Genomic DNA, 117,995 nt, shown 5'->3' with positions numbered 1-117,995 from the left:
GGACCATCGGAGTTTTACTTTATTTGTTTTAAACCTGCTGCCCATTGGTTTCATTTGGTGGCCCCTAGTTCTTATATTATGGGAACAAGTAAATAACTTTTCCTTATTCACTTTCTCCACACCACTCATGATTTTATATATCTCTATCATATCTCCCCTTAGTCTCCTCTTTTCCAAGCTGAAAAGTCCCAGTCTCTTTAGTCTCTCCTCATATGGGACCCGTTACAAACCCCTAATCATTTTAGTTGCCCTTCTCTGAACCTTTTCTAATGCCCGCATATCTTTTTTGAGATGAGACGACCACATCTGTAAGCAGTATTCAAGATGTGGGCTTACCATGGATTTATATAAGGGCAGTAAGATATTCTCCGTCTTATTCTCTATCCCTTTTTTAATGGTTCCTAACATCCTGTTTGCTTTTTTGACTGCCGCTGCACACTGTGTGGACGTCTTCAGAGAACTATCCACGATGACTCCAAGATCTCTTTCCTGATCAGTTGTAGCTAAATCAGCTCCTCATCATATTATATGTATAGTTGGGGTTATTTTTTCCAGTGTGCATTACTTTACATTTATCCACATTAAATTTCATATGCCATTTTGTTGCCCAGTCACTTAGTTTGGTGAGTCTCCATTTAAAGGAAGCTTGCAAGGCATGATGGATTTGGTTCAGAAAAGAATCTTAAGAAAAAAAGATTCAGAAGGCTTGGTATGGTAGGCACACTGATGAGAAAGCATTGGAAATGGTAGATACGGTGCATGTGCCAGATCCTATCAGAGAGAATAAAATGTGAGAGATTTGGAAATGACCCTATGAGGTAGTGGAAAGAGTTAGTGAGGTTATCTATAGTGTGAGAAAATCCCATAGCAAAGTAGCTGTGCAAACAGCACATGTCAAGAGATTGAAGGCTTATTATGAAAAGGAATTAGTTGTGAATATGATTTGCTGTTCTGATGAAGAAACTTTGTCTCTTTGAAATGGTTTGAAACCATAACTTTGAAATGGTTACAGAAAACAGAGGAGATATAGTTTGAAAAAATTGAGTTGGGGGAAGGTTTAACTGTAGTCTAAAGGAACTGTATCTTTGCCTGTATGATGCTTTAACATTCTCAAATTGGCCAGGGTTAACTCATAAGATAACATGCTATGTTCAAACTGCAGACCTCTGCCCCGTTCCTAGTAGGGCATGTTGGGCCAAGGGAGAAATGCTATAGCAGATTTAGTAAGAGGCAGAAAGCATTACTAATTGGCATAGTTGTTTGGTCCCAAAGCCCCTGAGCATCTTTTATTTTAATGGTACCCTAAAAGGACAAAATAATGAGGTTTAGCATGGATTACAGGAAGCTGAATAATATTGCTCAATCTGACTTTTCTGCCACACCCAAAATAGAGGCTCTGCGGGAGTACAAGCAAATTCCTTTAGATGCTGATGCCCAAGAAAAATCCACTTTCATAGTGGAGGCTGGTATATGTAAGTTCACAGTCTCACTGTTCAGACTGCGGAGCCCTATTCATGATGCTTATAAATGATGTCTTACAGGGACTGGAATCTTTCACAAGGGCTTACGTGGATGACTTAGCTGGCCATTTTCAGCTGCTCTTGGCAAGATCTAAACCACATGTGAATTGTTACATAGGCTTAGAGAGGCTAACCTGACACAGTTTTTAAATATAAGATCTGAGCCTCAAAGGTATTTGGTCGGGTGCACCCACTTCTTTAATGCTATGGAAGTGCTCTTCATAGGCTTCCATTCAAACTACTTTGTTAAGCTATCCTTGTGTTATGGGAGCAACAATATGACTGAACACCTTTACAAAGTAAGGATTTGACCTGCTTCTTTGTTGTAGATGCAGGCCAGCTTTTAATGGGTTCAAAGTTAACCAGCTCTTTGTGAACCCATTGTGTAAGTATAGCCTGCATTCTTTGTTCCTAGAGGTATATATTTAGCCAGATTAAAGTATGTATGGTTTGCTTGAGCTTAGTTTACCAAGCAATCCAGATCACTCAGTACTAATGACCTGTCCTGTTCAAAATGTACCACTTCCCCATTTTTTTCTGTCACCTGCAAACTCTATTAGTGATCTTTTTATGTTTTCTGTTAGGCCATTAATACAAATATTGCATAATGTATGAAAAAATCCAATCTCTGAAGATAGTAGAAACGTACCTGTTCAATATTAATTTCCTCTTTACAATTATTTTAGTTTAAAATCTAGCTGACAGGACTCTATTTCATGTGTGCCATGCTAATTTTTTATCATTCTAGTTTTTAAATCAAAATATCATGTGGTACCAAGTCAAACAACTTACAGAAGTGTAGGTGTATTACGTTAACATATTACCTTATCAATCACATTTGTAATCTCATAAAATATAGACAGAATTTACTTTCCATAAATAAATATTTACTGGCATACTTATTACCCTCCTTTATTAATTGAGTCCTGAATCAACTGTTCCATCATTTTGCCCAAGACTTTCTTGCTCCACTGCTAGATCTTTTAAAACATTTATTTGCTAGTTATCTGGAACTCCTAATTTTAAAATATTTAACCTTAATAGTTGCTGCCATGAGGGCAGGGGACTGGACTCAATGATCTCTCGAGGTCCCTTCCAGTTCTAGTGTTCTATGATTCTATAATGAAATGGAAAGTGTGCTAACATAACACAGGACTACATCATTTTTTTATCCCAAATACAGGACACAAATATTTATTGAACACTTTTACCTTTTCTGCATTATTATTGACAGTTCCACATTTTCATATAGAAATGGTCCAGTGTAATTAATTTTGTTTCTAATATACTTAAAACATAAATTTAAAACCCTCTCATTTTTAACTCTACTAGCTATACATTTCTCCTTGTCCCTTTGCTTCCCTTATCAATTTTCTATAATTCCTGGTTTCTGATTTAAATTTATTACTGTCAATTTCTTCTTTCTTTGGTTACATACATATTCTGTTTATGGTTGCCTTCAATTGCCCACTAATCCAGGTTGATACTGTTTTTAAATCTATAGGGCTGCTTCCTCAGTTGTTAGAATGTAACTTTGTGGTAATCTAATCATTTATTAAATAATTAAATACGTAAGTAAATTAATAAATGATGAAAGAAATAAATTATCATGCTAATTATCAAATTAATTCAACAACTTATTTAATGAGTCCTAATTACTTATATATTTTGATTACATTCTTTCTCCAAGCTGATTTGACTCATAATTGTTTCCTTCAGGATGATATGTAGGGGGACCACATGCCCCCCCTTTCCATGGGTAGGAGAGGCTGGACAGCAGCCAGCTGGGGGACTAGCAGGGCTGGAGGGCCAGCACTGACAGCAGAAGTCATTCCTGCCCCCACACTCACTAGCAGTAGTGGGGGAAATGGAGCATGGCTGTCCCAGCTGCTTTGCTTTCCCAGCCGCACCATTCCATTCCAGGGGAGGGAGTGAGACCTCCCTGCGCTCCCCAGTGGGACACAGCAGCAGGGGTCCACCCTGCTCTGTTGCTGGACCCACAGCCTTGCTAGTCTCACAGATCTCAGCAGAGAGAAGAGGCTGATGGAGTCAGAGTAGGGATGGGGACGAGGTGGGGCAGGAGGGGTTGTCCTGGTACTTCTCTGGGTGGGAGTTATCATATGTCCAGGGGCCCTCTGGATCTGCCTTCAACAGTCACCTCCAATTTCCCTCTTTGTGAAACTGCCCCCTCTCATCTGGACTTCATTCTATTGGCACATTATAAATGTTATCAAATGCCTTATCACTTGTGCCTAAATCACAATTAATTTTTAGATCTGTGATCATTTCCTCTCCATTTGTCAAGGGAAGCTGCCATTTCAAATTCCCCCCATTTTTACTGTTTAGTAAATAAACAAACTTCAGAATGACACCTGAAAACATCCTCTTTCTTATGATAAAAAGCAGCTGCTGTAATGTCATTTCATGCTAATCTTGAAGCTTTTTAACAGATTAAGGTCTCAGTCCTACAGCCCATAACTCTTATCAATAGTGACTACTCACAAAGGCAAGTTTCTTGCATGCATACTTATTTTTGGGATTGGACGCATAGAAGGTTTAATAACTGAGGGTCCTAAAATCAGATCGTGATATATAATTTATTTAAATTTTTTTTCATTATTAAAGAAATCCTAATATTCAGAATAAATAACCACTTCAATGCTATTAATCTATGGGGGAAACGAGTTTTGCAGGGGAGAAGAAAGGGCTTTAAAAATGTTAATATCACACAAACAGCATGCTGGTGCTAATTATATTACACAGTTGACTGACTGGTAACTGATCAAAAAAAATCAAATTTCATAAAACTATACTAAAATAGGTACCTTGATGCATTGTGTACAGATCTTAAACACACAATACATTGGCACCACCTTGTTAAAAATGCATAGTATAGTGATTACAAAATCTGGGATCTCTAATGAAAAGAGATGGCGTGCTTTTATACAGTCTGACAGAAGGACAGTACAGTTCTGAGATTAGTGGCTTGAGCAAAAAGCTGGCATGCGGAATTGCAGTCTTTTTATATAATGACTTTTGGCAAATATCTCCTTTAGGACCGTGTGGAAATGCTGTTTATGAGGAGAAACTTCTTGGGTAATGGCCAATCACTATGCAGTGATGAAGGATGAGCTTTGAGTGAGAAGCCCTTCAAAGCTAGGCTAAAATATTGAATCAGAAAAGCAGTATTTTTAACCGTGATCACTCTGACAAACACAGGACCCTGGAATTCTAGCTGATTCAATGTTTAAACGAGGGTGGATTTGTGCTGTAGGAGGTTATTGGAGTGTAGCGTGTCTCAGCCCGATTTCCCACAAAATGCCTTATTTTGCTAAACTCATTTTATTACTCTTTTGCTTTGTCCTTCTTGTGGAAAGCAGAAAGCACAGGAGGAGGAGATGGACAGGTCAGCTGGAGGTGCAGAAGGCAAGGTAAGGACCCTTAAAATACACAAATTTCTTGCTATACACTGGTGAAATTAAAACTATATATGTAATGATAATGTATACAATCAGTTCAGTTAGACGTGTACATCAAATTTGCCTATTTTAACAATATATGTGAATAGTGTCTATGGTTTCTGAATAACCATATACAACCTTTATTGCTGTTTTCAGCTCTAACTGTAATAGGTCATGTTTCTAGCAGCTGTCATTAGTAACCTGACCGCTGATTGTATTCTAGTGAACACAGTCTCAGATATGTGTATACAATATTGTCGGCATAGTAAGATGCAGAAGAAAGGTGCAGCAAATACCTTCCCAGCAACAATATAAGGCTTTCAAAGTGCCTTCTATTTTCCTGTGGTTGTTTATTTAAATGTCTCCATTATGCAAATCTACCTAAAAATGCATTTCATTTTCTCGTGGCAATTTGTTGGGTTTTAGTATGCACAGTATTCTTACTGCATAGGAGTATATACTTACTGTATAGGGATTGTAAAGTTATTCTACAGCTACATTTTGGAAAATTATGTGGGAACTTTAATGTAGCTTTTTACAGTATTAACAAGGCAAGCACGCATCAAAGAGTTAAAGGTCTTAGTGAAGTTTGCTAGATTTAATTGTACTGAGACATGGGGTTGGGAAGAAGAAGTTTACGTTAGAAAAGATAAGCTTTCAAACCAGCCAAGCAATCCAGAGTATATTATCCTTTTTTTGTATAGAGTTATGTCATCCAGTGATAATTATATCTTGTAAGATTGTTTGCTAGACTAAGAGCTTGAAAATCAAGTTGGGTTAATCCATTTTATTAAGTGGAATCACTCTGAGTGTAAACAGTCATCTGTTTATTCATTTTATATTCTTTAGCATGGCACTATGTCCATACATTTTCAGCTGCTGACAATGCTGAGATTGAGTAGATGTTGGGTAGAAAACATTTTGGCACAACATGTGTTATGAAAGAAGCAGAGGAAATCTAGTAATGTCTCTTATTTCTATTGGTATTTAATGCAAAATATGCAAGCACGTTTTTGGTGACAAATTTTATTCTCTAGTTGAGATATCGGGGGCCTGATGTTAAACCATTTACATCAAACCATTAGATGCTTTCCCACTGTTTTGAAAGAATCTAGTCCTTTGAATGTAAATCTGAAGCATGCTGGGCTCTCTCTCAGAATATTTGGTTTGCGAAACCTAATGATTCAATGCTAGTACTTGCATGGGATTCTTTCATATATGATTAAACTCCCTTACCTTGGAAAGTTATAAAACAGCATAAACTGCTAATACACATTTGTACAAACTGAATATTTGCCTTCTTTGAAAAGTACTGCCAGTCTCTTAGTTAATAAGTTATTAGAAGGTTTATCTCTTAGCAAATTATTCTTGATCTTTATAAAATAAATTATTACAATCTCATTGATTTTTGCAAAGTTGCAATAGTAGAGAATTCAAGAAATAGTCAGACATTTTTCTTGCACTGTGGAGGATAATATTCAACAGATATTATTCTGTTGAATGTAAACTAATGAGGTGTAACAAACAGTGCATTAGCTAATGAAAGGATAAATCATATTTCAAAAATGTATCTTTCTCCACAGATATTAAATAATCAACAACACTATGTTCATATACTACTTAGCATAGATCACTCTGTCCTTGTCCCTGGAATTTATCCATACAAACTTTTTTAATGCATTTATTTAAATGTGTGTAAAATGCAGTTTATTTTGAAAACTCAAAATGAGACTCTCATTTCTTTTATTTTATCGATATTTCTGTAGTGCTCACAGTTAAAAGCATTAAATAGTAATGGTATTCCTGATTATTTTGCTAGAAAGCTTTGTTTGTTTTGTTAAAAGCAAACCTGTGCTGAAAACTTCATGGACTGGACTTTTTGCCTGCAGTCAAAGGAAACCCAATTTCAGTGTCAGATTGCCTTTCCTCAAAGATAAACACAAAAATAAACAGTGTCTTTTATCTTTTTTTATTTTTGTAACTGATTCATGTGTTCTGCTTTGTATTTCTCTTGCTTTTTTCCCCTCTATACGTCTACTAGGCAAGCAAAAATATTTTCTGTTATTTGTGCTGGCCAGTGTATATGTGCCTAATAAAAAGCCATTTCCCTTGACTTCAAAGCCTTTTGATTTGGGAACTATTAGGCGCCAAATCTTTCTGCTCCACTATTCATTGCTTGGTCACTTTTTAGAGCTTTTAAAAAAATATTAAAGCTCAAGGAGCTTTTAAAAAATAGTAATTGATCTCTCAGTCCAATATGAAATATGAATAATGAATATGAAAGATGGGTAAAATCATGAGACACAAAGAGATTACATGGCTTGCCTAAAAGCAAAATAGGAAGGCAGTGGCAAAGCTAAGAATAAAAACTGGGCACCTTGGTGCCTGTCCTGTTTTCTAGGTACATAGCTTCTTCGGTCATTTTCATTACACAACCCAAAACACAGCTATTTTAAAAGAACATTAAACCAATATTAGTAGAGTTTCAAGGTCAAGCACTCCAGAGCTGGAAAATGCTTGACTTAAGATTTCTTGTTCAACTTCATTACAGCCCCCTTGTGAGCATCATTACGAGACAGTCTGTAATTACATGATCACAAACTATTTTTTTCACAAGACCTCTGCCTCATTCAGTTCAAAGGATGGCCTGGGATCAATATTAATTATTTTTTCCTCCTCAATGTTCAGTGTGTGGCTTTAGACCTTATTTAATGTATGCTATTCATAGCTTACTCTGAAGACAATAATAATAATTTCCTCATGGGCTTTTCTATGGTGCTCCTCACTATAGTATCGGAATGTTTCACTAACATTAATGAATTTATCTTCATAAGATCCTTGTGAGATGTGGGGGTGATATTGCCCCCATTTTACAGATAGAAAACTAAGGTACAGAGAGTAGAATCAAAAGAATTCACTAATTGTAGGTTCCCATTCTAAGATGACAAGAACTCATTTTTTTAAGAGTACTTAGCCTTATACAGCATGTTATATATTAAAAACCCAGCTCCCATTGACGTCAGTTGCATTCTTAATGCTTGGCACTTCTTCAGATCAGATTCCAGGGTCTCAAGTTGTGCACCCAGAAAATGAGGAGCGCACGAGTTTTAAAAGTTTGGTTAAGCGCATGTCGAAGTTGCTGCCGGGAGCTATGATTCTCATGCTTGCACTAGCTCAGCTTGAGTTAGCACCTGAAAAGTTGCAGGATGGCTCTTTGTGGCATTGGCAGCAGCTCGAGCTGTTTGCCCAGTCTTGGATTGAGAGCATTGGGTGAGTTGAGCTCCAGAACTGGCCCAACCTGCCACCTATGCTGCAAAGTCCACAGTTTTAGCGTGGTAATTCAAGCTGAGCTAGTGTAAGTCTGTCAGCCCACACTGGAAATCACTCCTCGCTGCGGCAGTGTTGACATACCATCAGTGACTTGCTCAGCAGCATACAGGAACCCTGTATGGGGTATGATCCAGTTCCTTCAGACAGCATTCAGCTGCCTTAATGATGAGACCAGGTTTTCTGTTCTGGTAGTCCACTGCCTCATTCTCTCCACGCTTCCCAAGGTTGGCAACAAATAAAACCAGTCTTAGTGTTCATCTATGCTACGTCCCTCTTTCAAAAGAAGGATGTAAATTAGGCAGATCGAAAGTGCAAATGAAGCACAGTTTTAAATATCCTGTGCTTCATTTGCATATTCTCGTCCCATTGTGCTTTTGAAAAAGGGTATTTCGAAAGTGAAACCACAGTCTAGATGCAGTTCTTTTTGGGGAAAAAAAGCCCTTTTTCAAAAGATCCCATACTCCTGGAAAAAACTCTTATTCAAAAGAGCGATTGGTTGCAAATATGCAAATGAAGCACGGGATATTTAAATCCGTGCTTCAATTGCACTTTCGATCTGCCTAATTTACATCCCTCTTTCAAAAGAGGGATGTAGCCTAGACATAACCTTATAGACAACAGCCTCCTTCACTACGCAACCCTGATTCATGCCCATTGAGGTCTGTGCACTGATTGAGGGAGTGGGCTTATGGAAAAGTAGCTTGTGATCGTATGATGAGCCATGTTCCTTCACCATAGTTTTTGTGTATAATTTCTTGGGGCCTGGCGTTCCCAGCCACTGCCATTGCTGCTGAAGCAGTGGCTGGAATCCCAGGCCCTTTAAATGGCCGTCAGAGCACCACTCCGCACTCTCCTCACGGCTCTGAGGCCTGGAGGGGGCCCGATACCGTGGTCTGGGCAGTGGAAAGGGCTGGTTGCCCTGGCCCTGCCCTTTCCACCTAAGACCTTGCCCCTTCTTGGGACACTGCAGAGCCAAAACATTTATTGAAGTCACTGGAGTTACACCAGGTATGAATTGGGCCTATTCTGTATAGATTACACAAATACAATAAGATACAGGTTTGAGAATTCCTTTTGGCATATATTGATCCTGAGAGTTTGGTACCACTGATGAACATATTTTTTTCTGCCAAATTTATTTGTTCCTTGAACGTTCTCAGGTAACGCTTATTGATCATGTTAATGTGACTTAAGTCATACAAGTACACCTTCTGCTTCATTTTGCAGTTTGCTTCCACTGTACACAGAGGTATGATCTTGGTATTCACTTTGTATTGGCTTTACAAAGTGTGTTGTTCTCTCCAAGTTTCTCTACCTATTCTAGAAAGGTAATGAGGCCTTTATTTAGCATGTGTGTGTCAGTAAATTTTGGAATCAAAACAGAAGCCTCATTTACATACAGATCATCAGAGTCGCGGGAGTCACCAGGAAGGGAGACCAAGCCAGAAGACATCCTGACATGGGGGACAAAAAGATGTGTTTTTTTTTAAAAAAAAGCCTTTTTGGCAACTGTCACCTTAAAGAAAATAGAGAACACCACTCCACTCAGTGAGCCTATGAAAGTTGGGTCCGCTTGCCTGCAGACTGTGGAATACTGATAACTTGATATAAATAAGAACACTCCTTAAGCAAAATTGTAACTTGCTAAGATTAAGTTTGGTCCTAGGCAAGTTTTGTTGATCATCCTTCTTGTCTCTACTCTTGTGGTATGCCTCTTAAATCTCTATTCTTAATAGTTTTATTCTTGCGTCATTGCAAAATCATCTAGATTCTGTGAATTAAAATGGAGAGTGTGTCTTCTGCTAACCTAACAGGCTGACGTGTTGGAGGCAGCTAATTTAGTGACTTCTGTGTGTGCCCAGAGAAAGGGACTGGACATTGCAGGGAAATATCATCGGGGAGCTCAGAGACTGGGATTTACAGGTTATCTTCAAGGCAAGGTTTAGACTAGTGGAGTGGAGGCCAAGTTAATATGTCAGGGACTGACACACACTGTAGCAGCAGCAAAATTCACCCATGCTGAGGCAGAGCAGAAACACAAGGGCTCAACATTCTGGATGGCTTAAGTAAGAAATCACAACGGGTATTTCAGTATCAGGAACAAACCATATTCTACTTTGTCTGCAAAGCAGACTAAAAACTTGAGCAACAGCACTGACATCAAAGAGTTAACACATCTCCTCTCCTACCTATCGACTCAGGATTAAAAAAAAATCTTGCAAAAATTTCAAAATGCTGGCTCAGCTGGTGTCGAAGATGTGATGGTGAGCAGAGTGGAATTCCTTTTTTATTTACACTTGTGAACAGTGTCAGTGCCCATGGGCTTTGGACTTGTTCCTGTCTGTTACTGGTGAATTGATACAGCTTTTCTCATGCTCTGAAAATGAAATTGCTCCCATCGCTTAAGGGGCTGAATTCTCAGGTGGGCTGCAGCAGTACTTGTCTCACCTAATGGTAGCACATAAATGGCTGGCTGTCCTCTGTCATCTTAGACTAGGCAGCAGGTGATTGAGTTGGTTGCTCACACTAATTCAGAATCCTCTGTGGCACTTCAGCAACCCCTCCAATGTGTCCCTTAGAATGGGGAACCCTGAAGGGGGATTGTATTAAAGTCAACTGAAAGCAGTCCCAGGATTTTTGTCGACAGGGAATGCTCACTGACCATTAGGGAAGTTTAAATTAACTTGGCATTGCCAGAGCAGTGCAAAGGTGACCATAGCAAGGCCAAGGCACTCGTCAAGTGTCTGGTGTGCATGTATACAAAAGAAAATCACATGTGGTATGTATGCTTCTGTATATAGACATAGTGCTGCAAAATACATGCATACATAATAATGGAGAAATTAAATTTTGACTGCCAATCCAAGATACTAAGTAGTTATGAAAGATAGCCATGTACTTATTTTTAGTGCATTCTACTTTGTTTTGCATTTAGCTTCCACTGTACACCCGTAGCTGTGTTACATTTTGTTATAGAGATAAACAGGAGGTACTGATCTTATGATTTCTTTTGTATTGGCTTTACAAAGTATGTTGTCCTCTTCAACTTTCTGTATCTATTCTAGAAAGGTAATGAGGCCTTTATTTAGCAATTTTCAGAAGCTGTACTAGAGCCTAGGAAGCTGTTTAATATGCTCAGTTAACTAAAATCATATTCACAATTGTATTAAGAACTAGGTAATAGGCATTGCTATTGATCTTTAGTTTGCTATCCTGTCATGATAGTGGTCTGTTTGAGATCCTGTAGAAGGTGCAAGAAAACCAATAATGCACAATTATGAACTGTTCTGCCTATAGAGAGAGAGAAAATTTCTTGTTTGTGATAGGCTTATGCCCCAGAGCTTGAGGGCTTATGTTTCTAATTTTTTTTAAATCACATCTAATGTAGCTCTGGAAAATTCTTATTATTCATATAAATGTCAAATCCCTTTTTATTGTTTGTTTCTGTTTTTTATGTTTTTAATCCTGCTAAGCGTTTTGGCCTCACTGCTATCTTCTGTCAATGAGACTATAATTCTGATCAGTGTTCTATATACTATACTACATACACTATATAATCTCTTCAGGAGAAAACCAGCTTTTGCTCATAACTGTTCTTGGCTTCAGGAAGTAGCCCTTTGAAAGTTCCATATAAAATGGAACATATGGAACTTTCAAAGGGCTACTTCCTAAAGCCAAAGCCAAAGTTCCATATGTTCCATTTTATATGGAACTTTTCAAGGGCTATTTCCTGAAGCCAAGAACAGTTATGAGCAAAATCTGGATTTCTTCAGAAGAGATTGCTCCAACCCAAGCAGAAGTTACAGGTCAAGAACATAAGAACATCCATCCTGGGTCAGATCAAAGGCCCATGTTGCCCAGGATTCTATCTTCTGACATTGATCAATGCCAGGTACCCAAGAGTAATGAACAGAACAGGTGAACCCAACCATCCTCTCTTGCCCATTCCCAGCTTCTGACAAACAGCAACTAGACACACCATCACTGCCAATCCTGGCTAATAGTTACTGATGGATCTATCATACTTAGCTAGTTATTTTTTGAACCGTTACAGTCTTAGCCTTCACAAGATCTTCTGGCAATGAGTTGTACAGATTGACTGTGCGCTGTGTGAAGAAATACTTCCTTTTGTTTGGTTTTAAACCTGCTGCCTGTTTGTTTAATTTGGTGACCTCTAGTTCTTGTGTTATGGGAAGGAGGGTTTTAGGCAGGAAGAACTTGGTGAAATCTCATCATCTGCATAATGCAGGTAATCGGACACTATGATCACAACAATTCCATCTGGCCCTAAAATCAGGGTTACGCTTTGATTACTCGTACCTTTTGAGTAGAAGCTTTTCACTGAGCAGCTCTGCAATGATGCTAAGATCTTTCTTCTGAGATGTTAAAAGTTAATCGAATTAGTACTATTGCAACCCTTCTGCCAAGTGGAGCCAGCAGCAGCAAGGGCCAGGTTCAATATCTAGGGTTCTTCATCCATCCATCCAACACAGAACTGGCTCGAGCCCCCACCCAGTAACCTGGGAAATTCACCCACACCTCTAAGCACCTCTGAGAGGCAATGCTTCCCCACTCGCAAGCACGGAGTCTGAGTGTGGAAAAGAAACTTTTAATAAAAGGGAGGGAATTAACTTCCTAATTATTTGGGAAAACATCACAAACAAAGTTCATAACCAAGAAGCACAAGTCCAACACCATTAACTTAAGAAAAGAGGTACCTAATGATGCCTATTTAGCTCTGTTCTTTGAACAGTGGAGGGAACAGACCATACTGGTCCAGGTAGGGGAAGCCATATAGCCTCCTGACCAGAATAACCTTTCCTCACTCTTTTCCTCTCATAAAGCTCTGAAAGTCCAAGCCTCTGCATTTGCAAGGTTCTTTCTGCTAACTGAGAGTCCTTTCCTTTGGAACAATTTAGAACAGTCCTACTTTTCTGATTCCCACAAAATTGCAAACATCGGTAACCATACTTTAGCTATTCCTGCATTTCAATACAAACATAGCTGGTGTTGGGTCACAAATGAAGTTGATTACAATGAGCAAAATACCACCCCGTCTGCTGAATATTTAACACAGATAGCAACGCAGGAGCAAACTGTATTTACATACACACCCAGGGTTTCTTTACCATTTCAGCTAGCTGTTATGGAAGCATTCTTTCAGATCCTGCTTACCCTTTGTATTAATAGTTAGGATTTCTTCCTCGTGGTGTGCAGTACTTAGGATCATAGGAATTGCCTTACCATCTACATGTTTTGTTAGTATCATGAGCTTTCGTGGCAATAGCCCACTTCTTCAGCTGACCGGAGTTTTGAGTTTAGGATGTGCAGACGGGTCTGCACATCCTAAATTCAAAACTCTGGTCATCTGAAGTGGGCTGTGCCCACGAAAGCTCATGATACCATCTACATGTTTTGTTACCCTATACAGTGCTACCAGACCATTTGTTATTTTTTAAGTTTATCCTCTACACAGACTAACTCAGCTACCCCCTGAAGCTTCTGTATCAGAACTGTGGGCCATCTAGTTAAGTGTCTTGTTTCCAGTAGTGCCTCATGCAGAGGACAGTTCAATAAAACCAAAAGTAGGCAGTTAAGAGGTAACCTTCCTCCAGGGAAAGTTTTCTTCTAACTCCTACTAGCTACTGTTTCTCTTTATATTCCTGTCAGAACTCTTGTCATTTGACACAAAAGCTCATGATACTATTTATATATTTGTTAGTCTCTAAGGTGCTACAAAACCATTGTTGGTTTTTTAAGGTGTGTGTGTGTGTGTGTGTCTTTTTTGTTAGACTAAAATGGCTACTGTTTTAAGACTGTCAGAACTCTTGTTTGTTAAACTCTGGATGTTCATGTTCATATAAGTGTTGAATCCTCTTCGGAATGTCTCTAAACTCTCTTTGCCTCAATAGTAGCTTATGTTTGTTAGAAGGCTAAGTATTCCCAAACTACTTTCTCTAAAACATTCATTTTTTTGTATACTTTTATCAGGCAACCTCTTATCTACCTCCTTTCACAATCTCACTCAAAAGGAGAGTCTTTATGTGCCCTTGATCATTCTTACTGCCTAGCTCTGATTTTGCTACCTCCTTTTTGTGATCAAATTACCAGTAATGAAGACAATATCGCTAGTGAGTCTGTATCACTGGTTTTTATACAGTCCTAATATGTTCATATTCTGCTTCTATTAGATGCGTGGCAATTCTCCAAAAAGGGCTGCATTTTTTTGGCATTTAAAGTAAGCACACTCATGCATGCATCATTTGAAAACACATTTTATGAATGTGTAGGTGAGGAATGATATGGAGCTACCAAATGATGATCTAATCCTGTGGGTGAGGTGAAATAATAGTGCCCCAAATAAAGAAGAGTCATTTGTAACATGGTGCCAGAAAAACTGCCACATGACTAACTGCAGTTTTTACAGTTTAATGTTCTTTTCATCGCTACAATATGTTGTTTATTTGTATTAAAGATTTTTCTTGGTTTTGCATGGGCAAGTATTTTTTCTGAGAAACATTGAAGCTGTTTGGTATCTGGCAAAAATGGTGAATATCAATCTTTGACAGCCTCTAACAATAAATATTTTCACAATACATATTTGACTGTTAGAGAATCTCACAAATGAATATAATAGTTTTTTTATATTTTTCAGTTGAAATTGGCTGACTAGATCAGTCTCCTGTTGAAGATTGTGTATCAATAGCAGTTGGTATCTTCCCATAGTTTGTATGGCATAATATAGGAGTTTTCAAAGTTGTGTTGCAAACCCACCCAGGTAAGCTGCTGGCAGCCTGACACACACTTTATGTAAGCACTCATAAGCATGGAGCCTTGCAGCTCTTATTGGCTGCAGGAGCTGTCTGGCCCATGCTTCTTCTCACAGCTCTCTTCAGCTGGAAACATGGAACTGGAGCCATGAAGCTCTCAAATCTCTCCATTTGTTCTGCACCAACATCTGCTATTTTCAGTACAGACTCTTGTACATCTGACGTTACACGTAGTCCAGTAGATATGTTGATAAGCCCCTCTGGATGATTTAGGGTCAAATTGGATTGTCATATTGTTGATGATATGGTTAGTAACAGATGTAACATGCTCTTCTGCTTCAGTGCAAAAGCAAGGACTTGCAAAATCTGGCTGGGCTAATACCGGGGCACTGGTCAATTTGCGTTTAAGCGTTTGGAAGGCTTGTTCACACGCGTAGGTCCATACCAGCTTGTGAGGCCTCATCTTTTGTGTCAAATCCATCAGGGGGGCCACCAGGGATGCAAAGTGGGGGACGAACCGGTGCTAATAGCTGGCCAACCCCAAGAACTGCCGGACTTGAAAGAGGACAAGATCTGCTAAGTCCCGTCAGTCACAAAGAAATCCAATTTTATGTCTTGTAGTAATACAAAGGAATTTGTATTCATTTCTGTTAGCTTAAAACGGTCATTTTTAGTGTATTGATGGTGACCCTGTTTCTCTGATTCTGGCACCACTTGACAGCTCCACATCATACCTCATCTTAAAGTAGACACAATGGCTATGTCTACATTGGCAAGTTTTTGCGCAAATACTCTTTAACGCAAGAGTTTTTGCATTAGAGTATTTGCGCAAGAGAGCTTCTACACTGGCATGTGCGTTTGCACAAAAGCATCCATGCCAGTGTAGACACCCTCTTGTGCAAGAAAGCTCCAATGGCCATTTTAACCATCAGGCTTTCTTGCGCAAGAAATTCATGTTGCCTGTCTACACTGGCCTCTTGCGCAAGAAGGCTTATTCCTGAGCGGAAGCAACACTTGCGCAAGAAGCACTGATTTCTTACATTAGAACGTCAGTGTTCTTGCGCAAGAACTCGTGGCCAATGTAGACAGGCAGCAAGTTTTTGCGCAAAAGCAATTGCTTTTGCTCAAAATCTTGCCAATGTAGACACAGCCAATAAGTTTTCAAACAAAGTATGATGTGCAGAGGAGCAGAGAGGGGTATGTTAAGTTAACCAAATCAACACTGGCTGTTGCTTGCTGAATACCATTCCTTATATTTGTTTTCATATGCCACTGTGCTGGCCTGGATCTATCTTTGTTTGATTGCCCTGAAACTCTCCACCAAATTGTTTAGTCATGAGTAATTCAAATAATTAAAGTTGATTACAAATTTTGCAACCTCTCTGTTCACCTCTTAATTTAGTCCTAATTTGTTTCTGCCCTTTAACTAGTTTCCAATCCATTACAGTATTTTACACCTCACTCCAGGACAACAGTTTCCTTAATACACCCACTTTGAGACAGACTTTGGTGACATAGGCTTCTTGAAAATCCAAATCAGTTTCATTAGCTGGTTCTCTTGAATTCACTATTTTGTTGACACATTTAAAGAACTTTAACATGTTGAAGAGATGCTCTTTTATTTTATAGAAGCTTCGCTGGTTGGGCTCTATCATATCATGTTCATCTAACTATTTAATAGTTCTGTGTATAATTATTTTTTCAAACCATACATCTCCAATGAAGTAAGGCTTATACTGGTTTATAATTCCCCAGATCCACCTTAGAACCTTTGGCAAAGTAGGTGCAACATATAGTATCCTCTAGTACAGGGATGGGCAATAATTTCGATGGGTGGGCACTCCAAGATTTTGTCAAGGGCTGCACTTTTCTATGGATGGGGTGTGGGGTCTGGGATGGAAGTTGGATACAGAAGGGTAGGGGATTAACATGTAGGAGAGGGTGTAGGGACTGAGGAGGAGTTTGGGCAAAGGAAGGGGTTATGACCTAGGGCAAGGGTTTGGGGTGCAGGGACTGGGAGGGGATAGGGGTGCAGGAGTGGATTTTGATGGGGGGAGGGGAGTGCAGAGTCTGGGAGGGAGTTGTAACCTGAGGAAGAAGGGGTGCAGAGGGTTTGGGTGGTGACCTGGGGCAGGGAGTTGGGATATAGGAGGTGTTGGGTTGCCAGGTGTAGGCTCTGACTAGGAGGTGTTTACCTTAGGCTGCTCCCAGCCAGCAGCCCCACAGGGATTCCAAGGCAGGCTCTGTGCCTGCCACAGCATGCCCCCCAACCCCGCACAGCTGCTCAAAATGGCTGGAGCAGCTGCACATGTGCTGCTCTGTGCTGTGCACCACTGGTGGGAGCGGGGAGAGACTTCAGGCACTGCCCCTGCCCACAGGCCAATCATCGCAGCTCCCATTGGCCAGTTTCTGCGATGATTGGCCTGGGAGTGGAAGGCAGTATGCAAAGTCTCCCTCCTCACCCCCACCAGAGGCATGTTGTGCCTAGAAGGAGCTGCCAATCATTTTGAGGAGCCTCAGGCTGCAGCAGGCAAAGAGCCTCTTCTAGCTGGTGACTCCCCAAAATGGATTTAACTGTCCTGCCTCCCCCCTTAGATTTTCTTAATAACTTCTCTGCTCATTAATTGCAGCAGTATTTAGATTTAACAAGGTCTCACTTTCAGGGCAAAGGGGTTCAGAGAATCTTAATTATTCTAATCCTCCTATATTGATGTGGAACGGCTGTGACTGCAGAATCGGATTTTCTCTTAGAGGTGCATAGGGCAGTTAGCTGACAGATTATAACTGAATTTCCAGAGTATGCAGGTTGATTAATTGTTTTTATCCCTTTATTCAAGGGCTTGGTACTATTCCTTACTGTTGGTCTAACTCAGAGGTGGGCAATAATTTTTAAAAGGGGGCCACTTCAGAAATTTCTGAAGTGGCTTTGGGCCACCCTGGAAGGGGCAGGGCCTTGGGCAGAAGGGGCGTCGCCAGGAGATTTCTTGTGCTCCCACCCACTCTGATTAGCCTGGTCTTCCTCCCTCCCCTGCCCTGCCACCTTGAGAGAAATGCCAGCTATTTTAAAACAGTTGGCAGCTCCCTCTAGGCACCTAGTGGAAGGAGACCTTGCGCGCTCTCCCTGTCTCCAGGCCAATCAGAGCCTGGGGGCAGGGGAGCATGTGAAGTCGTCGTGCCCCTGCAAGAGTGTGTGGCAGCTAGAGAGACACATGGCAGTTTTAAAATGGGACAGGATGTGGGAGACTTCACGCACTCCTCACTCCTTATTCCCAGGTGTGCAAAGCTCTTTCTCTCGCCAAAGGCGCACAGCAGCTAGAGATAAACACGACTGTTTTAAAACAGCTAACGTGTGTGTCTAGCTGCCACTTGCTCTTGCCGGGGTGAGGAGACTTCACGTGCTCCTCCCCCTCCGGGCCCTAATTGGCCTGCGTGAGGGGGGGAGTGGCAGGGCGGCTGTGGGCCAGATCCACTGGCTTGGTCAGCCGGATCCAGCCCACGGAGGGCCCTTTTCCCACTCCTGGTCTAACTAGTTTATGGTATATTCCAATGTATACCAACGAAAAACTAATTCATTTTCTCACTTGCTATTCAAAGCAAAGGAGGACTAAGAATCAAGGTAGATTTCAGGTAGAGAGAAAAATGCAATACTAAGATCCTGGAAGGAATGGAGTGATGTTGTTATTACTTGGTTATAAGGCATCAAGCCCTTATTTTATTACTGTCAGCACAGAAGAAACAATGCAGCAGAAAAACAAGTGCTTCCTAGTCTGCCTTGAGCATCCGTCACAAAATGACCTGCTACACTGATATTCTGGAGTCCTTTTGACAGCAATGATATCTGAATTAGAAAGAGAACAGCCTGATTCTCTGAGGTCAGGCTGAAGTTTCAGGTCTGGCAGCTGAGAAAACCTGGTTAGACTTACAAATGGACATATGGTGATGGCTATGGACTGTATTCAAGGTTGTTGCACGCTAGTAGCTGCAGCAGAGCTTCACTATCTCCTCCATGTTGCTTTTCACCTCATTGTGCTCTCAAGTCCTGCTGTGCTCATGGTAATTCCAGCGGTGGGGAGCGGCTCTCTCTCTCAATGCCATCCATGTTGTTTCTCCTTAACATAGCATGTGTAACTGAGTCCGGTGACAAGGGAGACTGAAGTCTGCTCTACAGCCTTAACTGAGAGCCAGCTGCCTTTTAGCTCATGTGGTAGAGGCATATGGCTTTATCCCCGAATGTCACAGGTTCAATCCCTGCTGCCGAGGACCTGGTCCGTTATCTTTGAATAAAAAAATTAGCAAGTCACAGTAACTTTAATCCACTAAGGTGTTGTCTTTTAGAGTCTTCTCAGGTACAGTGACCACAGATCTGGAGTGATAGACTTCCCTGTTCCTCTTTTACAGCCACATATACAGGAAGAATCATGACATGACCAAAACTAGGAAAGGAAAAACCGAACAGCTTTTGAGAGTCGATGACCATGATTTCACCATGAGGCCAGCTTTTGGAGGTAGGAATGTTTTTTTCTGCTCTTTTTCAGTCCATCTATTTTGGAAAATATTTCTGAGCCAGATTGTCCTCTTCTACACCAGTATAGTGAGCCAGGAGAACTCAAGTACCTTCTGTGAGTACTCTGAGGTAACTGAAAGCAGACTTTTTGGCCTCCAGCGCCCCATGAAAACAGAGTCCTGTCTACTGCTAAGCTCTCCTTCAGTTGAGTAGTCTTCCAAGAACTTGGATCTGGATCTGGATCTTACGTGATATTTCATCTGCTTGAGAATTGTGTCTAGAAGGGAAAAAACAACTATAGTTTGGTGCTTAATTCTAGTTGTGAAGAAAGCAACATAAAAGGAGAAGGAACCAGGCCCACCAGCACCTTTCAATTCTTTGCCTACCCCATCAACCACATGAATTGGCTTAGGAGCCACCCTCTTAATTCTAAAGGGTAATCCCTGTTCACTATTTCAGAGGTAGGTCATAGCAGCTGTGGCAACGACTGCCTTGAGATAATCTTCCTGATAGCTGGATCTAGCCCGGACAAACTACCTGGGAAAAAGAAGAGCAGAAGAGGGGAGAAGTTGCTGTAGAGAGCTAGTTCCTGCCACCACATCTCAGGAGCCAGCAGATCAAAGATGTTCCCTCAGACTTCCTAACAGACAACTGATTTCTGAAAAGCAGATCTTGTCCTCTTTCAAGTAGCTCCCAGGCTAAGGTGAACATATGTTCCTATAAAGCTAGAAATATTCTGGTATTTTGCCCTGCTCCACTGCTCAGGCTGTGATTCCCCTTGTAAGTCAGCACCAGTCCTCTGCCTCCCAATGCAGGGTTCTTAAAGCAGTGAGGAGAAGAGATAAAGGTTTTTAGCTATAGAAGTTTTTCTGTATTTGCATCTGGAGCAGCAACTTTCTGGTTATCTGTTCTTCTCCCACCTTCAAGCAGGAAGCACTGAGTAAAACTGTGTCTGCATGCATGTGATGATATTCCTACTGCAGATGATGGGCTTCAGTGAATATAACAAGGATACTTATGTTATAGCTATTGGAGTTCTCTTTTAGCTCAAGCTGTAGAAGGTTGTGTTTTGGTGCTGAAAGGTTTGATTACATCAGAATAAAAGGGCAGAGGTAAAATGCTAAAACTGGGGGGAAAAAATCAACTACATGGAGTTGGGTTTGTGCTGGTAAATTTCTTCCCATGAGTGATAAGGGAAAGTTCAGACACTCAAAGATTATGTGAATTGTCTTTAAAGTGGAGGCATGCTGTATTGATATTTTAGGAGAAAGGTGCCAGGCATGGCTTAGACAACATGACACAGTGTTACCAGAGGAAACAAGGATAAAGAACGCCAGCAGAGACATGTGTTAACTACGTCATCACATTACACCACAGAGTCTGATAGGCTGTGCTGACTGTAATCTATATTTCTAACTTGCTTTGTCTTCAGTTTTTGGCAATTTTGGCCACACTTGAGCATTATTTCAAAATGCCAATTAAAAGTCAGAAGGAAAGTGTACAGAAATGCTTCCAGTATGATTGTATTCCAAAAACAGAATGCAAAATACCACTGTAGGATCCATGGTTGTCTCAGCAATTTCAGATTAAATGTACTCAGTTTACAAGTAATAGTTCAGAATACACCCTGCCAGCAAATCTATTGTGTACGGAGGTGCTGTATCATGACTGTTCAGAAGTTGAAGTGAATACACAGTGCAGCAGCATGTTGGTTAAGGGGAGCATTTCACCCTGAGCACATGACATGGGCTTCATGAACTGACTGGCTGCCCGGATTTTCTTAATGGAGTTGACAGTGTTGTTTTGACCTAGATTGAAAGTCCTACATTGCCTGAAACCTGTCTTCAGTGGGGGACCGCAATGTTGCCAACTCTCATGATTTTATTGTGAGTCTCGTGACATTTGCTGCTTTACTAAAAATCCCACTTCTGGAATCATGAGAATCTTTGCTTTCATGAAAAAAAAAAAAAACCCAGTAAGCTTCTAGCTACTGTGGCAGCAAATAAAAGCCTGCAAAGATGATCCAAGCGCAGCCCAAAGGCTCAGCCACTCGAATGCAAATATAAAGAATTAAGTACCTTTTAGTGTTAAAAGTCTTAAGATTTTCAAGCCAGCCTCAGGACTTTAACATGTGGAGCAGACAATGTTGCATTCGTGCTCTCAAGCGATACTGCTACAAGTGTGAAGAAGAGAAGGACTTGACCTGAAGTGCCCTTGATTTATACAAGAGGATGCAGCTTCTAGAGCGTTGAGCTGAGGAAGGCCTCTAGTTTAGGGCTTGGTTCTGCTCACTTGGTCTGGAATAGCCTGAATCAAGTGACCTTGCAGGAGTGGTTCTGGCTGGCTGGGCTAGGCATTTGGTGTGGAAGGTTTTTGGGGAGGTTGGGGGCTGATATAGATATTGTTGTGTTCTGTGATGAAGGGGTAGAGTTTGTGGAATCTGCTATTTTATATTGTATTTTCTTCTGCCCTTTATTGTATCTTTTCATATATTATCTGGGTGTTCAGGATCGGAGGTGTGTGTGTCTGTCACACCAAAATAAATGAAGATGTGTTTACAGGGGTGCCAACAGCCTCTGTGGTCCCCTGGACAAGGCAGGGGAGCAGTTCCGCACTCCCAGAAGGGGCAAGGTGTAGTATGGAAGGAACAGGGCTGCGGCAGCCAGCTCTTCACACTGCCTGGAGCACATCACGCCAGCCTTCCCCCTCCCCCCGCCCCACAACGTAGTGCCCCAGAAGCAATTTAAGAAGCCCAAGGCTCTGGATGTCACCTCTGCAGTAGCAGTGGCAATTGTCGTACCTCAGTGTTTTTGTACCTCGGTACCTTCAGTGGTCTGGACTGTCAGTGTCAGCGTCATCTGGTCAGGGTTGTCCTGGCGCGCTCCTGACAGGACCTCTACTCCGTTGTTAAACTTTCGGCTGCGTGCGTAACAATCAGTACTCCCTTTATCTAGAGTGTTAGACCCCGTGCACTTGGGTCAACACAAGAGATCTCTGAGAGGCGCCGGAAACGACAGATGCAGGCAAGGTTTGAAATCAATCGAGCAGGTTTATTGTCAAATGCGAAGCTCTACCAGTTGGTAACAGAGATCAATACAATGTTACACCACTGGGCACTATGGCCCGCGTTGACAAGGTACCAACACCGGGCAGGCCTATTGCCATATAACAGATATTAACAGCAGTTAGTCAAAGTTAAGCTACTGTGCACTCTGTAAGTTTAGGCAATGACACCTGCTGTTCAGGCGCCTAGTGCACCACCCCCCAAGGTCGGCCGGAGAGCACCCTCTGCGGTGTCCTTTTATAGACAGGTACAAACAACTTACATCATTTCTTTACATACCAGGTTACCACCCTCTGTTGCCTAGTTACGACCCCTCACCTTACGGAAGGGGGGCTTACTTACTATCCTTCATGCTGTCAATCTCGACCCGGTCCTGAACCTAGGTCGGTATGTGCATTAGTTTTTAGGGAGTTTTTGTACCAAGACATTTCTTATTAAGATGTTCCAATACTCCCCTTTGGCTCACAGTCTGTACCCAGTGCCTCCCTGTGTCCTTCCATGCTCGACCTAACTTACACAATCGCACAGTTATCAATAGGGCCTCTTTCTTGGCTCCTGTTACTGAACCAAAGTCTTGCTCACTAGATTGCAGGCCTGTTGCTGTTTTCATGTTACAGGCCTCTATTTAGGCCTGCTGACTCCATGTTACTGACCCTCAATTTACTACAGCAATGACCAGGAGCCCCGTTCTCCTTTGAATATCCGGCCCCTTTTGCCCCCCTGTTGCTGGGGCAGTGTGTTTACATGGTTATTTTTGTAACTTTTATAGCAGCACATTTTAAATATTTTGCTTATTTTGAGAGTATTTTTTAAAAAAAGGCACAAGCTTTAGGATCCTGCAAAATCATAAAAACCTGGAGCAGTTTTTGCAAAATCTCAGACACTTCAACCCAATGTTTGTCCACTTAATGTGCAGACTATTGGAAGCTGCATTTGAAGACGTTTCAGCTCTTTCAGCTTCAAAGATAAGTATTTGATAGAAGCATCCTATGGATGGCGGGGGAGAATGATCATGTTTCCGTAGTTTTGGCTGAAACAATGACATCTCACAAAGGCCTTCTTTGAACTATCAAAACTACCTGTGGCTGACACTGAATGTCAGCAAATGGGTGCAGTTGTACATGGTTTAACTGTGCATGGCTAAGAACAAACCTCGGCAGCCACTTAATTAGATTTGACTGTAAGCCATGTAAGCCCAAATCAAAATCAACCAGACAATTTGTCATCAGCTGGATGTTTTAGGTTCCTAATGTATCAAAAATCTTGTACTGTAGTATAATTCTAGTGATCTGAAATGAATCGTATAGAAAAAGATTAAGGAAAAATAGAGTAAATTAACTGGGTATATTTTTTCTTCTGTAATGTTTTACATAATAAAATCAATGGGCCTCATTCACAACTGCATTACTCCAATGTACCGGTTGTGAAAGCTGTTCTCCACTCTAGCACCTTGAATGCAGAAGTTGGGGGTCTGAAAGAGACCTTCCTATTAAAGGCCTGTGTTAAAAACTCCCCAGACTCACAGATTTCCTGGCCTTGGATTGGTATCACTGCTGCCACCCACATGCAAAAACCTCTCTGAAAACCCAGGAAGGTGCATGTGGGAAAATCCTTCCTGTGAGGTACCAGCAAGCTCAGATGGAGCATTGACATCCCTCTGGAGGGAGTTAGCCTGAAAACTGTAATCTCTCTTAGTCTGGCTGAAAGTCTTAGGCATGTTCACACAGAACCTCCCACTTTCTAGAATGCAGGAATCAGATCTGGGTCTTAAAAGGGTGATTTTTATTAACCAAAAACCCGCACTTGATGAACCATTATTTGGTTGCTAGGTGTTACACAGCATAAAAACACAGAGAAATTGCTTCCCTTGGATTCAGTTTGGAAAGTTACTGTGTAAGGGGAAGTTACGTGTTTCAACACAGAGAAGTCCAACAAACCCCAAAATAATGACAATAGCCTGATCACATCTGACTAAACATTCCATGTTCTACTCACATCTCTGTTGTTTCAAAGTTTAGTTCTTCACTAGCCATGGATGTGACTGGATTCTCCATGCCTGGTTCCTTGGCTTAGTTCATGTTCATCCAGAAGCTCTGCTCTGGTTACACAACAGGAACAGGAAGCTAACCCTTCCAGTTTAAAAGCACACACTCTGTTTCCATTGGCTCTTCTGGCCTCCTGCCAACTCACTTCCTTTTTCCCTAACATTCCCAGTGACTCTCTAGGACCAATATAAATATTTCACAAGGAACTTAGGAAGTAGTATTAAATTGTAGTGAAACCATGTGTCACATAGCATGTTTGTAAATCCTGAGATAAATAACCAGAGTTTTATTAAAAGAAACTGGGGAAAAACATTAGAAGGAAGGGAAAGTATCCAAGAAAAGTTATCAGTATAAAGCAGTAGAGCAGATGTTATGTAAGTGACGTTATTAACAGCCCAATCGTTATAGTTAAGTCTTGCCTCATGTCAACCCATTAGTAATAGGCTATTCGGTAAAGTGATAATGACAAAGATTGTCGCTTTGCGAATGTTCTACGTAGCTGCCTCCTATCCTAAAATAGATTGCATTTGTTCTGACCCTTCTGGAGTTATCTCCATGCCAATGACCTTGCTCCAGCTAGCAGATGTTCAGGTATTATTTACAAATATTAATATTTAAAGATTATGTAAATGTTTTAGTTGTGCTCTTGTCTTTAAACACCCATTTTGAGCACTCCAGCTAGGACATTTCATATTTTACAGGAGTCTGTGAATAAGCAGCTTTAGTTGATACTCAGAATAGCTAGACCTCCTTTGCTGAGAAACAACCTCATGCTTCACAGTATACTTGTCCATATATAATGTCAACTAGACCTTGCTGCACTTGCTGAATAGTAATTTTATCAGCACTTTGGGACAGCTGTGTAACTGAAGGTATATATGCTTCCCAGGGATCTAGTGTCAAAAGTAAGGGTAAAGCTCACTTCTCTAGTGATAATTCATCAGTAAGGTAGGAAAACGTCCAAACAACCCCTTCCTCAGTGCAGTGATACTGATCCTACTGAATGTAGCCCATGTCTGAACTGAATTGGTTGTATCTATTTTAGGGCTAAGCCTAACAGTGCTGAGTACTCAGAGGTTTGTTCTGCTTTAGTACCTTTCAAGATTGAACCCATAGACTAATAGGATATGTTGCCACAGCATTGTTAGTTTGAGATATAACTTGAATGTTCACTCTATCTCACCCCCATCCACTTGCACAAATCTCTAGCTCAGAGTGGCTGTGGCTTTATCATTGTGCTAGCTGATATGTTGGGTAAGGGCTGGGCAGGTTTGAAGTTCAAGTGCCACAGAAGCTTGAGATAATATTAAGTAGTCAGTGGGAGTTAGCTTAAATGTGTTGAGTCCCGGACTGTACGGGATACTGTTTACACAACAAAATATAAATCTAAGTTTATGGTGTGTACAGAATGATTGTAGACTGGTCTGCAGCTCAGACCCATCGGGTCTTATACTGTAGTCTACTAGATTTGGTCTATTATGATTTGAACAGCTGCCTGAGTCCCTTCCATTTGTGTCTTTTTAGTCCCTTCCATTTGTGTCTTTTTAGTCCATATGCTCTTTAGATCAGGCCCTGCCTTTATCTATGTTTGTGCTTCACCTAGTACAATAAGGTTCCTATCCTTTAGAGGCCTTTCAATACTACTAAGTAGAAGTACAGGCAGTCCCTGGGTTACGTACAAGATAGGGACTGTAGGTTTGTTCTTAAGTTGAATTTGTATGTAAGTCGGAACTGGTACATATTGTAGGGGAAACTCTAGCCAAACATTTCTCCAGAGCTCAGTTTTATTCTCCCACACCTCACTTCCCTCAGTCCTTTATTCTCAAGCTGAGGTGTCTGCTGAGAAAAGCTGCTCCACGTCTCCCTGGTCTGCTGCGGGGGGGGGGGGGGGGCGCTAGCTTCGCGTCTCCCTGGTCTGCTGGGGGGAAGCAGCTAGTGCGGGGTTGCCTCACCCCGTTTGTAAGTAGGGATCCGATGTAAATCGGATCCATGTAACCTGGGGACTACCTGTACTGATAATTAATACATAGTAACATGTTACAGCACCTTCTAACTCCTCTCTTAACATGGAACTGTTCTTATTTGCATAGTTACCATTTTGGCCTCAGAATGTAGCAAACTCATCTTAGTCATATGTGAAATTTTTGTCCTCAAGGTCCACAGCTACTATCTCCCTATAATACTTGGAAGGCAGATGAACAGAGAGAGAGAGATTGACATAAAAGGAAACTGACAGAACTCTGAGCTTTTGAACTTTGTGACAGAGTCTGAAATTACAGGGAAATGACAAACTCTTCATCTCAGAGCTGGTAGCACAACAGATTGCAAGTACTGACTTCAGGCATATTTCATGCAGCACACTTATTCCTATCTTCTAAGGCATTCAGTAGGATTATTGCGATCACAAAATCGCAGTAGCTTCTATCACATGAGTACCCAGCATAAAACTCTGCTACTCAGAGAACAGGCCTGAACCTTGTGCCTTCTAAACTGCATCCCAATGGAGCTATTTTATACAATAAGACTAAGATGTGGCGAGACTCAGAGAAAAGGAGTTTGAGACTAGTCAGAAGATGTTGTTCTGTCCCTGAATGCTGACGTCATTCAGACTTTTCCAGGATTTGTTTTTTCCCCCAAGTGGCAAATCTTTCCCTGGGTCAAAGCCCAGTGCTCTGGGAATAAGGTATCTGAATTTTCCCTTGCTTCTTTCAGATTCACATACAATAAGTGGCTCCATATTTTTTTACCTACTCGTCAGTGAGTTCCAGTCATCATTCAGGTTGTATACTACTTAGGAACTTCCTCACAAATGGCCTATTTGAATCCATATCTATTAGCTGGACTCCAGCTGGATAAGGAACTAAACCAAATCAAATGTCTGAACAACCTTGAATTTTAGACCCTAATAGGAACTGTATGGTTAAGACCCATTTCCATGCTAAAGAAGCCCATGACACAACTGTAAAATGTTGTCTTTTGAGCTATGCTACTTAAGTCTCTGCCTGCTCTAAGGATAGCTCCAGGAAGTATGAGTGGCTCCATTTCTGCAGTAACTGAAGTATGTGCCTCACTTTAATAGCTCTGTGAAAAGCCCTATGAAGTCAGTGCTTCTGTGTGTAGTCAGACATGTAACTTATTTTATTAGGACCTATATATTCAGCAATCAGAGAAGCTACATGGAAGTTAAATCTGATGCAAATACCACAGTCTTTTGCATTACACCAATCGGATGGGGGATAGGAGGTTGAAACCCTAAATTGCAGTAAAGCCATGCAGATGTAGGAAGGTGAGTCTGATATTTTTACTGATGCCCATTAATTACTCTTGAACTGGAGCTGTGTGAAAATAGTAAATCCTGTTCATGATAAAAATACAATTTTTGTGAAGACAATTTTGTGGCCCCCAAATTTATCTTTAGGCAACATTCCCCTCCCCCACAAAGTGTCAGCTTTTACAATGAAACCTGATCAATTCCACACACTTTGATGCAAAAGCTGGGTGGCTCAAAATTTGGAATTAAACAAATCCCCCCCTTCCCCAAAGTGTGGGAAGCATTTTCTAAAGCAGGATTGGCAGCAATGCAAAATGGAAATAAAACTGACTTTTGAGATACAGATTTATGAAACAGCCTCTCGGGGACGCCTTGCTTTTTCTTCTCTGTGAATTAATCCAAAGCTGGAGCCTCGGCTCTGAGTCCCTCTCCTCTCCCAGGGCTCAGAGCCCATGCTTCAGCCCAAGCCCAAACATCTATACTGCAAATTTTAGCTCTGCAGGTCAACCCCTGCCAGCCCAACTCAGATGATCTGGGCCAGCGGCAACCATGCTCCTGTTGTAGTGTAGCCTGGCCCTTAATGCCTAACTGCCATGGATTTCATTAGGAGCTGGCCACCTAAGCACTTTTGGGGAGCTCAGATACTACCGTAAAGGGGGCCATATGACCCCTCATGTAGTTTTATTGGGTCCAATGGAATTATAACAATTGACACCAGTTAAGGTTCTGCTCCCAGCCCCAGAATTCAGTCTCCAGGGTTGTTAATCTGGCCTCTTGGCCCCCATGTTCCGGTGCCCCTGGCTGGAGCCCCATGGTCAGGCATAGGTGTATGTAATGCAATGAGCCTACATGTCTCGAGACCTATAAAATTATAGTTTTGCCACACTAAGGCACTAGCCTTAGCATAAGTGGCTACCCTATATAATAAAATAGCACAAGAGGGAGTTCTCCAATGGCTTACGTAACCTGAGATCCTACTTTATGTCAGCTTGGGATATTTTTAATTAGGAGCATCAGCACAAAAATGCCATGGTAATGAATTAACATCTATGCTAATAAACTCAAGGTAGAAGGATTAATAACTTCTGGGAGAAGGGCAACCCAACTTCAAATAAGAAAAAGAAACACTTACTGAATATGCATTGGGCATAGAAGCATAAGTGTAACACTTTATAAAAGTTGTATTCTAGCTGGTGTGCTTTGGGAAGGAGATGAGAGGTAGTTCTTGGGCAATGGCAGGATGATGACCACCAGAGAGGGAGATGATGATGAGAGGAAAGATTATACTTAACACTTCCAGTTGTGCAAGGGATGGTGTAAGTAGCTGGATGTCCAGCTGCTTCTATATTATTTCCACCTCTCTTGCTGGGTTAACGTGTCTGTGAATTTGCAAACTGTATTAATAATAAAAGTATTCTATCATATGATTTCCTAAGTGTAAGTGTGGGTACCATCCATATTGGGGCTCCAAGCATAACAGTATTTCCGAGCCTGATCTTGGGACAAAACAAACAAACAAAAAATCAGTAATGTTTTCAACAGAGATCAGTCAATGCTTGTAAATAGACCTCTGTGACATTTATGAAGTTTCTCAAGTGATTTCTTATCCAATTGTCAATCCCATTAAGGTTAGCATTTGTGTTCTGCAAAAATGTTGCTGTGGTACAATATTTAAAATTGTTTATTTAGATAAGTCTCCTGTTTCTGGAAGGAGAACATAACGTGGACTTTCAGTTCAAGACAATATAATTTATTACACCTACTGATCCAAAAACACTTACACATGAACTTAATTTGAGGCACATGAGCAATTCCGTTAACTTTAGTGGCACTGTTCAGGTGTCTGATGTAAAGCACATGATGATTAAGCATTTTGCTGACTTGGGGCTTTTTAGAGAGTGTCTGTGATCTGATCTCCTGAGCCAAAATTGCAACTTTGATGGTGTCTCCTTTTGGGATTGAACATGCCTAAGTACCACCTTCTGATTTGTTAAGGTTTCCTGAATACTCTATTACAAACCCAAAGACTTTTCCTGATTTTGCCATACGTCCTTTGTGTGTGTGGAGAAAGCACATAGAACTTGAATGAATGGCCATGTTGCTTTTGTTACTTCAAAAGACAGTGAAATTTTGTTTTGTAAAATGTTGCATGAAATAAGCAGGTTCCGGCTGGAGTAAAGTTGTTTTCTTTTAACCTTAAGAATAAATTTTCTAATATACCTACCTGCTCAAGATGCCCATTTCTTTCAGATCTGTTAATTTCTCTTCCCATTTAGACCCTCTTTATCCCCAGTTCCTTTTCAATAGAGAGATTTTCTTTGCTTGTTGTTAGTGGCAGTTGGTGGGGAATTTGGCTGAGCATCTGGAGTCCTGGTGGTTGAACAGTTTAGTTTGAAGAGGCAGGATTAAAAACGTAACAGTTTCCTAATGATCACAAGGATTAGTGAGACCAAAAATCTCTTGACATCTTTCTGTGATCAACATCTGTTTAATTCAACAGAATGCTCTGTAGCCACACTGACATTTCGGAACCCCCAAAGCTTGTGGTGTTGGTTTGAGCAGAGTATTTGTTGCTAGATTTCTGTTTTGCTTTAAATATTGCAAATAATTAATATACACTTCTTTACCAAGTGTGAAAAATGTATGTTGATCTACATTTTGAAGAGTTGTAAGCAAAAATCCTACAGTCAGAAAGTCTTGAGACATTGCTATATGTTAGTTCTGTCTTACAGCTTCACATGCAAAATTCTTGAATTTTTGGCATGTGTAAACCAGCACAAAGAAAATTGGTTTAAAATCAGCCTTCAGAAAATTCACATGGCTTTAGGTATTGGCGTGTCATCTACTATGGAAGGACTGTAAGAACTGGTTATTAAGTAACACAAATCCATGTGTGTAATTCAAGGCACAGAGCTGATTTCCAAACTAGTGTTTGGGGTTTGGCAGCTTTGCTGTGCAGTCTTCGACTCTTGCACTACTTTACTGTAAATCGATGTGCATATCCATTTTGTTTGCACTTTTTCAAGTCCTGAAGTAGGAAGAAATGATGGCTCAGAAATGGACAAGAATACAACATATTATACTTTTTGCATATTATGTTGTCACAATAATCAGGAATGTGTTCATTCTGTGATCAGGAGGGGAAATTGATCTTGATTGTTGCATGCTTGTCACACACTGAAATAATTGAGAAGAGTTGAACGGTATCATGTGCTAGTTCAGAACACAGAGACCAGAGGATTGAGTGGTGTAAGCCAATGGGTGGTTAAACACTGGAAAAAGTTGCCTAGGGAGGTTGTAGAATCTCCATCTCTGGAGGTATTTAAGAGCAGGTTAGATAGGCATCTATCAGGGATGGTCTAGATGGTACTGGGTACTGCCGTGAGGGCAGGGGACTGGACTCGATGACCTTTCGAGGTCCCTTCAGTTCTAGTGTTGTATGATTCTATGAATGATAGCTAACATCATTGCCTGAGTTAAACCATCCCCTCTGCTGAAGAAATCTGTGTTTTGCAGGATGTTTATTCTTTGATTTTCCTATTATTGATATATTTTTGAATAAAGAACTTTTTATTCAAGAAATACAATTAGTTGTTTTCTTAGCTTTGAGGCAGACTTTCTATCCTCTTGAACAGATCATCTAATTCAGTAATGGGCAGCCTGCACTAGTTTTCCAATGTATAAACATGGTGAAAATGTATTCAGACTAATCAAAGAAATGTTTACCCAGCACGTGTGTATACATATGTAATAAATACACATATGTTAACATTCTATAATATTGTACAGGGAGTCTTCATGGTACAGAGCACAAATACCATGACTAAATTTTATTCATAGTCACTGGAGCGTATCAAATTGTAGAGTGATGTGGAATGACAAGGAATTTAAATGAAAATTACAAAGTATATGCAAAATTAATGTGTGTACAGCCCCATAGTCTTACTTGCCATTGAAGCTGGTAACGGGGGTGAGATCTTTGACTCAGCCTGGACATAAGGACCTAGAGAGAGGTCTGCGTGTAAAACTTGCTGATTTTCTGCATAACATCTCTAAGATATGGCGTTTCTCAGCCATCTACACAGCTAAAACTCTTGTCCAGAGTACTGTTGCCTTGCATTTCAATTACTGCAACATCCATCCGTGTGAGAATATGATAAAACCAATCTAAGTCCTCCCTTCCTCATGACTCCCAAGTGTGTCCATCTGTAAACTGAATGCTCAGCAAGGGGTATCTTTTATTTTGGGTTCTGTAAAGTATCAAATACATGTTAGATTGAACTGTTCGCAGTTGTCCTTGCACTTGGGTAAGCACCATTTATCTCAAAGCAAAACTGAGCCCTAGATGCACAAAAGTGAAAAAGATGATAAAAATTAGAGTGCAGCAGCATTATGTTGTTTTCAAGGGAGGTGTAGGAGGAGTGAAGGGTAAATGTTTCCTTTCCTCTCAGCCGTTGTTCCTTCTTTTATCCACGTTCTCTGTTCAGGCAAGCATTGAAACTGCAGCGGAACACAGACTTTGGATGTGATCTGATTTAAATCATGGTAGCTTGAATTAAGCCCTTATGTGCAGAGTGTCTCTTGGATTTTGGAATCTGCTCTGAGGATGTTGTTTGGCATTTACATGAATTTTAAGTGAAGTTCGTCAACACACTAGTGGGATCCAATGTGAAGTGATGTGACCCATCAGCTTTTTTCTTCTTCTGTAAGGAGAGTGCACTGTAAGTCCTTCATGACAGCGGTTATTCTTTGCTGTTAGTACAGAGCTCGGCACAGCATGTCACCCCCTTAGCGCTCCAAAGCCCTGATCCTACCATGATGTAAGTATTTAGTAACAGTAAATAATATGTGTCTTCTACAGCAAAATCCAGATTGCACCTCTCCTCTAAGGACAATCCACTGCTGCTGTTGGCACTAGACATTTCAAAGGGATTGAGCATGTGATTCTGCCCCCTTCCACAGTAACCAGCAACACTGAGCATATGGAGGGTCAGTGCTTTTTTTGTTTAAAAAAAAAAAAAAAGTGCCAGTACTCCAGGGGAAATGTTGTTGAGCTCTGACTGGAGGTACCGGTACTGTGTACTACGTACCAGGCAGTACCATCACACAAAAACACTGTGGAGGGTAGGAGGTAGGGGCAGTGGTTGCCATGCCTGCCCCTGTGTCCTGGGAGTCTTTCCGTCTGAATTGTCTACAGGGTCTTCAGTGAACCCTGCTGCTGCATGACCCCAATAAGGGAAGCAGCTTAGGTATAATACAACCCCACATCTACACAGCCCTTAAAGAGATGGATAGCTGGATAAACAACCAAATACATTTGCATGATCATAAAATAACTTGATCCTCAAGATATTTAATTAAAGTCATTTCACTACTGTACAGATTAGGGCTTTCTCACAGTCAGACACCAACAGTTTACTGTTTTATAATCCCTCCGTTTGCTATGTCATCTAATATAATATTATTGTGCCTGCCTCTGTGTTGGTCCAACCCTGTGGCACCTAGTTATTCTGCTCACCCAGGAATGAAAAGACTGTTATTATTCATTCATATTCTGGCCCCAGTCCCACCAGCTGAGGGGGGAATAGGGCAATTGCACTGGGGCTAGTGTTTCAAAGGGACCTAGGGCTCCTGGCTGCTACAACTGCGGCAGCAGCTGGAGGCCTGGGCACTTTAAATTGCTGCCTGGGCACTGGGCAGCTCTGACAGCTTGCGGGGGGAGGCGGGGGGCAGCACACTGCACTCCAGGCAGCACAGAGGGCTGGCTGTCCCCACCCCTTCTGCCAGAGGCCCTGCCCTTTCCAGGAACACGGAGCTGGCCCCACCCATGATCTTGAGAAGCCCGTGTGGGCTGCTGGTTCACCTGCCTGGCTCGCCGTATAGCATCACTACATGTCTGAGCAAAAAAGAGCTATTCATGAATGTTAATTTTATAAAAACCATGAGGAGTCCTGTGGCACCTTAGAGACTAACAGATTTATTAGGGAACACGCTTTCTTGGGTAAAACGCATTGCATCAGATGAATTGCAGTGGAAGTACATAGAAGGAAGAAGTTGCTTGTGTTAATGAAGCTAATCAAGTCAGGGTGCTGAAGGGGGCTGAGGTGAGGATGCATGATCTGGGCAGGAGGGTAAGGTACAGGAGCCGACTGGGAAGGGGAACAAGGGTGTGGGAGGGCGCAGGGGATTGGAACGCTTACCTGGCAAAGCTCAAGCCCTACAATGGCAGGCGCCACTCCCATTGGCCACAATTCCCAGCCAATGAGAGGAACGGGAGTGGAGCGTCCCTGCTGTAGTGGCGATGCACGCAGCTCCAGCCCAGGGAGTGGAAATGTCAGTCAGTAGAGCTGTTTCCTCCTGCTCCCCACCAGGCAAAGCTGGGTTGGAGCATGCAGGGCCTTTACTGGCTGCATCCCAGGGCTAAGGGGGCCCCCCTTAGCTCAGGGCCCTGGGATGCAGCCCCTAAAGCCCCTTCATGATCCAGCTGTGGTGAATGCCCTGTCTCAAAAGAGAGATTTTGTTGTAGACACCTCCATTCTGACTTTTAGATTTTGTCAGCTGCCTCACCTCTCACTCACCTTAATACCCTGGTAGCCACTCAAGCAATCTCTCAATTGGGGAAGTAGTATTAAGAAAGATCTTATCTTTCTTCTTATTGGTCTTCAATATAACGTAGCAGCTTGCAGCCAGGAGAGCCAGTTCTGCACTGACCACCAAGGATCTACTAAGCCATAGGGTGGGAGTCACTGACGAAGAGAACAGTCTATTCACTAATTTTCTCATGTCTGTATTCTTTTGAAGTGTAATGTAGGCAGCTTTTTCCCACTTGTGTTCAAAGGCACCTGCCTTGGTTAGCTCGGGAGGCTTAGGCTGCCCAAAAGGTCTATCTCCCCGTGTTCTGAGGCCCCTGCGGGGGCTAGGTGGGGAAGCCTTGGGGGTGAGGTGGGGAGGGGAGGTGGCTGGTGGCCTGCTCCATGCATGAGGCCATGTGCCCCATCACCAAGGTGAGGGAGGAGCACTTGACCTTGTGTTTGCTCTCCAGCTGTTCCCAAGCAGCCTCCTGTTGCTCCTAGTCAGCCTGGCACTCCTCCTGGTCACAGCCCACTCCCAGTGCTCCTCTTTGAGCCCCCAGATGAGGGACTGGAGGTAAGCTTCCTCATTAGGTCTTCTCAGGTGTGTCCTCCTGTGGATCCTGAGCAGTTGGAAAGATGGCAGGGGAGGTGTGGGACACACTATGCTCACTGCTGGCCCAGCTTGAAGAAAAGCTACAAGGGCAGTCATCCCAGGAGAAACTGTGTATGAAGCGTAGCCCTAATCTCTGAGACCACACCCAAGGTCTCGGTTCAGACAATGGTTCCGTGAAAAGATTTTGAGGAAGCTAAATTATGGGGGAGGGGGAGTGAGTTCTCTGTATGGCTAGTGGATCCATGTAGTTATGGATCCACCTGCAAACTCCCACCGCAGTAGCGAGGGCACATACTTAGAGGTAAGTACATGCTGAAGTGTTTTGCTTGTTTTGGCGAGACTACTCAGCATGTTTCAGGATCAAACTGAAATTCCATCTGACATGCTTTTGTTGCAAGATGAAATCCAAATTCAGTAACTCAGTAGTCAGGCTAATATTTCTCAGACTGCTACTATACTTCTTCAGAACATCATGGCCCCTGAAAAAAATTGGGTAAATGCCAAAGACCGCAGCAATATAAGTGGAACAGGTGAATTATATCACTTGCAGTGCTCCTTTAACCCAGGCCTTGCACGTGCCTCCGTGGGACGTGTCAAAGAACTGGCAATAGGTGGTCCAGTCATGGTGATCAGCTTGGATTCAGGCCCTACTGATACTGTGTTACCTTATCCCACTGAAACACCTGCAGCTTGCTGTGTGTTGAATTCCCCTTTTCTACACCAGAAAATTATATAATGTTCCATCCAGCCCCCCAAAATATACGCTGGAATCTTTGTGGGCCACAGCAGAAATTGTGGTAGGGTAGGTGATACTCTGCAAGCTAAAAGCCCTATTGCATTCTCAGATCAGAGATTTTCCGGCTATCTTGTTAAATATATGATATTCAAGTGCTTGCTATTGGAAATAGTTTTCAAGATGATGCCATTAGATTATTGTTTAATACTTCTATAAAAGCAGCACTTATAGATCAAATTTAGGACCTCCATTGTACTAGAGGCTACACAAACAGAGGGCCTCATGGTCCTTGCCTGGAACAGTTTACAAGCTATGGCTTTGTAACAATATACAAGTCTTTAAAGCACAATTAAAGCAACTGAATACTGCTATTGCCTTCAAATTAGGGACAAGTGAGCGTCTTTTGCCTAACTTCAAACATACCTGCATACTGAATGTTTGAAAGTTTGGTTTGGCTTGCACTTCTTTGAGTTCAAATGCAGTTTAGGAAAGCGTGTCGAAAAAGGAGGGAGAGGAGAGATTGTCCACAATGGATAAAGGAATGAGAGAGGAGAAAAAAATCTCTTAAAAATAGGGCATAAAATGGAATACGAGTAAGATGAGCTGGATTTGGCCCTGAGTCACTATCTGTTATGAAAATGGTAGAGTTTCTGTTAGCAGAGGAGTTTCCTTTTATTGTGGGATGATTTCATGCTTATTTATGCTTTGTGGATTATCTGGCTGTTTATTTTAGAATGACAATGAGAATAACTTTTTAAAAGTAATCTCCAACAAGTGACTATTGTTAAACTATCAAAGAAACATCTGGCAATTCGAAACCAGAAAATGACAGAGCTCTCAGAAATTCACACAAGATAAATGGAGTTTATCACATTGAGTATTTTTTTTCATTCCTTTTGCTGTCAGCAAAATGAAATCTCAAGGATTGTGGTTTTTTCCTCTTATTTTCCTGTATCTGCTTAGGGTTTCTTTATAAAGAACTATGATGTATAATGGGCCATCTGGCTCTACTTTTTGAACAGGCCCGGCCAAAGAGTTCTTGGGGGCCCAAGGCAGCATGGCTGAGCCGCACAGCTGTGCAGCTCCCAGTCAGGGCAGCGAGTGAGCGGCCTGGTGGGTGGGGCCAGGAGCTGGGCAGTGTGGGGCCCTGAATGTGTGGGGCCCAAGGCAACTGCCTCACTCGCTTTGCCCAAAGGCTGGGCCTGTTTATGAACCTTTCAAAAATGCATTACAAAGGCTGTGTGAGAGCCATACACAGGTAGTGTCAGTGCTGGAGGCCTGTAAAGGGAAAGAGATATTGGTATTATTGTTCTGGTTGTCTCTTCAGTTACCAGAAATTACATCAGTCCAAAAATGTTTTGAATGCCATTTTTATAAAGGTAACTAAAGACAGATAATATAAATGAATAGTATATAAATGTCTATATCTCATTCTACCACAGGTCCTGCTATTCCTGTTGGGGTGGATGTACAGGTTGAAAGCTTAGACAGTATTTCTGAGGTTGATATGGTAAGTAACATTCTTTTAAGCTGTAATTAGTCCCTAGTCAAGATAAATCCCATATTTGGGTTTCAGTTTATTGGTCAGATGAAGGAAAAAGCAGTAAAAACAACTCTTAGCATTTTTTAAAGATCCTTTATCAGAATTCAAGTCCTAATAAAGATAGACATGGTTCAAAGAGTCATTGTGTGGTCTTCAGAGAAAGTTGATTAAAATTGCCAGGGAACAAAGACCTTGATAAGAAAATGTGTGAGATCTTGGTTGATATACAGTAGTTAGGAATATGAGTACAGGCAGTCCCCGGGCTACGTGGATCCGACTTACATCAGATCCCTACTTACAAACGGGGTGAGGCAACCCTGCACTAGCTGCTTCCCCCCAGCAGACCAGGGAGACGTGAAGCTAGCGTTCTCCCCCCCCCCCCCCGCCCCCCAGCAGACCAGGGAGACGCAGAGCGGCTTTTCTCAGCAGACACCTCAGCTTGAGAATAAAGGACTGAGGGAAATGAGGTGTGGGAGAATAAAACTGAGCTCTGGAGAAATGTTTGGCTGGAGTTTCCCCTACAATATGTACCAGTTCTGACTTACATACAAATTCAACTTAAGAACAAACCTACAGTCCCTATCTTGTACGTAACCCGGGGACTGCCTGTAATTGCCTGCTAGGCTCATTTCATTGTACCCAGTAGCAGAATTCATGTTCCTTAGGTTCAGGTAACTCTAAAGCCTCTCTTGTGAGGATCATGGAAGCCTTACTTTTTAAAAAAAAAAATATTATGGAACCAGAAAATCTGTTCTTAAATATATAAATCAGAGAGAAACATTAGAAGAACTATTATTTTATCTTAAATCAAAATAAGCTGCTTCCTATTTTTCATCTCTGGAGTAGACTGCCTCTTTCTATGCTGAATTTGTTATGGTTGGATAACCAGATTTCAGCCCCCAATACTGTCATTAAAGGTCTTAGCAACAACACTAAATTCAGCAGTAGTTTTTTCTTATTGTTTTTTTTAAGGGAAGAAATGTAAATTCAGATATCAACAAACAATATTTTTCAGTGTTACTTGCAATAAGAGACCTATCCTCTCAGACTCCTGCTTAAGAATCTATGTGAGGGCCTATTTGAAATCATGGGATGGAGCAAAAAGACTGGAGAGAAGAAGAAATGTAATGGGGAAAGGAGGGGAAAAGAAGGAATCTTCTCTTTTCCCCTTTCCCTTCATTCCTTTCCTCGCTGTTCCTCCTACGTACCGTGAGGTGTGGTATCTAGACACAGTCTGCAGGGTTACGGGTAGGCTTGTCTCCTAACATCTAAACTCCACACTGTGTGTCTTTAATACAAACTGTTATTCTTACTGTTCTGTAGTCCTCGTCATTCTGCCTTTACCGGACAACGGAGCATTATCACAAGATGAGAAAAAAAGCTATTTTCCCTTTGAAAAACTGAGGATCACACCTAAAGTTAGAATTGCTCCCTTTAGGTTGCGGTTACATTGTTAATCTTACTGCTAAGGACAGCTTGCTTTGTATCCTATCTGCTACAAAACAATTTTTAATTTCTTCTAGCAGTGAGAAGTGGAAAATGTATTGATTTGAATCCAGCCACAGTTGGATCCTATTATAAGAACTTGGCTTGTGGGCATTGATATTGAAAATAGGGATGTGAATGGTTAACCAGTAAGCATCAGCCTTACCAGGTGATGCTTATCAATTACATTTAACTGGAGCCACAGACGAGAGGTTGCTCCAGTCCCGCGGGGCCTGCTGTGGGTGCAGGGTGCTGCAGCCCAGCCAGAGCAACCCCTGCCAGTAGCAGGAGGACCATTCCAGCCAGGCTGCAGTGGGCAGGGGTGCTGCTCCAGCCAAACCAGGCTGGAGCAGCCTCTTGCCTGGTCCCATTTAATGGGTTAACTAGTTAAACATGACATTTAACTGGTTAACTAACTAAACAGGATTTTACATCCCTAATTGAAACAGGGATTTTCTATGGGATGTGGGTGATAACATGGTAAAAAACCCACAGAAAGCAATTAGTGTCTAGGAACCAGATCTCTAATGTTTCAAGGTAATATATAAAAATTATGCCCTAGGTAGCTCATAAATAACACTCTAGTCTTTACTCAGAGAACCTCAGGCTTTCACTTAGATCAGGAGTCCCCAAACTTTGGGGTGGGCCCCCTTTGGGGAGTGCAGAGGAACATTTGGGGGGGTTGACTGGGGACTGACCCATCCCCATAGGAGGCAGAGAGAACATAATCCAGCTCCGCTTTTGACCCCAATCACAGCTGCTGGCCCTAGCTCCATTTTCAGTCCCGCCCTGGCCACAGCTGAAAATGGCCTCCATTTTCAGCCCTCCCCTGACTCCCTTATTCCTATCTGTACCTTCCCCTGCCTGAGCCATGTCCCTGCCCTGGCTCCAGGGGAAGGGAAGTATATTAGAAACATTTGGGGACCACTGACTTAGATCTTTGCCCCTTAGGAAGCTGTGACTTGTGCTCCCTTTTCCCTTGAGCTACATCTTTCTGAGGGCCTGAGGCCTTGTTCCTCAACCATTGGACATGTGTTATTCCCACTGAAATTGTATCCTATAGCAGGAGAATAGCCCCCAGGCCACCATGAGTTTAGCCTTTTAAGAACCTTTCTTAGCATACTGTCCTGATAGACAATCCTTTAAATCTGGGGAAAATAACCATCTACACCCCTACACTGGTCATTTTGCCTCTGACAGTTGCAGATGGTGCCTCCTTTCTTCCCAGGTAGTAAGATGCTGCAATCGATTCGATTGGCTCACTAGCAGTGCCACAGGACCAGGGGGATTGCTCAACCAGATTAGATCTCAGTGCTTTTAATCCGATACTTCTAATCCATCAACTGTTATCTATTACTGTGTTTCTGATAATCTGACTGCTTTGTAGGGAAAAGAATGCTAACATTCAAAAACCAATAGGAGAGTGCTTCAGGCTCCCTGGACACTCAGTAACAGGTTTGAAAGTTTTGCCATATTTGAGTAAAAAAACTTCAAAAATAGATTTCGAGGGAAACTGCGGAGCTGGAATTCATATGCAAATTTGATAGTATCAGACTAGGTTTGAATAGAGACTGGGAGTGGCTACCTCACTACAAAAAGCAAATTTCCATTTTTGGTATTGACAACTTCTCATCAATTTTTGGGAATGGGCGACATCCACCTTCATTGAATTGACCTTGCTAGCACTGGCCCTCTGCATAATATTGTAACATGCTAATCTTTATATATGTATAGATACCTGGCAAACTGAAGTTTCTACTTCATGCAGCTGATAAAGTGGGCTTATGGCCAAATAAATGTGTTAGTCTTTAAAATGCCACAGGACTCCTCATTTTTGCTGAAACAGACTAACATGGCTATCCGTTTGAAACTTGCCACATTGCAAAGAACTGTATTTAACTGTATGAAGTGGAAATCTACCAGCTTCATTAAAAAACTCAAAACTTTCACTTTCCAAATGAAAACTTTGTAGGAAGAGTCCAAGATGACATTAGCCAGTGGCCATACCATTCTCAACACTGTTTGTGTGGGGAAAATGAGTCCCTTCAAACATTCTCTTATTGTTTAACTACTTTAGGATCATTTGGAAGAAAAACAGTATGTGCTGCTCTTACTCCAGACCAGGAATGCAATTTTTGTACCAATTGCTTAATGGGGATGTGACAGGGCGCCTGCCCTGCACTGGCCCTTTAAGACCAGGACTCAGGCTCTGAGCTGGGGCTGGAAACAGAGGCCAGCTGAAGCTGTTTGGGCTAGGGAGAGCCCAGCTGGCAACTATCTAGGGCAGCACAAATGGCTTGTAGAAGCCAGCTGAAACCATTAGGGTGAGTGAGAGCCCAGCTGGCAGGTATATAGAGAAGCACAGTTTGCTTAGAGGGGGGAGCCAGTGAAGGGCTGACTGCGGAGGAAGCAGGAGTTCCCAGGAGGGAGACAAGCTGGGGGATAGCCAGCAAGGGCTGGGAGAGGGCCAGCCAAGAGTCCCCCTGGCTAGGGGCTGGAGACAAAACCCTGGTTTGGATGCGGATCACAGCACGGCTTAGGTAAGCAGGGCCGTGGAGATAATCCCAATGATGAGCAACCCATACAGACTGTAACTTGCCCTGAGAGGGGCTATATGAGGACAGTCAGGGGGCACTGAGGCACAGTGGGGGGCATGCACCCTGACAGGGGAATATAAAAAATAATTACATTTTATCTCTAAGTGTTAAGTGGTTATTCGGTTTAGGAGGATGCAGCTGGCAGGTGGGGATCAATGACAGAAACAGATGTTTCTTAGTTGCTCAGTGCTCAGACTCATTTAGCTAACTTGAACAAGATTTTGTTTTTTCAAGCAGACTGGGTATATGATTATCTTTTACCTAGTGTTATGCTGTCAGGATCCCAAAAGCCTGTATCAATACAGAGATGCATGCTTTCCTTAGAAGGTTGAATTTCAATGTTTCCAATGGACTTATAGCTTCTAAGGCAGTGGTCCCCAATGCGGTGCCCACGGGCGCCATGGTGCCCACCAGGCCATTTATGTGCGCCTGCAGAGCAATCTGGGCTGGCCCCACCCCCAGGCATGCGGCAGGTGCCAGCCCTGGGTGCATGGGCGGCCCCTACGCCGGGGTCGTGGCGCATGCCGGTGCTGGCCCTGTGCATGTGGCGCCTGGGCGGTCCCTGCCTGGGTGCGCGGCACATGCCGGTGCCGGCCCTGGGCACACGGCGCCTGGGCGGTCCCTGCCCAGGGTCGTGGCACATGCTGGTGCTGGCCCCGGGCATGCGGCGCATGCTTGGCTCAGGCCTGTGGCCTGTGAGCGGCCCTGCCCCCGTACACGTGGTGCGTGAGTGGCCCCGCCCCAGGTGCCCAGCAGCCCCAAAATGTTGGGGACCACTGTTCTAAGGAATGCATGCTACAACTTATATTAGCATTGTATTCACATCCTGCAGTAGTTGATGGGATTGCACTGAAACCTTCATGTTACTCTGTTACATACTTGTACTGTAGCATACTAAAATGGTCTGGGCTGTGGAACTTTCCCAGAATGCTTCATTTCTGTGGGAAACTGTTTTGTAGAATTAGTCTGAGGAAGATAACCAGGCTTAGCAGAGAAGAGATTCAAGCTGAGAGAGAGAGATTAGTATAACAAGAGATAATTCCCTTTCTAATGTTTCATGGGTATGAAAAGAACATATCACAATGAGGCCTTCATGTTCTCTTTTCTTTTGATGCAGGACTTCACCTTGACACTATACTTAAGGCACTACTGGAAGGATGAGCGCCTCTCATTTCCTAGCATCACTAACAAGAGCATGACCTTTGATGGCAGGCTGGTGAAGAAGATCTGGGTTCCAGATGTCTTCTTTGTGCACTCCAAAAGATCATTCATTCACGACACAACCACTGACAACATCATGTTGCGTGTGTTCCCAGATGGTCACGTATTATATAGTATGAGGTAACCACACAATCTAGCTCATGGTCTGTGAATAGTCAGAGTCATTTGTTGTTTGCCCAACTTTAAGAGTCAGATTTGCTGAAGTTGGGACTTTGCCACTGTGACATTAGGGCATAATCTGAACTGTTGGACAGCTGTGTCCCTTCAGAACTCCCTCCTGCGGTACCATTTATACTGTTGTGCTGTGAAAACAACCACTCCTGGTCCTGCTCCCGCTCCCACATAGCCTCTAGCATGTAAACTCATGCCCAGCTGAATTACATGAATGCCTTAGCCAACTATTCATGGATTACATACAGTGCTGGGCGCCACCAGTAACTTCCTAGTCTCAGACCTTCTCCCAGAAATGTGCATCTTCTGCATCCCAGCTGTCTACTGGATAATGCAAGCTCATATAAAGTCTTATTTTATCAGTGGAAAATGATAAACAGAAATCTTATCTCAAGTGGAGGTTACCCATCATTTCAATGCAAACATGAATGGGGGAGGGAAGTTAGATAAAACAATAAAACATGTTTATTAATGATAAAAAGACACATTTAAGGTGATTACTAGTAATGAGACACAGTCAGAATGGCTTACAAGGAAAATGAAAGATAATATGCAAACTAATACCTAAGTTAGCAAGCTAAATGGCTGCAAAGCAAAGGTTTTGTCTCACCATAGGCTTAAGCAGTGGTCACCAATCAGTAGATCGTGATCTTGATCTAGATTTTGGAGCCTCTGACAGGTGATCCTGACTAGTTTAGCCAAGAAGCTATCAAGTGCAGGCTGTGTATCTCCTGCCCTTTGCTTTGGAGCTGCCTCCCACATGAATCTTACTACAAAGAGACTTTAAAACCAGATTCCAGATGAAGACTTCAGAACATTTATTTGTTAAAATTCAACACGTTGCAAATGGGCCTTAATATGAATGATGATTACCTTACACATTACAAAGACAGCCTCCCCACCTTTTGATATTCATAGTAACTCCAGATTAGCCACTTAATTGACTCTTATAATAAGCAATTTTTCTCCTTCCTTGTCTCCTCTCCCCCCATCTTCTGTTCTATGTAGCTGATTCATTAGTGTGTAATTTGTTTACTTTTTTCATTGTATCCCTCTGTTATATAATGGTCATGCCAATTCACATTCAGAATATGATCTAAAGAAGTGGGTCTGCCCCATGAAAGCTCCTCACCTAATAAACCATCTTGTTAGTCTTTAAAGTGCTACATGACTGGTTTTTTTGTTTTACCAAGATTACACTAACATGGCTACCTCTGTTACTTCTCTTTATAAACAAACTCCATGCTGCAAAGGCTATGCTTCTGCCAGCTTCTGAATTCATCAAAGTCACATGCAGGCTGTGATGCAGTTAACGCTGCTGGAGCCCATCCATGAATATTCATGGTGCCTGAGCACCTCAGGCTCATATAGCTCACTGTCTATGCCAAATGTATAGATTGATAGATTCCAGGGCCAAAAGGTTCCATTGTCATCCCCTTGTCTGACTTCCTGTATGACACAGGTCATAGAATTTTTCCCAAATAATTCCTAGAGCAGAGATTCTAAAAAAAAATTAATCTTAATTTTAAAATTGTCATTGTTGGAGAATCTGCCACAACTGTGAAATTCTTCTAATGGCTAATTACTCACACAGATAAAAATTCTAGTCTTTGTCTAGCTTCAACTTGCAGTCACAGGATAGTATTAGACCTTTCTCTGCTAGATGGAAGAGCCCATTACTGAATGTTTCTCTCTGACTGATGTATTGTTAATAACCACATTAATTAGGAAGGAAAATGGAATATTGTAGTGACAGAGTTATATCTTATTTAATTTTGATGGACATTACTGTAGAGAACCATGAGAAATTGTTGCCATGGTAACATGCTGGACCGAAGTCTGAGCTCCAGATATCGGCTTTGGCTAAGCTCTGCTCTGGTTTTAAACCATACAACTCCTGTGACTTAGTTGAAGTGATTGAAGTGTAGGTCAAGGCAGAATTGGGCCCATAATCCTTTGATTAGCAGAAAGGTTCTTTGCCAACATCTAAAATGAACCAGGGAAACAGTCAGCCAGAGTTGAGGGTTTGTTGAATCCGGATGAGTGCTCAAGGCCCCAGGCTTTGCAGGGGGCTGCACTTCAATAAAGTCAAGAGGAGGTGGGTGGGGAGGTGAGGCAGCAGATGGGTGGGCAAACAGAGTGAGGAGGTGAACAGGGAGGCAATTTGGCAGGAAGGGGTGAGGGGGTGAACAGATTGCAAGGAGGTGAGCCAGAGAGTGGATAGGCAGGTAGGATGTATATGTGTGGAGGAAAATATCCTCTTGATTCTCTGGGAAAGTTGTTACATAATATTAGGACAGATTAGATTCAGATTTATAAACTCAAGCCGGGATTGTTTCAGATCCCTAGGTCAGATGTGAATTTAACAGAGGCAAATCTGACTACTGGAAAAATAGCTGCCCTTCCCTCCCTGCCTTCCACTCCACCAATAATAATTGGCCCTCACAATTTAAACAAGATTGATCCAGCACTAAGAAAAGCAGCTTTCTCCTAACAAGACATACATTGAGGGACTTCTCATGCTTATGTTGCTGATTTATGCATGAGAAACTCAGGCAGGTTTGTTGTAATGACAAAAAGGACGAGAGAAGGTAAAATATGGGGAGACGAAGCTTTAACCAGGCTGGACATAAAGGAAGCATAATGCTTTGGAACCCAGTGAAATAATTTATTAAATAAGTGAACAGCTTTACTCTGAGGAAGAGATTCAACAAATACACTGAAACTATTATTGTTTTTTTGCTGTTTGAATTGCAATAGTATGCCAAACTTTCCCCCACAAATCATGGAAATCATGAGTACACAGATTTGGTATAAGCCACATTTGCTCCTTCACATGGCCTGTGCACAGCCAACCAAGGCCTCAGTACTCACTGGGAAGTTTTAGTTCTTTTATGTTACCATGTTATGCATAATTTCTGATTTTAAATCTGGGAAATTATTTTTATTTATTTAAATTTATATTTTCTGTGCCCAGTGACACATTTCTCCTACCTTCTCTGGAATATCAATATCTCTTCTAGGAAGTGACCTTTCCTGTTTATATTTTTAGGATCACAGTGACAGCAATGTGTAACATGGACTTCAGTCGATTTCCCCTGGACTCCCAGACTTGTTCTCTGGAGCTGGAAAGCTGTAAGTAACATAGACACTCTTAGTTGCAAGTCCTCCGTAGCTGATTGTACACACTGGTGGGCTGTACATACTTCAGGGTAAAGAAAAATAATATTTTAGGGCTGGACTCAAAGCCTGTAGATGTCAATGAACGTTTTTCCAGTGAATCAAAGAGCTTTGGATTGGATCCTTATTTGTGGAGAGTGGGAGGGGTAGGAGTGTGTGTGTGTGTGGCTATGTTTACACTGCAAGCTTCTTGCACAAGAACAACTGTTCTTGTGCAAAAACTTGTGGCGCGTCCACACTGCACGTGTGTTGCACAAGAAAATGTACAGTAAAGTGTCAGAAGAGAGGGCTTCTTGCGCAAGACCTCTGACACTTTGTATGTGGAATAAGCCTACTTGAGCAAGCGCTCTTGTGCAAGAAGGAAGTGTGGACGGGCTGCAGGGAGTTTTAGTGCAAGAACTTGCCTCCAGGAAAAAACACGGGTGACTGCTTGGACACTCCGTACTCACACGCACAGCTCACTGCGTCCTGCTTGTTGGACCTCCCCTTAAAGGGCCAGGCACCCTGCAGATGCCACGCGGCAGCAGCTCTGTATGTCGCATCTCCACAGGCATGTCTGCCCCGAGCCACTCCAAGAGCCTGCACCCCCATCCCAGGAGCCACCCCAGGGCTCCCAGCAGGCCCGGAGGGGCACAAATCGGCGCGCCCCATGCTGGTCAGGGACAGAGGTGGAGGCTTTCCTGGACCTGTGGGGGCAGGAGGAAGTCCTCCAAGACCCGCGGTCCTGGCACTGGAATGCCAACATCTTTGGAGGCATGGCCCAGGCACTGGCCAAGCAGGGACACCCAGCCCGGACCCTGGAACAGGTCCGGGCCAAAGTCAAGGAGCTGCCCCTGGCCTACATCAAGGCCAGTGAGGGTGGGGGGAGGGGACAGGAGCTGACACTTGCCCCCAGTATGAACATTTGCACGCCATCCTGGGGGAGACGGCGGTGGAAGGGCCCTCATCCATGGTGGCCCTGTGCACCCCAGTGGTCAGGCCGCCTGACCTGAAGGAGAAGGGCAACCTGACCACCACTTCCGAGGATGAGGGAGAGGACTTCCTGGCCACTGTCACCCTCCACCTGGAGCCAGTGCCCAGCAGCTGGGCCTCATTGGAGACCGGCGATAGATCCTCTGGTGAGCGTAGCGGTTGTCAATCGCAAGGGCGGGGGAGGCGGGTTCCTTGGGGTGGGGGAGTGTCATTCGGGGAGTCCCAGCTGCATGCTGTGCAGCAGTACACAGCACGTTCAACCTCGTGCAGCCTGACTCTGTGGCACACGGACATGGCAGGCAGCTCCAGGACACGCCTGGGACCCTGCTGCTCTCACACGTCCTGCCTGGGGGAGGGAGATGGGAGGCTGGCTGGAAGCAGCCAAGCCCCAAGGGCGCAGGCCAGACCCCACACATCCCGAAGGGTGCCGCACACAGACAGTACGCAGCCATGCCTGCCCATGTGACACAGCAGCTGCTCCAGGGAAAAGCACAGTGAGCCAGCCCTTTGAGTGCGGCCCCCACGAAGCCCGCAGGCTGCTCCCAGCCCCTCTGCTGCCCCTGAGGGAATCCACACACTTCCCTGGGCTACTTGTCTGAGGAATGGGGGGGAGGGGAAGTGGGCAGCCTGGGCCTCTGGCCCACTGAGTCTTGCTGCAGGGACAGTACGCTCCCAGTAGCCCTGTCTCTGACTCCGAGGAAATCAATGACAGTAGTGGGAAAACCCAGACCTCATCTGCCACACTTGCTCAAATGCAGAGTGGATGTGCACTGAAACATGACTACAGGATCATGGCATATGCTCGCAGGGAGAAGATTAGAAGCCATGTGCTCTATCTTTGGGAGCGTACACAGTGCTAGACAGACAGACACAGTATGCCAAGTAGCTAGAACACAGACAAGGGTCTTTATTCACAGTGATGTGCCCCAGTGTTACAATCCATGGAGGATCACTTCAATCCCAGGATTTTTAATTGGTCCTTCTGTGGCTTGGGCCACATTTAGTGGTGTTACGTTAGGGTCATGGAGGAGGGCATGGGGCTCAGAGACACTGTGGGTGGGGCTGACAAACTGCCTTGCTGTCTTCTGTGTTCTCTGCAGCGGGACCAGCCGGGAGCGAGGGACCATCCAGCCCCGCACCGCTGGCACCAAAGATGCAGGGACCAGCTAGGTGGGCCAGGCAGCGCGGCCAGCTCCTCTGGTGGCATGTGCAGACTGTGGAGCAGATGGAGGAGGTGGTTAACACAAAGATCCGGGCAGACCTGGAGTGGCGGCAGCAGGCATGGGGGCAGTTCCTCCAGTGGTGTGACAGGATGTGCATGGCCTTGCCTCCCCCCCCCGCCACCCTCGCAGCTGCCCCTCTTGCCGTGCCCATGCCCCTTCCTGCTGCCCCCCATTGCCTCTCCTGTTGCTCCTCCTGCTGTGCCAATCCCCCCCTTGCTGTTCCCCATGCTGCCCACCTCCCAGGGCTGCCTGCTCCAACCTGGCCTGAAGGGTGCCAAGGCCTCCGCACCTGAGGAGGCGCTGGGAGGAGCCATCCCTCCCAGCACTAATTCCCCCTCCCAGTTCAGAGCCCCCTCCCACTGCCCACCCTTCATCCCAATGTAAATAATAGTTTATTTTTTGGTGAACAAGCAGAGTTGTGTTTATTGGAATGGGAGGGAAGGGTTGGGGATGGTAGAGGGATGTGGATGCAAGACCGAGGCAACCTACTGTGGGGCCTGGGAGAACATCTCCCTGAGGGCACCTCAGAGGCGCACCCAATAGCGGTTGTTCGGGGCTCCTCGAACGCCCAGCCCTCACCTGCCATCCACCCCGGAAGGGAAGGCCTCCCCCCTTCCGCTCCACAATGTTGTGCAGCATACAACACGCTGCGACCATCTCCAGGATGTTGTGCTCGCCCGTGTCGAGATGGGTGAGCAGACAATGGAATCTTGCCTTCAGCTGGCTGAAGGCGCACTCCACTTGGTTGCGGGCCCAGTTCAGGTGCAGGTTGAATCGTTCCTGGCTGGGGTCCATGCATCTGGTGTATGGCCGCGTCGGCCATGGCATCATGGAGTAGGCTACGTCCCCCGCAAAGTGGCATGTGGACATCCCCAACCATTAGTTCCCACTGGGGAAAGAAAGTGCCTGCTTCCAGCCTGAAAAACAGGCTGGAGTTTCAGAGGAGGAGGGTGTCATGTGCTCTGCTTGACCACCCCACATAAATGTCTGTGAAGTGGCCATGGTGGTCCATAGGGGCCTGGAGCACCATGGAATGGTAGCTCTTCTTATTTATGAAGTGGGCCGCTCGATGCTCCAGTGCCCGTATGGGGATGTGGGTCCCATCCATGGCTCCCCTGCAGTTGAGGAACCCCAGGGTAGCAAAGCCCGCCATGGTTGTGTCTGCGTCGCACAGGCAGATGACCCTCTTGAGCAGGATGTTGTTGATGTCTCGGACAACCTGCAGAAGGGCACACAGAAACACAGGGAACACGCAGAATGAGACGGTGCGTGCATGGGCCCTTGGGGGGTGTCCATCTCCTTCTGATGGCCTCTGTCCCCAAACACGCCAGGGCCCCCTCGCTCCAGAGGTCCCCCCTGCCAGCAGGCCTATGTGAGGGAGGGATGGCACAACCCCCTTGGGTGATGGGGCTTCCCCCACCCCTACTGCCCCCCCTCAGACTGGCGATGGCAGCCCTCTTTTTGACGGGAATGGCGGGCTGCAGCTGGGTTTCTTGTCTCTGGAGTTCAGGGGTGAACCAGGCACTCAGCTCCAGGAACGTCTGCTTCCGCATCCTGAAGTTTTGGAGCCACTGCTGGTCATTCCAGTGCTCCAGACCGGTCCCATCAGTTGGAACTGGTGTCGAGTCTCCAGTATTGCCTCTCCACGGTAGGGTAGGGATGCCACAGCAAAGCTGCTGCATCCAGGGAGAGGGAGTCCAGATGGAGCTCAGTGTCGAGCTCCTGCAGGAGTAGCATGGCGGCATGGAGCAGCATCTGCACACACTCCAAAATGGCCGTGTGGGCCAGAGCAGGCACAGGGCCATCTCTGGCTCCATGGCACAAGAGGACGAAGGCAAAAGTCCCCAAAGGCACAAGGGCAAAAGCTGTGGCGCCCAAAGAGGCTGAGGGCAACCACAACAGGCACTGCTACAGCTTTCAGTCCCTACCACAGGTCCCAAAGCACAGAGCAGCAGAGAAACGGCTGTCCAGGGAGATCCCTTTAAGCACGTGTCTCAGCGGGGCTCTGGCACCTACCCGCGGAAGGGACTGGTGCCCTTTTGCCCTGTCCGAAGTGGTTCCAGGGGGAAATATTTGTGCAAGAGCGTGCAGTATAGATATAGCCTGTGTGTATGAGAGAGCACAAGAGATTTTTCGTAGATAACACAAAAGAAAAGCAACAAAAGTCAAACTAGGATCCTGCTCCTTGGACTGATTATTATAAGGCTGGAGTCTGCCTTGGAGGGAATACTCAGAATTTCCATGGTATTGGTTTACTCTGTTTGGGAGATGATGTTTGAAACCATCTTGGAGGACAGTTGTTAATTGCTACTCTTTTCAATATATGCACCTTTCATCTTCAATGACTCTAACATGCTTTACAAATTAGGCCAGATCCTGCAAGTACTAAAGCATGTGAGCAGTGCCACAGAATTCAACTTGAGTAATTTAGTTCATCTTAATGGAAGTCACCAGGTGCTTTCATGCTTAAGGGTTAAAGTCACATAGAAACTTTTAGGCTCCTAGAAATTCACTGGGATTTACAATTCTGCATCAGACTTTGTTGTGGTGAATAGAGCACTCATCCGTGAGGTCGGAGACCCAAGATCTGATCCACCTGCTCCAATTAATTTTTTAAAATTATTTAACCAGAGTGCAACAGATGACACTGAGAGAACCCCACATCAAAATATCCCATAGCTCGGTGGTTAGAGTGCTCATCTGAGAGGTGACAGAGCCTGTTCAAAACCCGGTCTGTCTCACAAGTAACATTTTAGATGGCTTTCTCTCATTCGTCCCTTAAATTTGGCTAGATTAACCATAATTACTTCCTATAATCTTTCCTCATAAACCAATCTTCCTATCCCTTTAATCAATTCTTGTGTTCATCTCTGAATCTCCACCAATTTGTCTACATGTTTCTGATATTGTGGTGATCAGAAATGTACCATTCTAATTATATACCAGTGCTGTACAAAGTCGATCATGGAATGATATCTTTGGTTTGGCTTTTTGGGCTGCTACAGTACAACATATGGCAAGATCCTTAGTTATCCTACTGTCCACTGCCAAATAAACAGGATTTTTATTACTGCTAAAGATGTATCTGTGTTTGTTTATTTTTTGTATATAAATTCATCTGCATTTATTCCAAACAGAGTTCAGAGTTATTTTCCACCCATACTTCCAACTTCCCTGGTACTCTGCATTTTTAGTCTGTCCCAGTAGGGCTAACAGCCTTCCCAGGTCCCTGGGCAAGGTGGTGGAGGGTCTGGCTTTGCACTCTGTCAGAGTGGGGCCTTGGGCAGAAGGGGAGGGGCTTGGGGCAACCAGCTCTCAGCATTGTCTGAAGCATGCTTCACCATAGCCTTCCCTTCTCCAGGAAGCCCTTATAGCTACCCAGAGTGTGCCATGGTGGCGCTCAAGTGGCCATTTAAAGGGCTCAGGTGGCTGAAACCCCAGGCTCTTTTGAATCACTAAGGCCCTAGGGCAATTGACCTCTTTGCCTCCCACCTCATATTGGTGGGCTTGGTCTGTCACCAGTAGTATTTGTGATAATCTCCAATTGAGAGCCTGATCCAACATCAGAATCCACGGAACATGAACCCCTATGCCAAGCAGATCCCAATGCACGACTGGGGCCTTGCAATCATCTGTGAATCTCATTAATATGTTCGTTATCCACACACAGTTACTTTTTATACTGATTGTTTACATGAAATATCCTAAAGAAAAGTCACATTATGTCTCTTTTTTTTCCTTCCCCCCCTCCGAAGATGCTTACACTGATGAAGATCTGATGCTATACTGGAAAAATGGGAACGAATCCCTGAAAACGGATGAGAAGATTTCTTTGTCTCAGTTTTTGATACAAAAGTTTCATACTACCTCCAGACTCGCTTTCTACAGTAGCACTGGTATTATAGTCTTTTTTAAAATGGTTTTATTATTCTTTTTGATTCATTGCCATATATTTACAAGTTCAATGTCAAGCATTTGCTGGGTGAAATTTAAATGACATTTCTTTAAGGTGTACTTGAATAAGAGTCCTTCTGTCTTTCCCTTTGCCCTTGTCAACTTTGGGATTACAGATCATTACAGTCTATGCTGTGAATGATCTGTAGGATACAGAATGCTCACCCATCCATTTACACAATTATAGGTATTTGATGCTTATAAAAGAAATATATGATTTGCTGACAGATGTAGCAGCTCTGTATGTGTCATTAAGATGTTCTTCATTGCACCTTTTTTCTTCCCAACAGGATGGTACAATAGACTGTATATAAATTTCACTTTACGTCGCCACATCTTCTTCTTCTTGCTCCAAACCTATTTCCCTGCCACTCTAATGGTCATGCTGTCATGGGTGTCCTTCTGGATTGATCGCAGAGCTGTACCTGCTAGAGTCTCGTTAGGTGAGAGCAATTAATATCAACCATGAATGTGACAAAACCTTTGAATTTGGAGGGGATGGGGGAGGGGGAATTCTATTTAATGGTTTAAATATGCTAGGAAAATACATGTGTATTTTAGTTGAGAGTTAAAGTATTCTAAGGTCTGTGCTTTATCTTATGTTTTTCATTGTTGAATTAGTTCTTCCACGTTGATCAATTTTCCGTATCTTTATTTGAATCAGAGCAGAAGATAGAATTGTATTTTAAAAAGAGAAGCAAGCCTAGAAAAAAGATTCCAGTGTTTGTAAATTAATGAATCAAGGTTTCTAATTATAGGCCAAATCTAGCACTACTGAAATGTCAATGAGAGTTTTGTTTATTCAGGACGGTTGGAATTTCTTTTGTTTAAAAAAACAAAAGAGAAACCAATTTGCTCAGTTATCAATGTCTTGGTCAGAGAGAGAGAGAGATGTAATAAAAAGTATAGTGTATCTCTCAGAATATGAATGCATATGACTTCCTATAGATACGGAGTAAAAATGTCAGTCCCAGAGGTACACTGTACAGGCATCTGAAAAGAGCACTAGAGCAGGGCTACTCAACATGCAGTGGCCCGTGGCCTGTTTGTTTGCAGCCTGCAGTGTGGTTTGGGTTTACGTAGGGCTCAACACGTGGCTCAGGGTTGGGAGCCTTTGAACATGGTCTTCACTGGGAACATGCTCCACAAAGGCGAGGCATCTCCCAGGCAGGGCGAGCATAGAAAGACACAAGCGGATGGGCTGGCTGGAACAGACAGGGCGTTGGTGTTTCTAGCCTCCAGGGAGGAGGTATTGGGAGCACTGGGGTATTGTGGGAAGAGCTGGCTGCTTAGCGTTGTGGGCAGAGCCTGAGAGGTGCTGACTGGCTCACACTGGCCATGTTTGGATCCGGCACCACAGCTCATGGCTTACTCTTTGTATTCATGCCTGTCAATGTGAAAGAAGTTATCTGCTTATATATTTGGATGCATCTGCAACCACACTTAAGTTGCGGCTCTCGGCATGTGCTGTGAGTGTCATTGGGGCCCCCAGGGCTTTCAAAGTTGAGTAGCCCTGTTCTAGAGCCTGCTCAACTGGAAGAAGTTCTCTAGTTTTGAATGACTTGCTTAAAGTCACTCAAATGCTCCTTGGCTCTGCCACTCGATTGGTAAGAGGCGATTGCAAACTTGGAAATTAGGAGAAGTATTTTACTTTTATCACTCAGAACACCTTGTCGCTCTATAAACTATACCAAAGAGAGAGACACATACACACACGTTTTAGATGCGCCTGAATGCTTTTCTCTATAATGAATACAATGGATAGAGTGGATGCCATTAAAAACTTTTAAATGATCTTATCTAAAGGTGAGCACATAATGGCTTTGCTGTCACATTGTCATGAAATATATTTCCACACTCAGATTAGGGATATTTGTGACGAGTCGACTATCCGATAAGCAAATGCTTATTGGATAGAGTAGCCACTTGACTAGTCACTTCCGCCCCTCTCTCCTCCTCCTCCCCTCCCCCCCGGTCCCTCTTGCTGCCTCTATCAGGGAGAGGCAGCAAGCAGGGGAGAAGCAGGAGCCAGTGTTGGGGGGAAATTTACTACATTTAAAATACAGAGCAGCAGCATGGATGACCCTGGAGCTGCCTCTGCTGCAGCTTTGTACAGCAGCGCTTATCGAATAATCAATACGAATTATATCAACTATATGATTAGCTAGATAATTGCATTTTAACATCCTTAACTCTCACACAGGCTTTCACCTTTTGAGACAATGATTCCAATCAAAGCCACTTCATCAGTGACCACAAGTCATGGGCTGCTGTTTGATGACTGTGTAAAACCAATTGGTGCTCTCAGTAAAACAAGAGTCCTTATTATGACTGGCACCCTAACGGGAGCTAAACCAGAAAACCCTGTAGGTTGGGGTGGAAGCATCATTTCCTAATTAAATACTGGAGTGTTGAATAGAATCACAAGGGAAGTAGTGGCTACTCCATCACATTTAAAAAAATTGACTAGGCAGAGTGGTCCAGAATGCAGTAGAGGGAAAAATTCTACCCTGCGAGGCAACTAGACAGAATGACCTAATACATCATTTTTATCATCTAAGAGTGGTGCTGAGGAAAGTAATGTATTTTGAGACAAAACTAATGAGTAGTAGATATCTTCTGATCTTTATTTGGCATATGAAGTGAATTTTTGTGGGGGCTTTTCCAGGGATAACCACGGTGCTGACCATGTCAACAATCATCACTGGTGTGAACGCCTCCATGCCTCGAGTTTCCTACATCAAAGCTGTAGACATTTACCTCTGGGTCAGTTTCGTGTTCGTTTTTCTCTCAGTGTTGGAATATGCAGCAGTGAACTACTTGACCACAGTGCAAGAGCGGAAGGAGAGGAAGATGCGAGAGAAGGTGAGACCATCACTTTACAGGTGGTGTGCTTTATATTGTGTTTAAGTAAATGGAAAAATTTGCGGTGGTATGTGATTAATTTGTTTACAATGCAGAAGCTCACACTGAAGTGCTGACACCACAAAAACAGGAGTTGCTCTCTTTGATCATTGTACAAAAGGAAGAGAGAAAGAAACAAAGATCAGAAGTGGGGATGTGTGCAACCTGGACGTCAGTAGAGAACATGGGGGAGGGCAAGAGGGGGGAAATCCAGACTCATATTTCCCTTTGGCTGTGTCAAGGGGTGACCAACTCTTGGAGACCCCTCAAGCCTAATTTCCTTTGATGGGGCAACTTGACCATCACCAAGTCAATTTACAGGGCACTGCACAGCCTCAGCCTATACACTTGATCCTTTTCTCAGGGTATTGTGGCCCAACAGCCTAAGTCCATATGCAAATCCCTGCTACTCAGGGTAATATGTCTCAAGTTCATATGCAGGAAAAACTCCCCCATGTGGGCGTATATACAGAATAGGGAGGTGGACCCAGGCCCTTACACACCACCGGGTCCCAGCACAAGGCCCTGTTGGCAGTGGCATAGTCCACTGTTTGTTCAGCAGGGAATTCTGCTGCCACACAGTGAGTGCTCAGGGATCAATTCCCCGCCCTGGGCTACTTCCTACTGTCACCTGGCAGATGTCTTCTCCGTAGTCTCATTCTGTCTCTGCGGCTTCTTGTGTAGCACCTCTTGGCCTGGCTGCACTTCCTCCCCAGGAGCTCCTTCAGCACCTCCTTGCCCTTCAGCAGTCAACCCTGACTGAGCTGCTCATGAGGCTTTTATAGTCACTCTCCAGTTGGAGCATGCCCAGCAGGGCGGGGGCGGGGGGGGGCGGGGCTTCTCAGCTAGCTGGGCCAAGGTCACTCCATCAGCTTCAGTGCGGGGTTGATTCACCCTGTCACAGGCTACCAAAATTCAATTTTAAAGTTACAAAAACATATTATTCTGAGTGAATTATAGACCCCCTAACTCACAATCAGGTACATTTCAAAATTGGCTTCAATAAATAGTAGAATTGTTCGACGGCACAAAACACACTTGAGCAACAAATAGTCATATTTATTCTGTTAGTTTCCCATGAAAGGTCATGGTGCTAAGTGGATTATTTTTATGATTAACTCATGCTGTTGGTTGATTTAAAATGATCGTTTTAAAAATGTGCCTGCTTCACTGAAACGCCACTTAATGGCTGAAGACCTTTTCTGTGCTTTCTTTCCCAGGATTGGTATCCTCAGGAGTTTTTGTGTAAATGTTAGCTGTCTCTTCTCTAATCACTCTGTTCCTCAGTCCTGAGTCTTCAAGATCTATCGTGCCTGAGAGCTTCCTTCACTTCATGCCCCTCTGACATAGTCCATTGGCCTCCAATTAGCTTTTCTCCTTTGGCCCAGTGATCGAGTCTGAGGTCTCACGTAATCTCTATATTCCATTGTTCCAGATGTCTCCCTGATGTCATCATTTCCTACTTACATAAATATGCTAATAGTATCCCTCAGCTGCCTCCCCATTTGCCATCCCCATCTCTCTGACACTGTTAAAGTCACTGAAGTAGCAGCTTATAACTGGTAGCTTTTCTCTCTCTCGCCTCACTCCCAGTTTCACTTCTCTCTGGCTTCCAATCTCTCCATAGAACCTGCTGGTACCAAGATCTCCCATGACCTCTTCTTGGCCAAGTCTAATGTATTCTATCTCATTCTTATTCTACATAAGCCTTCTGCAACCTTCAATCCTACAGACTCTCTGATATCCGTATGCAGCCTATAAATACTGCTTCCTCCTTAATATGCTGTCCATCCTTGGCTTTTGAGAACCTATGTTTTCTTGGTGGCTATTCCTCTTCTCTCCTGCTCTTTCAAGGAGTTCACAGTAGGGATGTAAAAGAGTAGCTGAATAGTTGCCTACCCAATAAGCCTAGGCTTATCAGGTAGTTGAGTCGACTACTCGCATTCTATATCAGAGGCAGCAAGGAGGCAGGGGGAAGCAGGTGGCAGTGCTGGGGGGAGCCAGTTTAAAAGCTGGTTCCCTTCAGCACCATCTCTATGGTGCAAATGGAAGGGCAGGGGAGGCAGAGCTGCAGCAGATGGGGACCCAGTGTGAGCCAGGGACTGCTTCAGGCCCTACTCGGGCTGGGTCCTAGGCTGTGCCTCTGTCTTTTAAGTACAGTAAGAAGCAGGTGGTTCTTACTACATTTAAAAGGCAGAGCTGCAGCGGGGGTAGCAAGTGTCCCTCCCCTGCCCATTGGCAAATCTGTCTTTTAGCTTGACGTGTTTCTTGCTGTCTAGTCCTGCATATATCAGTGTGTCTGCAACATGCCTTAGACAGTTCTCTGCCAAAACACACAGAACAGTCCCAATTCAAAAATACAATCTTTTTTTTTTGTCTGTGCTCTGGTTATCTACCACCTTGATTATTGAGGTAGTCTTCTCTCTGATATATCTTCAATCTGTCCAAGATGCAGGAGTGGCCCAAGAAGAGAGACTATATTGTGTCTCATTGGAATAAATGTTGACCTCATTAGCCAATGACATTCAGCTGTGAAAGCCCCAAGGGAATCCAAATCTGAATTTTTTCACTCCCCAGAAATGTCATTCAGCACACCTCTTCTCTGTATGTGTGCGTGCAAATTTGGTTTTGGGAATATGTCAGGGATGAATTAAGATTACATGGGACCAGAACCATCTAAACTTTGGGCTTGCTTCCTCCTGCCACTATCTTCTTAGAATCCTGGCAATGTATACAACATATCTTAAACAAATCAGAGCCACTTGGCTCCCTTCCCTCAGGCCAAATCATAACCTGACTTTGGGGGGTGGGGGGGAAGGCGGCTAAGAGTCACTTGGATCAAAAGTATTTTTCTTCCTCTTGAGTCCTGCAGCAGCTGGTCTTGTAGCAAGCAGTTATGCATAGTACCACTGCCCGGTGCTTACTGCTGCATCCTGGATCCATCAGCTGAGGGGCCAGATGCTAAGGATCCCGATTTAATCTCCCCCTATACTAATCTCCCCCTATACTTTTTTTGAAAGAAGAGGGCATTCTATTAAACATAATTTGTTGCTCATGGAGAGCCAAAAATAAAATTAATTTAAATGATCAAAAATCATGATTTCCATCTATACTCACTTGCCTTCAATCCAAATATAAAATGTGTTTTTAAAAATAGTTTAAATTAGGTTGTAGTCAAAAAGAGTTCTAAAAGAATCCCATTACTGGTGGGAACAAGCCATTTGGAACAACTGTGTTGTAGCCTAGGTCAGAAGTATACTCCTTGTGCATTGAGCATCTACATTATTTTACTACAACTGGAATTGAGACAGTAGTCTCTCTTTTCAGTTAATGAATTATCGGTGAGCAATTTGGTTTGTTGTCCAAAATCATTTGCCAAATTATTATTGGTCAGTGAGTTCATGAGCAGTGTGCTATGAATATTTGATACTCAGAATTCAAGATGCATTAGCTGTTTTGATTAGACGAGTGGGATGAGTTTTTCTGTTCTGTGGCTGGATATGTGTAATCTTAGAGTCAGGTTTCCAGGCAGAATACTTGTATTTATAACATCAAAACTTGCTTTCTGTCAGTATTTTTCTCATTTATACTTAAAACACTGTTTCCACAAACATTACTGTCTATTGCGCTACAATATCCATAGGGAAACCGAGCATGAAAATGAATGCATAAACAGCCAGAGGTAATTGAATTAATTAACTGGGAAAAAAAGTCCGATCAATTTTTATGTAAATCAAACTAATTTCCCATCCCTAATTACCACATAACATAGGATTTCAGAAACAAATCCAGACACAATAAAAGTTATAACCAGTATGGCTAGTCAGCAACTTTTCATTTTGGAAAACTAGTGTTTTAATAGAGAAAAATATCACAGTTGAACTATAATGTGCAGCTCCTATTTTTACAAGTTGGTCATAAAAAGAAGGGTTTCATCTTTGCCTCCAGTATTTGACTATTGTTTTCTTGTGTTTCTGTTCTCAGTTTCCATGCACATGTGGAATATCTCAGACAAAAACTATGATGCTGGATGGAACCTGCAGTGAATCTGATGCCAACAGCCTTGCAGGATACACAAGAAGCCAGACAGTGACTGAGGAAGAAAAACAAGACAAGATGGTGGTTCATTTGGCCATGACCAATGAATCTAATTCATCGCGAAAGAAGGGACTGAAAGGCCATGTAGGCCTACGCATCATCCAGAACACTCATGCGATTGATAAATACTCAAGATTAATATTCCCAGGCACCTATATATTTTTTAACTTGATATACTGGTCTGTCTTTTGCTAGAAGTATTGGGGCAGAAGCCTTTTAAAGGACTAAGTGGGTATTTTTTTAAAAAGTTCACTTTGGCTGTTAAGCTAGAAAACCAATTCTCCTATTGTACCCATGGAGCATGAAACACTGGGTATGTCCTGCAACAGCCATTTCCTGGAGAATCTGGTGTGTCAGTTACTCTGTACTCCACACCCACATTTCCCCTCTTCTGGGCAAACCAAGAGATGAGACACTTCTCTTGGTTTGCCCAACAATTACTGTATATATCTTTGGGACTGGACAATGGAGATGGTGCCTGATGTGCACTGAGGCTCAGATCTTGCAAGGTATTTAGATGCCAACTCCCATTGATTTCAATGGGAGTGCGGTGCTTAAATACCTTGGAAAATCTGGATCAAGGCAACAACAACAGAAGAATTGCCCAGCATACACTGTTGGATTAAAGTGTTCCAATAGCTGTGCTGGGGTACCTAGAAAAAGATGACAGTTGGGCTCCTTAGTAAGAACTCAGCTTTAAAAGATCTTAATGAAAACAGGGCTCTCTTCATAGCGTTCTTTCATTTTGTCCTTGGCTTATAAACAAATGGCGTCTTTTCAGGACAAACTTTTGTCATGCCAGTAGGCAAGGTCTTGCAGTCCTCATACAAACCTCCCAATGCATAAGTGGGATTGCTGCCAGAGTAAGATCTGCAGAATACGGTCTACCAAGACTACGCAGTTAGTTTGTTTTGAATTAAAAATGAAGGGACGACATAAAGTGAACCCAAGAAATATCCTGAACTGGAGCAGTATGAACTCTGGAGCTCATTTCCAATGACAGCTTAGAAGTTTAAATAAGCCTGTTTGCTCCTTACAAACTGGAGTTGGTATGCAATACATTGATCTTGAGTACTATCCCCTCTAAAGGAGGAGGAAGGTAACCAAATGGAGGGGACCTTGGATTAGTGTGTAGGAATGGGGAGTTTCTCCAGGAGCTGCTAGCTGTTTTTGCTTCCTCTCTTTATATTTTAAAGCAGAGAACAGTGTAGAGGGCAGGGCAGGGCAGGGCAGGGCAGGCACCTTTCCAGGTACTCAAAGGCTGCTTTTATTTCTAACAGAAAAATGCAGCCCACAGAGAAAATACTTCCCAGTATGCAGTGCTCCCTCTTCAGCAGAGCAGCTATGTTATTTAGTCATGCTGCAACTAATTGTCTTTGTAACCCATACACCTAGTGGGTGTGGTTCACAGTCCCATGTAGTGGCACTTAGACCACTTCCAGCAAGAGATAAGAATAAGTGAACTCCATAGCTTAAGGCCCTAAACTAAGAGCTAGCTGGCTTTATAGTTCAAGCTGTAGAAGCTCCTACACTAAGCTCCAGAGGTCCCAGTTTCAAATTTGCCTAGTGGCTGTTACATCTTGACAGGTGATCCTCCATTTTAAAGAAAAAAATGGCCATAAATAGCACTGTAGAACATCATGCACCACATTCACTCTAGTAACTGGCTTAAAAGTTTAAATTATTCTTTAGTAGCTGTAAAGGGAACAGTAGCATGCTTCTGTATATGGCTAGCATTCCATTCTTCACACAAAGCTATCTCCTCTTCCTTGGCTAGTATTGCTGACAGGAAGATACAGAATTTTGTACAAAATTGCAGCAGGTCACATTTAATCTTTGCTTATTTCTTCAGGAAAATACCCAAGCATGCTGAGCTGTGGAAGTGATGTCATTAATCACAGCTGGGTGCTAATTTGGTGCACAGCAGGGTGGTCAGATGCGAACTCAGATGAGTCTGTGCTGAAGTTGGAGGATCACTCAACAATGTGACTAAAGTATACAGCTGACTAGAATGTCAACACAGGATGTAAATAGTACAGATAATGTACAGAGCATCAAGTCTCTTGCAATTCCTTACTCATATCAAGTGAAACAGTAATCCCATTTACAGAAAAATAGCTCCATACTTATTGGGCTTTTTATATGTTCAGTTTACAATAGCAGTTTTAACTTTTCTGCAGGGATTTCATGATTGGCTGGAGTAAACTCTTTCTAGCCTATCATTAATCTCTAGAACAGTGGTCTCCAACTTTTTTGAACACAAGGTCACTTTTTCAATTTAAGTGCAATGTAAGATCTACCTCATCCAAATACACTTCTCCCGCTTCCTTCCTGCCCTTTCTTTGAGGCCCGGCATCTGCTCCACCCCTTCTCCTAGGCTTCATCCTACTCACTCCATCCCCCTTCTTCCCCCATCCTCACTCACTTTCACCAGGTTGAGGTAGAGTTTTGGGTGCAGGCTCTAGTCTTGAGCTGAGGAGTTTGGAGTGCGGGAGGAGGTCCAGGATTAGCCTAGTGTGGTGGATTAGGATCCAGGAAAGATTTCAGGGTGCAAACTCTGGGAAGGAGTTTGGGTGCAGGGTGGCTCATGCTGGGGACAGGAGGTTGGGTGTAGGAGTAGTATCAGAGCAGGGACAGTCAAAAACCAAAAATAACACATTTTGCAAGCAGTATAAGTAGTAACAACAATCCCCTCACGTATGTGTTGGGTCGGGAGCTGAAAGGGAAGAACAGTGTGTGTTTGTGAGAATGACAGACACACACATTGTGTGAGAGTGATAGAGATTTGCATTGCCAAGCTCACACCATCCCCGCCCCTCTGAGTGGAGACAGGGTACAGAAGTGGGGGAAAGAGGGACACCCTCACATCAGCACCCCACCTCTTTTCCCTCCCACATCCTGCAAGCAGGAGGCTCCCAGCGGGACAGCTCCAAGGCAGAGGGCAGGAGCAGCATGACAGTGAGTAGAGGGGCAACTGAAGTGCCAATGCTTGATAGTTTCATGGCTAAACCAGTCAGGATCACCTGTCAGAGGCTCTAAGATCTACTGGTAGATCCCGACCTACTGGTTGGTGACCACTGCTCTAGAATGTATCCTGTGCCTCAATTATTGTTCTTTAAATTGCAACACGTTTCTGTGTAAGACTGAGTCTAATGAAAGTGATTAAAGAAACAAACTAAGAAATATATCCCTCTTCATTGCACATGTATGTAAGAATTGATACATTTGTGTTGTCCTAAAAGGAGAAAATATATCCTAAAGATCTCTAGCTAAAACAGAACAGAAGCCAAGAAATGGATTAATATCTCAAAGAAGACATATTCCAATATCTCAGGCTGCCACTTCTTTCCTATGCTACAGGATGTAAATAGTACATTTCACAATAGCAGCTTGAGATGAAAACCAGCCACCTTTATTATGCAAGAAGAGCTATAGATATATTCCACAGAGTCTTAGAGGCATAATTCCCTATTTAATTAAATGCTTTTTCAAGAATTAGCATTTTAAAATAAATATTTAGCCAATCAGAAACCAGTTTTATATTTAAAAATAACTTCCCTTCTTTCATGGGCACCAGAGGGGTAGCAGAGTTAGTCTGTAACTTCTTTCATGACTCAGTGCTTCTCTGATTAGCTGATGTAAGACAAAAGGGGGGAAGAGTCATGTGATTAAATCAGGGAAAGGGGAAGCAAGGGACCTGGATTCTATTCCAAACAAAGCCACAGAATTCTTGTGAAACTGAGACCTTCATTTAGTCTCTCTGTGCCTCTGTTTACTCATCAGTCAAATGGGGAATAATACCACTTACCTCATGGGTGTGGGGGAAGGAGTGTGGAAGGAAGGGAAAATGAAATGTTTAATTCATTAATATTTGTGACTCTTCATAACATATGTAGCTGGGAGGCCCTTTGAAAGTGTGAGGTATTTTTATTAATTCACACTGCAGAGCTTTTCTCAATCAGAGTGCAATGAATCAATAATGGCAAATTGAACATCAATTTCCATTAGATAAAATGATTGTATCTTCCTGAGCTATTTAGGAGTACAGAGATAGTGGGCCACATTTATTATTGGTGTAATGCCATTGATTTTAGTGGAGTCACACCAGGTATAAATTTAGCTCAAGATACTTATGTGAATTCTGTTACTGGATAATGTCGCCTTTTGTTTAAAAAAAAAATCTTGATTTTACTTTGCTATTTATTTTTATTAAATGTCTCATCGTCACTTCAGAACTTATCTGGTGGTAGGGGATTATTCAGATGCTACATTCCTCTGCACTGATATTCTCTCTTACTTATGCTACCTAGTAAACTTCCTTTGGGAGGCCAAGATTAACTTATTTTCATACATGTGTAATGCTGGAGATATATGCCTAATGTGACACATGTACATTTGTTTTTAGCTCCTGCAACTATGCAGTGCAGACAATTGTGAAGGAGAGAATGTTACCATTAGGGAAAGTTAATCTGAACACTGCCATGTTCTTGTTTGAGATTTTAAAATTATTTTAAACAATAGATGTAACTAATGAACAAGCCCTCAGTGATTCACACACATTTGTAATTACTGTGTTGTATTTGCTGGCTAACAAGGAGGAAATGAACAGGACAGAGTGAAAGAGCAAATCCTAGAAGGAGAGGTGAAATTAATAATACACTTATTTGACCATCAGTTTCTTTTGGGTAAAAGGAGATGTCATTGACCAGAGAGAAGATAGTGTTATTTAACCCTATATCTGCACGAACCTATGGCCAATAGCTTTGGAAATGAGCTTACTCACATCCCTAGTTATACACCTAAATTAAAAGTCTGATTTTTAAGAATGGTGTACACCTACTGCCTATGAGGCCTTTTACAATTAGACCAGCTCTTTAAATGCCTACTTCTGGGTGAGTTTCAAAAGTACTGAAGAGATTTAACTGCGTGAGTCTCACTGACTTCAGGCATTCATTTCTGAAATTTTGGTCCAAATGCCCCCCCAAAAAAGGGGGGGGGATCCTGCCCATACAGTATCAAATCTTTATCTTCTCTTTAACCAAATCTGGGACATGTATGTATGTTGGATAAATGTACATATTTTAAGTTGTTTTTATGCTGCATAGAGAAATTACCAAATATTAGACTAAAAAAACCCATATAGACACTGTCAGATTGATGGAAAGCTTTTACTGTACTGCCTAATAGTTAAGAAATATTCTCCATGGGCAGCTTATTGCAGAATTGTCCATCGGTTTTCTCCCACTTTATTCTGCACACCTAGTATTGATCAGTGGCATGGGAACACTTTTACTAGTGGGGGTGTTGAAAGCTAGCTCCCTTATCTCTTTCTGCAGGCCTGGCACCAGGAGTGGAGTCCTAGCTAAAACCTGGGGGAGGGAGGTGCTACTGCACCTCCTGCACCCCTAGTTCCTGTGCCTAATAGTATTGCTTAGTGTGGAAGACCGATACCAGCCTAGATGGACAATTGGAATGACTACGTTAACTGGTATGATCAGTTAATTCCTAAATTCAAGCTTGGTAATAAAATCACAAGGGATTGGGAGACACTGAATTAATCAGTTCATTCTGTTTTGTGAGTTATTTTGTGAACTTTTAAAATTATTTTCCAGTTACCTGGAAGTACTCCTAAATAAGAGTTAATGCCTATCTTTCAGAATTGCCAAAAAAAAAAAAAAAAAAAAGACTGTGCTGCATTTGTAATTGGATTTAAATATTAAATAATCTTTAATTGTTGAAGACATTCAGGTAAAAGGGCATCTTCTGATTATAAGCATTCAAGTCTCCCATGTATATATAAGCCATACAAACCGTAGGGGCGCTGCAATCCACAGCTGAAGAAAATTCTAACAGTTACTCTGTATTTATGGGCAGTTATTCAAAGGCACAAATGGCAGCAAGGCACCCAGTTCCTAAGTGGATGCCTAATATCTCTTTGTGTCTTTGACTAAATCTCCATCTTAATTATGAATGGAAAGATAAACCAGCTCTCTGGACAATATGGCTATATATACGAGACAACTACTAGGCCTAGTGCATAAGAACCCTGCCACACTAAAAAGATGACAGTCTGACTGAAAAAAGATGCCGACCTGCTAAAATTAAGAGACTGAAAATGTATCTAAAGATCTTAGCACTATTAAAATTAAAATGTAATCCAGTCTCACGCTAAGCTGATTAATTCCCTTTTTTTAAAAAAGGACATTAATGCATCAGGGTCAGTACTTCCATGGGAAAAGGGATTAAAATTTCAGACAAAGCAAGAACAGTAGGGAGGAGGAAGGAGGAAAGCACAAAGGAGAACAATGCGTCTCTGTTTTGTAAACACCACTACAGCCGGCTCTATTTCTTCACCCTCTTTTGTTGTGGCACTGCATAAATGATAAAAAGCAGCAGCAGGGAGCAGAACAGGAGTAAAATAATCTGAGGATGTAGCCATTTAAGAGCATGTCTACACTAGGAAACTATTTCAAAACAACTTATTTTGAAAAAATAACTCCCAAAACAATAATTTCAAAATAGTGTGGCCAGGCTATGGGGAAGCCTCAAAATTAGTCTGAGGCAGGCTCTGTTAATATGGACATGCTACCTCAACTTAGTGCCCCAGGAAGTACTGGAGAGTAATTAGTGTGAATTACTCTGAGTAGCTACTTTGAAATAGCAGAACCAGAGCATCCATACTACCGCTATTTCGAAATAACCATTTTGAAATTAGCATTATTTCTCATGGAAAGCAGGAGTTATTTCAATGTAACCAGCCCATTATGGGCTTGGTAGTGTGGATGCACCACTTGTTGTTTTGAAATAACTCCCTAGTGTAGACAAAGGAGAAGTGACCCCCCAGTGATGGATTGTTACTTGCCCTATGTACAAGGAAGTAAGGGGTTGGAAGGTCCATTGTATTCTGCTGTGTGGGCTAGCTCCATGGCCAATTTGTGTGCTACAGGTACAGTATAGGGCCTGGAGAGCTCATTAGGTGCAGGGTAGACATAACTCAATTATGCCTACCCAGCAACCCCCATCAGCTGGCTGCTGCTCCTGGACTGGCATAGCTTTGCATTACCCCTCAGCATGTAACAGAGCAAGTAATTAAGGAAATCATCTGTAAACACATGGAAGGTGGCAAGGTGATAGGAAACAGCCAGAATGGTTTTGTAAAGAACAAATCATGTCAAACCAATCTGATAGCTTTCTTTGATAGGATAACGAGTCTTGTGGATAAGGGAGAAGCAGTTGATGTGGTATACCTAGGCTTTAGTAAGGCGTTTAATATGGTCTCGCATGATATTCTTATCAATAAACTAGGCAAATATGACTTAGATGGGGCTACTATAAGATGGGTGCATAACTGGCTGGATAACCATACTCAGAGAGTAGTTATTAATGGTTCTCAATCCTGCTGGAAAGGCATAACAAATGGGGTTCCTCAGGGGTCTGTTTTGAGACTGGCTCTATTCAATATCTTCATCAACGATTTAGATATTGGTATAGAAAGTACGCTTATTAAGTTTGCAGATCATACCACGCTGGGAGGGGTTGCGACTGCTCTGGAGGATAGGGTCATAATTCAAAATGATCTGGACAAATTGGAGAAATGGTCTGAGGTAAACAGGATGAAGTTCAATAAAGACAAATGTAAAGTGCTCCACTTAGGAAGGAACAATCAGTTTCTCACATACAGAATGGGAAGCAACGGACTAGGAAGGAGTACAGCAGAAAGGGATCTAGGGGGTATAGTGGACCACAAGCTGAATATGAGTCAGCAGTGTGATGCTGTTGCAAAAAAAGCAAACATGATTCTGGGAAGCATTAACAGGTGTGTTGTGAGCAAGACATGAGAAGTCATTCTTCCGCTCTATTCTGCACTGATCAGGCCTCAGTTGGAGTATTGTGTCCAGTTCTGGGCACCGCATTTCAAGAAAGATGTGGCGAAATTGGAGAGGGTCCAGAGAAGAGCAACAAGAATGATTAAAGGTCTAGAGAACATGACCTATGAAGGAAGGCTGGAAGAACTGGGTTTGTTTAGTTTAGAAAATAAAAGTTTAAGGGGGGGACATGATAGCAGTTTTCAGGTATCTAAAAGGGTGTCATGAGGAGGAGGGAGAAAACTTGTTCATCTCGGCCTCTGCAAATAGAACAAGAAGCAATGGGCTTAAACTGCAGCAAGGGAGGTTTAGGTTGGACATTAGGAAAAAGTTCCTACCTGTCAGGGTGGTCAAACACTGGAATAAATTGCCCAGGGAGGTTGTGGAATCTCCATCTGTGGAGATATTTAAGAGTAGGTTAGATAAATGTCTATCAGGGATGGTCTAGACAGTATTTAGTCCTGCCATGAGGGCAGGGGACTGGACTGGATGACCTCTCAAGTTCCTTTTCAGTCCTAGGATTCTATGATGTAAATCACTTTGATAATCTGAGACCTAGTTTTTAAAATTTTATTCTTTTGTGAAATACAAGACGTCTTTGCCAGTTTTCCAAACTGCGTTTCTACCACACATCTCATAAGTCTCTTCTAGTGCTGATATATGTGCTTGGAACCAATAAAACTAGCACAGCAAAAGGGCCTAGGAATTTTATCTATAGCAAATACATAGCAATGAAATGAAGGAAGATTTTACTGCTCTGCTTGTGTCACAGATGAATAGAAGAGAATTGCATGTTTTAGATTAGAATTCTCAGCAAAAAATGAAAAGATAAGTTAATTGCAGTGACAGTTTTTAAAATTAATTTAATAAATACATTCTGGGAACTTGGACAACATTGAAGCAGTACAACTAGCAAGCTCTCAAGTGCTTTCCGTTTTGTCTGTATCTGTTAGTGTGCTCTAAGCTCACTTCACTCAGGAAATATTAGACCTTCTTTATTAAGCTGCATATTTGTAGGGCACACTAAGGAGGACTCCTTAGGGACAGTGGACATTTGTAGGTACAAAACCCATCAGTTTTCTTGTCTGTCTCATAACAGCTGCCATTTTTCATAAAGCAGAGCAGTCATCAATAGGATCACACTAAATCAGAGGAATGGTCATGGAGCAGCTTCAATCCATGTTCAAGCATGTTGCAGATTTGTTACACATTTTGTTGAAAGATAGGGGAGGAGGGTTCTTAAAGCCACAGACTATTCTCAATAAAAGACTCAAAAGTCAACACTCTCATACTGGCCCTCATTAGATGTTACGGGACACATTTAAACACTAGGAAAGAAACAGTAATTCAGCTGTGTTAGCTAGCTGCCAAATTCAAGGACTTCGGTTTTGTGCCTTGTTCCTCTAGGACTGTTCTCTATCCCGCCCGCACCCACCCATTTGCGGGAAAGATGCTAGACGATTTTTTTAATGCCTATGAAAAATCAAGTGTCTGGATATGCTGCCTCAGGCCAAAGATGACAGCTGTGGGAGCACAGTACCTCATAGCACCATGCTGCGGCCAGAGTAGCAGAGGCAGCAATGGGGTCCAGGCCTGTGGACAGGAATTCCTTCAGAGGGAGCCATAAGCAACCCCTTCCCTGCCCAGAGAAACCCCAAGTACCACCTCTCAATTAGAGGACCCTCTGGTTGGTTGCTGCCCCATCCCCCACCTGCCTGGAGAAGCCCTTTCCGCTCTGTTCCCCAGACACTCCCAGCCCAGCTCTGCTTCCCAGCGGTCCTGTGCCCCCTCGGCTCTTTACTCCCCTCTGTCCCTATCTACCCCTGCCTGCAACCCTCCACTTTTTGTCTTCCCATCCCAGTTCCTCCATCCCCCTTGGCCATCACTTGCTGCAGTCCCCTGACCTGCTCTGTCCCTAGAGCTCGGCTCCCTCCTTCCCTTCCTAGCCTGGCTCTCCCCTCCCACTTGGCCCTCCTCCCCCAGCAGATCCGAGCTGGGGTTCACAGGGGCAGGTGTGGTGACTCCTGCTGCCACCCACGCCCCTGCTCTGCTGAATGAATGGGGCTTAAAGTAGCAGGACGCTCCACCTTCCCTCCCCCACCTGTGTTGCTGCTGCTCTGCTGAGCTGAGCACGGGGGCTTAAAGCGGCAGGGAGCTCTGGGCCCCCCTCCTGGCCCGGTGGAGCTCTGGCACCTGTGTTAATTCCACCAGGCTCCTGTGCAATTGCCTCCTTCCCCTACATCAGTAAGCCTGATGGGGTCAGGGCACATGGGCTTTCCCTGTCTACCCGCCTCCTCCCCCCCCACCAGTGCTCCTGCCATGGAGAAGTGTCAGGGTGTGGGGGTTTCTCCTGCTCTCTGGCAGGAGTGCCAGGTGGATGGGCAGAGTGGGGAAAACCCCCACACCTTGACTCCACTCCACAGCAGGAGCGCCAGACAAGCAGAGGTCAAGGCATGGGGGTGCCCATTTTTCCAGAGGCCACTCACATGGCAGGGGCTCCATGGTTAGGGGGCCTGTAGGTAGCAGGCCTACTGAAAAGCTTGCCATTTCCCATGCTAATCCCCTTACATTCCTTTTCCTTCATTCTCTTCCATCCTGTGCAGAACAGAAGATACCTGAGGGAGAATTATCTCGGACACTGGTATTTGTCCATGAGACAGGGCGATTGCCCTGCACTGGCCCTTTAAGCAGTAGGGACCTGACTGCCAGGGAAGCAAGAGACTTACTAGAGATGGAGCAATGCTGGGGCAGGAAGCAGAAATGGCCTGAGCCATTCTTGCGCCCCAGGACCCGGGCGCGCGGTGCATGCGTGGCCCTGCCCCTGCCCGGCCTGGCAGCACCATGCGGCACCCCTTACAATTGGGCACCCTGGGCTATCGTCCGGTCAGCCTGTAGCTTGGACCAGCTCTGGCTAACCAGGCTCTCAGGCTGCAGGGCCTGAAACAAGGCCTGAAGCTACTGGGGCTGCAAGAGGCAGCCATGGTAGGCAGGGGCAGCGTGTCTGCACCCTCTGCCAGTGATGAGTGGCCATTACAGACTGCAGTTTGCCCCTGAGGCAGGGGCTAGATGAAGACTGACAGTAGGTCACTGAGGCAAGGTGGGTACAGGGGAACTGGGTGTTCCCTGGGAGAAGAACTGGGGGAGGCTTCTGGGGAGGGGAGGACCCTGGAGTGTGCAGTGGAGTAAACACTGGAAGGAGGTGCAGAGAGACTGGAGTGGGCACTGCTGGAGGGCAGTGACCAGAAGAGGACGCTGTGGTCAAAGAGAAACAGGGGGAGACACCAGCTAGAGGGAGACGTCCAGCGAGTCAACACGCTAATTCCCAGGACTGCGGACTGGAGGCGCTATGGTGGTGAGTCGGTCCTGAGACAGTCCACTTGATTTTTTTTATAATAATTAAACTTTATTGTACTGACTAAAGTTGGAAATTCACCTACTCCTATATACCCTCTTCTACTCCCTCTCTCTCTATACCATCCGCTCATAACTTTTGTACAAATGCCTTTTGTATAAACACTTTCTGTATTTGGTCATAACCAGCTATTTTTCACTTTTATTTTTGGAGGGAAGGTGAGGGGACATGGGAGGAAAAATTTTTTGCTCACTTTTTGGTGAAAAATATTTTTCTTTTTAACAATGTTCTATTTGTGCACAAATAATTCAAAAGAGATGGACATTTTAACTTCATACCTCATATGTGACAAGTCTCCAATGACAGCCATTTTGTACATTGGAAGAATAATGTTTAATGAGAAGTTTAATGCTTTAACTGATTAAATTATTTGTCATGCATTTTTTCAGTTAGGGTTTTAGTTACATTTTTACCTTGACTGTATAGAGGGGCTGAATTCCACAGTACTACATTGCAGAACAAATGTGAGTTATGTATTAATAAATAATGTATACATTCTTCTTTTTTATAATTAAACACTTTGGTGCTTTCTTACATTAAAAATCCCAGCAGAGTTTGGTCACTAATGATAAATGTATGGGAGCCCTTACATGTGATTGCAGCCTTCTCTCTTTTCTCCTCAGAGATATGGGTCATGATTTTACTTAGAATGGTACCTGGCACTTCCATCCAAGGAAACCCCTCCTAGTGCAGAAAACATGGTGGGCCTGTCCCTTGGGACAATATTTAACATTCAATCTCATACAGAGGGGTATTAGAGTACAGAAAATAAAACAGCTGCCATAATTCCCAGCATAATAAAACCATAACGGGGGTTTTATTAGGTATGGTGAACTCAGGATAGAGTGCAATAAGAAAATGGATTAGGATAATAAAATACAGTTAACAATACATACAAATCTATCCCCACACCAACATTTCAGCAGCACAGCCTTGCTGCTTCCTCCCAGCACTTCTACAGTCCAATAGTGAGCTTAGGTTCAGTTTTTGATGGGTGATATAGCCCTGAAATTGGTGGCAAACTTAAAACACAATAGCAAAATAAAACAGGGTGCTTTCAAAATCGGCAAGGATGGTAAAATCGTCCTTGTGGCTGTCTGGCCTGGATTCAAATGTACGGTTAGGCTTGCTTCTAGTAGCCTGACATTGACTCCTGAGCCTCCTGTCTTTCTGGTCTCTACCGAGAAAATACTGCTTAATGGCTTGGAAATTAGGGATGTTGGATAGCGTGTAACTGAATAGTCATGTAACCGCATACAATTTTAACAGTTACATGACTATTTGACAGTCCCCGGGGGCAGTGCTAGCAGCCAGTGTGCTCCTGGTCCAACTTCCAGGGAGCCCTCTATCACATGCTGCTGCCTCTGATATAGAGGCAGTAGAGGAGGGCGGCAGCAGCCCCTGTCCACGGTGTGTGTGTGTGTGTGTGTGTGTGTGTGTGTGTGTGTGTCCAAGCTCCCCATGGACAAAGGCTGGTTCCTGGCCCTGTCCATGAGGAGTCTGAGCTCCCTGTGAACAGGGCCAGACTTGAGCAGCCCCTGCCTGTGGCCCTCCCCCTAATGTTTAACCAGTTACCCAATTAAATGGGATTTTACATCCCTACTTGCTATACAGGCAGTCCCTGGGTTACATGGATCCAACTTACATCGGATCCCTACTTACAAATGGGGTGAGTCAACCCCGCACTAGCTGCTTCCCCCCAGCAGACCAGGGAGACGCGAAGCTAGCGCCCTCCCCCCCCAGCAGACTAGGGAGACGCAGAGTGGCTTTTCTCAGCAGACACCTCAGCTTGAGAATAAAGGACTGAGGGAAGTGAGGTGTGGGAGAATAAAACTGAGCTCTGGAGAAATGTTTGGCTAGAGTTTTCCCTACTATATGTGCCAGTTCTGACTTGCATACAAATTCAACTTAAGAACAAACCTACAGTCCCTATCTTGTATGTAACCCGGGGACTGCCTGTACTCCAAAAGTAGCCAGGATCAAAAGTAACACCAATCCTGTTGTCTCTGGGCTCTGGCCTTCCTGAGTATCCTCCATTTTGTTCTATCTCTGCCCTGGACTCAAGGCCAGATGGGAAATGGAATCATAAACCTTTGCCACCACCACAGCTCAGACTTGGGACAAGTTCCCTACAGAGTCAATGTGATATTTCAGAAGAACCTCCTATAAAGGGGCACGCCTCCATAATTGATGGCATCAACTGGAACTTTTAAACTTAAGATCATTTATGGAGTTCCTTTGCAGAGGTAGAGAAGCTCTATCAGCTCTGTTTTGGAGATAAATGAGGCTCAGATCAATTAAGTCTTTTGCGCAATACACACAGCTAGGCAGTAGATCAGCCAGCTCTAGCTGGCCCAGACATATATCCTGCAGAGAGAGGAGTGCATACGCATGCAGTGGTGCAGGATAGTTTTCAGGGCTGAGAAAATCAGGCCCTGTATATATCTGTGTAGACATGTATGTGCATTCCCTTATTATGTGTAATATAATAAATAAGCAAAAGGCCTAAGTTCAGTGAGGGCAGCATGTTAATAAACTGTCATTACCAACAGATGACAGTTGGTTAATACAGATTATTTCCTAATGAAGAAAAAAACTCTTTATGTAATGTAATGCTTTTGGCTGTGGCTCAGAGGTTGCGATCATCCACCCACGGCAAACCTTTAAATCCGGCTTTGTTCCACAGGGAAAAACCCCTCCAAATCTACCAGATCTTAAAGTTACAATTCAACTAGCCTAAATCAGATTCCAATACCAGGAGCATCAACTCTGTTTCCTAAGTAATACAATATTTTAAAATGATAGATAGCACTCTCCTGTATTGTCAACGTCACTACTTAGGGCGTACTACTACTTCACTAGGGGTAGACAGTGGGATAGAGAATTATACATAGACCACATTCTGAAAATGTCCATTTTGAGTTCCTTTAATGGACTGTACCTGTAAGGCAGAGGGGAGATGCACAGGGGCTGTGACTACAGTGGGAGACCCATGAGGAATTGTGTTAGATTCGGCAAGACTTTATTGCTCGCTGGGCAGTGCCCCTGCAGCATCAGCTCTCCTATCTCTTCTAAGGCTGTAGCATGCACTTCATCTCTAGGGAGGATTGTGCTGCCAGCAACCAGAAGCCGCTAAGCAAAGGCACAATGGTGGAGCTTCTTGTGCACTCAAGCAGGGTCAGCCTTAGTCTGTCCCTTAACTTTTGCTAAACACAAGAAAAAGCAACAGCTCAAAACTGCATAGGGAAACAATATTTTTCCACCGTAGTTCTCCAGAATGCTCAGTTGTAGGATGCCAGAATTCTCAGCTGGTGTAAATCAGCATAGGTCTGGCCCACAGACCATCTACAACCTACCTGCCTATAACAGACAAGTGAAAACCCTAAAGTTGTCCTGCTGCATGACCCCTGGCCCACCACAGATGGATTTTTCCCTTCCACTTCAAAAATTATTTGTTCATATATTTTCTATAAGAAGATCTCTCTGCCTTTAAGGGAATTCAGATGTCAGTGGGCATTTGCTCCTTTGGGCACCATCCTGTTCTACAGCGCTCCTCCAGTTTGTTTCAGTGCCACATTGACTGATACACATTTGTCGATCCAGCAACCACAGATCCCTATGACTCTGTAAACAATCCTGAGAGTCTGAGAGCTGCCCCCCTCCACAGCCTGTGACTTAGGCCCAAACCAGGCATGATCTGAAATTCCAACTCCCCTAAAATATCAATAGAAATTGAAGGCTACAAGTAGAATCATCACCGAGGTTGTCTGTGACACTGCAGAAGAAACATAATAGTTAATTCCTCTTTTGGAAAGAAGTTGGTTCTGTGTTTTTACACAATATAGCACAGCAGAGAAATGGATGACGTAAAAAGGCCAGTGTACACAAGTCACACTGTCACCATAAAACACATACGACCTAGATCCCAGTTACTCCATTCCTGCAGCTGAGACCAGAACAAAGGCAAGGAGAGAGGCAAGGCGGCTTGAAGCCTACCTTTACCCTGCCTGTATTCTGGGGCTGTGCAAGGCCCTGCTCAGCCCCAACCACCTTTTTGCTGCTGTCAATGCAAATACTCCCTGCCCCCCCTCCCCCCACAGTGAGATGGGAGCCGGGCAGCACACAGCTCTACTCTGCCAGTTCATGGCTGGCACAAGACTCCAGTCAGTTAAAACTTCCGAACTGAGACACCAAAGGGAGCTTCGCCAGCTTCTTGATGGCTCCTCTCCACACACTTCCATGCCAGTTGCATCTTAGAGCTGGAGAGAAATCAGCCCATGAGTTTCCTTGGTAGATGTTAATCAGTGAAAACTGTTCAGGGGTGCTTTGATTTCGTTGTCACCATTCTCATGATATGTACGTGTATGTTGTTTCTCCCTCTGAGGCAGGCACAACGTTGCAATAGACGTTGCAAATGATAATGCTGTGGGGGACGATGTTGCTGAAAGAGATTATGCTGCTGACAAACAGCACGACTGGCTTTAACCCAAAACAACTAGATGCCACTTAAAATAGACAGCGAGAATGGTAATGGTACACGGTTGATATCCAATCTACCAATGCCCAAGGCAAAAGTGCCAGTCCATAAAAGGAAAGACTGTCAATGGTACCAGAAGAATGTGCAAACCAGGTGGCTTTTTCAGCTGGCTACCTACTCAACATGACTATCATGCAAGAAAGGCGGGTTCAGTGTACTGATACTAGCAAAAGGGCTGTAGGTTTTCCCTAATGCATTGTTGCTTTGTGGAGCTGAGACACTGACAGTCTGTGATTTTCATGAATACAAGCCACATATGGTGAATGCTTCGAAAGCTGCGGAAGGACAAAGAGCAGAGCACACTCTGTGATGGACATATTCTTTGTTGATGAAAAGGGCAGCTTCCTTCTCCCATTTTAAAACTAGTTCCTCCTTAATCTGGGTTATTGGAGCTTTCACTGGGGGTGGCGGGGGTGGGGGAGAAATCAATTGGCAGTGTAAGAATATAGACCCTTGTCCAAGTAGTCTAAATCAGCATTTCTCAGATGAATGGGCCACAATTCTTTGACATTTGAGGGCAGGGGAGTTACAAGTTTGAAATTTCATTACACTCTAAAGAAAATCTCAATTCTCCACTCCCTATGGTCAAGGTCAAGCCTTCTGTCAACCTCTCAAAACACAGTTATATTGAGTTATTTTTATTCTTTTTTTTTACTCTTGTAGTGAAGGTAAAGAGGTTTATAACAGGCCCAGATGCCATCTCAATACCTCCACATGCCAGAGATCACTCCGCACCACCTTGCCTTTTTCCTGTTCTTCAGGGCCTCTGAAGAACGCCACATAGTCTCTCTCACCCATTCACAGCCCCTTACACTGTTTTTTTTAAATAGAAAGTTTAAAAAACTAAACAATAAAATCTGCCACTCTGCCTTAAGCTTGGCACATAACTGCTTCTCCTAGAGATACTGGGCCTGCCTCCTGGGTATCTGGAGAAAACACAAGGCCTGGCCAATCTTCCTGAAAACTAAAACTTTCAGCTGGATGGTCTTTCCCAGCAAGGATGAGGAATGGGGGTTTCCTTTGCTTCCCAGCAGGAGTGCTGAGTGGCTGGAGCAGCACAAGCACCCACATCACAATCCTGCTTCCCAACAGGAGCTCCAGTTGGGAGGGAAGAGAAGGGCAAGTCTCCGTGCCCCAGCCCTCCTCCCCGGCAGGAGTGCTTATTGGGGCATCCATTTTTTCCACGAGCCCCCCACTTGGCAGGGACCGCTGGGTACACATCCCAGTGCCCAGGTGACTAATCTGCCACTGCATTTAAGGAAGTAGGAGGGGGGCAGGAATCACCCCTCATTTCCCAGGCTGCAGAGTAACTATAGTGATGCTTCATGACATCTTATCCTGCTTCTCTGTGAAGTGGGAAAACCCACAAGGTCCGTGTGTCAGCAAACCCTCTTGCAATCCACTCTTGCCCCTTATCTAGCCTGACTGTGTCCAACCAGTTCCAATCATTTCTCTAGTAGAATTACACCTTTCTGCTTCCTGGAACATTCTTGTCTCAAAGTCTGGAATGCTTCTACCTAAGGGGGACCCTATCATCCTTTCCCCTCTCACAGCACATACAAGGGGCGGAATGTCTTGGGAGCTTAGTGTTGTGTTCAGTTTTTTGAGGGGCAAACACACCAAATATCTCTGCCACAGGAAACAACTCTATCTAAAGCATCATCTGGGCTACACATGCAGGTTTTTTTAGAAGGAGCTTAAGAGGCAGATGGCGGTAGAGGAGTTTGCATAAAATGATTTCCACATCCTGAGTACAGTATGTAGCCAGGGTATAAATCTGTGAAGACAGTTAAAAACTGAAAGCAAACACATATTTGTGCATTTAAAGAAAACAACAGAAGCACAAAGTCGTGACATTTATTCCCATTCCTTTACATTCTTCTAAAAATATAGTCAGGTTTCCATATTTGATAATGAAGAATCAACTCTCTTTCTTGTAAGAAACAATGCTCACGCTTGAACTTTGATACTTCTTGATTCTCTTATACTTTCTGGCAAAGGCCAGGTGCTTTTTGTAGACCTGTCACTTAGTTAGCATGAGACTAGGCCAATCACATTCTCACATATCCAGGGCTGAGTTTCATGAAGAGGCTTTTTCTACCTGTGGTCTGACATCATGCCCTTGTGCTACACGCAACAAACTCAGGTCACAGCACTTCGCTCCCCAGGCTACTGAGAGTCAAGCCAACTTCCCCACTGCAGCTGGATAACTCTGTTATTTAGGTATTGGGATACTTCCCCCTGAAAACAAAAGGTGGCCAGCAGCTTAGCATATAAGGCAATCCTAGAGTTGTAGCAATGGGGAGTGCTGCCTTTAAGGCGGGGTGAGCAAACATTTGGCCCAAGGGCCACATCAGGGTATGGAAATTGTATGAAGGGCCATGAATGCACATGAAATTGTGGTGAGGGTGAGGGCTCCACGTGGGTGTGTGGGCTCTAGGGTAGCGCCAGAAACAAGGAGCTCAGAGAACAAGGGGGCTCTGGGTTGGGGATTGGAATGCAGGAGGGGATGAGGGCTGCAGTTGGGAGGGCATGTTCTGCGGTTGGGCTACAGGAGGGAACTCTAGGTAAGGACTAAGTGGTTTGGAGTGTGGGAAGGTATCAGGGCAGGGGCAGGAAGTTGGGTATGGGGGGACTCAAGGGTGCACTTACCTCCTCAAGCAGCTCCCAGATGCTGCAGTTTGTCCCCCTTTCAGCCAGGTACTGTCTTGTGTCTCCTTTATCCTTGCTATTTCAGCTCAAGCACTCCCTGCCCCCTTCCATTTTCTGACCTGTCTCCCAGGCTTCTGTTTTTTTACTTAGCTATGGACTTTGGAGACATGCCTCACTGAACCTAGTTTAAAGCCCTCTTCACTAGATTAGCCAGTCTGTATTAGGGATGTGAACAACTGGTTGCTTCCCCCTTCTCCCCGCTTGCTGCCTCTATCAGAAAGAGGCGCGGGGGCGGAGGGGAGGGAAGAAGTGGGAATACTTCAAAGCAGCAGCACCGCATGGAGCCTGGGGCCAGACCTTGGGTGCCACATGGTGCTGCTGCTTTGAAACTCCACGTGCAGCCCAGGGCCAGCTGAGGAGTCCCCGGCTGACCCCAGGCATCATGTGATGCTGCCGCTTTGAAATGCTGTGAGGAGCATGGGTCCAGTGGGTGATTGCTTGAGTCCTGAGCTGTTGCTACACTTCAAAGGTGGAGGCGCCCTTATCAACTAATCAAATAGCATCAACTATTTGATTAGCCAATTAATCTAAATTTAATATCCCTAGTCTGTATCTAATACTCTCTTCCCCTTCCTTGATAGCAGTCCATTAGTAATCCTTCTTCTTGGAACAGCATCCCATTGTCAAGGAAGCTGAAGCCTTTCTGGTAACACCATCTTTGCAACCAGGCATTCATCTCCAGATGCATCTGTACATTCCATAATAGCTGCATGTCCCTCATGTCCCAGAAATCAGAGGCTTTTTAATCAGATGAGGTTCATGTGCAGTCTTCAGGCCCCACGGTACTCCGCCAGGGTACCTCAGGGCCAGGTGCAGCTATCCCCATTTAGTTACAGATAATCTCTTACAAGAACACTTTCTCTTATGAGCACTCTAAGGGCACATCTTCACAGTGGGGCAAAAGTCAAATTAAGTTACGCAACTTCAGCTACATGGAATTGCGTAGCTGAAGTCAAAATAGCTTAATTCGGCTTTTGGCGCTGTCTTCACAGCAGGAAGCTGAAGGAAAAACACTCTTCCTTCGACTTCCCTTACTCCTCATGAAATGAGGGTTACAGGAATCAGAGTTAGAAGTCCTACAGCTCACCATTATTTTGAAATAATGGCTTGCTGTGTAGACATGCTCTTTGTTATTTTGGAATAATGCCAGTTATTCCAAAATAATACTGCTATGTAGACATGCCCTAAAGGTTCAGGGATGGAAGGGCAGGTTGTGTGATGTGCATAGGGATGACACATCATGAAGAACTCTACTTACTTTACATAGAAAGTAATTTTTCTTTTCTCCTTTGCATGATTGTTTGCACATTTCACTGATGTGGATCGCAGTAAGGAGGCGGGAACTCACAGGAGTCATTTGAATGTGTGGCTTGCTGATATTGGTAAGTTTGCAAGGATGCTGCTAACACAGCCTGTGCTCAAGTCTAACGGAGTGTGTCCTGATTGTGGCTACCTTTGCATTTCATAGCATGTTCTAATGCAATCTCAAATCCATTTACACAGTCTCTGGGATGAAATTATAGAGCCCTTCATCCTTTCTGCAATAGAGACAGTCTTAGAGATGTTTGGATCTGTTTTGTTATATTCAGGTGGCAGGCCAAAGCTCTCTTCACATTTAGTGTATGCAACAATGCCTCTGATTTGAATGTGTGAGGATTGGAAAGAATATATTGGTTGTCTGACATGGAATTCTGACTACCTTGGGAAGGAATTTAGGGTGAGTCCTCATCAATCCTTTAACTAGGTAGAATACTGATAGGATGGGCCAGCCATTAGGGCTTGAATCTCATCTGATTTTCTGCCTTCTTCTTTTGTATGCATCAAAAGTCTATATCTAGATTATTCAGCCATCTAACTGTTACTTTATTGAGAACAGTAGGATGTTGCAGTCCATCATCCAATCTTCTTATTGTGCACTTCTCCAACTCATAGCATCTGCTCTAGGATTATACTGTTAACATCAGAGAATACTGCATTTCTGTGTTGACAGCCATGCTGGCTACTCCAGTCAGCAGCCTGTTAAGTCTAGTCCAGATCTGCATTCCAGGTTGCAAACAGGTGGATCTAAATTAGGGTTCTGAAATCCATCAGTATGCCTGTCTTTGTGTTCCAGTTGCTTACACGCTGTGAAGGCACAGCTGTCAGCCTTGCTATTTTGTTGTTCATTGGGCCAGCAGCACTGCCTGAAAAGCTACTGTGAAAGGAAGTTACAAAGTCATTTCTGACAAGTCAACAGAAATGGGAGGTCTTAAAAAACAACAAATGGTCCTGCAGCACCTTATAAACTAACAAAAAATGTAGATAGTATCATGAGCTTTCATGGGCACAACCCCCCAAAAGGTCATGCTATCATCTACATGTTTTGATAGTCTTTAAGGTGCTGCAGCGCCATTCATTGTTACACTTAAACAACAAATAGTCTAGTAGCACCTTAAAGACTAACAAAGCATGTAGATGGTATCATGAGTTTTCATGGGCACAACCCACTTCCTATCATCTGATGAAGTCATCTGTCTTCTGAAGAAGTGGGTTGTGCTCACGAAAGCTCACGATACCATCTACATGTTTTGTTAGTCTCCAAGGTGCTACTAGACTATTTGTTGTTAAGTTTTTCCGGTTACAGACTAACTCGGCTATGCCTTTGAAGCTTTTTCTTTGTGTTCTAGATCAGTGTTTCTCAATCTTTTTTTTTTTATGAAGTACCCCTTTAAAAAAATTATAAGTCCTCCCAGCTCTCCGCTCTAACCCAATACACCCACCCCTCCCCCAGAGCCACGCACCCCCAGCAACCCCTGCTCTAACCCAGTGCCCTCCCTCTCCTCCAGAGCCAGACACCGGACTTATGGTAACCCTACCTTTGGAATACCCACTCCCACCACCCGGCCCTGCCTCGGCAGCTTGTCTGCAGGGAGCAAGTGGCCCACCAGAGCTGGGATCTCCGTGTAGGGCTGTGTGCTTCCACCCCAGCCTGGCACCTCCCTAGTGTGGCGCCCTGGGGCAACTGCCCCCCTTTGCTATGCCACTGATGTGGGGGGAGGGTCCTTTGGAGCAAAGCTTATTGTACTGTTTCACCAGCTTTTAGCTCCTCTGCAGTGCCATGGGGAAGGGGCAATGAGGATGCTTTACTGAGCTGCTGGCAGGGGTGGGGGTAATGTGTGTCTCCAGGTTCAGCTGCCCTCCCTGCTGGAGCACCCTGGAGAGGCTGCCGGAGAGGAAATGAACTAGGAAAGGTGCCTGTGAAAGTGATTTTTTTCCCCCGCCCAAACCCACCCCCCAACTTGAAGCTGCCCTAGGTCTCACTGGAGCCACTTCCATGCACTTTCCCTATCAGTGCTGGGGTGCATGAGCAGAACGGCTGTTAACATCCAAGCATGAAGCTCCAAACTTTGTTTGACAGGTACGTGCCGCCACCCCCAATCTGATCCCCTTTGCAGGGCAAAATCCTGGACATTTTTTGCCAAATTTCACTTGTGTTGATGTACCTCCCCCAGACTTCTTTAGCATTCACGTACCACTGGTTAAGAAACACTGTCCTAAGAAGCTTGTTCTCTTGAGAGAACTTTGCAGTCTAGACGTAGCCTATTACTGGAAGTATCCTGAAATAGCTATTCTACATCTTTTGAGCAAGCCCCTTATTTCAAAATATAATGGGCTTGCTATTCTGACATCCCTTTAAACCTTGTTCTACAAGGAGTAAGGGACGTTTTGGAATAGTGCTCTATTTCAAAATTAACTCAAAATAAGCTACTCAATTTGCATAGCTCAAATTGTGTAGCTTAATTCGAGCTCCAGGTGCAATGCAGACGCACCCATAACAATTATGTAAATGCCAAATTGGCTACTTGTATAGGGGAAGTTTTCTTGTTCTTTAAGACACTCTTGTTGTTCTTACTTTTGACCTTGATTTACTTCCTTGATTTATATCCTATCTTTCATATCACAATTACAATTAAAGACTCGTATTAAATAGTCTATGAAAGTCACAAATCATAATGTGTATAAAATTTACAAAACACAATATAAAATAAAATATAGAAAGTTAAAGCAAAATAGAAGTTATAAAGTTACACTTCAGAGTCAGAATAAACACACCAAACTGTGGCTTTATGAGTAAGGAGGACACCTCCTCTTTGACCCTTTTGATGCTTATCAGTGGGTGACAGAAAGCAGAGGTTGCTCAGGAATGTCTTTCATTGGCTTAAACATTTCATTAAAAGAAGAAACCAGAACCACATGCATGTGAGCAACCATTCTCTAAGCATCTATGAAAATAGATGCAAGCATCTCCTTCAATTCAATAAAGATAAAGGCACTCTTGTAATAATCTAAAGCTCTAATAATAAATTACAGCAGTTTTAATAACCATTTTTATCAATACTGAGGACTAGCCCCATGAATTTGCTGGGTTTTTAGACTGTTTTAAGCGACCCAACTCTATTAATGTTTTTGTGAAGAACAGTGTGTTCAGCTTTCCTCTCTTGTCTTAATGCAGTGTTTAGTCTGAAGATCAGCCAGCATAGCTGCTTCTGCTTGCTGCCATTTCTAAGCTGAATGAGTCCCTGAGTATCTCTCAGAACTTTTCTGCCCTTAATTACTGATGATTCTATGTCATCTGTGGCCATCTTTCTCTAATACAGCAAAGCTGCTCTGAAAGGGCTTGGTGAGCACAGCCTGATTCTTACAGCAAGAAGTGTTCAGATTCACATAGCTGAGCTTCACCTTGTTTGGAAGGGAAAGAAGAAGAGTTGAAGAAATCATGTGGGTTATGAAGGCTGGCCGTTCTCTAGCTCAGCTCATCTTCCACATTCCAGTCTGGAGGCAGAGACCCCTCTTGACAACACTTGGCACTTTAATTCTCCTTTCTGGTCTTTCATGTTTTTCTAATATAGTCCCTGTTTGTGACAGCTCCAGGCTTCTCTTGTCATTGCTGGGCTGCCTGTCCTCTCCTGAATCATCACTTTATCAGCCAGTAATAACAAATAATAATGGGGATTCTTTCCTTTTAGCTGTCACTGACTCCAGTCAGGAGTAAAAATGCTTTCATTTCTTACAGACAAATGGTTTAAAAGCATCAGAGTAGCAAATAAAAACTCCCAAGCTCAGGCAGGTTTAAATGAGGAGACAGCTGAAGACACTAGGCATGTGTACTTCTTGTAGTATCATTTCTTGTGTGTTCAGCCTTGTGCAGAGGTATAATAACACTTACCACCTATGAGCATTTTCAAATACTTATGCAAATATATTGGGCCAATGCTTCAACAAGTATAAAGCAGCACAGTTCCACTGAAGGCACCAGGCAGTTAACGCTAGTTGTGGATCTAGTCCTCTGTCCCTTACCAGAAAGATTGTAATCCATTTAAGGCAAACAGCAGTTCACTCATATAGACTACAGCGAAGCATGGTATAAGCTTGAAGGGATGGGACAGAGATGTCTTGCAGCAGCATCCCTGAAAGGAGCATGTTTTTAGAAAGGACCTAAAGAAAGAGGGGAAAATCATATGACACAAGAGAATTGGAAGAGAGAAGCAGCTTCAGAATCAAGAGTGTCAGAAAGATACAAAGGTATCCTTAAGAGGAGCCATGGAAGTTTTGAAGAAGTCCATGAGCAGCAGATCATGGATACAATTACTATAAGTTACACACATGTGAGGAGCCAAGTCTAGAATTCTGGATGCTAAAGCTCCTAAGTACATGTATCTACTAGTTGAGCTAAAAATCAATCTACAATAGTTAGCAATACATATTACTCTTTGGACCACCTACTAGATGGTAACATCACACATATAAGAACTGTATACCACAGGGGAAGTAGGAAGGATGGGGGAGGGTAGAGTTGTAGCCAAGATGGAGATTGTATTAAGAGATTCTCTTAAACCCACATGAAGTTTAATCACTACCTGATATTGGCCCCAAGGGATGAACAGCTCATTATTGTTATTCCTCTTGGAGGTTAGTAGTGGGAGAGCTTGTATTGGCTTTAGTCTGTTCTGCTGATGCCTGGGAGTGGAGGGTGTCTCTCTCCTGATTCAGTTGCCAAAAAAAAAAAAAATAGCTGAGTTGTCTACTGCCTGGTTTCACTCCGAGTAGCACTACTGCCCATTTTAAAGCATGTGGCTATATGTGAGATAGGGATGCTGCTGTGTAAACTTCATTGTCTCATTAATGCATCAGAGGAAGCTTAGTCAAATATATTTTCCCTTTTCTTGTTGAAGCTGGAACGAGGAGGGGTTGATATTAATTACCAGCAGATGGGTGACATAATTACAAGATCTTAAATATGCCAGGAAAATCTGATGAGGGAAATTATAATGTAACACCCACTGTTAGACTTGTAGAGCAAACACAAAACAGTGACACCTCAGCAGTTCTAACCAAAATATTTTCCACCTAGTATCAGGAGGAAAAGAAAAGAGCTTGCTTTTGGCATATTGAGTTTGTTAACAGGAGGCAATCTGCCTAGAGATGTTAGCCTGAGCTAAAAATTAGTTTGTTTGGAGGGAGACAGATCCAGAGCAGACAAATAAAGAAGGTGGACAGATTCTGCATTAGCAGATCTTAATGCAGGATCTGACTTCACTTGCATTGGTGTTTTTCTATTGTAAAGCAGAGAGGTTGCTTTTGTAGGTATGGATTATAGGATAGGTCTGGCTCATGACATTTGCATGATTACATTTCAAAGAAAGTTTACACAGGTGCTAATGACTTCAGAATCAGAAAGAAAATGATTCTTTTGACAGTTTTTTGGAGTGTTGCAAATATCTGAAGACTCTGATCTTTATTTTTTTTAAATATCCTATGTTACTAATTCATTAGATGGTAAAATGTTAAAGCTGGAAGAACTTTGCCACTGAACCTGTTTATTTGTTTGGCTTTTTAATTAGAGTTGGATTCCAGACAAATGATTTCCATTAAATTTTAGAATTTGTTCGGGGAGGGGCAGTAAGGCCAGATCTTTTCTATATGGTATAGTTCTGGCTCTTATCATAGACTCTTAGGGCTGGAAGAGACCTCAGGAGATCATCGAGTCCAGCCCCCTGCCTGAAGCAGGACCAACCCCAACTAAATCATCCCAGCCAGGGCTTTGTCAAGCCAGGACTTAAAAACCTCTAGGGATGGAGATTCCACCACCTTCCTAGATAACCCATTCCAGTGCTTCACCACCCTTCTAGTGAAATAGTTTTTCCTAATATCCAATCTAGACCTCCCCCTCTGTAACTTGAGACCACTGGTCCTTGTTCTGCCATACAACAGCTCTTCTCCATCCTCTTTGGAACCTCTCTTCAGGAATGTCGAAGCAAAAACACGCTCCTCTGTGTTTAGGCAGCTAACAAGCAGCTTTATTAATTAATAAAGCACAGCATGAGCCAAACGTGGTCACAGCAGAGCTAGACCCAGTAAGGCTGCTAATACAATCAATCCTAGTATCTTTATACCCTTAACCAAACAGTCTGACGTCAGGGCATCCAATTACAGAAATCCTCAATTAAATTTGGAAAAACAAAGCCTTATCAACAAGATGGCGGACAGGTGCGAGGGAGTACATCTCCTGTCCCAACCAGCCCAATTAACACATACCAATAGCCCATCCTGTAGGCCTCTTCTCACGGGGTGACAGAAAGTTCACTCTGGTCTACGTGCTTGAGAGAAAAGCTGAAATGGTTTCTGATATACAAGATGGCTTCTAGCTAAATATGAAAATGGTTTCTACAGCTTCTACAGGAAGTTGAAGGCTGCTATCAAATTCCCCCTCAATCTTCTCTTCTGCTGACTAAATAAGCCCAAATCCCTCAGCCTCTCCTTGTAAGTCATGTGCTCCAGCCCCCAGTGTGTCCACATCCTTTCTGTAGTGGGGGCCCCAGAATTGGATGCAATACTCCAGATATGGCCTCACCAATGCCAAATAAAGGGGAATAATAACTTCTCTAGATCTGCTGGCAATGCTCCTCCTACTGCACCCCAATACGTCATTAGCCTTCATGGCTACAAGGGCACTCTGTTGACTTATACAGCTGGTCCTTGAGTTGCGAATGGTCGACTTACGACCATTCGCAGTTACAACCGAAGCTGTCTTAAATGGCGGACCCCGAGTTATGAACGCGATCTGTGCTTACGAACAGCGCGGTCGTGTGTATCTCTATGGGGTCTGACTGACGAACAAACCGAGTTACGACCAATTGCTTGGTCCGTAACCAGTTCATAAGTTGGGAAGAGGCTGTATCCAGCTTCTCATCCACTGTAATCCCCAGGTCCTTTTCTGCTGAACTGCTACTTAGCTAGTCAGTCCCCAACCTGTAACAATGCTTTGGATTCTTCCGTCCCAAGTGCACCTATCCTTGCTGAACCTCATCATATTTTTTTTGGCCCCATCTTCCAATTTGTCTAGGTCACTCTGGACCCTATCCCTACCCTCCAATGTATTTGCCTCTCCCCCTAGCTTAGTGTCATCTGCAAACTTGCTGAGGGTGCAATCCATCTCCTCATCCAGGTCATTAATAAAGATGTTAAACAAAGCTGGCCCTAGAACTCATTTTTGGGGCACTCTGCTTGAAACCGACTGCCAGCCAGATATCAAGCCGTTATGAGTCGAACAGCACACTACGTGTGGTGCTAGCTGTGTTGTAGGATGAAGACTGTATTTACAAGCTCTTTAAAAAATGAATCTGTCTACAAACTGTGAAGCCATGTGTTAAAGTACTGCTCTGGAGGGTCTACTCTTTCAGTTGGTGACACACACAATGTGAAAGTTTCAAACAAGGATAACTTTTATCTCTGTTTACAGGTCTCTGTTTAACTTGCATAGTTATCCTAAACATTCATTTAAAATATCCATCAACAACCACCTGATGTTTTACTTCCCTTCCTATTTTCATGTTTATGGCTTTATTTGCTTTCTGTGTTGCTTTATTACTTATTTGTACTTTTTTATGTTTGTGCACTATTAATCAAATTAAGAGTTAACATCCCAGAGAGACTATATAACCCTGAGTGCATGCCTTTTTCTCTCCTTTCCAGTGTAAGTAAATATTATATTAATATTTGCAAGGAGAGCATGACTGTTACCATATGACTCATAGATTGCTTTAGCATCTTAAAGTTGAACTATGTGTCGATATTTCATGTTTTGGTGTACTTACTAGCTTGAGTTGTTAGAAAGGATGATAAAATACATGTAGGCCTATAGTAGTGCTAATTTTCTTTGTATTTGATATTAAATAAACATCATAAGCATTGCTCCTTTTAATTATCCCTTGTTTTAAAATGTTTGTCTTCGCTACCTATGAGCTATTTAAAATATATATTTTAATCTAGGTTTTTTGTTTGTACTGCTGATGCACATAAGAAAATTCAACCTGAACAAGGATGAAAAATGTTAGAGGGAACACTGCTTATTACCACAGTGTTTGCATTTCACAGTTGTGTTTCAGAAACCCTAGGATAGTACTAAACACTGTTTCTGGCAGAAATGTATGGCCAGCATCAGCCAACGTACTGTTGTTTCATAAATGACGTTGAACGATCTTGAGGCACAATATTGCCAAGTTATCAGCTCTGCAGTGCAATGCATTGCTCTGTGGATTTTACATCTGTTGCGGTGACATCACCACCTTATTTTTCTCCTTATCAGCCAATTAACAATCAGGTAATTCCTAAGTATAACAATAAAATGGCTGTTATTTTAGAATGAAGTACCATGCATTTCTCACACTGTGTGCCACTTTGAAGAGGGAAAATTAAAGTGGGTGATAAGGCCTTTCTCCCTTATATATTTCTGTATAATCTAATTTAAGGGCCTACTATTATGAGAGTGCCTAGGGCCTATTAAGAGCTTCATCCAGCCCCAGAGGCTTTTTTTCATCCAAGCGTTCACTGAATTAATGTTACAGTAGTGTGTAAAGGCATAATATGTAATGAGAAGTGTTACCTTCTGTCTAGATCTGAGAGAGGCAAGTTGGATATACTGGTGTACTGTTGATCACTTACAATACAAGCTCATTTGGAATATTATGTAATTATAGTGCTTCATAAGTTAGATGTTGTTCCTTCAAAACCTGTTGAATCTTAAGAGAATTTGTTAGCAACATAGTATTCCTGTCAGTTAAATCCTAATCAGCACAACACTATTAATAAAGTATTAGTCTTATATTGTCCCAAATTTTAGGTTCTGGTATCCCACAGAATAAAAAGCCAATATTAAAAGCATAGCGCCATCTCCTCAATTGATCTAAACTAGCATTACTGATTTGCACCTTGTGAGGATCAGGCCCCTGACATTTTATACAGACATGCTAATATTAAAAAACAATAATACAAACAGGGCAAATGGATGTTTTGTGAGTTGAGATTTAGGGAAACAAAGTAGGGAATTACAGCAAAGTAAGAAGAGATAAAGGTTAATCCAGGCTGCATCCAATATAAGAATGTTGACAGAGAATTGGTTGAGATAGTGGGCTAAAATCTGCCCTTCACTTTATCAGTTTAAATCTGGAGGGCAGAATAAATTCATGCTAGTGAAGTCACTCTGGGTTTACAGCACTATAATGGCAAGCAGAATTTGGAAGTCTGTTGCAGGTAATGTTTCACAGTTGATTGTATTCAAATATGTAGATGTCTGAGGGCACATGTGGAATGCCTACTATGAAATTCCTTATAGCAGGAGCAAATGTGAAATTTGATTTAAGGAGGGAGAAAGTAGTAGTAGAGTTCTGGGTGACTTTTTGTTTTGTTTTGTTTCTTTTTTGGCTTATTCGGTCAGAAGAATACCAGTTGTAGACACTTTGAGTAGAAGGATATGGCAAAATCTAGGAACTGATTATTCTGAAGTAGCCAAAAAGGACCAAAACAAGAAGAGGAATAAGCTCTCAGTATTATTTATATATTAATGGTTCCATAGGCAACTGGTGCCTGCTGGGGAGTGGGTGCAGAGAGGGCCACTCAGGGGAATGGGGGTGGGAGGCACGAGGAGCCTCTTTATTTAAAACAATTAAAATGGGGGCACAAGGGGTGGTACACCTTTCGAGTGGTACCACAAGTCACCTATAAGGGTGCATCTACACTATACTGTTATTTTGAGATAACTAGCGAGCAGCCACACAGCCATTCTGCTATTTTGGAATAAATTTGAAATAACAGATGGCTTATTCTAACTTCTGCAAACCTCATTCTACGAGGAATAACACCTATTCTGATATAGCTATTTTGAAATAACACATGTGTAGATGCTCCACTGCTGCTATTTTGAAATAGCCTCTCACCAGGTCCATTCTAAGTTATTCCTTTCCAGTGCCTCCTGGGGCTGTAAATCGAGATAGCACGTCTACACTGCAGGGAAGCCTCAAAATTAGTCCGAGGCAGACTTTCCTAATGTAGACGTGCTATTTCAGAATAACTATTCCGGAATATCAGAGGGGTAGCCGTGTTAGTCTGAATCTGTTTGATTAAACAAAGACTGTGAATGGCTTGCTAACTACAAAAGCGGCTTCTGCTCTCTTGGAATTCACACCTCCAGATCAGCTGCTAGAAGTGGGCCTCATCCTCCTTGATTGGATCCACCTCGTCATCTCCAGCCTGATCCTGGCCTGCATATTTATACCTGCCTCTGGAAATTTCCACTACATGCATCTGACGAACTGGGTCTTTGCCCACGAAAGCTTATGCTCCTACACTTCAGTTAGTCTATAAGGTGCCACAGGACTCCTCGTCGCTATTCCGGAATAGTTCATTTTGAAATAACTGTGTAGTGTATATGTATCCTAAGAGGTTGAATTCAGAAAGGAGATGGCCAAAAAGGATGAAACCAAGAAGGGGAGAGGAATCCCAGAGTGCTCCATAGTGGGAATATTTCTAGGTAGGATATGTGTCCATTGCCAGTCACAGAAGAGAAATGACATTAGCAGCGGTATGGATAGGTAAGGAGAAGAAACCAGGAAGTAAGAGCAGACCTACTCCATGACCAGAATTCACAGAGTATTTTTTAGTCCATTTTCACTACCTTAGATTCTCAGGGATGTAGGACAGTTCAGCACTAAAAGGGGATATTTATTAACAAAGAGCTTTACCGTATCAGTGATAAGTTGAGCCCTATGCATACAGCACTTTTGTGGCAGTCAGGGCCCCTTCTTAGTATGCTGTATACTCCTCTCCAAACAATATGTACCACTAATACAAAACCAGGAATCTGCAATAATCTGTAAAAAAAAAAAACAAAAAAAAAAAAAAAAAAAAACCACCCCAAATCATGCATATTTCCACATTTAAAAATCTCTTTTAAGAATGTTAAGTATAATTATAAAGGCTTATTCCAATTGTAACAGAAAACCCTCAATGCAAAAGTTCAAATATTCTGCCACACTGTGCACATAAAACCTTTTAATCCAGCAAACAGAATGCAAATAACTGTGCAGAATGATCTGAGACAAAAGGAAGCAATTTTACAAACAGCACATTCATCATCTGAAAAATGTCAAATATGGAATCTGATCTTTGGGGAAGAACTGAGATGAAGCCTGTGAAATTAAACTGAACTTCCTGGGTACAATACATGATTGTGGGGGAGAAGGAATATAACCATGTCACGGATAGAGAAGACAGAGTAAAGAACTCTAACAAAATGTTTAAAATATTTAAATATTTAAATATTAAACATTTGTCTCATATTGCTTTGATGCTTCAGTTTCTTTCTGAAACAAAATATAAACATACCAGAAGCCTATAGAGGCCAGGTATTTAGGGTCTCTTGTGGGCCCTCACCTTCTGCATAGTAGGGAATAGCCTCGACAGCACCAGTACTCCTACTCCTCATGAGGAGTAAGGGAAGTCAATGGGTATGTTTCTCCTGTTACCTCCTGCTGTGGGGATAGCACTTAAGTTCAAATCCAGATACATCAATTCCAGCTACACGATTAACATAACTGGAGTTGTGTATCTTGATTCAAACTTCCAGGTAAGTATAGCCATGGCCTAAGTAAATCTAGACCAGCCCTGACAGGTCTTTGTCCAAACTGCTCTTAAAAATGTCCAATAATAGGGATTCCCTTAGAAGCCTATTCCAGAGCTTAGCTATCCTTATAGTTAAAAAGATGTTCCTAATATTTAACTTAAATCTCCCCTGCTGCACATTAAACATCTTACTACTTGTGCTACCTTCACTGGATATGGAGAATAATTGATCATCACTCTCTGCATAACAGCTCTTAACATATTTGAAGGCTATAGGGGCCCCTCTCAGTCTTCTTTTCTCAAGATTACCATGCCCATTTTTTTAAACCTTTCTGTTGGGAGGGCAAATAGGGCAACCCCTGTGTTTTCTTTGCTTATAGCAGTTGTAATGGTAATGAGTTGTATCCCCTCCCCCGAGTGTTGTGGAAATATGTATGAGGGCACAGCCCAGAAGACACAAGGCGAAGGGTAGCTACAGTCTGGCACATATGCAGAAGTAAAAAGGACACATCATGATCGAATATGAGCCAATCACATGCAAGGAGCAGGAGCATGCTAAAAACAAGAGCAGAGAAACATATTGCTCAATCCCGAGAGCAAGGAGTGTTGACCAAATAAGGCAACCAAGGCTGTCCATAAAAGAGAAGATGCGCAACGTCAAGCGTTGACCGCCCAACCAATGATCTTCTCCTGAGTCGTCTGGCCAGCAAACCTGTGTATTTCCACCTCGGGAAGACAGCATGCCATCCAGTGCTGTAACATTCCTATTCATCGGCTTTCTCGCGTAAGTCTGAGGTGTGAGTGTGTAGCATTCCATCTCTAGTTCACTCAATAAAACAACAATATTTGGGCTGTAACATATCTAGTCCCAGAGTGTCTCTTCACCTGGGGGAATTTCTGAAGGTCGTAAGGCCTGTCAGCAGGTTTTTTTTTGGTTTTTTTTTTGGCTATACTTTCCTCATAGGCCAGGATTTTTTTCAGTGTTGTTCTCCTTTGGACTTTCTGCAGTTTGTCCACATTTCCTAAAGGGTGGCACTCAGAATTCGACATAGTATTCCCTCAAAGGCCTTACCAATGCCAAGCAGAATGAGACAATTACCTCTCATGTCTTACATATGACAGTCCTGTTAATATCCATCGTTTTTTTTTTTTTTTTTTTTTTTTGCAATTGAGTCATATTGCTTACATTCAATTTATGATCATGTATAACCCTCGGATCCCTTTCAGTAATACTACCACAGAGCCAGATATTCACCATTTTTCCTTCCTAAGTGTAGTACTTTGCATTTGTCTTTATTTAATTTCATCTAGTAGAACTTAGACCAGTTCTCCAGTTGGTGAAGATTGTTTTGAATTCTAATTCTGTTCTCCAAAGTAACGGCAACTCTCCAGCTTTGTACCAACTGCACATTTTATAAACATATTCTCCATTCCGATACCCAAAATATTGATAAAAATATGGACTAGGACTGCACCTCAGATTGATCCCTGAGAAACCCCACTAGTTACTCCTTCCAGTTTTATGGCAAACCATTGATAATTACTCTGAGTACAGTCTTTGAACTACTTGTGCACCCTCCCTATAGTAATTTTATCTAGATCACATATCCCTTGTCATGTGGGACTGTGTGAAAAGCCTTACTAAAAATCAAGATATATTATATCTTCTGCTTCCACCATCCACTAACCCAGTAACCCTGTCAAAGAAGGAAGTAAGGTTGCTTTTGGAATGATATGTTCTTGACAAATCCATGCCAGATATTCCTTATAATCCTCTTATCCTCTAGATGCTTACTTACAATTCGATGGTTTAACAATTTTTTCCATTATCTTTCCAGGTATTGGTGTTAGGTTAGCTGATTTAAAATTCCTGGAGTCGTCTTTGTTTTCCTTTTTAAAAATAAGTACTGTATTTGCCCTTCTCTGGTCATGTGGGATCTAATCCATCCTCCCTGGAGTTCTTAAAGATAATTGCTAGTGATTCCCAGGCTAGTTCCTTAGGTACTCTTGGGCTATGTCTACACTACAGGGTTTTTGCGCAAGAAAATGTACAGTAAAACAGCAGAACAGAGGACTTTTTGCAGTGTAGCTATACCTCTTTCTACGAGGAATAACTCTTTTTTATGCAAGAGTTCTTGAGCAAAAAGGTGAGTGTGGATGCTCAAGTGGGATTTCTTGTGCAAAAAGAGCCTATCACAAAAAGCACAGGTGCTCTGATGGCCATTCTGTAAATGGCAATCAGAACTTTTTTGCGCAAGAGTGTCAATGCAGTGTGGATGCTCTCTTGCGCAAAAGCACATCGCTTTTGTGATGCGCTTTTGAGGTGTGGATGCGCTTTTGAGCAAGAAGTTTTTGCGGAAGTTCTCTTCTTCAAAAAGCTTCTTGTGCAAAAACCCTGCAGTATAGACAAAGCCTTCGATAAATTTCATCAAGCCCTGCCAATTTGAATCTAACAACATCTAACATACTAAATATTCTTTAACTTGTTCTTCACCTATTTTGTCTTGCACTCCTTTCCACTTGTTATATTAATTGTGTTGATTATCTGGTCACCTTTCACCTTTTTAATGAAGCTTGAAGCAAAGTAGGCATTAAACACCATAGCTTATGTTATTTCATCAACAGTTGGCTCTCTTCCCTACCAAGTAGGGGACCTATATTTGTCTTTGTTTTTCTCTTGCTCCTATTGTATTTAAAGAACTTTTTTTTTGCCTTTTATGTTCCTCCCTTGATATAATTAATTTTGTACCTTAGCCTTTTTGATTTTGTCCCTATATGTTTATGCTGTTCTTTTGTACTCTCCCTCAGCAATTTGTCCACATTTTGTAGGATTTTTACTGCTGTCCAGGTCATTAAAGAGCTCCTGATGGCACTATATTTGCCTTTTCCTATTCATCCTATCTTTCCTTCTCATCGGGACAGTTGGCTTTTATGCCTTTAATACTGTCTCCTTGAGAAACTGCCAGTTCTCCTGAACTCCTTTTTCACTTCAATATATATACAGCATACAATCCATTTGGGATTTACACTGACATAGAGGCACATGTACTATACTTTACCTCTTTTATTTGTATTTAATAAGCAGGCTTTGTTCATACAAGTTTTGCAACTTTTCTTCACTCTGATTTGCTAGACTTCATAAATATCTTATTATTTTTTGTTTTTAGTGATTTCATGAGTTCCCAAAAATGTCCTAAACAGTCACAATATATGTAAAGACCCTGTCTTTGCCTACAAAACCATGCAAGCATGATTTGATATGACTCTACAAGTGAGGGGCACAAAGAGACAAGAGAGGGGGGCAAGAAGGCCAATAATAAATATCACACAGCCACTTAGGGCCAGCGGGTGTTAATTGGCATAGCTCCAACATCACTGTGGATGTATGATAGCTCAGGATTTGTTCCTTAGTATAACAAAGGGTGTGTCTAGATTATAAGGTTTTTTCAAAAAAAGTAGCCTTTTTTTGAAAAAACTTCCCCTGCATCTAGACTGCTGCCATGTTCTTTCGAAAGTAAATCGAAAGAATGCGGCCATTTTTTGACTGCAGAAAACCTCATTTTATGACAAAAAATGCCTTTTTTCGAAAGTGCTCTTTTGAAAAAAGGCACTATGTAAAGCAAACTGTGCTTTTTTGAAAGAGAGCATCCACACTGTTGTAGTCTAGATGCTCTTTTTCGAAAGAGGCTTGCAGTCTAGACGTAGCCAAAGTGAAATCCTCCTGCTAAGGTGGTTCTCACTTCTACCCATCTCTATACATCTGCTGATCTCTGCAAAACATGAAGACAATAGAGCTAATTACCAGGGTATGGACATTTCCCTCTTTGTATTTGTCAAGGAAATTATATTCTTCCTTCCCTTTTATCTTGCATTAAAAAAGTCTCCTCAATACAACCATGGCAGGTATATTTTCCTATCTTACTTCCCCTAACATCCATGGAAAAGTCTGCTTCAAATTGTACAAAGGACAAAAATATTGCTATCCAAAACAACACTGCTGAGGCCCACAGTGAATTTCACTATGTGCCATATGTTCCAAAATATCATGTGATATCTGAGTAAAATCCTTCATTGGTGAATGTTTTGTATTATCAACAGCTGTGTAATGCTTATTCAAGATTCCTTTGTAGCCTAACCCCATTCCCCACCCACCCACAAAATACAGGACAAAGAATGCCACCACAAAGCGAATGCAGCAGAATAACTCTTCAAAGTTCACAAGTATTTGGATCAAAGTGAGATGAATGGACCACACACTGAGTCTAATTAAAAAATAATAATAGAATGCTTTCAAGGGGTAGACTAAAGCATGCAGACACACTCATGAAGGTCTGCAATCCACCTTCACAGAGCTCCTTCATAAAGGAGCAGAACTGGAGTGAGCCAATCATAAGTCTGGCAATCACATTCATTTGAGTTAGTTAAGTTCACTTGCTGTTCCTTCAGTTTTAACAAGTAACTGTTCACATTCATGTTGAATTAACTGTGTTATTTTGGTCAGAAACTCAAAAATTTACAAAATTGAAACACTTCATTTTTAATATGCTCACATGAAATATTTTATCTTTTTGATTTGAAATGACTTTTCCTGTCAAATTTCATTCACATTTTATTTAAGGATTTAACCTAAAATAGCCCAAAACACAGGTTAATTATTTCTTCAGGTTTTCAGAACTGCCAGTACAGGCAGTCCCCGGGTTACGTACAAGATAGGGACTGTAGGTTTGTTCTTAAATTGAATCTGTATGTAAGTCGGAACTGGCGTCCGGATTCAGCCGCTGCTGAAACTGATCAGTTTCAACAGCGGCTGAATCTGGACGCCAGTTCTGACTTACATACAGATTCAACTTAAGAACCCCAGGCATCCCCAAGTCAGCTGCTGCTGAAACTGATCAGCGGCTGATTCCAGGAAGTCCGGGGCAGGGGCTTCCTGTAGTCAGCCACTGGTCAGTTTCAGCAGCGGCTGACTTGGGGACGCCTGGGGCAGAGCAGCTGGGGTGCTGCTGGGTTGCTCCAGTAGCGCCACCGCTCCTCGGCGCTACTGGACCAACCCAGCAGCACCCCAGCTGCTCTGTCCCAGGCGTCCCCAAGTCAGCCGCTGCTGAAACTGACCAGTGGCTGACTACAGGAAGCCCCTGCCCCGGACTTCCTGGAATCAGCCGCTGATCAGTTTCAGCAGCAGCTGACTTGGGGATGCCTGGGGTTCTTAAGTTGAATCTGTATGTAAGTCAGAACTGGCGTCCAGATTCAGCCGCTGCTGAATCTGACCAGCAGTGGCTGAATCAGGACGCCTGGGGCAGAACAGCTGGGGTGCTGCCCGATTGGTCCAGTAGCGCCCAGAGCGGCGCTACGGGACCAACTGGCAGCGCCCCAGCTGCTGTACCACAGGTGTCCGGAGCAAAGCCACGGAGCACGGGGGCAGCGGGACAGCCCAGATGCGCCGTGGCTGTCCTGCTGCCCTCGGGCTCCGTGGCTTTGCTCTGCTTTGCTCCCCGTCCCCCTGGTCTGCAGACCAGGAGGACGGGGGGGGGGGGGGGCAAAGCAGAGCCAAGCCGCGGAGCGCCCGGCCAGCTGACAGCTGTCAGCTGACCGCGCGCTCTGCGGCTTGGCTCTGCTTTGCTCTGCTTTGCCCCCCCCCCCCGTCCTCCTGGTCTGCAGACCGGGGGGGGGGTAAAGCAGAGCCAAGCCGCGGAGCTCGCTGCCAGCTGCCAGCCCAGACGCGTCTGGGCTGTCAGCTGGCCGGGCGCTCCGTGGCTTGGCTCTGCTTTGCCCTCCCCTCCTGTCCCCCTGGTCTGCAGACCAGGGGGACGGGGGGGCAAAGCAGAGCAAAGCAGAGCCAAGCCGCGGAGCGCGTGGGCAGCGGACAGCCCTGTACGCTGCCCACGTGTTCCGCCGCTTTGCTTCCTCTCCCTGGTCTGCTGGAGACCAGGGAGAGGAACGGCCCCGTTCGTAACTGCGGATCCGACATAAGTCGGATCCGCGTAACTCAGGGACTGCCTGTACACTGAAAAATTGTTTTCAAAGTCACGTGCAGATGAAGTGACATAGCCATCAAAGTTTTCATAAAAACCTAAAATTCCAAGGGATGAAAATATCTGCATTAAAAGTGACAGTCACAAGCTGAATATTATGATTGTTCCTCTGCCTTAGATAACAGTACCGATTCCTCCATGTCCGGCAACTGTAATCTAGTGTCGTCAACTTCACTGCAGTGTGTTCTCCTGTTTCTCCAAATGTGATATTCAGGGCATTAGAGATACACTCGGCAGAACACTGGAACTGCTTCATCACCATGAATTTTTGTGAAGCATCACATAAATTAATCATACAAGATGTGGCCAAGATTATAGAAGATTCATTACTTTGGATAGAAACACTATTGTGGTGAATATTGTATGGACTATCAGCTTTCCCATCCAGGACAATGCAATTCCATGAGGCACTGTTTTTGGCTTGGTACAGTACCCAGCTACTGACATAAACTTGTCTGGAATAGGGGTAATGGTTAAAGAAGTCGTAACAAAGTTGCTGTAAGGCAAACTTTTTATTTAAGACAAACAACACTTTTTGATTTGGCTGCACTATCACTTTGGAGATGGACTGGTTTTAACACAATTATGGTGCACAGTCAGTTTACAATCTGTTCACAGCACAAAAGCATATGCACAAAAGGACAATTTCAGTCCAGAAACCAAAATAAGCATTGTGACACTCAGAATTTTAACAGTGGATTTGATGGACAGCTATTACCATGATTTATGGATTTTATTCCTGGCTCTTCCACTGAGTTACTGTGTAGATTGGACAAATCACTTAACATCTCTGTAGCTCTTTCACCCTGTCCATGGAAGAGGCATAATAATTACTAACCTCACGGAGTGTTGTGACATTTAAATGTTGTAAAATATTTTGAATTTTTTGGATAAACTGTGTTAGATATATACAATTATTATTATACATATTATTGCTTATACTACCTTTAGAGGCTCAAAATGTTCAAATTGTGGGAGTACAGGTGGTAAGTTTATTTGAGGACTAGAGCTAGGTGAATACAGTCAGTCCCCGAGTTACGCGGATCCGACTTATGTCGGATCCGCAGTTACGAACAGGGCTTTTCTCGCCCCGGAGGACGGGAGTGGCGGGACACCCAGATGAGCCGCGGTCCCGCCGCCCGCGTTCTCCAGGGCGAGAAAAGCTGCTCCCCATCTCCCTGGTCTGCTGGTCAGACCAGGGAGACGGGGAGCAAAGCCTTGGAGGCCGCCCACAGCGGGACAGCTGCGGCGCGCCTGGGCTGTCCCGCTGCGGGCGTCCTCTGCGTCTTTGCTCCGTGTCTCCCTGGTCTGACCAGCAGGCCAGGGAGACGGGGAGCAAAGCCTCAGAGGACGCCTGCAGCGGGACAGCCGCGGTGCGTCTGGGCTGTCCCGCTGCAGGCATCCTGCGCGTCTTTGCTCCGTGTCTCCCTGGTCTGCTGGGGGGGGGGAGGGCGCAGCTAGTGCCCCCTCCCCTCCAGAAGACCAGGCTTTTCTGCCCACGACGCCTGGGGTAGAGCAGCTGGGGCGCTGCTGGGTTGGTCCCGCAGCGCCACTCCTCGGCGCTACTGGACCAACCCAGCAGCACCCCTGCTGCTCTGCCCCAGGCGTCCTGATTCAGCCGCTGCTAGTCAGTTTCAGCAGCGGCTGAATCAGGACGCCTGGGGCAGAGCAGCTGGGGTGCTGCTGGGTTGCTCCAGTAGTGCCGAGGAGCGGCGCTACTGGAGCAACCCAGCAGCACCCCAGCTGCTCTGCCCCAGGCGTCCCCAAGTCAGCCGCTGCTGAAACTGACCAGCAGCTGACTACAGTGAGCCCGAGGCACAGTTGCTCTGCCCCCGGCTTCCTGGAATCAGCCGCTGATCAGTTTCAGCAGCAGCTGACTTGGGGACGCCTGGGGTTCTTAAGCTGAATCTGTATGTAAGTCGGAACTGGCATCCAGATTCAGCTGCTGCTGAAACTGATCAGTTTCAGCAGCGGCTGAATCTGGATGCCAGTTCCGACTTACATACAGATTCAACTTAAGAACAAACCTACAGTCCCTATCTTGTACGTAACCCGGGGACTGCCTGTAATGCAAAAGAAAAAAAAAAATCAGTAAGTAACAAGGCTCATCGAAAGAGATAACAGAAACACCACCATATAATCTCTCCAGACACAATTAAATCAATCCCTAGAGTAAACAATGAAAGATATTCATTGATCAAATTTGAATGATAAATCCATTTGAGGAAACCACAATCTTCTCACAGTTAGAGATGTAAAAGAGCAGTTGATTAGTCAACTACCAAATAAGCCCAAGCTTATTGGGTAGTCTACTCACATTTTCACCCCTGCGCCCCTTGCTGCCTCTATATCACTTGCCCTCCACCACCACCCCTGCGCTGCTGCCTCTGTCACCATTTCTGTGGTGCTGCTTGCCTGGACCCACCACAGACCCAGCATGAGCCAGAACAGAGCAAACCTGGCTCAGTCCTGGCTTGCACCAGGTCCAGGAGCTACCCCCACTTTGGCTCTTCAGTTTAAATGTAGTAGAAGCCAGGCTTGCTGCGGGCCCAGCTCTTACTACATTTAAACTGCAGAGCTACAGCGGGAGTAGCTCCTTCTGAGCACCTTCCCTTATTGACTAATAGTGTACTCGATACAAATTGTATCAACTACACAGTTACCCAATTACCCGCCTCTTAACATCCTTACTCAAAGCTATTCCACAAGCTATAAAAGAAGGTAAATGTTTTGAATATGTTCTTCACTGCAAATTATTAACTCAGCTCTCTTTAATACCCACAGGGCTTTTTATCCACTGAATGAAAAATGCTGTTTTCATCTCCACTGGCATGCCAAAATCCTACATATGGAAAGCAGGCAAAATTAACTCCCACCGTACTAGTAAATTTGATAGAATAAAGATTTGAAGCCAACAGACTTGTTATTTTCAAAAATTTGTGATCCCCTTTTAATTTTAATTTTCATATGCCTTCCCCTCTTCCATCTTTGCTTTAATTCTCAAAGACTCACTTTGCTCCCTCTCCTAAGAACATTATGATATAAAACCAACCTTATTTCTTTGTCTTACACAGCCAATCTTCTGCCCGGACTCCACAAGACCCGGGCACTCAGAAGTCATTTGATGCTGATTCAAGCTGATCAAAGATCACGTAATATTTTAGGGCCCAATTCTACTCCCAGTATATTCATTGGAGATATATTGCTGACCGTGGCACCTAGAAACTAGGGATGTTGAATTTAGATTAATTAACTAATTGAATAGTCAATGGAATTTCCATTGACTATTCGATTAGTCTATAACAGTGCCTCCACCTTTGTACTGTAGTAAGAGCCCGGCTAGGCTCTTGCTACAGTTCAAAAGTGGAAGCCCCCGCAGGGAGTGCAGGGCCGGTGGGGAACTGGGCCCATGATCCTTGCAGCACCTGAGCCTTTGAAATGCATAAGCTCCCCAGCAGGGCTCTTGTACATTTCATAAGCAAAAGCCCTACAGGGAACATTGGGCCAGCAAGGGACTGTCCTGCGCTCCCTGTGGTGCCTGAGTCTTTGAAATGTACAAGAGCCCTGCTGGGCATCCACCTCACCCAGGCCCCACTGGGCTTGTGGTCGCCATGGTAACAGCGGTGCTGCTGGTGCACGCAGGGTGTGGCTGGGTGGGTTGGTGTGCGAGCAGCAGGTGCCCTTGCTCTTCCCTGGTAGCAGGTTAGACTTCACCACACCCAGTGGCAGTGGGAGGAGGCAGCACTGGGGTTGAGGAGCCTGCACATGCAGGATACAGGTGGGAGCTTGGGGCCCTTCTGGGCTTTGCACCCGCAGAGACTGAGCCAAGCTGCCTTAGTGCTCGCCCCCGATGGTGCCAGGGTCTGGACCCCAGGGTCACCCACCCCTGCCTCGCCATGCCAAGCCTCCTTGCCCCCTCCCCCTGGGGCACCCTGACTCCAGCCCTCCTCCCAGGAACACCCTGCCTCCCATCTCCCTGGACCCCCTCAGCCACTCTGCCCCCCAGCTTTATCCCCAGACACCCCCTGACCCATCTCCCTGCCCCTAGCTAGACATCCTATCCCCAGTCCGCTCCTGCACCCTCCCTCCTGGTCAGACACCTTACCCCAAACCCTCTCCTGCACACTCCCTCCGAGTCAGATACCTACCCACAGCCTGCTTCTGCACCCTCCCTTGCTCCAGAACATTCTCCCTGGCCAGACACCTACCTCCACCATTCTCCTACATCCACCATTGCTCCTTGTTCCCTCCCTCCTGGCCACACACTGCACCCTCCCTTGCTAATATTCCTTCCCCCTGGCCAGATACCCTACTCCCAGTCTGCGTCTGTCCCTTACCTCCCATCCAGATCTCACAACCTCTCCCTCTTCTGCACCACACTTCAGATTCTGCCCCACATTCCTATCCCACTCGCTGGCAGCCTTGTCCCACACACTGAACCCTTCATTTTTGTCCCCACTCCAGGGCTAAAGGGGGTCCATAAAATCCACTAACTCCAGAACCCAGTAGGGTAAATCTGGCCTATGGGAAACCCTGAACCTCAGTCCTCCCTGTCCCTTGCCCTCACCCTGTGGGGGCTGGACTGCCAGAGGAGTGAGGTTTCTCATTTGGGGGCGACATCAGTGAGTGATGTGGGTTTTGGAGGTGTGTTTTTCCCTCTCACTTGTGCGGTCCCTGACTGAGTTTTCTGTGGGTCAGTGGCCCCACATCCAAAAAGGGTTCCCCACCCCTGCCATAAATAAAGAAAGCATTGAAATCTTTTCTGTTGGATATAAATTAATATTTTACTTTATTTAAAATGAAGTTTGATAAACTAACATGAGAAAGTTAAAATGCTTAATCTGTTTAATAGTTTACATTAAACCATGCTCCCTAGCTGCAGCACTGGCAAAATGGCTTGGGAGTAATTATTTGATAGGATAACGAGCCTTGTGGATAAGGGAGAAGCGGTGGATGTCATATACCTAGACTTTAGTAAGGCATTTGATACGGTCTCGCATGATATTCTTATTGATAAACTAGGCAAATATAACTTAGATAGAGCCACGATAAGGTGGGTGCATAATTGGCTGGATAACCGTAGTCAGAGAGTTGTTGTTAACGGTGCTAAATCCTGTTGGAAAGGGATAACAAGTGGAGTTCCGCAAGGGTCTGTTTTGGGACCCGTACTGTTCAATATCTTCATCAATGATGTAGATATTGGGATAGAGAGTATGCTTATTAAGTTTGCAGATGATACCAAACTGGGTGGGGTTGCAACTTCTTTGGAGGATAGGGACATAATTCAAAATGACCTTAGCAAGTTAGAGAAATGGTCAGAGGTAAACAGGATGAAGTTTAATAAAGAGAAATGCAAAGTGCTCCACTTAGGAAGGAACAATCAGTTCCATACATACAAGATGGGAAGCAACTGTCTAGGCATCTTACAATGGGTAGAGGTTCTGGGATCTTGTGACTGAAAACAGCCACTTTATTGGTCAAGAGGTCCTGTTGAATTGCCCATGGACCGTGGCAGTGAGACAAGATCCCATTGCAGTGGTTCGAAGTTGTCCTCTTGGAGAACTCCCAATAGGGGAGATTGGGTGATTGTTAAAAAAAGGGATAGAGAATAAGACATAAAATAAAATAAATAAAATAAGACATCTTGAATACTGTGTGCAGATGTGGTCTCCTCAGCTCACAAAATATATCTTGGCATTGGAAAAGGTTCAGAAAAGGGCAACAAAAATGATTAGGGGTTTGGAACAGGTCCCATATGAAGAGATATTAAAAACACTTGGCATCAGGTATTGGCCACTGTCAGCAGGCAGATCTTTGGTCTGACCCAGTATGGCCATTCTTATGTTCTTAATTTAGACTGATTTACCCCTTTCGTAGTTTCTGCAACTGATTTTTGTGACATCCTTGTCAGACAAGACAGGAAAATAGGAATTGCAGTACTGGATCTGTGCAAGGTTCATTGATCCAGTATAATCAAGTGGGAAGAGTACTGAACAGAGATTCAGAAGACCTGAATTCTACTCTTGGCTCTGTTGCTGACCTACTATGTAATCTAGGTAAGTCACTTTGTTTCTCTGTCCTCCTACCCTGAGTTTTGTGTGTTTTGTCTATTTAGGTTATAAGATCCTTGGGCCAAAGATGTTTAGACAGTGCCTATTACGCCTAATAACACTATTCCAGAACAGACGTAGTCCACGCAGGGTCAATGGGGCTAGAGATATAGATGTGAATCACTAGCATTCAGAAGAAACATGATGAGTGTGACTTGTTAGTTTAAACACATCCTCCTATGAATAGTGAGTGATATTATCATCAGTTACCTCCTCCTGAGCCCTGGTTAAGCAGAGGTCATTGATATGACTGACTTTCCCTTCATGTGCTAAGTTGAGGTGATTCACTTAGGAAGACTAAGTCAAGTTAGGAATCTTTGCACCACTTTCAGCTGCTGCGCTCTTTCCAGGGAAAACCTTTTGGTAGGTGTAGCACAATTTACATATTCTACAGCCTTGTTTGTTTGGTGGCAGCTTTGCCACAGTTGCACATGCCTTCCTGATTGTGAGACTCAATTATTATTGTATTCCCTCTTAGCGGCACTCGTAGCAGGGCTTCTCTATCACTTGCAGTTTGTTTGGAATGCTCTAACACAGTGGTCTCCAACCTTTTTACACCCAAGATCACTTTTTAAATGTCAGGACAAGCCAAGATCTACCCCGTCCTTCCCCTAGACCCTACCCCTTCCTTGAGGCCCTGCCCTCTCTGTTCTCCTCATCTCCATCATTTGCTATCCCCAGCCCTTACTCACTCTCAGTTGGTTGAGACAGGAGGTGCGTGCTCTGGGGTGGGAATCATAGAATCATAGAATAATAGGACTGGAAGGGACCTCAAGAGGTCATCGACTCCAGCCCCCCGCCCTCAAGGCAGGACCAAGCTCCGTCTACACCATCCCTGACCATCCCTGGAATGAGGGATTTGGGTGTGGGAAGGGATGAGAGGTGAAAGCTCTGGGAGGGAATTTGGGTGCAGCAGGAGGATGTGGAGAAGGGGATGCTGGCTCACGGAGGGGGCTCCAGGCTGGAGAGTGTTGGGGTCAGGTAGAGGGTTGGGGTGCTGAGCCAGCCGCAGGCTTGTGGATGTAAGGGTGGTACAGTAGTGTTATGATATTGCAGCCAGATGGGGCTTGGCCCCCAGCTGGGAGCTTGTTGGCCAGGCTTCATTTTTAAATAAAATATGTCAAACACAAAATGTTTCAGCATTCTCTTTATTTATGAGAGGAGCGGGGAACCTGTTCTGAGTCAGGGGTCACTGACCCACAGAAAAATCAGTCAGGGCCACACAAGTGAGATGCAAAAAAACCCATCTCTCTCTCTGAAAAAAAAAAGACCCCCAAGCCTCACTAATGTGGCCCCAACTGAGACACCTCACTCCCCTGGCACTCCAGCCCCAAGCCAGATTAACTCTTCTGGGGTTCCAGGGTTAGTGGAATCTGTGGGGCCAGAAATGAGGAATCCAGTGAGTAGGACAGGGCTGCCAGTAAGTGGGATAGGGAGGGTTCAGAATCTGGCTGGAAAATAGGGTACAGGAGCAAGCTGGGGGTAGGTGTCTGGCCAGGAAGGAGGGGGCAAGGGCAGGGTGCTGGTGGGTGTCTGGCCACAAGGCAAGGGCAGGATGCTGGATGGTGTCTGGGCAGGATCATGAGCAGTGTGTTGATGGGGGTCTGGGCAGGGTGTTGGTGGGAGTCTGGCCAGGAGGCAGGTGCAAGGTGCTGGTGGGGGTTTGGGCAGGGTGCTGGTAGGGGTCTAGCCAGGGGGCAGGGACAGGGTGCTGGTGGGGGCTGGGGCAGGGTATTCGTGGGGGTCTGGCTAAGGGGAGGGGACAGGGACAGCTCAGCTGGTATCTGGGGATCCCACAGATGCGCGCCAGGTCCAGGGTCTCAGGAAGAAACATGGGCTACTCTTCTCCTCCAAACAGCCAGGTCTATCATACCACCAGGGACTTCCTTCCCCCTGCTGCCTTCCTGCGCGTGGGACGGGGGAGGAAGTAGGAGTCCCAGGACTGCGTGCCAGCTCCAACTTTTCAGGATGTGCGCAGCTGTTATGGGGAGTGAAGGAGAAATGCGTGCTTCCTGAGAAGATGGATCTGGCGCGCAGTCCTGGGACTCCTACTCCTTCCCCACCTCCACGCAGGAAGGCAGGAAGCAGGGGGAAGGAAGTTCCTGAAGGCATGACAGACCCAGAATTTCAGAAAGTGCGCTGGCTGTTTGGAGGAGGGAAAGAGCAGCCTGCATGCTTCCTGAGACCTGGACCTGACGCACAGCTGTGGGACTTCCCTTCCTTCCCCCATGCCACAGGAAGCCAGTGCTACCTCCATTTTTGTGGAAGGTAGCATCAGGACGGGCTCCTTCTTGGGTGTGGGGGAGAATGGGAGGGCTGGAACACCTCGCGATCAACTGGTTGTGCATCTGCAATTGACCAGTTGATCATGATCGACGGGTTGGTGACCATGGCTCTAACACATTTGCTCCCATCCCATGGTTCCCTCAGGAAAGACTCAATCATCTACTACCTACCTAAGACTCAGTGGTGGGGTCTACACATTAGGAGCTTTAAAAATTATCACAATCTAAGAGACAAGGCAGATCAGATAAGCACAACATGACGTAATTTTTTTTGATCTAATTATGATGGATAAAGATACATGAATCATTGGACTGGAAACTGGGGGTTGCCTAGAGACCAGTGATTATAACCTGGTTACATTCAGTGTGGACAAACAAAGAACATTCCAACCAGTTACACTAGAAGCTCATGTACAACTGATTATCCATCATAAAAATCACAGCCTTTAAGGTGAGGAGGGACCATGATGGTAATCTAATCTCACCTCCTGCATGTCACATGCCACAGAACAGCACCACGCATTCCTGTAAGAGGCACAAAAGCTCTTGCTGCATTACTGAAGTCCTTACTTCATGACTTTAAAGACTTCAGGTTACTGAGAAGCCACCATTAACCAATTCAAATGAGCAAATGACCAGTGCCTCACACTGCAAAGGAAAGCAAAATCCCCCAGGGTCTCTGCCAGTCTGACCTGGTAGAAAATTTATTTCCAAACCAACTATGGTGATCAACTAGACCCTGGGAATGTGGGCAGGATCCACCATGTTGGCAGATTCTAGGGAAATAATTCCCTATGGAAAGTCAAACCCTTTCCTATCTAGTTTCTTATCTCCAGCTGTTGGAGATACTTGCTTGTAGCAGTTACAGATGAGTCCTGTGCTAATGTAGACAATCTCATCATTCAATCCCTTCTATAAATTTATCAAGTTAAGTATTTTGCCTCCACTACTCCCTTTGAAAAGCTGTTCCAGAAGTTCACTCCTCTAATGGTTATGAACCTTCATTTAATTTCAAACCTAAATGTATTGATAGCTAGTTTATATCCTTTTGTTCTTGTGCCCACATTGGCTTTTAACTTAAATAACTCCTCTCCTCTGTTTTATCTCTCTGCAGTATTTATCCAGAGCGATCATATATTCTCTTCAGACTTTATTTTGTTAGGCTCACTAAGCCAAGCTCTTTAAGTCTCTTCTTGTAGTGTAGATTCCCCATTCATCTGATCATCTTAGTTGCCCTTCTCTGCACTACAGGTTAAAACTCTAAAATCCGGTACTTTCTGGTCCAACAACATCCATAGTGTGGCAGGACCATGGGTATTGCTGGACCAGAGAGCCCATCTGGGAGTGGCAGTGGCCAGGGTCAGAAGTGGAGCCCTGGCCAGTGGCAGCGAGGCCACAGGGGAGCACAGCCCTGGGCAGGGCTGGCAGCAGTAGGGCTGATGGCAGTGGAGCTGGTGGCGAGTAATGCAGCTCTGGCCAGGGCTTGTGCACAGCAGGGGGCTGATGGCTGGGAGGGGAGTCTTGACCTCCCCTGGTCTAGAAAACTCACTGTTTTGGGACCACTCCGGTGCTGAGGGTTTCTGGACCAGGGATGTTCAGCCTGTAGTTCCAATTTGAATTCATGTTTGTTAAACATGGGAAAACAGAATTGCACATAGTATTCCAGATGAGGTCTCACCAGTGCCTGGTACAGTGATACTTATATTTCCCTATCTCCAATGGAAATACCATTCCTGAGGCATCCTATATTGCATTAGCCTTTTAAAGCCATTTCACTTTGGTTGCTCAGTCATCCTATAATCTCTGTTTCATATAGCAAAAATTCTAGTTGCACTAAATTTCATCCCATTTCTGTTACTACGGTTTTTAAGGTTGTCCAGATCTTTTTGTGTGATATTCTGATCCACCGCTATTGTGCCAATACATGCCATCTTTGGTTCATCTGCAAAATGTATTGGCATACTTACACTTTCCCATACCAAGGTCATTAATGAAAATGTTAAATAAAATTGGTCCCAAGATTTATCCTTGAGGAACTCCACTAATACTTCCCTCCAGTCAGATAGCTCATCTTTCAGCATAACCCAGTGCAGTTTCCCCTTTAATTAATTCCTTACCCACCTTTCAGTTCTTGTATTAATCTTCATCTTCTCCAATTTAACTAATAATTTCCCAAGTGGAACTGTATCAAATATTTTATTGACATCCAGGGAGATTAGGTCTACCACATTTCCTCTGTCTAGAAAAATCAGTTATCTTGTCAAAGAAATAGCAGATTGATCTGGTGTGATGTACCTTTGGTAAAACCATGGTGTATTTTATCCCAGTTACGATTTACCTCTCTGTCCTTAATTATTCTTACAATTTTTAAAGCATTGCATCCAATGCAGGTAAAACTAGCAGACTTGTAGTTTCCCAGATCATGTCTTTCTCCTTTCTTAAATATAGATAATGTATTTACAATTTTCCACTCACAGCATACAATGTCCCCAGCATTGTGTCTGCTCTCTCTTTGTGGCCAGTGACATACACATCAGGCTAGATGACTGAATAGTCCCTTCTGGCTGTAAACTCTATGTACCATTTAAGGTGTATTGAGCTATGACAACGTTAAGTTCACAGAGCTGTGACAATTTATACCAGGCAAGAATCTACTTGCAATATCTTTAAGAGGGATCTTCCTGAAGAGAAGCTGGTGACAAGCTGTCCTGGTATAGTGTGGGAATTCTATGCATAAGGGGCTTGGTAAAAAAAAAAAAGTATGGTGAGAGCTGTGGAATAAAAGGAGGACTAGGGCAGAATGGTGGCAGAATGCAAGGGATAGTAGCAATGAAATTAAAGGGGTAGATTGGTGCACAGCTGCATAGGGCCATGAAGCCAGATGTTTAAACTTGAAGCAGTTGATGATGGGGAGCCATTGGAGAGCTTCAAAGAGAAGGATAAGGCTGTTGGCTCAGCAAAAAGAGAAATGCAAGAAATAGCTATTCTTAGTTTTGATTAACATCCAAGGCAATTTCATTACTTGCTAAAGACCTAGACCATTGTTCCTTCTAGTCCATGGAAATCCTCTGTTGCTTTCTTCATCCTCCATCATTCTCTAGTCTGCTTCCATAGGCAAATGACAATCAACCATGATCTCTTAAAAATATCCAACTGCAGACAGGATAAATGACTCACCCTATGCTCATCTTTATCTCCCTAACTGGATATTTTCCATAGACCCTGTGTTTGTCCAAACAGCTTGGCAATGAGGTGTGACACAGGTTCATCAATAATGGCCTCATCACATGTTATGAGCACAAAGCAAAACCAGGGGAGAAAAAGATCAAATGTGTTCATTTAAAGTTAGATAGAAATTTTAATGGTTAGCTGCTGGATGCAAATAGATGTTTAATAAAGACTATCATATTAGGCATTAACAAGTACACTTAAATCAGCAATTAAAAAAATCTTTGATCAGCTAGAACATCCTGGCTCACCAGTGATACATATGCTATTTCCCAACATACCTGAAAGGTTTTGTTTTAAACCAATTTATACAATAGCCTGTTTGAACAAAAAAAATCATTCTGTGGGAATATGTGGATTCTACACTGTCCGAAAATCCCTACCATCTGACGTAGAGGGATTTATAGGTTTAGTGGAAATTGCTTTCCCCACTGTCCAGATTAAATACTGCAGGATGATTTTTTGTATGAGTAAACATCCTTCCAATAATGAAGAGACTGATAATGTCTTAAAAAGAGAAACAGAATCTACATTTTGGTGTTCTTCTTGTATGGACTATTTCTGGATATAGGACCCCAGAATATCATGTTGACTGTCCATAAAATGCAGTTTAGCATCTTCTTGCTGTTGTGGGGATGGGTTTTGTCTACTGAATGCAGAGCTCACCGGCAAGGAAAAGAAATACATGAGGTATATAAGAAGGGCAGGTGAGTCTCCTTGTAAATTCAGATTTATACAATTTGGGCAAATGCAACATTGCAGATAATTATTTAATTCCAAATACAGACCTCTGAAGTGTATATATTCAGCATATTCAGGGTTATCTGACCAACAGATATTGTGCTTAGCCTTTTCTTTTTTCTCCAGTGACAAGTAGTTTTACATATTCTACATCCAAACCTATTACTATCAACAATCTGGTTTAACATAGTATTTGTTTGTTCTTGATTATAGCAGCTTTGGGGATGGAGGAGTTGATTGTTTGGTGCGATAAAAATGCTGGAGTACTTACAAAAGTGGATACAAAAGTTATTAGCACCAACACTTCTGCAGACTCTATATACAAGGATATAATAATTTATGCCTGTGAACTAGAAAGGAAGCTAAATAACCTGCAGATCAATTGCCCAGTTGTTTCCAAAAAAACTACATGTTGTTGTTTTTCCAGTACTGCCACATATGGTCATTTAAGAGTTTTTGGTTGGAGGAATTTTCCTGATATAAGAGCAATTTTGTGTTGAATTCTGGAGTACTCATTCTATTTTGTAAACAGTGATGAGGTCTAGTAAGAATAATTATATAACCTCACCTTTTCATGCAAGCAAACACTAGGGGATATTGCTGGAGAAAAAAAGTTTGTGCTCTTGTCTAGAGGTTATCACTGGCTTATGTCTTCTAAGAAATCAGTGTTTACTGTTCAAAATGAGGTCTACCAAAGCTGTTCAACCCAGATTGTTTCCTTTCACTACAATCTCAATCATTGTTTTTGCCCATTAGAAACTATGAATTGTCCCTTGTGCTATATTAATTAACATGACAAAAGCAATCTTGGAAGAGATGAACTGTTGACAGAGATGCAGCAGTTTCAGGCAGGAAGAATTCAAGCCAACACTGTTAGGGGAAAATTATCAGAGAATAAAGTATGGCTCCTAGCTGTCTTCAAATAACTGCCCTTTTCTGCTATCTTGAAAATGGGCCAGGCTACCCTATTAGAGAAGGGTTGCAGGGTTAATGTCTGTGAATCCCAGATCCATCTTGTAAAGTATGAAATGGGTGATGCCAGATAGCTGGAAATAAAACTGGGAAAATGGATGCCATGGTCTTTGTTTACTACCAGACCCAAATGGATACATTGCCAGGAATATTCAAACAGCGCCATCCTTTTTTCGTTTTCATTCAAGTTCACAAAAATGGCACTTATGTTCTACCAGAGTGTAGTTAACACTAACAAAGTAGGTGGCAAGTTGTAAACTGGCAGCTTTAAGAGGTTGAACAAAAATGCAGTATAGATGTTGTATAAACCTGCAGACGCCCATACTGCAGTGGTAATTAGCATCTTTAATAGAGATGTACCAAGCACTTAGTGTAAAATACAGTTCAGGGAAATAATAAATCACAGTGAGGGGAGCCATTAAGAGGTACATGTCAAAAGGAGAATGACACATTCAGGTAGCATCTGAATGTTCGTTTGTGCCTTGTGTGTTGTCATTGCCCTTCCAGGGGCTCTGAAGCACTGACAGTCCAGCTGAGGTGGCAGGCTGCTGGTTGGCATGGAGGGAGCTCTCCCCTGGACTCATCTTCCTCCATGCACAATTTGGGATGGCTACCTCTGCTAGTGGCCAGGGTTGGCATTAGACTTGAGGGGTTCTAGAGAAGAACCTAGAGTGGACCCCCACCCTGCCTCCTTGACTTGCTCACACCTGTGTGGGGCCCACTGTGCTGGCATGGGGCCCTGAGAGTTTGTGTAATCCACACGCCTAGTGTGGTTCACTGTCCCATGCAGTAGCACCTAGACCACAGCGACAGAAAAGAACACAAGACCTCTACAGCATGGGCTGAGAGCCCACTGGCTTTTAGCTCAAACAGTAGAAGCTCCTATACAAAGCTCCAGAGGTCCCAGATTCAAATCTGCCCAGCGGCGGTTACATTTGCTCTACTTGCTATCTCTAACGTCAGCCCTGCAGGTGCCAATCGCCTCGAACGGTCCACGTTATTAGAGAAGTGTGGGGCCTGGAGCTATGCCCATTCCTTTCCTAATGATACCAAATGGAGGTGGAGGGGAAAGGTGCCTTGCCTCCTTCTCTCCTGTGTACTTCCTGTTCTGACCTAAGGCATGAAAGACATGGGGGAAGAAGGGAGTTGCTTTCTGTGGCTGTTGCCATATCGGAAGCTCTCAAAGAACACATGCATAGTACGCTGCTCCGAGCCATATACACAATACGTTATGTATCATTTGTTTATTATACCAAGTATATCAGTTTGTTAGGCCAAACATGCTGATCTGTATGAGGGCCCAGTCACACAGGGCCAGATCCCAAGCTGCAGTCCAGCAGCACTACTCTCAGCCCACCCTTGCAGACCACCTTAAGCAACTTTTGTACTCCCTGATCCTGGATCACTCTGTAGGGCTGATCCTCCTGGGGCCAAATGTTGTTCCAACAACCAAGGATCATCTAAGCATAGGAACACACCATCCATGCTCTTATATCAGCCACAAGGAGGAGAGGTGGCAAGTGCTCCATAGAGTTCTTGGTTTCTGTTATTTCCACTCCAGTTCATCTGATGAAGTGGGTTCTTCCCATTAAAGCTCATGATTCTATATATTTGGTTAGTCTCTGAGGTCCTAGAAAGGTCCTAGTGAAGTTGTTGCAGTGATTACCGTAATTATCCTCACTTTTAAAGAGTTGCATCTTCTTTATAGTTCAAATTTGGAAATGGAAGCTGGACAACCATTACATCTTGTTTTGTCTTTTTCTGATAAAAACCCTTTACAATCAGATCTCTCTTCTCCCATCTAGGTACTTGTAGAGTATTTTGTATGTGGACTGTAATCAAGTCACCTCTTAACCTTTTCTCAGCTGGACTAAGTAGACTGAACTATTTGAAAATATCTTGATATAAGCCAGGCGTGCTTTCTAGACCTCTAATCATTCCTCTAGGGCTTATTTGAACCCTTTAATTTTTCATCATCCTTTTTCAGCTGTTGACACCTGAAATGAACACAGTATTCCAGTAGTGCTTTTGCTAATGCCACTTTTCTATTGCTATTTGCTGTTTCTCTGCTTATATATTCAAGGAACACATTTAAGGTTGGCTTAGTCTCTAAATAGTTAAATGCAGCAAATGCCAAAATTCAGGTCCTGATTTCAGGCTCTTTATGCATGAAATGGTATCATTTTCAATTAAATATGTACTCTGAATCAGAGCCAGGCACAGGAGAAGAGGCTGCATTAAGGATGGCGTTTTAACCTTAACTTAGAACCCTGTTGTTTTCTGTCTATGACTTTGAGACTAGACAAAATAGTCTAATGTAAGAACTGAAATGGAAAACTTTACAAAACGAGATGGTGTTATCACAGCAGAAAAGGTGCCATCTCATGCCAAGGCCCTTTGACCACACTGAACACTGACAGATGAACCCATTGTGGAATATCAGTGGACAAAATACTCTGTTGAGTGCTCCCGTTGCACCAAGGAAGAGGGGATATGAATATACCCTCATCTCACAGTTTGAAATTCTGAGGAAAAGGAATAAAACTCTCTGGCCAGAAAGAACTGTATCACTTTGCTTGTTGGCATTTGGAGAAGACAGTATTTCTAAACATAAGTAAGGGAATGCCTAGCTGCTTAGCTTGGATTACCCCTAAAGGACATACATACAGCTTGCACATTACAGCAGCTTCTAGTACTTTCTGAAACTCAAGACTAGTTCATCTGTGTGCATGCATGTATGTTTACCAGCTTTAAACTTGTAATAACTTATTTGGTTTTCTAGTTAATATACCTTGAGTGACTTTACTATAGGATTGAATAGAAATATTGTGTTTGGTGAAAGATCTGAGGTAAAATTGACCGGGGGGAGAGGAGTAAGTGACTTGTCCTTTGGGATTGGGAATAACCTTAGTATTGCTGTGATTTTTTATGCAAAAGACCATCTATCACAAAGGCAGACTTGCCTGAGTGGCAAGACAGTCCTCATGGGCATTCCACTCCATCTGTGATTCCATGTTAAGGTAGCTATAGTGTTTGAGGAGTTCACATGTGGTATTTGGTTGATGAAATCTAATTGTAGAACACTCAACCAGTTTGGGCTTTGGGCTCTGGTTTGTAATGTTCTGCCCTGAGGTTGGCACCCACATTCATGAGCCACTCCAGACAGCTTGACAGAAGGGTCTTGGTCTTGTGAAAGGCATGAGACTAGAATCAAAAGGGGAATTCACACCTGGAGCATGGCCCCTTTGAACTGGTAAAGCCAGTGCAATGGGTCACAACATTCACCCAGTGAATACCCTGCAACAAGAAGCCTCATAAGAGAACTTGCTTTATGCCCTCTCAACTCCACAACATAAATTAAATAGATGGGGGTGGGGCATGGGGGGAGAATCACTTCAATGTGAAGAAGAGTTGCCAACATGGTCCTGCACTCTAACCATGTAGTGCCAACTGTAATGGCGTCAGAGCTAAGCCTAGCCTGTAGCAGGAGCCAAACCAGATCCCAGAAACTCCTGAACCAAGAAAGCACAAGCCACTTCTCCTTTGTCTGTGTGTGTGATATTATGGTTTAAGTCTGGTCCCAGGTGCTTTCAGACAGCGTGAGTATTTGGTATAGTCTTCCTAATTGAGTATTATTTAGATTTATATTTTTGCAGCATTTGAGAGGGGTGCAAGATCTTTGGCAACTGTACTTGTGCATCTATTGAAGAGGCTAAAGAAAAAAAGATCCTTTATAAAAAGCAACATACTTTAAAAATATTTTTCTAAAGGGGACCTACATTCATACCATGCATCAACTGAACAATGCAGATTACGTCTCAAGAGGGGTAGCCGTGTTAGTCTGTATCTTCAAAAATCAATGATGAGTCCTGTGGCAACTTTGTCTACACTACGGGACAAAGTTGAATTAAGATACACAACTTCAGCTATGTCAGTTGCATAGCTGAAGTCTAAGTACCTTAACTCAACTTTTGGTGCTATCTACACTGCAGGAAGTCAAAGAGAGAACACTCTTCTCTCACTTTGAATTAGCTGTCTTAACTAGACTGTTAATTTGAACCCTGGAAGCTTGACAGCGGCAGTTTTGATCTTCCTCTGTAGTGTAAATGTACCCTTAAAGAATAACAGATTTATTTGGGCATAAGCTTTCATGGTTAAAAAATACTTTGTCGGATGCATTGGAGTGGAAATTCCAGAGGCAAGGATACACACACATTATTATATGCATATATCCCTGGCTCTGGAATTTCCACTCCAATGCATCTTCTGCTCAAATAAATCGGTTAATCTTTAAGGTGACACAGAACTCCTCACTGTTAATGCAGCTTAAATATTACACATGTTCAAGACATCTTGTATGTACAAGACAATTTTCTGCTCCAGTCAAGCCACACTCTGTGCAACACCAGAGTAAGAGGGTCCAAGGTGGCTTTTGTTTCTAACTTTGGAATGTTTTCCTGTAACCCAAATATTCTGGAAGCCAGAAATGCAATATGAGCATCCCAAGCATTCAAAGATCATGAGACAGACACTATGCACCCATGTCTCCCTTCCCCTAATGAGATGTTTAAAATAAATCCTAATTTTAAGTCCAATAATTGTTGGGTTTTTAAATTTATCTTCTGGTTTTTGACCCTTTAGCCCTTGGGTCACATTTTCAAGCTTTTATTTGCAACCATGAAGGATGAAAATGTATTTTTTTAAAAGTAAGAGGTTCACAGGGATTGCTTTACACCAGGAGCAATGCCTTAAAGAATAAACACCAAATACTCAAGTGTTGGCAACACTGGAGAAAGAGCAACACCACTTTGGCTATGCCCTCTTACCCCAGCCATTTCCCTTCTGGCAGGACTTGCTAAGGGTGGGTGGGGATTAATGGTAGAGCTACTATGAAGGCTCTACATCACCAATGATTGCTCCCTAAGCTGAATGTTATGGGTTTTGCATACTGGTGGAATGTTTCAAAGGAGCTGGAGTGAACCTAAGAATTGAAGTTGATCCAACATCTTGACAAAATAATTTTTACAGGATAGCACATGCTGAAAAGAAAAAGCCATGGTCCCATCAATGTACAATATACACATACCATGAAATCTGCATTTATAGACCACCTCTAATACATAAGAGTCTCTAGAATAGTGGTTTGTGAGACAATCTTGTTTTCCATGTAAATCAAAAACTAGTCTACCAATTTTTTTTGATAGGCCCCAGGATGGTCACCTGAGATGCACTTTTATTCTAAAGAGCAACTGTAAAAATGAAACTTTTTAAATGGAGCAGTTCTGGTTTTGGGCATTAAATCAGTCATGTGTGCTGATGCCAGGTTGTGCAGGTCTGTCTGCATTTAAACCGCGGCAGCAGTGCAGTTGTAGCATTTCAGAGTAAGAACAACCTAAGCCAGCAGAAGAACCCCTCATGTCAGTGTAGGCAGTCAGCCTCCCTGAAAGACAATGGTTGATAGAAAACTTTTGTCAGCCTAATACTGTCAACACCAGGGGTTAGATCAGCATATCTGCATCTCTCAGGGATGTGGATTATATACACTCCTGATACTGAGAGATGTGGCTATGTCAATATAGTACATTTCCCACTGTACACCAGCCATAATGCTTTTTACCCCCAGCTAATTAATTCCATAGAGCCAGAGCTGCTAAGAGAGGAAGCAGAGAACTTGAGGGCTTGAAGTCAGTTGCATCTGCTGAAACCCTGTGAAGGCAAGCGACCTGCACAATTGTCACTGAGGAGATCATCTCAAGGGTACTAGGACTACGCAGGTGATGTCAAAGGCCAAATTAGATCGCCTAGGCTTCTTTTCATATGGCTCATCTTCACTGGTAATAATTCTGCAGGTCTGAGCCCAGTTGACCATTAGGAAAAATACCTTTTAGCATTAAAATCCCAAAGCCATTGCTACTGTCACCTTTCAGACATGTGCCACTTTACATGGTAGATTTTGTTGAATGTATTCATATAATCTTTAGAAAGGGTTGGGGATAGTATCTACAATTCTCGCCTCTTCACTAGGGCAAGAGTGAGGCAAGCAGGGTGTTCGCCCCAGGCACATCATAATCAGAGGCGTAAAGACAGAATAAGTAAAAATAATAAGCTGCAAAAGTAATGAGTGCAATGTGTGTTAACCTAAGGACAGGGGGCATATAACTAATATTTTGCCCGGGGTGCAAAAATACCTAGTTATGGCACTTCTCTTCACCATATCCTTGCATAACCCTGGCCAAGTTATTTCATCTCACTATGTTCTCCACATAGAAACTCTATTTCTGCTACTGTGGTGCAAGTTATCCCATATTTCTTTCAGTGGAGAGCAGTTAGATGAACTGTGTGCTCTGCCATAAACTGTAGCATTGCTTTCAGAGTTCACATTCAGACATTTTCATGCGAGAGTTTCTCCTTTCAATAATTCTCTCAAACATTCAAATACAGGCTGAACCTCTCTGACCTGCAACTCTCTGGTCTGGCAACATCCATGTTCTGGCAGGGAGCGGGGGAAGGCTGGGATTCTGGTGGCAGAGGGGTCAGTAGCCAGAAGCCTGGCCAGAGCTTGGAAGCAAAACCAGTCCAATAGCTGGGGTGCCGGGAGTGGAGCTGTGGTTGAGGGCTGGTGGCCTAGAGCCCGGAGCTGTAGCCTGGCTGGGGACTGGGAGCCTGGGCAGGGCTGGCAGTGGAGCCCAGAGGCTGGGGCTGGCAGTGGGATCAGCAGCTATGAGGGGAGCCCAGCCAGAAGACTAACAGCCCCAGGGGAGAGCCCAGAGGCTAGCAGCAGAGGGGCTGGAATTGATCGTCCTTTGTCCAGCAAACTTCCTTGTTCAGCACTGGTCGGGTCCTGAAAGTACCAGACCAGGGAGGTCCGACCTGTACAGTGAAACTGTTTTTGTCTTTTTAATTACTTTAGAGCCATGGTGTCCAACACGCTAGCCACATGTGGCTATTTGACCAGTTGAGTGTGGCTATTTCACTATAGCGGTAGCCACTATAGTGCTTCAGACCTGGTTGGACACCACAGCTTTAGAGTTACAGTTAGAACTCCTCTTTCACCCATTATTTTGAGGTCCCAGAAGTATCTTCTACCCTGGCCCTGAAGTACATTTTTAATGTTAAACAAGCAACAATTGTAGTATTATAGGCCCTACCGTGTCTCTCAAATGTATATGGGTGCCATCTACTGTATATTAGTGACTGCACATACAGTGCATACAGATTAATATCTTCTCTGATGCTCCCGCCACTCTGCTCTTCGTTTTGCCCAGAAGTTGTTTTAGGACTAGCTCTCAGTTGTTGCAGTTACCCCCATTTCAAACAAGTCAAATCAGAAGTTAGTGTTTAGCAGTACAGTCCACATACACACTGCCTCAGAACCTAGAGGGCACTCTGTGGTCATGTACAACAAAACACTCTCAGGACATTTATATTTTTTTAAAATGACACAAAAGCTAAGCTCTGCAATTGTATATCCCTTTAAAGACCCCATGCTGTAACTGGAGACTCTTAGCTCAGGGGTTCTGAAAGTTTTTCTGGGGACAGAAGAACATATCTTGATAGTGTGTGTCGCACAGACCCATCACCTCCCTGGTGCCCTGCAACCAAGTTGCCAATATCACTCCACAGGCAAGTTTAAAAATAAGTGATCACGCTATCACTTTCCCACTACACGGCAAGAGGCACCTTGCTCCTCCCTGTAGGACAGTGGTTCTCACACTTTTTGGCCTACAGCCCACCCTGCTCAATGCAAACCTTTCTGTGGACAACCAGCCAATCACTCATGCGGACAAAATGGGTGCAGGAGGAGGTACAGGTGTGGTGTCTGGCTGGGAGGTAGGGTGCAGGAGTGGACTGAGGGTGGGGGGGTCAGGCTGGAAGGTATGCTGCAGAAGCAGGCTGGGTGTGGGGATCTGGCCAGGAGGGAGGGTACAGGA

General features: G+C 43.6%; 1 protein-coding gene across 1 annotated transcript; it reads left to right on the top strand.

Moving 5' to 3' along the window:
* Window positions 1–4,216: 4,216 nt before the first annotated feature.
* Window positions 4,217–64,867, top strand: LOC102452429 (gamma-aminobutyric acid type A receptor subunit rho2). The gene is made up of 9 exons (XM_006133301.4): window positions 4,217–4,951; window positions 19,480–19,586; window positions 37,329–37,396; window positions 42,629–42,852; window positions 45,956–46,038; window positions 52,034–52,174; window positions 52,523–52,675; window positions 54,901–55,097; window positions 59,121–64,867. Exons 1-9 carry the CDS (start codon window positions 4,764–4,766, stop codon window positions 59,427–59,429), a joined length of 1,470 nt encoding a protein of 489 aa, XP_006133363.3. The 5' UTR covers window positions 4,217–4,763; the 3' UTR covers window positions 59,430–64,867.
* The last annotated feature ends 53,128 nt before the right edge of the window (window positions 64,868–117,995 follow it).

This window comes from Pelodiscus sinensis, chromosome 3, assembly GCF_049634645.1.
Source record: "Pelodiscus sinensis isolate JC-2024 chromosome 3, ASM4963464v1, whole genome shotgun sequence".
Taxonomy (NCBI): Eukaryota; Metazoa; Chordata; order Testudines; family Trionychidae; genus Pelodiscus; species Pelodiscus sinensis.
Note: the sequence above shows the minus strand (reverse complement) of the source record. Positions and strands in the feature narration are given on the sequence as shown.

What these genes read in the sequence shown, in the direction of transcription:
- LOC102452429 (XM_006133301.4), top strand. Translation starts at nt 4,764, where the DNA reads ATGTTTAAACGAGGGTGGATTTGTGCTGTAGGAGGTTATTGGAGTGTA. An exon ending in GTATTTCTGAGGTTGATATG is followed by an intron (nt 37,397 to 42,628) that starts GTAAGTAACATT and finishes CTTTTGATGCAG; the next exon opens with GACTTCACCTTGACACTATA. An exon ending in AGAGGAAGATGCGAGAGAAG is followed by an intron (nt 55,098 to 59,120) that starts GTGAGACCATCA and finishes TTCTGTTCTCAG; the next exon opens with TTTCCATGCACATGTGGAAT.